At 37.0% G+C, this 129956-nt stretch overlaps 3 protein-coding genes across 6 annotated transcripts; 2 read left to right on the forward strand and 1 right to left on the reverse strand.

Annotated features, from left to right (window-relative positions):
- The first annotated feature begins 20642 nt into the window (after nt 1–20642).
- Nucleotides 20643–51886, forward strand: DYNC1I2 (dynein cytoplasmic 1 intermediate chain 2). Of its 4 annotated transcripts, XM_030454239.1 has the most exons (17): nt 20792–20878; nt 22452–22569; nt 24385–24499; nt 27829–27919; nt 33062–33121; nt 34196–34311; nt 40999–41088; nt 41336–41498; nt 41586–41685; nt 42200–42325; nt 43220–43366; nt 43648–43761; nt 44113–44246; nt 45251–45395; nt 46224–46364; nt 47317–47442; nt 48154–48922. In XM_030454239.1, exons 2-17 carry the CDS (start codon nt 22462–22464, stop codon nt 48265–48267), a joined length of 1890 nt encoding a protein of 629 aa, XP_030310099.1. In that variant the 5' UTR covers nt 20792–20878; nt 22452–22461; the 3' UTR covers nt 48268–48922. The 4 variants fall into 4 exon arrangements, with proteins under 4 accessions (XP_008503336.1, XP_030310097.1, XP_030310099.1 ...); XM_008505114.2 differs by lacking the exons at nt 20792–20878; nt 33062–33121 and adding an exon at nt 20643–20736 and having other exon boundaries at nt 48154–48798; XM_030454237.1 differs by lacking the exon at nt 33062–33121 and having other exon boundaries at nt 20765–20878; nt 48154–51886.
- On the reverse strand, nt 51665–99265 carry SLC25A12 (solute carrier family 25 member 12). Its single transcript, XM_030454236.1, has 18 exons — nt 99147–99265; nt 98509–98562; nt 93189–93331; nt 87969–88084; nt 79014–79153; nt 76624–76770; nt 75484–75622; nt 74045–74138; nt 73382–73466; nt 69958–70042; nt 69396–69554; nt 66156–66208; nt 65882–65962; nt 57553–57693; nt 55436–55574; nt 53047–53205; nt 52768–52858; nt 51665–52268 (listed from the first exon to the last, which is right to left on the reverse strand). Exons 1-18 carry the CDS (start codon nt 99156–99158, stop codon nt 52082–52084), a joined length of 2025 nt encoding a protein of 674 aa, XP_030310096.1. The 5' UTR covers nt 99159–99265; the 3' UTR covers nt 51665–52081.
- Nucleotides 99266–100942: 1677 nt separating this feature from the next.
- HAT1 (histone acetyltransferase 1) lies at nt 100943–121488 on the forward strand. Its single transcript, XM_030454133.1, has 11 exons — nt 100943–101050; nt 102196–102267; nt 104616–104691; nt 106474–106594; nt 112548–112727; nt 112959–113080; nt 113581–113685; nt 114020–114126; nt 116633–116784; nt 118346–118462; nt 121190–121488. Exons 1-11 carry the CDS (start codon nt 101044–101046, stop codon nt 121355–121357), a joined length of 1227 nt encoding a protein of 408 aa, XP_030309993.1. The 5' UTR covers nt 100943–101043; the 3' UTR covers nt 121358–121488.
- The last annotated feature ends 8468 nt before the right edge of the window (nt 121489–129956 follow it).

Raw genomic sequence — 129956 nt, forward strand, 5'->3', positions numbered from 1 at the left:
TTATTTTGATTACTTTTTTGAACACATGAGGATAGTTATACTAAATTTGTTAAATATTTCTTAATTCCAAGTATTCTTGATCCTTGATCTTCTTGATGAAATTTATGCACTCTGTAGTGTTAGAGGGATAATCAGTATACAACAAAAGTGAAGGAATTCACTGTATAAAGAAAAAGATCTGTATTTCACCATCTGATCATAATAGAAATTCCTCACAGCATTTGTTATATGGGAAAAAAACCCAAAGCTATTCTGTTATGAGGCTGCTGTTGCAAAAGAGAGAATATCATAAATTCTGACATATGATGGTCACATAATGAGCTGTTAGATCCAAATATCCTCAAATAAATAACAGCCAAACTGAACACAGAGCAAAGGTTTTGACCCTCTGGAATCCTGTGACCCAGATTCAGCATCTGCACATCAAGTTACTCATCAATATGTTATCGATCATGAAGTGCTACTAATGGCAAAACCATCGATATCAACATATCTGTAACAAGGAAGAATTAAAATCAGTATGTTCTTGAGCTTAGTTAAGATTGATTGGAAACTCTTCTAAATGTGTAAAGCATAAACTGATTATTCCTGAATATCATACAACTGTTGGCTAAAACTCTCCAACATCATCATCATGGTGATGGAGTAAAAAATACTTTTTTAAAAAAAGTGTTATTGGGTTTTAGTTTTTTTTTTTAACAGAAAAAATATTGTTGCACTCATCAGTATAGCAGAAAATTTGCTGTATTCAAACCTGACAACTTCTTGCTGATAACCTGTATCAGCTGCCTACTGTAGGCTGAATTTTTTGGGGAAAGTTCTGGTAAAATAGTCCATATTTTTTCAGTTTTTTAAAAATTCAATAAAAGCTCTTTTTAAAGTATTTGATGGAACCTTTGTAACTTCTGTAAAGATTTTTGCATTGTGTTATGGTGGGAGCACTGCTTTTGAACTCTTAACACTAGTGAGCAGTACGAAAGGGTCCATGCAGGAAGAGACTGAAGTCCAGAACAACAACGTGGATGACAACCATTCAAAGCAATGTGGCAACAGGAGAGAGGAGGTAACATTTAAGAAAACCCAGTTACTATTGTATACATAACAGAACTCTAAAAAAAGGTCACAGCTAACTACTAGAAGTTATCTTAGAGGCCTTTTCCAACTATGACAATACCAGGAATCTGTGAAGCAGAAACAGCTGATACAAATTTCACATACGTTTGCCAGATGTGGTCATCAGAGTACCAACCAACCAACCAACATGTGTTAGCCTGGGCCTTGAGCTTACAACTGAGTCCATGGCCATGTGCACTGATTACTCATTAGCTCTCAAATTCCATCTTTTACCTATTGCCAATCCAAGCAACAGCTATAAACAGAGCTACCAGGAAACAGATAAAGGTTTTGAAAATGCTTGCAGTTTTAATTTAAATTTTCACTAGCATTTTATTCCATCAAAAAAACTTTCATCTAGCAGTACTGGAAGTCTGCAGGACATCTTTAAATAGTGTGATTAGCAAGCAGATTTTCAAATGCTTTTGTAGCAGATGATCCTTCTCGTATGTATATACCAGCAGTAATCCAACTAGGTGGCAAGAACTTCCAAAATGGCCTAGTGCATCACTGCTTTAGATGACACAGTGTGATAAGTCATCTGTCTTAAAATAAAATTACATAGTATTATTAATAAAGAATAATTTATTTACAAAGAATAAATTATATTTAATTTTTAATTCTTTATAAAGAATAAATTATTTATAAAAATATAAAATAGTTTAATATTCTTTTAAAGGGCCCACTTAAAATACAGTATTTTGTCATCTCTGATGTCGGAAATCATTCTTTACTGTGCTCTACCTCAGACTTAAACTTGTGTTTGTAATCTCTGTGTGATCACAAAGTTAGTTAAAAGACATTACAAAGTCAATATAAGAGCACAAAAGTTTAAGAATAAGCTCATATACAAAAGTAGCAAGAATTAGAAAGAAACAGGGGTAGGTATCTTTATGTAAGAATTGTTACCAGAGTTTTAGTGGACTAGGTTCAATGTTACTCCAGTATCTGACTGTCCCTGCATTCTGTACTTGTTTTTACAGTAAGGTCAAATATTCTGGCACAGAATTACATAGAGTGCTCATTTTGATTTTTTCTTTTGTAAGCCAACACCAGTCTTCAGGGAGTTCTACATGCTCTATTTGAGCCTCTTCTTAATTTTCAATTGCTTCTCAGGTACTAATGCAGAAATTAATACAGGAACCTTTTTCAGGGAATCTACACTTGGTCTGAGCTCTTCACAGCAATTCCCAGTCCCCTTTCTAAATTAAGAGCTGACTACAAATCTGTAATGTGAAGACTTAAAACGTTTCTCCCCATCTTTCCTACAAATTGCATTATTTTGCACGTAGTAACACTACGTTTTCCAAGCTCAAGTTACATGTGCTCCATTCAGTAAATAATTTTTTTTTTGTATTCCAAGCTGCCTTCTCCAGTTCTTCTAATGACACTTTATTCTGAACTCTGGATTCACAGAAGCTCTGCTCTAGCAAACAGAATCTTTGTATTTTGGAGCATGTTTTCTCTGCGGGCTTTTTAAGCCTGGTAATAATTCTCTCATTTTGGGGAGGACAAGTAATTTTAGTATAAATATGACAGTTCCTTTTAATTCCTTAAAGAACTAATTCACACTGAAGTAAGCTCTCATAGAATGTAGTAACTGCATACCAAGACATTTTTCACATTAGTCCAGTATGTGTAAATTCAAATGATATAACACACTACACTTTTACTTCTATTTTGTTTATATTTATATGATAGGTATTTGTATTATACTTAGTTTTCCTTTGCCTATCTCTAAAAATTTAAAATACCCAGAATCAAATTACTAGTAATATTTTTTAATATGTAGGACTGTAATAAGAAAGGATATCTTGGGGTTTTCATCCAACATTTTGAAATTTCAATTAAAAATCTTTTTTTGTGGCTTTAGAGTCAGTCTGTATGTAAAATAGAGAAATGTATCCCACCATGTACATCCAAAATTTTTTGGTTATTTTAAATCTATAATTTGAAGTCTGGCCCATTTTGAGAGAAGACAGCTTGTGAAGCCTCTATGCAAAACATTAGGGAAAGCAGAAACTTCAATTTGTTCTCTTTATAGGTTTGTTTATTCAGAAAGCACCTTTGCAATAAAAGGCTTTGAAAGGCTGGCAAGCTTGCTGAATGATGACTTGTTACTCTTTGAAGGCATATTATCTTAAAAATTACAAGACAAGCAGAGTGTTTCTAATGAGTAGAGCTCTTATTGAGAGAAAACACATGGAAGAGATTGAGAAGGTGTTTTTGTTTTTTGGTTTTTTCCTCTCCTGGGACTACCTGTTGCTCTTATGGGGATCTTTCCTGCTGATTTGACTTTTTATTCTGCTGTGAGACTGATGCCAAGAGTTACGTGATTGCTGTGGACAGGAACTGGATTTAGCATACAGAAAATAACTACTTCTCCCCTAGGGAGAAACAGAAAAGGGAAAAACAGAGTGGGGCACATGGACAGTATTATCTGAAGCTATATTCTTGGCCATTTATTTTATTCAGCCTCTATTTTAGATTACACTGCAACTAATTAGAAGCAGATGAGCTACTGGCCTGAAGCCGGGAACACAGATAAGCAAGTAACATTTGTGTTTAATGCAAATGTTTAACTATAATGGAAGCAATATACTGTTTTCATATACTGGATCTGGTAATACCCATGTAGTTAAGAAAAACTGACATTAGAATTTGCCAGGTGGAGATTTGCCTTATATGCAGAATCCTTCAGCAGAGAGAAAAGGGCAACTGTAGACTTATACATCATTACAGTTATTTTAGCAGTTCATTGTCTGTCTTTTGTGCATTCTTGGATTTTGGATTACACACTCAGAATGTTAAAAAAGAGGTTGAGTTTTACTTGTAAGGCAGACATGTGCACCATGAAATAATTTACAGCCAACTGTCATACTGATGAATTTTGTTAACCTAGAGTAAAACCTCTGAAAAATTCAATGGTTTGAGATAGGGAAATATGTTTACATCATAACACAGGGAACTTCACTAGCAAAGCAAGACTCCACAGTAAGCATACAACAAATACTGAGAGCAGAAGGCAGTTTGAGGGAGTTTAGCAGTGAGAGGGCATAGGTTTTCAAATATAATTATTAACAGATCATTTAACTAAATTTTTGTATTTTTTCTAATTAAATCTTATACACTGAATAAAGGAAATTAAATCCCATAATTACTCAGTAATTAAATAAATAATAACTGAATATTATCTACTTGGTTGAAAAGTTTAAATGCAGTAATTGGAAGACAGTATCATATTACTGAGGTAAATATTCTGGAGTTCCTGAACTAGATGTATATAACTGAAAAATGAGTAAGTGCTATCGCTCCCTTTTCATTCAGTGGGTTGCACAGACAACAGTTAATCCTAACATGAGAATCAAATAATCTAACCAGAATGACTGATTTTATGGTTTTGTATCTTGTTGGTTGCCAACTTACTATTATCTCATTAAACATAGTTATTACAGAGAAGTGATTCTTTAAGTTGTGCCTACTGCAATACTGGCTCTGCTCCTAGAAAACTGCATACCTGAGATACTCTGTCATCACCCACAAAATTTTCAAAGGGCATTTCTTGAAAAAAGCATTATCTTAGGGCCAGTGATAACTATTGCTTTGTATTTTTGTACATGCTTAGGGTTACCTTTAATGTCACTGTTTCTTGAACATAAATTTTATCAAAGCCTTTCATTTGGGGTGCACAGACAAGCTCCCTGAAGTTTAGATGTTTATCTGAGCAATTGGTATTACAAAGGTCTTCGTGAGCCCTCCATTCTGCTGAGACTCCCCTGAATATAGATTGTTTTAAAAAGAAACATAACACATAGCTTGAAAATTATGATGAGGATTATGGCAGACTCATTAGCATTGATTTGTCTTTACCTTCCAGAACCAAGGATTTTCTTTTCAAAACATGGTAAATTGAGACTTGGTTTGGGGTTTTACATTTTTCTCCCCTTTTAGAATGGAGTGGTAACATGGAACTTCTTGGATTCAGCACCTCTTATTTATTTCTTACTCTCTCCTGCTTTGTCACATTTTACTCTGATTTCTCTTTCATGGCAAGAAGAGCACTGTGGGGAACAACAGGTGCCTTCTTTTTCTTTCCCTTGTCTGTTTTCTGTGGTTGGCTAATGAGACTGCTAACAATGAAATACAGAGCAAGAGGTCTTACCAGGAAGTTCAGAGGGACTGAAATCTGCTCCTGTGAACTATTCATGTGTCCTACAAATCACAGGTTGTAGGCCTTTAATCAATAATTCCTATAATACTTCAGAAAGTTTGAGCTTGTAACTGCTGGCTCAAACTGTCACCATATTCATTATGTTCCAACAGAGTTCAGCAGTTTCAGTGCAGAGCCAGAGCAAGTTCACATTTATTCACGCAAAATGCAATATAAAAAACTATCCTATAGATGACTAATGTGGCTTTAGGACTTCTGTGAGTTGTATGGGCTCACATATTTTTTCACAATTTCACCTGAAAAATAAAGGTGGGTTTTTTTCACTTTTGTCAAGATTTGTAATAGAATTAGCTTTTGTAATAGGGCAACAGGTCAGTCTTTCCAGTAGTTTTTTTGGCCATTTCATTTATTTGTATGGTTCAGTGTAGGACTGGGACAAAACTACCAGCAACTAAAGGACTGCTTTGACTCAGTTCTTTTCTACACTTGCAGCACAAGTCAGGCAGGTGACATTATGAAGATGAAAGACAATTAATCAGATTCATCAGGAAGACAAAACATGAAATACTATTTCCACCCAATACAGAAACCTGTAGAAATGAGTGTTTTTAAAAGCAACCAACCAGTCATGATTACAGTTAGCAATATAACCAGGAGAGCCCTTCTGAAAGGAAAGAAAAAAGTGCCAGTAGAAAGGAAACAGTATATATAACTATATATAAAACAGGGAACTATCTAGAAACTAACTAGAAATGTAGTGCTATTGAGCTTTTCTTGCAAAATGATAAGCATGTTGCTCTTATACTTGATATAAAATATAAATAAATATGTACTGCAAAGATATTTTCAAGAATATTATTATGTGTTGTTTCATAGTGGGTAAAAAAGGCCTGGAAGGTAAACACAAGCCTAAAGCTTGTCATGATCAAAATTCATGGATTAACTTCTAACACCTTAAAAAAATTATCTAGAAGCATAGAAAGTGCTAAATCTATTATTATTGCCAAATATCAATTTGCCTTTTGTTTTGGACTATTAAATGACACTGCTAATAATGGTCTAATAAATCATCTCCAACTGCATAAGCAGCTGTAGAGAGGAACAGGGAGCTGCTTTCATAACTATAGATGTGTATTCCTCCTCTCAGAAGCACAAAGTCTTGTCTTCAATGTGTAACCTCCTGACCAACAGAAATAATATGAATAGTTTACAAATGGTGCAATTCTGCAGACAGAAGGTTTTTCTGTAAAGGAAGTGCCTTGACTACTGAGTGTGTAGGCATGTAGGCATGAATGACTTGAGTACTGTATGTTTGAGTAGTGTATGGAGATACACACATACACACACTACAGTGTATAAACTGTAGAATCCACACTTGGCTACAGTTCTTCCATCAGCTTCTGTGGAGACAGGCGTTCACATATTGTTCTGGCCAACTGTCTTGTTAGACTTTCAGGTGGAACTACTAAAGAAAGCTCCTAGTTCAGAATGCCATGCTCCACTACTGTCTATAACCATACAATACTAACAAACTGATTTGGAAGATTCCACTGTTCCCCCTCTTACCCCTGCTTACAGTTCTTGCCCACATTGTAAGTAATTTTATACAACTGCAGTATTGTGTAAGCAATGGATTATGAGAAGCTTGCATTCAAAGTTAAGCTCAGATCTTCCCCCAACTATTTACCTCAAGCTTGACTGAGAAATTGAACATTAAATGCATTCTTTTTTCATACAAGTCAATTAGCAGTGCAACTCTACTTGTAATTTTTGTGTTTGTGCTGATGGAACTGACTGTTCTTCTAAATGTAGGGAAGCAGTTCTTTTTTTATGACTTGAGAGTAGAGTAAGATCCAACTGACACTCACTCAACAATGTCCCAACACTGGAAAATTACTGCATGAGACATGGTAAAAGCCACATTTCCAAGTGTTCCTCTGCACAACTGCCCCTCAGGTGTTTTTAGTGTAGCACAGGCTAGCTTCTGCCAGTTTGAGACGATTCATCCGTGTATTCTATTTGCAGTAAACATAAAAAAGACAGCCAGAATACAAACATTTGCCATGATTTAAATGTTTCTTATTCATAGACTTATCATCAGTTGTCCAAGCAGTTGTCTAAGTTGTTGGAATACAGTTCTGCCTGATCTCCAGAGCTCTTCCCATAAAACTGTCTTGCTCCATGGCATTTATCAAAACTTGACAGTACTTCAGGCACTGATACATTTACTATGGCAGTAACCACTATCTCCTTGTTTTTTTTTAATACAAAACCATCTACCTCTTTCCAAACTATTTTATACTGGGATTATAGGATCTATCAGTGAACAAACATCTTTTTTCTTTTCACTTGTATAGCACATTGTACAGCCCTTGTTCCTGACTAGGACCCCCATTTATGTCAGTAATATAAACAAAATAATAGGAAAGCTTTTCACTGAATACAGTAGATAAGATCCAAAGTACTGACTTCACTGAGATCTATGACTGAAGTTCTAAGAGGAATATGCCTATATGCCTACATTTCTACAGTAAAAGTGTCTGCACACCACCCCTAAGATGAAATTATTAATATTTCTGCTTGATATAAACACACTTTCTGGATCAGATTTTCTATACCATTCCACAAGTCAATATTGCTTATTACAGTGTTATCACACATTTGCAGCCAATTGCTATAGCATAAACAAAATGAAAAATCTGTTAATGTTTCACTGCCTCAAAAAGCACTGGCAAAGATGTGCTACAGTTCATTACTATGTTACTGGAAATCTAGCTTTCATAAACATGAAGCTTCCTTTCTATATAGATAATCAAATCACATTGAATTTGATGTCAGAGAGATTATCTAATTAGTTTCCATTGACTTGAATATGTGTTTATGTTTCCTAGCTGTTGTAGTAAGTTTTACAACAGTGTTTTTCATTAAAGGCTGGCAAAAATATTTAACTACATCTCAACTTATCTTCTGCACAGTTCTGGCTGCTGAGATATTCCTCTAAAGTATCTTGATTCTTCAGGACAGTTCTGTATATTATAAACTCTAATCCACCACCTTGATACAGCTGGACACAGTATTTAAAAGAATCAAGTTACAAAGGCTTGCAGAATTAACAGAGCAGTCCTAACTTATGTCTTCTATTGGTTCACTCAGTGAAAAATCTGATAAAGTTGGTTAAAGTTGAACCAAAATATTCTGTTGTGCAGTAAAGGTAAGATAAGAATTAGCACATATGAAAGAACTTCCATGACTTCTTGCCTTTTGCTTCTGACTCATAACTGCCTCCTCCATCATAGTAATGTGTCACCAAGATTATGTGGTGACCTGTTCTAGAATATTGATCCATTTCTTCACATGACCATCCAAGCAGCCATCCCAATTAAGAGAGGAATACAAGTGAGAATGGATGCCTACAGTGAGACCCACTTTAGCCAGGAGACTCAATTAAAGAAACATCTATGTATACCATATCCTAAATGAAAAAGACATCTATTAAAGTAACCTGAGGGATTCTTTAAAAGGGATCTACAATTAAAACTGTTGTTCAATTAAAACTTAATTAAGTTTTAATTAGGAGTTTATTTAGTTAAAAATACTTTTTCAGTGAAAGCAAAACATACATACAAAAGATAAGAAAGGGATGACTTGGATGAAACTCACACTTTTTGCATTGGTGAAGTCAGTCAGCGTTTAGGACAGAACTGTAACACTGTGCTTCTAAAATTAAAAAAATGTGCATCACAGATTTACGGATCATATGAGAAGTACAAGACACTACAGTGAGCCTGCTCTCTGAGTATGTGGCAGGAGAAATACAAAAAGCTTAAAAAAAAACAAACAGTAAAATTTTAAAGTCTTCTGTACTACTGATTATACAGATCACATTACCTCTCAAGTCCAGAGACAACATCTCACAAAATGTGAACCTTTTCAAAACAAAGCAGGTATCCAAGTGAAAGACAGATGTGTTGTTTGACCACAATTTTCAAGAGTACTGTTGACTTTGCATGTGTCAATTTACATGTGTCTATCTGAAATGTGCCAGGACCTTTGTTTAGAACTGCCCAATATCCATACTTGAATGTTGAAGTCTGTATGGTTGTTGGTGTTCATTTTAGCTACAAAATTAAACCACAACATAACATCTCTTGGTCACCAAAAATCAGTGTCACTTTGGGAGAAATAATAATTTCATTATTTTACCCTCACTTACTTATCTCCTACCTCTTTGCCAACTGTTAAATATATATGTTTTATATTGCTAGGCTCAAGGCTTCAAGTCCAAAAGCTGTTGTGTGACAGGAATTATACATACATTATTAACATTGGCTCTGTCCCACATAGTTAATAATATTGCTAAAAGTATCCAATTTGTAGTAATTTTGTTCAGTGGTTCTTCCATTTTCTAGATCATATTAACAATGCTCTACAGAAATCTTTTACCAGTTCAGTTCATTAACCACCAATAATTTCTTTGCTCTAGAGTGGCCTATCATGGTGCTCTGGGATTTGTCTGAGAAATATGCCATACATGCAAGACATCCCTGCATCAGTGTATTCTAGTACCATCATTTTGGCAGACCCTTAAGTACAAAATCAGTTCCAATTTGTACCTAACACCTTTACTCTGCGGCCTCACAAATTTGTTCCTCCACACTTCCCCAGCTTCCTGACACTCAGTTTCTCAAATTTGGCTGTCCTGTCATTTGCTTTGGATAATCTGTTTCCACTTCACTATAAACATGGAATAAAGTATTTCTCCTTAAATGCTTATTCTTCCTCGTTTCCTGTTGTTAGTTTTACTATTGCAACCTTGCAGATTTGGCAGCAGTTTAGAACCTACTATTTTCTTTTCAAGCCATTTTAGAATATCACAACATTTATTCTTATTTTAGAATATAGAGAAAATCAGAACATCTTTCTTGCATTCAAATGTCAAGTAACAGCATAGAGAACCTAGCCATACTTCTAAAAATTCCTAACACCAAAGACAGATTAGTACTGTGAAATAAGTCCTTTAAAAAGGGAATCTGGGGAACATGTACTTTTGTTCAGCACAGAGATCTGTGGCATACAGACGAGATTCTTTTTTAGTTCTCTAAGGAGTCCTAGAGATTTCAGATGCAGTACTAATTTCTTGCTGGAATGGATTCTTCACAACTAGGGATAATCCTTCATTTGCTGTTTACTCACTTGGATTTCTGTATTCCATATAAGCCATCTGCTTATTTATTATTGCAAGAAAGCACTCCTGCATTAGCTGATTTTACTACACTTACATGGTTGAAATGGCGTTTTAAATCTATGAGCTTCTTTTCATTAGCTTGAAATAACTTCTTAAAACATTAGCCTCTAGGCTAATACTGCTCATGCTTTTTCTCAGACCAACAGTCACATTTTTACCATTTCTCACCTGCAAATCATGCATTCCATAGTTTCTGAGAATCAGGCTTTCACACATACAGCTGTTTTTATTAAATATTTACCAATTACAATAGTTCCTTATTTCAAATCTGTTATTTTTTCAGCTCCTATTTATAAACAACATATAATAACTCCTGAAATAACACTTTCAAAAATTCTTTGGTTTGAAATTCCTCCCAAAGCCTATCTTCTATCTGGTTCTGATGATGTCATAAGGTATTTAGAGCATCTTTGGACCTTTGACTCAGTATCTGAAATTATTAAATAAAACTAATAATAACCTCAACATATTTTAATATGAATTTTGTGTAAATTAACATACATACTCCATGCATGTCTATATATTACCTACATTGCAGAATTTTAATTCATATAATCATAAATATACTGTATTATAGTATTTCAAAATGTATGCTACTTACATTAAGCAGATGTTAATATAATTTTAAACCTATAAAAGCTACACAACTAGCTAAGATTTCAAAAGAATATTGTATTCCCTAGGAAAATACAGAATACAATGTTAAATGACCTCATGGTCAATATGACACTTAACAATAATGCAGTTTAAAGAAACAGATTATTGAGCCTGAAAGACAGCAGATTAAGATGGGAGAGACTGAAAAATTAGCTTTATGCATACCGTGAGCCATATCACCTGCCAACTTGTGTCATGTACTCTTCAGCCATCACTGAATCTCCTGTGAAAAATGCAAGATTCAAAATAAATCTAAATCAGAATAAGCCACAATTTTTACTGTAAAAATTTCTTAGTCTTCCCTAATCATTATTTTTGGGTTATCTGGTATTACTGAACTGACAGTATTATTATTGAGTAAGAAATTTCTAAAAGTATTTCCAACATTTTCTTAGCAGACAATGAATCAGAATTTTCAATTGCTACAGGACCATATAAAAAATCCATTTAAAATGTATTTCAGTCCAATGCCTAACATAGCAATTTCTCAACTCTCAGCTTCCTAGTACCAGCACTTTTCTTCACAGTACAGAAACAATTCAAATACACTGAGTTATACCAGCATTCTATTTGTCCTAATGTGTTTCAGATACAGCTTCATCTTTTTCAGTAAAGAAAAAGCCATTAAAGCATTTTCTTCCTTTTTATACAATACTATAGGTTTTACATTAATAACATCAACTCCAATAGCTACCTTTCATTTTACATAATATTGTGGAATTTATTTTAATAACATTAAATACAATATCTAATTGATTGGTTTCCAACAGTAATTTAGAGATAGGTTTTTCAAAGGCATGTAAACCTATTAAGGACACATCTGATTGATTTTCAGAAAGAGTTGAGGACTTGATTCTGCATTCACTGCAGTCAGTGGTGAAATTTCCATCAATTTAAATAAGAACAGGTTCATACCTGCAGAGACTTGCTGATATTTATCCCTTTCACATTATTCCCTCCAATGGAAGAAATGTCTTCCCAATTTTTTTTGCACAAGTAATCTACACACTTGACATGAAGTGAAAACGCTAGGAGCATATATTCATGTCAAAACAGAAGAGGGAAAAATACTGGCTTTGTACATATCCTCAGTTTAGCTAACCTCATATCGTTAAAAAAAAAAAAAAAAGAAAGATAATAAAAATTTTCATTGAAGATAAGTAAACACAATGCAACTGCCATTGAGTTTTATATTGCCTCTCTTCACTGAAGTAAAATGTCCAAAACATTGAATAAATGGTTTGGTTTCTAGGTATTCAGACATAAATACGTTTACTCAAACAAGTTTGAGTAATTATACATAAAACTATTGCTTTACCACTGCAAAAGTAAGCAACATGATATAAAATATTCAGTTCTATCAAATTATCAAATACATTATAAATAAATAAAACACTGATTTTTTAAAGTGAAGAAATGCAATAGATTATTTGAAATATATTACTATCTAGGAATAACAGGCTATTACGAGAACTTTTGCATTGCTTTATGGAAAGATCAAAAACTGGCAGTACTGTTAGAATTCCAAATTTATCTAGATTAAACAATAAGATAATTGGGTGTAAAAAAAATCACAGCCTTATGCTCAACACAAGGATAAAGGATAAATTTCATCTAAAGGCAATCAGAGCTTATACCATATCACCTGATCCAAAGTAGTGACCTTGATTCAAATGCAAAATGCCCATTCCTACTGAAGATGGAATTTACCAGGACAAAATGTTCAATGGAAAGATTACATTTCCAGTGGGGCAGAAAGGTATTTGTTGGTGTCTCATTACAGCTTTGATAAGAACATCTTGGATTTCAATTAGCTTTGAGATAGATGGGCAATAATCCAGTGTTGAGACTACAGACAGATCTTTGTTTCTTGAACCATTATGAGCAGATATTGTTTCATTTGTGATGATATTGTAAGATTTCCAAAAGAAAATTAACAGAAGGAAATAACATTCCAGTCATTTTAAATGTCAGTGATATCACTTAGTGATGTCTGTCTGATTAGGAGGCAAAGGTGACACTATTTACATTTTTTCCAACATAAATGAAAAGTGCTGAATTCCTTGAACCGTAAGTGTCCCATTAGTTCTACCCTCACTGTCCCACCTCCTATTATTAACATACCACACCCACTTGATAGTGTTGATCCTTTCCTCTGAAAAGTAATTTGCTTTCCCAGAAAGAAACATGATTTTTGTTTTAGTACATTTCAGTAGTTCAAACAACAACCCATAGAAATTTCCACCCTGCAGAGGTTATCCTGTAACTTCACAAATTTAAAATGCCGTAATTGAAAATGTTTACTTATAAAATATTATTTGATATTTAAGAAAACTGATACGTTCTCCTCAGTTGATTATGGAACTAGGACCTGGAAAGGCAATTTTTAACTGTTACTTACACCTGTGACTGATTTTGAGTTAAGTCCTGTAAAACTGTGGGTAATAAAACTCTTGTGACATGCCCGTGTCATGAGGGTAACTCTGTCAGCTTATGAAATGTGGCAGGAGTAAAAGGTTAGAAATCATGCAGGTATGATTCAGTTGTTGATTTCTTTGTCAGTAAAGAAGTTATGATCTATGCCATGGATGATTTTAATAACACTCAAAATTATATATGATGCCTGATATTCAAAAAGTTTCCTTTCAAATATCCATTAACATAGCTTTCCCTGTAAGAAATATTGTCATTGAAATAAAAATGACTGACACATTAGCAACTGATACTAAGAGAAAATAAAGATATGTCTGTAGCCTAGGAATCAGTGGCAAAAACTGCTGGTGGCAAAACACTACACTTCCTCCTTTGATACCATGGTGCAAGCAAGCATAACTTAAATCACTTACTCCTACAACACCAGAGCAAGGACAAGAGCTGGAAAAATGGTTCCTTTTATGATTAATTGTTCCAATTACTTTCCTCTCACAGAAAGAAATTCTACAAAATGGTTGATTTATCATTAAGCATTAAAATGACAAACATAAAAATAGAAAATCTAATGGATCTGTATTTTTTACTTCATCTTGACCTCTGAATGGCTATTGTAAACATATCACTAGAGCTGTTCGGTAACTGCTGTCTGTGGACATTTACAGTGAATTAAGTGAGCATCTATAATGGATTTTTTCTTCACTCCTGGACTGCAGCCACCTTTAAGGTAAGAGATGGCAGAAAAGACACAATACTTTCTAATTATAGTGAAATGAAAAATAGTTTTCCTGACTGATGAGAGTATTGCTTAAACATCACACACTTCCACTGACTTTAAGGACAGTTGTAAGTACATTTTTCTCCTACATATGTATGTGTTGGAGCTTGCTAGCATACACAATTCCAAGAAAAATAATATTGTTCATTTTTGGTCATACTATTATAAGATTATATTTTATAGATTAGACCCTGCTTCATACACATAATGCAGAACAAAAACTGCCAACTCATAGATTTTTTCAAGAATATCTGAACATATTCTATGTCCTGTAAAATAAATGGAATTCCCCAGCTACAAGCATATATTTATTATTTCAGTATTATGACATCTAACTGAAATTTTATAAAAATATTTTCCTGCAAGCATAATGTAGTTTAATATTCAAATTTTTCAAATTGTTTATTTTCTTGCAGATTTTTATGCTAAACTACTAAAGCTGCATGAGATTCCAAATTGCTGTTCCACAAGATGCTGCATGAGAAGAATTACATCAGGGTTTATTTTTTTCCTTCTTGTACTCACAGCACCATAGTAACAGGGACCTGGAAAGGACATCCAGAAATCTAGTCTAACCTGCTTCAGCAGAATTTGTGTACTTTAACATCTAAAAGCTGCCTGATCTGTTAAACATATAGAGATAGAATATAGCAAATTTAACAAAACAAAACAAAACAACAAACTGCTTTCTGTGAGACAAATAGGCTCATATCTTATAAAACTTTTTCTGGCAGAAATGACTGATTTGACCCTACAGAAACCTGAACAGAGAGCCATCAAGAACTGGATGATGACACCTACAGTTAAAATTATTTATTGAATACAAATCTGCCAGCAGCAGAATATCCACTTATGCACACACATAGCAGAAAAATATATCTTATTTGCAGGGAATGGTGTATTTCCCTCAGCCTTTAAAAAACTGAAAGCTGAAGCTGTTTAAATTTCTAACATTATAAAATGTGTCTTATGGTTTTCTTGAGTCTTAAAATCCCACACTATGGGAAACATGTATGCTTACTTCAGTCTATCCAAGTTCACAGAGATTAATTCCATTTACAAGCCTTGCAGAAGGTGTTTTGAAGCTTTTTCTCTTCTTCTGTTTTAATACAAATGCACTAACGTAATAAAGAGAACTAAATTATATACCATTCAAACCTAAACAGATTATTTTTGTTCAACTGCTTTCTAAAATCAGGCTATTTTGCAAGAACATGTAATCTGCAACACCTGTCAAATAGATTGAATAACAGGCTATTGATGCAGTCAAGTTTTGTTCATGCAAATAAGATAAAAATAAATAATAAAAAAAAAAGCAGATCAAGACAATATGATGCTTTTGTCTAGAAAACCAATATAAAAATAAAACAAAGGAAATCATGTTTTTTTAGCCCTAAACCAGCAAGCAGATGGCTTTAGCTATCTAAATCATATCTACTAACATTATGTGTGGGTTTTTTTCATAGGAATGCACACAAATTTTGCAGGTACTCAGTGACTGCTTTTAACATTTTTGAAATGCAACAGAAATCTGAATTTAATTTAAATACAATTTAGTGGCAACAGTCTTCATTGACAGCTGACTTATTTTCAAAATATAAGTTTTCTTTATTGAAACCATTGCAAGATCCACAGGAAACCTCCTTACAAACGTTCCAAATTATACAAGGCTTTAAAAGCACTGTTAGCACATTACCTCTGTGAACAAGGGAGACTAATTTGTATTATACTCTGGTAAATATTCAGCCAGAGAAGGGCTACTTCCAGTTTGGACCAAGTCTATAATTTGTCTGGGACATGGAACACATCCCTGTTAACTTGTCCCTTCACACTACATTTGCTCTGCTGCCTGAGATACATTCCAGCAGGGTGCTCTCTACAAACCAGATGGCTGCAGTAATTGTTACAGGATATTTACTACCATCTCCTTTCTGCTCAGGTAAATGGCCTGGAACCTTGGGTACTGTTATTAATAAGTATATTTCCAAATATCTACTGCATTGCAACTTTCATTACAAGAACAGATTTAAGTTTAAAAGTAGGAGATATTCTAAGAAAAATTTCATATTAAAAATTATGTATATGCCTGTGTTCTACAGGTTAAATCCATGTAATTTTTCAGACCTGCTTTCAAAACATGAACAAGCTTCTTACAAAAGACCCAAAAAAGGAACAAACTCTATCTTTGCTTACATTGATGTAAAATGTAAAATGACATTTTACATGGCACCATTTTACATGGCATGCTTTATTGAGCAAAAACAACTGATACTGTGAGTCAGTGAATGAAGTAATTCTCAAAAGAATGTGAAAACTCAAAAAATTAAGTGTTACAAATGTTAACAGTTACAGAAGAAAAAATATTACTTTAGGGGGTAAGAACAGGGGACCAAAACCTAAGTATTGCTGCGGTCTTGCCAATAGGTCTTTAACTATTTCACTTGTAAATAAGTATGAAGTATTTTACACAGCTGAGTGTTTAAAATTCCTACAATGAGACAACCATGTCATTGGATGAAAAGTGCATTAATATTTTGTAAAATTTAGTATTTTGATGTGCCTTTGTTAATATTAATTCTAGTCTAAAATACATTGTAGAATTATGTAAGCTCTTCCTTTTACTTCCACACAGAAAAATAATTTAACCTTGAATGAAAAGTTAAAAAAATTCCCTGAAATTAAATGAACATTTTTTCTCCTTATTTATCCCATTATCATTTTTGTTTATCATGCTAACATAATACAGACAAAAGGAATGCTGTTATCTTAACAAACATTCTCCCTTTTACAAATACACAAAACCTCCATAAAGGTTAAAGATTAATGACAAACCAAGGGTAGAATATAGCCTGACATACAACATACCTGAAAATAGAAAATAGTTCCTTTTGCCTGATCTCTTGGCAGTTTTCATACCCTCTCTTAAAACCATTAGAACTAGTGCAGGTTTGGTGCATTACAGGATCCCTTAAGAAGCTTCCATTATCTCCTCTCTTCTTAACCACATAATTGAAAAAATTGAGAGTACCATACACAGACCACACTGAGGAAGGAGACCTTGCCTTGGAATTTTTCAACTGGTAAACCAATTTTCTATAATGCTTAGTAGTGAATCACTCTTAAGTGCTGGACCATTCACTAGTGTATGTTTTGTTCCAAAGGTTACCCAATTGCAAAAGTGTTGTCATCTCAGAGAGGACCCATCATTCGCCATCACCTTATTTTGACACGACAGAAAAAATGTGTCCATCTAGCAGGAACACGAAAGGGGAGAGAAGGACAGAGAGAAACCTGTGTAAGCAACACAGCAAAGCTGCCAAGGGAAAAGAACAGACCATACAATGATAACAGAAAAGTTATATCATTATATTATGGAATGAGATCTTCCTGATTATTTCAATTCCAGTAAGTCTGCAAGATGGACTTTTAATTTGCCTGAGATATGAGGAAAAATAAAAATTAAAATGGAGCCTTGATGAAAAATGGTAAGCCAGCTGCCTTTTCCCAGTCCTGTACTACTGGAGAGGAGGACAGTGCAGCAGAGGCAGTAACTTGAAGAGAGAACCACCCTCTCCAGCACGGATCATGTGCTCATGCTCCAGACCAACTCAGTTCTCCAGTGACAATATGAGGGGACAAAGCAAGGTGAAGGCACGCTTGCCTTTGTTACCAACCCTTCTTCTGATTCAAGCTGCACAACAGTCTTACATTCTTCAAAAAACAAAAGGCTCTTCTGAAGCTTATGCTTATTCTGAATCCCTGCCCATCTGCATTCCTTTACAAATGACCTCTCAGTAATACACTAATTTTGCTTATGTGGGAACACAATCACTTTTAAAGCTGGTGTTCACAGTTTAACCAAGCCATGTTTATCCTAGACCCAGTGCATAGGATGGATGCATAAAATCCCCTACAAGCTGTTGTCCCACTCCTAGATACAGAAAGGGTACACCTCACTGTGTCACTTCTCCACATTCTTACAAACCATTAAAAAAATGGGGTTCACTATACTGAAGGAAACTGTCACCTGAGGCTAGAAAAAACACTCACTTGTACAACCAGCATGATTCTTCAAACCTGTCCTCCCATCATATACCACATGAGCTTTCCAGATGATGAAAAAACAAATCAGATTATTTAAATTAAAAATGCCATGACCTGTGAGATCAATGACTGCAACAAAAATCACAGATGTATTTGTATAGAGATAGCATTATCAGTTTTTGTGTCACTGCTACACTAACCCAGATGGAGCTATTTGAAAACTACAGTTATCATTTACAAAGAAAAAGGAGAACGTCAGTGTTGCAAAAATTAGCTATTGTGGTTACTGTGCTCTAAAATGAAAGACTAATGCAAAAAAATAGTGACATGATCTGATAACATATGTAGGTTTATGACCAAAAAGCATACCTCCGTGCTAAAGATCTATTACCAAAAATCAATTGGCTAATTTAATTAAAAATGTGAAAATCTGTCCCCCACATCCATATTTTTAAATGTAAACTTGAAAATGATTACTGGAAAGCTTCAAATACAAAATATTTTATGGCCAAACAAGAAACATATGTAAGCTACAGAAATAAAATACATATTCCTGTTCTCAGGTGCATGCATTGTTGTGATATTAGAAAATTCTGGCAAATAAATTCAAAGGTGACACCTATTCAGGGAAGTTCATTACTACCATCCTCATATGTCCATCTCTGAAGAAAAATGCATCCCCTTCTCTTGTACATCATACAATTTTCTTTGACAGTTTCATTTACAGTTTTTCTGAATGGTAACACCCAAAGTCTTATGAAATGCATGGGGGTTATTCAATGATCAGAAGCCATCTAGACAACAAACAGTTTTTCTAATTTTTCTTAAGGTATAGTATGAACCCTGACTCACACAGAAGACTACAGAGTAGTAAATAACACTGATTCTTGCAACAATTGAAGTTCTCCTGCGAGCCATCCCAGCAGAGTACCAACTAATCTGCTCAGTTTATGATTCATAACAGGACTGCAGCCCGACAGAGCTTGTCTGCAAATGCCATTTTTTCCCAGTGCTCATCAGCAGGACGGATTTCAGAAGATATACTCACCAGATATAATCCAGTGATTTTAAAGAAATTATTCCAATTTGTAATAGCAGACACTTTAACCCTCTCTGGAGCTGTGAGTTACTGCCTCTCAGGACTTCACTTCATGGCGTCTTGTGAATACATGTTGCACTTGAACTGTATGAGTTGCCCATGGTAATTCTGCTTTAGTGAAGTTTTGGAAGATCAGCACTATGAGGAAGTAAGCACTTTACTGACACAGTAGGCAGTAGCACTAGCTCAGCAGTTAGGAAAGCTACAAAAACTTGGTATGCTTCCACAGGATGCAAGTGGCCGTACTCATTTAAGGACGACCGGGGAACAGTGAAGTCTCTTATTACCAGTGGCATCAGAACGCACTGCGTACCTTCATTCCCACACGAGGCTCACTGATGCCCTTTGGTTTGGCACGACCCGGCCTCTCACAGCAGGCCCAGGGCAGCTCTAGGGTCACACACAGGCCCGACCCGATCCGACCCGGCACCGGGGCTCTGCTTGCTGACGCAAAGCGCATTTAGTGCGGGCAGTTTTGTCCCTGGCCTGAGGCTCACAGCAGATGAGGCTCTGATACATTTTTATCCTCGGGCTACTGACACGCGATGGCTACCAGCCCGCCTGGCCTACAATTAAAATCACGCAGTTCGGTTCGCGTCCGCACCGGGCTGACTCGTTTCGGGGCTGGCTCGGCGGTGGCCGGCGCCAGCCACACCCCCCCGGAAGGCAAACCCGAGGAGGAAGCGCAGTCCCGCAGAAGCGGCCCGGGCTCGCTTCTCCTCAGGCCCTTCCCCGCTGCCTTCCCTGCGCGGCGGCGCCAAACCCGCGGGTCACGGGCGCTGCCCTCGCGCTCCCGCCGCCACGCGAGCCGCCGGGACCACACAACCGCAGCGGAGCCCGCGTGCCCGCCCCCTGGCGCGCGGTGGCGCTCGCTCCCCGGCTCCCGCCGCGTCCCCCGAAAGACTACAGCTCCCATCGTCCCACGCGCGGCCGCGCCCCACTCACGCCAGGGCGAGTCCCGCCCAGCAGGGCGCGCTGCATCTTGGGCTTCGATGTTCTCAAAGGCCCCTCAGCAGCGTTCCACGGGAGAGATTCTGTGCCAGGCCCCTGGAAGCGCCCTGTTTCCGCGCCGCTGCACGGGCGTTCCCTGGGTCAATTCCCTGAAAGTCGCGCCTCCTGACCGTGCGAGTGAGAGGGGCGTTTGCGTCTGCGCATCTCAGTACAGCACAGCTCAGGCCTCCGCATCCTTCCGCAGCGCTGTGAGTTCCTGCGCATCCCGATTTGAGCCTCCGCGGCCGCCGTATCCCGCTGCTCGTCAGCTGCGGCGCCTTTGTGAAGCGGCGGAAGCGGAGCGGGGCGCGGGGACCGAGGGGCGGCCGGAGCCGGAGGTGTCGCTGCCAGGTGCGCGGGGGTCCCGAGGCGGCCGCCCTACCCATGGGGCCGATGCCTCTCCCGGTTTGGCGCCGCTGGTTCCTGATGGGGACCCCCCTTCTTTCGGCCTCGCCCCGTCGGGTGGCAGCAGGGTGGGGCTGGGGGCGGCCCGTGCCGGTCCTCGGCCCGCAACGAGTGGAGAGGGTAGGGGTGGGCTGAGGGAGGGAGAGGCAGTGAGAGGCAGAGCTGTCTGCCGGCCCCTGGGCCTCAGGGTGTGGTAAGTCTCGTCAGGGCGGAGTGTGCCGCCAGGCTCCCTCGCCAGTACGGGCCGTGTGGGATTCGGGTGGGAGCCTGGTTGGGAACGCTGGCATCTTATGGAGGGGCGGTGTGGGAGCTCCTCTCCTCAGGGATGGTTCTGTTTGTGCGGTTTTGCTTTCCTGCCATGGCATTAGAAAGATGGGTGGGAGCGGGAATCTGTGGTGTGGTGACAGCGCGTCTTCACAGGGCTGTTTTAAAGCAACACGGGGATTCTATTTGGAAATGTTCACAAAAGATTTAAAAATTGATTTATTAGCCCTTAAATATTTGTAGGCGATACAGAGGAATACATACTGCTAAATATATTGAGGCATATATGTGAGGGTTGTATAATCTTGCATCCTTTTACATGCTTGAATGTGCAATGCAAACACTTGCAGGTATTCCTACTTTTCAGGTAATGAGCAGATGTATTACTGATGGTGAATCTGGTATCTTTGTTATCAGCTTTAGTGTAAAAGCATTTACAAATCCCTCCTCTGATGTAAAAACACTTTTGCACTTTCTTTACTGACTTAGATTTACTTAAAAAACAATAAAATCAAGCTTTTATTCACTTAGTCTATTCACACAACTATTCATACCTCTGCTCTAAATCTTTGTTCTGGATTTGATTTTTTTTTTCACCTCTTGTTTATTGTTGACCCTATTGTCTGTATTTAATTGAATTAGTTATATAGCAAAACTTTTGCAAAATTTTTGTCTCTGGAAGATTCACCAATTTCTTAGCAATGTACCGAAAGTTTTGGGGGAAAAACGATAATGCATGTGTCTTACCTGGTTTTTAAGCATCACACTTGTTTTTATTTTGCCTTGCAATTTATAGTAATACTACTAAATCTTCTAGTAAATCTGTATTTGGAATACCAAAACGTTATGTAGAAGGATATATAGCATACATATGGCTAAGTTATGCATGCCAATATTCTTGCTGTTCTCAGCAAAATTGGCTCTTCAGCTGTGAGAATCCTATACCAAATTTAGGTGGCTGCAACTTTGGTGCTTGATGTTTCCTTCAAACAGCATTGGAACTACCTTAGGAATGGATGCTGTCACCATGTAATAGTTCTGTCTGTTTGGTTTAAATCAATACTTCTTATTAAGAATGTTAAGTGAAAGAAATGTGGAAATAGGAATGTGGTTTTGGGGTTTTTTTTTAATTCTTAATTTAAGGTTCTTCACAGTTCTGGTTTTAGTAAGCTAGTGTTGGGCTTTTTAAATGGTAGCTTACTTAAAGGAAAGCTGGCAGCTTAAAACAAAAACCAAGTGAATTTCTGTTGGTCAGTGTTTCAGCCATGTCTGACAAAAGTGAACTGAAGGCGGAGTTGGAGCGCAAGAAGCAAAGATTGGCTCAAATCAGAGAGGAGAAGAAAAGAAAGGAGGAAGAAAGAAAGAAAAAAGAAGTAAGAAATCATTTTATCTTTGAAATGGGACTTTTTGCATATGTAGCTTGCCCAAAATTTAAGGGTAGGTTCACTTAGTCATTTACCACGTGTTATTCAGGGAGTGTCTGTTTAATGATTGGTTCCTGATGCAAATGGAGCACTTTCATTTTCTGATAAGAGCAAAACCCTCCTGTTTTCTTTACAGTTACCCATATAGTAAGTTAGAATTTCCTTTTTTCTTTAAATACTACTCTTGCTCAAGTTTGGCTTTCTAAAACTACCTGTTTACATTGTTAACAAAATTACTGAAGTGCTGCACAAAAGCTTGATGATGATGTTATTTAGAGAGGAGGTTTTTGAAGTGCAGTTCTGAGGATGTCCATACCTGCCACTATTATTATTATGCAGCCAGTGTGCTACTTTCTTCAGCTCTTGGACACATCTTTGCCCTGAATTTTAAAATCAGAGCAGCATTCAGGATGTATGTGCTATTTCTGTGTTAGACTTCATTTGTTCAGAGTCTTCTGGATTTCTCTTTGCTGAAGTATGTATTCCTGTGTTTCTCCTGAGTGCAGGTTACATCTCATAAGTGTAACTTTTGCTGGAATGTTTTGGAATACTTTTTCAAGACTTCTCTGTGTATTGGTTGTGATCTTGTAGTTCTAAATTAACGTGACTGAAAACTGGGCAGGTGCCAGCTACATGATTTGAGACTGGAGGAAATATCTCAAATTATGTTCTGCTGATTTTGTAACAATGTAAAACCTTTACCTGAGATTCCACATGTGATGCAGTAGCTTTTCAGTTGAGAACTTGCTTTAAAATTTGGGAACTGATTATTTAAAAGGAATTGTGCAGTGGATTAGAAGGATGATGTTCAGCCTTCTGAGAAGCTATTAGTCTTCAATCAGGGCAGAGGGATAGCTTAGTCTAGACTGTGCTGCTTCTATTAAGGACTTGAATTTTTTATCATCAGTGTATATTTACAGAAGTACTCACTTGCCAGTGACTTGAGTTTTGAACACCTTAAGCTATAAATTATATCTCAGTAATTGAGCAGTTAAGTAAATGTGGAAAGATGTCCAGTGTTCAGCATCTTTCACAGTAGAGTTTGCATTAGTTTTAAATTATGGGGATGTAATGTTTGATCTTTTTTTGCATGCAGCCCAATGGATAATAACACAACTTAAAGAAAACTACTTAAATGCCCTGTAAACTTAAAGTTACTAGAAGTGTTTTTAAAACTTTCTATTTCTTTTTTTTGTGAAACCCGAAGTCTAAAAGAGTTTTCTCACTAAGCAGTTTGTTGATTTATTTTTTTTAATAGCTTTAAATGCACACACAATTGCTTGTATATCTTGCTGATATTTTCTTCATTGCTCCACACTTTACCATGTGCTCTGTCTAGCAGAGTCCTAGTACTTTCTTATAAGAAAAGTGTCATACTGTCATTCAACACCCTACAGTGTTCTCTTTGATACAGTTGCTATCACTTCAAAATCAAAACGATGATTATGTCCTTAAAATACATTTATACAGATATGTAATACTCTTTTTCTTGATCTTAAGTGTCAGTCATTCTCACAAAGGAGAATACACTTTTTGTATGTTTTATGTATCTTTTAAAGAGAGTATTGAAGTTACAAAATTTTGTGACTTCTGTTATTTACTTTATCTACAGAAAGGACCATCAGAATTGGTGGAGTCAAATATCTGACCTATATGATGATAGATTTCAGTAGCATAAAAGAACCTACGAGATCTCAGAATATAAATGAAACTGTTATTTTAAATACATTATGTGCAATAACTTAATAATTTAACTATTTTTAGACTGATCAGAAGAAAGAAGTTCTTCCTGTGCAGGAAGAATCTGATCTTGAAAAGAAGAGAAGAGAAGCTGAAGCTCTACTTCAGAGCATGGGCTTGACACCGGAGTCTCCTGTTGGTAGGAATGTTAATACTAGTTTGAGATAAAATCTCAGGGTTTTTTGGGGGAGGAGAGGGGAGGTTGGAGGGCTGTTTTTAGTAGGTTGGGTTTGGTTTTTTTGCTACTGATAGTTTTGTTTGGTGTGTTTAGGATTGTGATATTTTTATAACTAGCATGGAGATTGTCCACTAATTTTTGTGATATATGTGTCTGGGTTTTGTACTGGATTGTCCTGCATGATCTTTGTTATAAGTGTCAAGTGATGTGCTTCAATGCACATTACTAGTACTGTTTTGTAAAAATATATTTTGGACTTGGTGGATTCTTTGGAGTCTTCGAGTTAAAATATATTAATATAATGTGTTTGGTTTTTTTATTTTCTGTGTTCCCTGCACATTATTCTTCTGTATTTTTCCTTTCTGTTATGCATAATGCTAATTTTAATTCTAATATTTTTGTGCAGAGTTGGCTTATTTACTTTATGCATCTTTTACACCCTAATTTTCCTTATCTCAAGAATCTGACTGACTTGGAGGGAGTAATAGCAAGGCTAAGTATAAAATTTAACCATCAAGGAGGATGACTCATCTCTGTGCCAGTGTTGGATGGGCTGGCAAGTTGGTTGTTTCTTTTTGCCTTTGCATAGTCACATATCTGTGGAAGATGAAAGCGAGAAGGGTGGAAATTCAACTTAATTTTTTGCCTCTAGCTCTGACATTAAAGTGATTTAAAACATTTTTCATTTTGGTTCAATGACAAGGGTCTATTTCAACTGGGTTTGCAAATACAAATAATAAATCTGTAATGGATGTAGTGTATCTGTGACTACATCTTCATGATTGCTTTTTTTATAGTCTTCAAAAGTGAATGTGGAATAAACACTGTTCTAGCTGCTCCTGTTCCAACAGCCTCAGCAGTCATTTTCATGAGCTTCAACTGTTCACACAGTTCAAAGACTGCATTTGGGCTCTGTTAGCTCTAGCTCACAGTGTTTCATGTGATCAGCTCTTACCTACTAGGGATTTTGTATAACAGACTAATAGTTAAAACACTTTGTGTGAGGCTTTGCTGAGAGCGGATGAGACTCTTGTAGAAATCCATGTGGTTGGTTGTTTTTTTTTGGTTGCTTGTTGGTTTTTTTTATTAAATGCAGGAGAGAGAATCTCAAAGGAAGTCACTGCGCAGTATTAGAACAGCTGTTTGTGGAAAACTCTAAGGTGTTGATGTTAAGACCAGGGCATGACGCTGTGAGTGTTGGTTCATTCCACACTTAACCACACCCTTCAACACACATAGATTTGCAGGGAATTAATTCTGGTCCCTTTCAGGTATCCAGATGTAGTTTGGATCCTAAATGAAGCTAAAATGTCCTACTTGCTACCCCATGTCTGAGGAACAGGCTCTGTCTACTGGCTGGATTCTGGCCAAGCATGGTAGTCCAGTGGTTGTGTGCCTGAAGTGTTGCTGACTTGCAGCTTGGTGTGCAGATAGCTTGAGCTGGTGTTGTCAGTGTAGGTGCATAGCCTAGGGCTGGATTCCTTCATAGAATATTGTCAAAAATTCCTAAGGCAATTACTGTCCTGTTAACTGCCAGAGGTAGATCTCCTGGGGAGATCTCTTAGGGTAGACAGAACCTTAGCAACGTAATTGTGCTTTTGATACATACCATACATGATATATAAGAAGCCTTATGTTGCTGAATCAAAACATAGTACAATACAAATGGGGTATTGTAGTTCCATTGTCTTCTGGGGTTGGTGGAATTTTACTTGGTCTTTTAATAAGACTGTTGGTCATGAAATAGTTTTCCCATTACGAATGGGACTTTCTTGAAAACAGTTTGCCCCACGAGAGGGCACTGCAGCATTAGAACTAAGCTACTGAATTCTTCTGTAAGCAGCACTAGCTTACTGCTCCATAGACTGCAGTAACACTGATAGACTTTTCTAAATGGTAACAAGATAGGTTTCCAATGCCACCTCTTCAGATAAGCAGAGGTGACATTAAAATGTCATAGTTTCTGATAACACACAAAAATAATGTAGAAATATAAAGGCCTGTGGGCATTTCCTTTAGTAGATGGCAATGAGTTGAATACTATATATACTCATAAGTGCATCCATATTTATGTAGCTATCTATGTATGAATTTATTAGTAATAACTCTAGATCTCTGAAATTCACTCCTATAGGAGGAATTAATTTTTAATATGTTGAAGTATTCACTGTCATTTTGTAAATTTTGAGGTAGAATTTTTGTCAACCAGAGTCATAGCTCTGTTTTACATTGGAAACATTCTTCAGAACACACAATATATTTGTGATTTCAGGAAATTCTCTACAAATTCTAAATTCAGAACTTTCCCTTGCCTGACCCCTGACAGAGTGGATACCAGATTGTATATATGACTTGTGTTCAGTTGGTTAAAGGTTCTTTTTAAGGGTTGGTAAGGAGTTAATGTGTTCTATGAATCTTTTAATATTGCCAAAAAATGAAGCATGTAAGGACTTTCAACACATACCCTGAATCTTAAGCATAAACCTATTTCATTTAAAAATTAGTTTCGCTGTTTCTAAAAGTAAAAGTTGAAAGAAATATCAAAGTAGCTTTGTGTTTGTATCAGATTGCATGATATCATTCACATTCCAAAAAACGTGTTGCTTTTAAAACAGTAACTGCAATCTTCCTTTACATGCTGAAAATGAACTGACTTCTAAGGAAAGGTTTCAGTAGACTAGAATGTTTGTCATTTGAAAAGAAAACATGAAAAACAAAAAACAAAGCCCAACCAACCAAAAATAAACCCCAAAAAACAAAAAAAGCCCCAACTAAACAAAAAAAAGCCAAAACCAAACAACAGTAAGCTGTATGACAGCCACTTGTTTTGTCCATGCTTCAGTGATAATATATTTTTTAAACAAGTTTACAAGTTGAATGCATTCAGTATCTAATTTTTAAGAAATTGATTTCAAAGCTATATTAACAACTATCCTCCTTTTATGGATAAGCAACATGATTTAGTGGAAATTACCCTTTGAAAATTGATGCCATCATTTGTCAGAAGTTCAGTTTAAAAAATTATTTTCAATTCATTTTCTCTTTAATGTCTTTCCCTCCATGTCTTTCTGTAAGCTCCAGATGCATAAAAGCCAAACAATTGCATGAAAGTCCAGCATGACTTGTTAACATTGTCTTTTCCCCTCTCTTTCTACTGTTCATTTTCATCCATGTATTTTTTGTTTGCCATCACTTTTTTTTTTATACATGTTAAATTAATTTGAAAACATCCTAAGCTGTGCAACCTCTGCGAGTAGTAACAGCGGATACCTGTCTGTTTCACTATTTAGTCCCACCTCCTACCTCCCCGTCTTCCAAGTCCGTGAGTACTCCAAGTGAGGCTGGAAGCCAGGACTCTGGTGATGGTGCTGTTGGGTCAAGGTATGTCATTTTCCTTGTCATACTCCTTTGCTTAATACTCGTATGCTGAACAATTATTAATCTTTCAAAGAAAACAGTTTAATCAGTTATAATATAATAATACAGGGTTACAGTGTTACTGAATCTTTGTGCAGGGACTGTTTTATAGAAGTGCCTTACTTGAAAATTTGAACTGCAACTACACTTCCTAATTTGAGATTGCCAACAAGGGCCTGCTTAAACTTGCAAGTTTAAAGTGAAATAAGTTTTAAAATAAGTTTTATAGTAATATTCTTGTAAGCATGAATGCCTTGAGCAAGAGAACTGGAATAATCCAACTTTCATTTTTTTCTAAACCAGAGTATGTATGGATAATAGGATGTTATCTTTTCCCCTCTAATCTGATAAGAGATACTATCTATAAACTTGGCCTTGCTTCTAATTTTAATTTTTTTTTCCTTGCTTAAAGCACTATTTCTCATTATTTCACTATGCAGCCATCCCTATATCACAACTATACCACTTACAATCTCTCATTTGGCCAAAATGTAGTACTATGTTAGTACAGCCACAGTTTCCTTTCAGTTCCAATATCTGCTGTATGTATTTCACCATTTTTTTTTCCTGCATGACAGTTTGTGGAATACTGCTCTAAAGAGAGTCAGATAAATAATTTGTGTTAAACCAGGAATTCAGAGTGGAAATACAGAATCATAGCATGGTTTGGAAGGGACCTTTAAAATCATCTAGTTCCAACCCCCCTGCCATGGGCAGGGACACTTTTCAATAGCTGAGGTTGCTCAAGGTCCCATCCAACCTGGCCTTGAACACTTCCAGGGAGGAGGCATCCACAGCATCCCTGAGCAAGCTGTTCCAGTGCCTTACCACCCTCACAGGAAAGATTTTTTTCCAATGTCTAACCTAAATCTCCTCTCTTCGAGTTTAAACCCATTAAACACACCTGAGCAAAAAGCCCTACCCCAGCTTTTTTGTTGGCTGCCTTAAGATATTGGAAAGCCACTATAAGGTCACTTCAGAGCCTACTCTTCTCCAGGCTGAACAACCCCAACTTCCACAGCCTGTCTTCATAGGGGTGGTGCTCCAGCCCTCCTGTCATTTTTGTGGTTCTCCTCTGGACACACTCAAGGAGCTCTGTGTCCTTCTTATGTTGAGGACTCCAGGATCGGACACATCACTCCAGGTGGGGTCTTGCAAGAGCAGAGTAGAGGGGGAGGATTGCCTCCTGCAGCCAGCTATCTATGCTTCTTCTGATGCAGTCCAGGACACAACTGGCTTTCTATTAAGCTTCTGGTCCAACAACACCCTCAAGTCCTTCTCCTTACAGTTGCCCTCAATCCTTTCTCCTCCCAGCCTGTATTCGTGTATAAGAGTGACCTGGATGCAGAGCCTTGCACTTGGCTTTCTTGAGCTTCATGCAGTTTGCACAAGCCCACTTCTCGAGCCTGTCAAGGTCCCTTTGGATGCCATCCCTTCCCTCCAGAGTGTTGACTTCACCACACGGTTTGGTGTTGGCAGCAAACTTGCTGAGGGTGCATTTGATTCCACTGTCCGTGTCGCTGACAAAGATGTTAAAACAGCACAGGACCAAGTACTGACCCTTAAGGAACACCTCTCACACGGCTCCATTTAGGTGCTGAGCCACTGATCACAACTCTTTGGGTGTGACCATCCAGTGAGTGGTTCATCCATCAAATCCATGTTGTTCCATTTTAGAGATCAGAACATTGTGTGGGACACTGTCAAATGCTTTGCACAGGTCCAGGTAGATCACAGAATCACAGAATCCTAGGGGTTGGAAGGGACCTCGAAAGATCATCTAGTCCAACCCCCCAACAGATGATGTCTGTTGTTCTGCCTTTGGGTGATATATAATAATAGGAGTAATAAGGTAGGAAACACTACTTCCAAAGGCTATTTCTATTGTTTTCCATGCACAGTCTGTGAATAAGAGCAGTATTTGCCTAAGTCATATTGATAACTTACATTTTCTCAGCAAATTAAATTAATGTTCTTAAAATTTACTGAGTGTGCGTTGTGGATGAAATTTAAACTAAGCTACCTTAAACTATCAACTATCTTTGTGCACATATGAGTAGTTGTTTTGGAGAAAGAAAATATTTACACTGCTTTGAAACCTCTTTTTAAAAGACTGCAGTAACATCTTGTATGGGTTTGGGTTATACATGCATAACTCTATACTATCTTAATATGATAATATCCAAGATTTTAATGGATGGAACAAAGGTTGTGAGGCGTCTATTTCCAAGTAGCAGCCATTAAATTAAAACAGAGTATATCAGGCAGCAGATATGAACCCAAACTCTTTATTTTTTTTAAGTGCCAGGTATGATCTTCTGCATAGCATATTCAGTATGTGAACATGGAACAGGATGTATAGATGATATATCTGTAGTTGAGTGTCATGTTGTGTATTGGATTTATCTCCTCCTTATAGCTATACTGTGCTCTCTAGTTGTATGTTTCTTGGACATAGGAGCATCACATTGTATGTGTATATTTTCTTATGAAGCCTTGAGAAAACTCTCATCCTAAGCCTTTGTAGTGCCATGGATCTGCAGACTTTAAAACTAAATCTGTTGACAATTTCCCAGACACAGAAGCAGGAGATTGTGGTCTTGAAGGCATGGAGGTATAAATGTATAGCTAAACTGAAGGCTATATAGAGTCACTCTTAAAAGTTCCCTTGCTTATTTGCTGACCACTGGATAACATTCTCTCCCCACCTGCAGTAAACAGAGATCTGTGTCTTAGTGGATTAGTCCTAGTTTGTGCAGCATTCCTAATGTACACATACCCTTGAACCTGAAAGTTAATGAAAAGTTGGATTGTGTGGTATTCTTTATTGTTATACCTGGCATTTCACAGGTGACTTTCATATCAATATGAGATGTGTTAGAAAGCCCAAGTTGTTCCACTGGGCTTGCTTAATATTAAAACAAACCTCTTCATACTTGTGTATTATGTAGCTTCTTTTGTACTGGTGTGTGGCCATTTGTTCTCTGGTCATGCTGCAACTATACAAAAATGATCTCCTTTGTTAGTTTAGTCTTCTCCTCTGTGATGCTGAATCTTGCCTGTAACTTTACTTGTTTATTAGTTAATAGAGCAGTGTTCAGAATTGTGTTCCTACTGTTACTTCCATCTGTCTTGCTTTATTTTAATCAGTAAAGAGTTTTGTTTCACAGTTTGACACTGTTCTTTCTTTTCCTCAGTTAAGAATATCAATTCGAGACTGGAAATTAAAGCAGTTGCTTCACTTTTATGTTAGGTTGGTGCTTCAGAGAATTAGTTTAAACGCAGAAAATACTCTAGAGATCTAGAAAGTGTTAGGAATAAGCCTGGATACGGAGAAGTTTGGGCACATGTGGAAGAATAGAGACTTTTGCTCCCTGAAGCTTGTAGGTGAATTCAGTTAACTTAAGGCATTTCAAACATCAGGAAATGAACAGTATTTTACATCATCACAACTGAAACAATTGTGGAAAGTTTAAAGAATGCTTTTGAAAGCAGGGAATTGGCCTCAGTAAGGGCTCTATCTTAGGCAGCCACAAAAGTTGGAGCCTTTTAAATTAATATCCCTTACCCGAAATCCTTCTCAAGTGTTATTGAGAAAGCTGAGATAATGTTTGACAAGCATTGTGTTAGTGCAGCATTTCAGATCTGTAGCTAAGTCATCCTTTGCAGAAGCAACATGAAGGCTGGGGGACAGTGGTGGTTTGGTTTTACTTTTAATTTATTTATTTATTTAATGCATGACTGAACAACATTGAGCAATATTTATCTAAGTCTTGGCACCAAATTAAACTCCAAATTTAAATGTGTTTGGTCAAGAAAAATAGCAGAGACCTTAAAAATAAGTATTCTCAAAGTAAATAATTTTATGGCAAAAATGACGTGGTTTTTAATGCACAAAAGATATGCTAAGGTTTTAGAGATTTATGTATTAAGCTATTGCTGTGGATTCAATAGCAGTTTTGTAGAATGATTTGCTAAATATGAAGACAGTGCATTTATAATTATTAAACTATAATTCTTTTATTGGATTACCCATATATGAGTTTTTATGGCATTGCCTGTACAGTAGTGATATCAACTTTACCTTTAGAAATTCTGTGCCTGCTTTGTAAGTATATTACTGTGTATGGGTTGGAAATGGAAAATTACCTTTTATTGACTTGTAATGATAAAATATTGCCTATTCTTTAATATTATTATTTGATATAAAACATGATTAAAAATATATAACAGCCTTTAAGAACTACAGGAAAACCACATGTTTATCTGTTCATCTCTCTTTGAAGTTTGTTCTATAATTCTGACTAAGTCTGATAGCAGACAGTAGACTAAATGAAAATTTGTGGAAAAAGGATAAAACTGAAAATGAAAGCAGAGGAAAGGGTTTTTTTTTGTTTTTTTCCCCTTCCTATGGATTTGAAATTAATCTATTCTGTTCCTTACTCCACATGACTATGAAATGTGTGATTAATATAGAGCCCACTATTTCTAAGAGATTTAAGTATCTTAAATGGAGTTGGCTCTAAATCAGATGGTACTTCTAAGCCCAAGGCAGTGCTTAACCTGTAATTACTGCAGTGTCACATCTTGGAAATTCTAGCTGTTCTGTGTCCCAGTGGATATGCATTTTCGCCCTTCTACCAAAAGGCTTATGTGTTCCTTTACCAGTGTGACAGTTTCCTCTGCATATTTACTGCTCTGGGCAAGATTGTGTTACGTTGACAAATATGTTTTAATATGACATGAACAAATTCGAAAAAAAAAGGATTTGAAGTGCTTAATGATTCTTGTCAGTATATTTTAATATGCCTCTCATAAAGGCTACATTTGTTTCCAGATCTTTAACTTTCAATCTTTAAAATAATGAAATTCTTTTCTTTGAGCTCTGAGTTCCACATTTGCTTCTTAACTTTTGTATTTACTGCATGTGTTGTTGCACTGAACATTTGCTGAATTTCCCTTAACTGATGTGACATTGCTTTGTTTCTTGTGAACAATGAAATAACTATAAGCTTACTGTAACTAGCATTCAATAGTGTGTATTTGCTTCACTAATCTCTGGCCTTTTTTGCTAATGCTGCATGATTGTTCAACCTGGGGTATCAGGACGCTGCATTGGGATACTGATCCATCAGTTCTTCAGCTCCACTCTGATTCCGATCTGGGGTATTGCAATAGATTTCTTATATTCTGTCTTTCATGTACTTATGGATAATAATAGGTATAAGAGCTTATTTGTTCCTCAAGTTGACTGCTCTGTAAATAATAGACTTAGTGCATGTCTAGACTTGGTGCAGTTTGTCTGCAATGGAAAATATTATTTAATATATGCAAGATCCTACTTTCTAATAACAAGACTTACTCATGTTTTTCTTTGAGTCTTTCTTTGGCAGAATGTAAACTTTAACTTCTTTAAAATAAAAAGCTTAGAATAACTATCTAAAAACAGTAAGCTAACACCTCTAAAAAGGTTTTATCACTTTTATCTCAGGAGTGGGGTGAATAATAACTAAATGTGATATGAAAAAATTGATTTTGGATCATTGCAGTGTTAGTGCAGTACATAATGAAATTAGCTTAAGTTACAATGACCTGAATTAATGTTGCATGTTTTTTTTTGAAATACATTATCCATTGTAGTTTGATACTGGATATAGCTGTGTTCATGGGATCTTCCATAAGCTCATGTCAGAAAGCTCAGAGGTTTTCAGTATCGTATTCTAGAGTAATGTATTATGAATAAATCACTTGTCAGTGTGTGAGTTTCAAATTAGAGAAGCAGTTTTCAAATTAGAGAAGGCAGTAAGTTTAAAAGGTCAAGGAAGTGCTTTTTCCTTCAGAATAGCCAAGCTGTTTTTTAAGCTTTAAAATCCTAGAACCATTGCTGTACAAACATGACTCATGAGCAGATCTGTTCCACTGAAAACAGGGTTATGTCAGACATGTAGCAGTACCCTTGTCAACCAAAAAGAGCAAAACATTAATGCTCTTCTATAATCCAAATACACATTTTCACATCTTGATTTTTTACAGATGTATAAATAGCTGCTTGTTTTAAATAATAATCAAATATTTGTTATAAAACATGTGACATCTTCAGAGTGAAGTTTCCATTGGATTTAAGTTTAACTAAGCAGAGTTGTGACATGATGACTTGGGTATGCTTCTAGGGAAAATGTGAAGTAATTCATTAAGGTAAATATATTTTTTTTTTCTGATTGCTCTTTTAATTTTGTTTAGGCGTGGACCTGTTAAACTTGGAATGGCCAAAATTACACAAGTTGACTTTCCTCCCCGTGAAATTGTTACATATACAAAGGAGACACAAACACCTGTTATGACTCAGCCAAAGGAAGGTAAATGGTTAACTTACTACTACCCAAGTTTGTTTTTCTTTAATTATAATAATGACAACTGACCCAGTTAGAACCAGCACTTGTGATCTTAAAACTTAGTAAGGTAGAATGAAGGTTGATCTGTAAGACATTTGATATAAATTCTATTATTAAGTTTATATAGGTCTTCCTTAACAGTGTTACTGTCATTCTGCACCATGTTTAACATTACTCATTACTAATAGATGGTATTTTCTCACTCATAGTAAATGTTCAGATCCGATTTAGCTGACAGCTGATAAATAGCAGTTTATAATGTCATGCAGTTATGGCATTTAATAAACCACACTTGATTTACTTGAAAGCTGTGTGTCCTTCAGCTAGTTTAGCAATTAAAACCCTTAGCTTTTTAAGAATTTGATTTTTTTGTACTTAGAGCTTATAGAAGCTTGTAAAAGAAAGAACTAATTTTTTATTAACCCATGCAGTTTCTGTTCTTGGCAATTGAACATATGCTTTCATTGAGTCATGACTTGTTTGCTGTATTAGAAAATAAATTTTTTCATAGAAAACATAGTTGGCTAATAAATTTGCATTTCAGTGTTGAAACCTTTGAATTTAGCTGCATTTGAACATAATAATCTTGATCTACTTTTGAGGTAGTTCCACAACAAAATCTATTATTTGTTTAATATGGCTGACTTTGAGTCAGTGTCTTTGCTAGCAATTTAGGACCTAATTCTACATCCATAATTTTGTGGTTTCTGCTATTTAGTATCTGAACTCTTTTGGTGTTTATGCAAGGAGGTAAAAGCATCTTTTAAAGCACAAAGAGAATACTCAACAGAGATCTTACGCTGGTGTTTCCAGAAACTGTATTACTTACCTGAAAGTGTAGTGCAGGTGATAAGGAGTGCTCAGTGTAATATGAGTGATACAGAACTGCAATGCAGAATGCAGTCTTATGCCTTGAAGTCACTTTGGCAAGTTTAACTAGATGTAAACAACACTGTGAATGAGTTTAAGCAGGGGGCAAAGAGAAGGGAAAAGAAAGGACATAAATTGCAACAATACTGTGTGTTGAGAAATTTCCTCTTGTCTCTGGCTTCCCTGTACAAGGTATTGGTGCAGCTTTGGAACACAAACCAGATCTTTCAGATGTCACTATTCAGGGAACCAGAATAAGAGGATATGCTTTTTCTCTCACTTCATTTCTTTTTTATTCTTCATTTTATTTGTATCCCTGCACAGACAGGTATTTTGAGTTTTGGTGCTTTGATTTCTATGATGCCCTTACCTCTTTTATTCTCTAATCCTTGAGTTGTTTTTCTTCCAGCTGACAGGTTCATAGAATCTGAAGACGGTCCATAGTTTGTGTGCTTGAAGAGTTTTGCTTCTGCTGCTTGCTGTCAGTGAAAATTGCCTGGGATTGTACGATCTTAGTTTCACACTCTGTGGATAGGCTGTAGTTGAGGTTTACTCTAGTAGAGCTCAAAGGCAGGTCATCTCTATTTCTGTATTTACTGGAAATAATCTCAATACAGGTGTTGTCTCCTGGTCCATTCCACCTTAAAAATAATACTTCATTGTTATTTTACGTACGTGTACCTCACATAGGTCACTGAAAGAGTGGTCAGGCATTGAAACAGGCTGCCCAGGGAAGTGATGAAGTCACCCATCCCTGAAGGTGTTCAACAAACACGTGGACATGATGCTTCAGGACACGGTTTAAGTGGTGTGGTGGTGTTGGGTGGTTGATTGGACTTGATGATCTTAGAGGTCTTTTCCAGCTTCATGATTCTATGATTCTAAATACTAAGTAGATGAAAACTGGTGTTAACATAAACCAGCTGCTAATTGTCATGGAACTGTTTATAGAAACGCAAATGAAATGACAGGTACATAGGGGAGATCTCATGTCCTCAGAGTTGGCCTTTGGAGGTTGCTGGTTTTGATTCAGTGTAATGAACAGTTAAAAATTTAAATAATGAGTAGCTTTCACCTGACCAGTTCTGGCTTTAAAAATGCTAAAGGTCACGCATCTCAGTTGATAGAATAGTCTACATTCAGTAGTGGAAAAATCCAAAACAGAAAAATTCTGTAGTTAGAGAAGGGAGCTAGACTAAATTAATTCATGTGTTCATGCTTCTATATAGGGCAGACTTGTTGCACCATCCTAGACAACATTCAGATTAGAAGTAAACCCACACACACACATGCATTTGCAAGGCAGTGTGTGTTTGAGGCTTCTTAGCTGCAGCTGTTTTAAGCCAGTGATCCCCTCCATGTGTAATGAAAGAAGGACCAGTTTGCATGCAGGCCTAGATGCTAGAATTAGAATGTGACCTCAGTGCTAGTGGCACTGTAACCTCTCTGTGCTAAGACAGAAAGTATCACTTCTGGAATTCTGACTTTCCCACATTTCTTCACTCCCAACCCTTTTCAACTTCTTTCTAGGAGACAGCAAAAGCAGTTTCAGTAACAGGGATGATGGAATTCATGTGTGAACTGTGGTCTTAATGTTCAGCAGGTTCCATGTTGGCCACCATGCAGTCTACTGTTATCATTGGTGCAAATTTTTTTTCTTATCTGTACAAGAAGCTTTTGGATGATGCTCCCAAGCACATGGTGTGATCCTCGGGGTGCCCTACACAGGGACAGGAGTTGGACTTGATCCACTTGGAGTTGTTAATCCTGAAAAAGAAAGGCACATAGAGGAGTATGATTCTGCTCACCTGTCACAATTAAGGCTATTCCTGGGCTAACAGGATACTTGTTATTTAGTGCTGCTGTACTATTTTGTGTGTATGTGCAGTCACAACTGACTGCAGACACTGTTAGTGCATTTACTTCACTCTTTTGAGGAATTATCATTCCATAAATCTCCCAAGACACAGAATGGAAATATTAAGCATTTTTATCCTTTTAATTCTGACTTGCATAGAGTAGTAACAGTTGGTATAAAGGATTGGATTCTATGACAGTGAATGTAGCATTTTTACATTGTAATATTTTAAAAAGAAATATCGGACTTTATATACTCTTGTATTATTCTATATATGCCTTAAGTGTACAGTGAAATATGAAAAACTTGATATGAAGACATTCAGCTTAACAAAAGCTACCCATTTCACAGATGATTTAACTTTGATTAACCTACTCTGCAGCAACAGATTACTCAGACAACTGGAACTCACTCTATAGTGTTATTGCTAGGTGGAGCCTAATTTACAGCACTTTTTTTTTTTTCTGTCTTGCCAAAATACATCACAATTTTTATGTTAATTCAAAGTAAAAATTCGGTGTTGCATTAAACCTGTTTTTTAGCATTCAGTTACAAGAAATTTCTCACTATTAAAGTAGCTGCTATTTTTATGCAATCTAAACTGCTCAGTTTGTAACCTTACATCCCCTGTTTGCCTCTCAGAAACAGAGTTAATACCTTAGCATATTCTAAATATTATTTATCAATATATTGATGTGACAGTCTCATTTCCTGTCTTCATGGCCTGTCGACTTTTCTTAACCATAGCACCCTTTTTAAAATGTATCTGATTTACTGACAGTTGAAGTGCCAGTGGGTACAGTCAATAATGAGCAGATAAGGGTGAAATTAGTCCTAAAACTTTTAAGGTTTCCAGATTTATGACTTGCAGTACCCCACTGTATCATGGGTTCTTGACTTACCAGATGCAGAACTTTTTCAGCAATTATATGTCCAATCTTTCAGTGTTTGGATGTTATATTACTGCTATGCAAATTCATTGCAAGTACCAGCACCTGGTTTATTTTTAAATAATTTTAAGGTGAAGAAAGGACAAGAAAAGTAATTAATACCAACATTTTCTATTTCTTTTGTTCAACAACTTCATGCTGCCTTTTTTATTGTAAACTTTGAGAAAGCATCCTAGTTCTAGATAACGAGCTCAAAAATTTGTAGTTGTGGGGGGTTTATTTGGTGGTTTGTTCTTGGTTTGGTTTGGTTTGGTTTTGTCTTGTTTTTCTCCAGATCCCCTAATGAGAAAGTTTGCATACGACTCCTCTTTCTTTAGAGTAAAGGTTGTAGATTTATGTAGTTACAGATGAATCACAGTGAGATGACATGTTCCATTTCAAGTCTGATACTTTGAGAATATTAAAATAAGTGCTGTATCCTGCATTTAAATGCAGTAATATCAGCTGACTGTATGCAGTGAAAGCACTATGAAGGAATTTAGATCTCTGTATAATATATGCCATTTATGTTTCAAACATAAAAAGGCAGGAGCAATCAACTATATGATCTTTTGAATAAAATATGTAGATTAGAAGGTCACTTAGCACTAAGGGGTTGACCATCTGCATTTGACAAGAATTTGACTCCTGTCACTGAAAATGGTACTTAGAATCAGTGTAGTATGACTAATGGGGGGTTGGGCTGAAATTTCTAATTTGGGACGTTCAAAGCTAGCATAATGTATCCAGGGTGACCCAAAACCAAATTTCTGAATTTGAACACATCATGTAAAGCTGCTAGATTGATTGGCAGGGTGAACAAGAGGGGATTTTAATCCAAGTGGCTGCAATGTGAATATGCGGTTCTGTATTTGTTGTTCCTAAAATCATGTGTGTTAACTCATATTACATTTTTTAATTAATCAATGTTCACACCTAGAGTGTGCCATTCTTTAGAATTGCTACAAGTTATACAGTTTTCGGATTACTGGGCTGCCGTACGTGTGAATCCATCTAAAAAGGAACAGTGTCTTTCTGTTTCTCTGCGTGATTATTTTGCCCAAAAAAGCTTTCATTTTTTTTAAGTAGCACAAAAGCTGTAATTGGCATGCTTTGTAAGGAAGTGTCAATGTGCAAGAGAGTGGAGATCACTAAGAATTCTTTTACGCGTTCTTTCCCCTTTGCACCACCGCCTCCTCAGCAGGGTCACTGAGATCACTAGCTTTTCTTGAAATGGCCATTTTCACTGGCAGGTGCATTATACCCTGTATTTTCAGATTGTTTTTCCATTCTGAATGTTTGGCAGGTTGATTGCTCTGGCTGCATTGACGGAGAAAGGGCTGACAAATGCGGTTGGGCTGGCTGAAAAGACAGTGATTACTGTTTTCCTTTGTGGCTGATTGAGGCCCTTGAAAGGAAAGATTTTAACCTTCACCATTTGGTTCAAAAATATGAGCATATATTGAAATCATTCATGCCATTTATCCTAGTTCTGTAAACTTGTCAGAACGTAAAAATCGCTCAATTTCAAGTAATGTAGGATTGGCATACGTCATTATCATTTTGATTAAGTTGGAGTTTGTATTATTGTGTGCATTATACAGTGTCATTTAAAGCTTTCTTTCCTGCAGGTACGGTTATATATTTATTGCCTATACTATGGAGTTAGAAAGATTTTCAGACCTCTTTAAACCTATCACTATGTGTGTGGTTTGGCAGCTGGTATGGCCTACAAGCTGTATTTTGTTTGCAGGGTAAAGGCTTGTCTGTAGACCTCCTGGAGTGCTGGTAATTGCACAGGCTTGCCATTGGGGAAAGACATGATTGGAAGCAGTCAGGCAGAAAAATGTTGTGCCATCCCATTGCCACCTCCTAGCAGAGAGACAATCCTAGCAGTACCATCTGGTTGTTGCTATCTAGTCAGCTGGCCTGGCTGCTGGGACCATGGCTTGGCAGCTGGTTCCCATCCCTTGACCACCCTTTTCCCTCCCCCCCCCCCCTTCTTATTTTTTTGTGTGTGTGGATTTTTTTTAAAACTTTTTTTTTCTTTTTCTTTTTTTTTTAGATAACTTTGAACATGAGTCAGGGAGATGGCTGCAACAAACAAGCATAGTTAGTCCCTGTTGAATACTGTCTCATTACTTGTGATGAGGCATGCAGCAGACTCCTGCTGCCATTCCCTTATGAACAGATGTCATAGCTATTTAACCAATAAAATAATCTTTTCAGAAGCTTATTCTAGAAAGCAGACAAAGAAAAGCCAGGAAATGCATATTCTACAACACTAACTAATTTATTCTCTGGTTTACAGTATTCAAAGAATAAAATGTAGATAAACAGAAAGTGCTGTAAACCTTGTCAGTATTCCCAAACACTAACATTTTATGTTGTTCATTGCAATTAGGGAAAATACATTTTGCTGTAAAGTTCTCATTGCCAAACATGATACAGATAATGAGACTTGCATTTAGAATGACAGAAAAAATGTAATCTCCTTGCTATTGTCTTTAGCAAAATTTGCCTCTGAGAATAGCAACCTGAAAGCTAATGTAAGCCATCTTCATGCCATGTGAAGACCCATTAGACTCTGGTTTTGGATCACAAGTAAGCAGCTGCTCTGTAAACTATTTTAGACATTTGATTTTTCTTTATGCTGCAGCATTAATGTGTTAGTATGTTACACAGAACAACCACCTACCACATGCTTTTGTATGGAATCATAAATGCTTGCAAAAGAGATTTCTACTTTGGGTTCTTTAGAATTTCTTCTCTCTCTTCTTTCCGTTCACACAACTACATAATTCAGTGCAACTAAAATCTAGGTGTAGACAGTGTTCCAATGATCTTTTGGTTTGAGATAATGTTATTCTGGGGACTGCATTTTACAAATAAAACCATTTTAAACTAAATTTTTAGCCTTATTTGAGGTTCCGGTGTAATGTAACTGTGTCTATTTAGAAGTATTGACAGTGTCACCATAATGTTTTTCCCTAGATGAGGAAGATGAAGATGATGTGGTTGCACCAAAACCATTAGTTGAACCTGAAGAGGAAAAAACATTAAAGAAGGAGGAAGAGGAAGAAGGTACCATCTCAAGACATTGACTATGCTGTAAAGAAAGGCATCAGTCTTGGTTTTTTCACTTCTCATTAAGTTGAAATTATTTTTATTTACATTTTACAGTCAATTAACAAAATATAAAATGTGAAAATGTATTTTAAATCTATGCACATTAGGAACAAATTTTCTAACATGATACTCTATTTTTCTTTCTTGGAAAGAATTGGTGTAAGTATGCAGTGCAGAGAACGTATTTATAATTCTTTTCCAGCTGCCCCTCATGAACTTACTGAAGAGGAAAAACAACAGATTTTGCATTCTGAAGAGTTTTTAAGTTTTTTTGACCACTCCACAAGGATTGTTGAAAGAGCCCTTTCTGAGCAAATCAACATTTTCTTTGACTACAGTGGAAGAGATTTAGAAGACAAAGAAGGGTAATGTGAATGTTTAATACTCTGGGTATGAAATATTTGTAATTCAAAAAGTGATCTAAGATTAATATCTGCTAATTGCCTTTATAGAGAGATTCAAGCAGGAGCAAAACTGTCCTTAAATAGGCAGTTTTTTGATGAACGTTGGTCAAAGCATCGTGTTGTCAGTTGTTTGGACTGGTCATCTCAGGTAAAAAAAAATAATGCTTACATTAAGCAGTAATCTTTGTAAATTCTAGTTCTATGCATTTAACCCTTCTATACGTACAGTTGTTACAGATTGTATTTCTAAATGTGTTTCTTCATGCTCTGGAGTTCAGATAAACTAAACAGAGCTGTCAGTCCTTTGTGGAAAGTAGCAAGAGGTTTGTATGATAATGAAAGTCTGGCATATCCATTGCTTATGGACTACTTTATAGAGGTAACTGTTAGCTTACTAAGTAAAGCTTGCTTAGAAGTACTTTTTTTTTTTACACTTAAAAGCAAGTTGTGATGAAAGACAAAATAAGACTAATGAGTACATTAATGCTGTTTTATGAGCTAAGTTGGAAACAACTACAGTTTAAAACTTAAAATTTCTCATTTATATATGATGTATATAATGTAAGGTGGCTTTTGGTTTTTGGTGTTATTTTAACCCTATTTTGGTGAAACCATTAGCTAGTAATCTTGCTCACATTGAGTCTTTTTCACTTATTTTACAGTACCCAGAGTTACTTGTAGCCTCTTACAACAACAATGAGGATGCACCTCATGAGCCTGATGGAGTAGCCCTTGTATGGAATATGAAGTACAAGAAAACTACTCCAGAGTATGTCTTTCACTGCCAGGTATGAGGTTAGGGATGTGTGTTGATGAACTTGGACAAGTACCTTCTTTATGCTTGTCAACAAAGGATTTAATTGGGCTGGCTTTCAAGTTAACCATATGTATTTGCAAACAGATGTTGATAGTTAGAGATTTCAGTTTATAAACATGATGCTGCTTTAGAATTTCTTGCATCATTCAGAATTCAGTCTTAGTTTAGAACTCATTGTTCTTATTTATTTAAAAACCAAAAAACCTTCTTGGTTAATGGCTAAACCACAGAGAAACTCTGTATGTAAGGGGATTGCATGGGACTGTGTACTACTAGAGCTCTTAGTTTACTGAATAAAATAAAGATGGCCTGAGGAGATGAAGCAAGGATGAAAACTGGAAACATATTCCATCAGCTGGAGGTTTTCTAATAGTTTTCTGAAAGATTAAAAACATGCAAGTCTCTGCCATTTTGCCAAGCCTGGGATAGCTGCTTTATTTTCAAAATGCCATCATTCTGAAAAATTACATAGTTGAATCAAAATCTCATGTTGTTGGATTACTGTCAAAGTGCAGATTGCAGAAACAACTTTATTGTATCAAAATGGATTTTCTGAGAAAATTACCAATTAAAATCTTCTGTATTACTGGGCCTTCCCTTGCTAGCAAACTATTCTGGGAGTATTTCAAGTGTATAAATAGGAAAGAAAAGAGGAGGAAAAATTAATTTTATAAATACAAATTAAAACTAAGACTGGGGGTTCACAGAAGGTTTGTGAACCCTTAGATAACTGAACAGTGAAATAGTCTTTCTGAATCTAGGCAAAGAATTTAATGTGGTATTTGGTCCCATTTTCTTTAGTTTTGGACATAATGTCACTGAGTGATAGTTCCTTGTCTAATTTCTTGGTTTTTCTTCCTTTCAGTCAGCAGTGATGTCAGCTACATTTGCAAAATTTCATCCCAATCTGGTGGTTGGTGGCACATACTCAGGCCAAATAGTGCTGTGGGATAATCGCAGCAATAAGAGAACCCCAGTGCAGAGAACTCCACTTTCTGCTGCTGCTCACACGGTAGGAGGTGAAATATCTTCAAGGGCTGTTCCCTGTCAAGATGTGTTTAAACCCTAGGAAACTCTTGTCCAGTGCACTTGATTGATCATGCTTAAACGTTTATGTCCATATTTTGCCAATGCTATCACTGAAGAACTGGGCTATTCATAAAAATCAGAGTGTACTGTATTGTGATCAATCTTTTCTGCTTTGTTAAACAGTTGTGTATTTTCCTGTGTGTTAAACTAGAATTGGTTATTACTTGGAAATTCCTTTTTCTGATAGTGCTTTATATTTCTTAGCACCCAGTATACTGTGTAAATGTTGTTGGGACCCAGAATGCTCATAATCTGATCAGTATCTCAACTGATGGGAAAATATGCTCTTGGAGTCTGGACATGCTTTCCCAGCCTCAGGTAAGGTGGCTTTAGATGTAGTATCTATTCTAGATTAATATATTTTTGAAATTTAATGGTTCTAAAAAAGCAATAACATTTTCCCCATGCACAGAATGATACTTCAGGTAGCTTGGTAAGTACTAGATAAAATAATTCTCCATGCGTGGAATCAAATGCTGTCTGATGATCCTTTTGTATATTTTTATTCCACTTGTGTTAGTGGTGAACTCAATTTTACCAAGAAAACTTTTTTAGTCCTGCCCAATTCTGTCCAAGTAAAACATGAAGAAATAGTTACTATTGAAAAACTCTGTAGATTTTAATATTTCAATTTTTTTTTAAAGTCAGTTGCTGAATTTTTCACTACAGGATAGCATGGAGCTGGTTCACAAGCAGTCCAAGGCTGTGGCAGTGACTTGCATGTCATTCCCTGTTGGAGATGTCAACAACTTTGTTGTTGGCAGTGAGGAAGGCTCAGTGTACACTGCATGTCGTCATGGCAGGTAAATACAAACCTTAATCATTCAAAGGAAATAAAAACTGAAAGAATGAGTCCCTGCATTCTACAGGGACAATTCTAAAATTATTTGAGTGTTTACTTCTTTGTCTTGAAAGAGTTCAGAATAACAGAATATGAATTCCAGAGAGCACTTCTTCCTGAGTAAGAGTTGATTAAAAGCAGAAGTTGCAGTATCGAATGGTGCTGTGCTGTGTGCAGTGACAGGGAGCTGTTTGTGCTGATGAGGGCAGCATAGGTCACTGTAGTTTTATTCATTTGAATTGTAGCAGAGCATTCCAAACTTTGTATCTGTTCTACAGATAATTGTACAGTGGCATCACGCACAAATCTTAAATTGTCTGGCTTTTCTCATGCTGTTCAATCTATTTTGAAATTGTCTGACTGTATCTTATCAATTGCTTTCTTAAATATAATTGAGTGTCCAGGTTTCATCTCAAAAACACATCACTCTTGCTGCACAGCTTTTTGCTTCCAAAATACCCCAAATTGTATCACTTCTGTGTAACATGCTTCCCATCTCTTCCTTCCTTCTTTTTTATCACCTTGATAGGAGACTATTTGGGATATAGTGTTGCTGGTTTATGTCTGAACTTGGTGACTGGAAAGTACATGCAGCTTCTCTTGAGGCAGAGGGGATTTTATGCTCATTCCTGAGGACTGGGTTTTGTTAATTGTATGAGTGGAATTTTTAGCTACTGCTTGGAAACCGATGTAGTTAAATGTGTGGACTGGTACCTGCTGAATGAATCTCTTCTCCCTGTGGTATATTTTGGCACTTAAGGTTAGCAGAAAATAGATGTTGAAGTTAAAATCCATATGAAGTCTGATCCTCTGTGATCCAGTCTTAATGAAGCCTTTTGTAGTGGGGTAATATCCATACAAAGCAACAAAGTGTTCTCTTGGCTGTATTTAAATTGCATTTCAGTGCTATCTGCAGATACACGGTTTCCAGATAAATTAACCTTGGTGTTATATATTCTAAAACAGCAAAGCTGGAATCAGTGAGATGTTTGAAGGACACCAGGGACCAATCACAGGTATCAACTGCCATGCAGCAGTTGGGCCTGTAGACTTCTCACATCTTTTTGTCACCTCTTCTTTTGACTGGACAGTAAAGCTTTGGACAACCAAGGTAATTTAGATAGTTCAGTGGGATTTTTGTAGTTCTTGACACAAGGTGGTGCTATAATGTAAGCTACTTAAAAAACTTCAATAAACTGAAATCAAATCGTGTGTAGCTCTCTAGGTTTTAACAGCAGTGCTACAAAGAGGAGGCAGCTGATAAACAAAACTGTGGTTAACAACATCAAGCTTTGCTCTCAGATTGTACAATCGTGTATATACTTTTTGTCCATTCTGTTCATCCTTTTGCTGTTAGCAACAATTACAATGCAATCAAATGTAAATCATGTTGTAAAATCAGTTGCTTCATATTATGCACAAAGCAGATGTTTTGCTACAATTTTTTGGAGTATAAAGAGACAGCACCAAAACTGAATGCAGTCGAGCTCCATGAGGCTCACAGTTACCACATGTATCATTGCCACTGCCATACTTACCTCTTTCTATGTTAGCCTGATGCCCCAAGGAATACAAAGCAGAGTTAGAATCTCCCAGTAATAATACAAAGTGCTGTCACTGAATTATCATTGGCTTGATTTACAAGATTCCTAATGCATTAAATTTACTCTCTTTTACACAGTTGGCTTGTTACTCATTGCTTTGTAGTATCAGCCAGTAAAAAGGCTGCATGCTTTAGAAAGCTTGCCATATATAATAGCTTTTATTTTTTGGCTGCTTGCAGAGGCATTTTTTTTTTTTAAGTCAAAATATTAATCACTTTTTACTTCTTGCTGATAATGCTGTTGAAGTTTTTTTGCCTTAGCTGTTAGCTTCAGAACTTTGAAGTACAGAGTATGGATATTGCATCGTTATGTTTGTTGGTTTGGGTTTTTTTCAGAATAACAAACCTCTCTACTCCTTTGAAGACAACTCAGATTATGTTTATGATGTGATGTGGTCTCCAACTCACCCTGCTTTGTTTGCCTGTGTGGATGGGATGGGCAGGCTTGACCTGTGGAATCTCAACAATGATACTGAGGTGAGGCAATCAGGTTAACTTCTAAATGTAGCTGAGAAGTGCTTGTAAACTTAGAAGATGATGATGTCAAGAGCTTACTATAGCAATTTGGTGTGGTTTTTTTCATTGTTGTTCCTAAGTATTCTCTAGTTCCAGTGGTTTCTGCATAAACAATACTATTCTTTAATAGTGGGGTTGTAACTCAAATGACTCCCATAATGAATAACAGCAGTAATTAAATTGGCACAAGGGTGCCACACATCTGTCAGTGTAACACTGATCCATGGTGTGAAAGTAGTTATAGCCACCCCCTAGTATGGCCTCTGCAGTCTGTAGTTTAACAGTGTGAGCAGCCCTGTTATCACACACTGCTGCTGTTCCTATTGCTGTAGCAATACTGCAGTGAAATTGCAATCTGTTCCTGAGCTTAGAGAATTGGGGTTTTTTGGTGTTTTCTGGTGTGAGCTATAAACTTGATTATAGTATAAGCCTTTTCTGAGATTTAAACTTGTTGAAGGTGGGTAAGAGGAAAATCTAGACAGATACTTGGTACTTAAATTTTTCTTAAAACTTCATATAGTAGAAAGAACAGTTCTGTAGGAACATAAGCCTATGGCTTCAAATTGGAATTACCTGGTTCTGGCTTTCAGAGCTGGCCTGCCAAAGCAGCTGATTTCATCCTTCCCCTCTGTCATGATCTTTCTTGAGATCCCAGGACTCTTAACTGAATGCATGTCTGTGCCTCCTGTCCAGATGACAGAAGTTGTCTGTTCTTTGGCCAAGGCACAAGATGTGTTGTTTTGGTCATATTGCTGGTGACAGCTTAAGGTCACTCAGCGTCTTTGAGAGCTACATACTCTGCCTCAGCTGAAATGCTGGTCACTTGATACAACACTGAGGGACTAAGTGTTCTGTAGTCTATAACTTACAGAATTCTTGTGCATTTTTAGCAATGTGTTTTAAATGGATACAGGTGCCCACTGCAAGCATTACTGTGGAGGGCAATCCTGCTCTGAACCGTGTGAGATGGACGCATTCGGGGAGAGAGATTGCTGTAGGTGATTCAGAGGGACAAATAGTCATATATGATGTGGGTGAGGTATGTATACTGTGTATTGTGCAAAGTACATTACAAAACACTCCAATTTCTTTGACTTTTACACTTAGCAAGTTGGTTTTGACTTTTTTCCCGTGTTAAGAAGAATGAGGTTTAATTTTTATTTTCAAATCAGTGTTTCCTTTTTGTGTCTACTTCAGATATTGTAGCATAACTTCCTACCATGCCATCTGGCAGCCATTAAAAAAGTAAAAATGTAGTTTTAAGGCCAATGAAAAAGAGGAAAGAATCAATGGTTTTGTTTGTAGAGATTTTTTTTGGTAACTGTGGCACATGTGAATTCTGACCACAGCTTGACAGGTACTCATCAAAAAATGTTGCAGTGAAGCAGCCTTGACTTCATTCTTAGAGGGAAGCTGTTGCTACTGCAAGTATGTGTACTGCAGTAGTATGTAACTGATTTGGTGAGGACATGGCACTAGTATTCCCCTTTGGAATACTGAGGCTGTCTCTCAGATGGACACGTATCACTCGTGCTTGTAATAGTATCATGAGGTCCTTAAGAATACAGGATTCTCAAATTCAGCTCTTTAGTCAGAGCTTTAGATGTTCAGACCGTTTTAAAAGTTACGGTAAATCAAGGCAAATTTTTCTAAAGAATCTCTTTGGAATGTTACCCAAGCCTTCTGCTGTTCAAAATTAGCTCTGTTTTTATCCACCTCTGGGTTTAAATAACATTCTCTCTGTCAACAGCAAATTGCGGTTCCCCGCAGCGACGAGTGGACCCGCTTCGGTCGGACCTTGGCAGAAATCAATGCCAACAGAGCTGATGCAGAGGAGGAGGCTGCAACCCGAATACCAGCCTAGATCTGTGAAAACAGGAGGCAGTGGTAGGCTTGTGAATGATTTCATGCGGATCTTAAAAGTGTAGGAATGTGTCAGTTCAAATAAACAGCTTAAGGGAGGAGTATGTGGATTCAGCTTTGACTTTGGAAGTGTATTAAGATCACTGAGAATCAGATCTTGCATTGTCACTTTTTATATATATAAATTACAAGCACATTCTTGGATTTGTGCAACCTTTAATACAGTTAATTTTGAATTTGCAAGGAACTATCTTTGCTGAAACACTAACCTGGTGTAGATTTGCTTTGGGCTGCTGAAATTTCCACTTTGTAACAGTATCTATTTCTGAAAAGTTTTGTTTCTAAACTAAACTTTCTATAATATACAAACTAACCTTCATTGGGTAGTAAATCTCTGAAATATTCTTTAATTTGAACTCTTCAAATTACCTATGAATTTGCATGCACGTGTTCCAAGTAAGTTTCATTGTTAATCTATAGATAAGCCTCAGACTGTTAGTGGGTAATATGTGAATAAAAATTTGTCTGTAGTTACAAAGTTATTTGATTATATTTGGACCCCAATTAATGAAATACTTATTTAATACCAAGTTGTTCTGTTTGAATTGGTGCATTAAAAAGTGAGATTGGTTCATAAATAAACATTATATGAGCACCTGTCAGCTGCCCTGACCCCTAATCTGTGTCCCCTTAGTACTTTGAGAGTAGAAAGTTCCTGGGAGCTGCTGTTTTCTACTCCTAACTTTTACTTCCTATTGTGACAGTTAGCCCAAAGGAAAAAGGCTGCTGTTCTCCATTTTTCTCTTTTCCAAAGGATAAGGAACTAGATTTTTACTTGATTTCTACTGTATAATGATTTGCATTCTATAGACTAGAGACTTCCTACTAATTTTCTGTAAAAAGAAGTATGTTTTAATTGCTTTTATAACATGCTTACTGAAACAAAATCTTCTTATTGAAAAAGCTTAGAGCTTAGAATGGTTGGAACTTCTGTTAAAGGTTGAATTTTTTAAGTGCATCTTTTTTAGGACATTATGAAATTTTCAGTCAAGACTCGTTTGGGGTTTGGTGGGGCGGGAGTTGTTGATTTTGGTTCAGCTTTTTGGTTTGGGTTTTTTTTTTCCAGGGGGTGGTGGTGTGGTTTTTTTGTTGTTTAAATAGTCTGACTCATTAGGCACTAAACCAGTATTGAGGCCTTTAATTTAGGGCTCTAGGTTTGTTCCTAGTATTCCTACCTGCTACAACCTTATTTTGCCAGGTGTTTTATATGCTTAAAAGCAGGTAATCAGTTTATATTCCTTAATCAGCTTTATGTCCAGAAGTATCCTTACTGTTTCTTCATTTTGTTTTAAGGTTAACTTTTGGTTTATTTTTTTTCAACTTCTCCCTGTCTCGGTTCTGCTGCAAGCAGCTCATAGTGACAAAGGCAGCAGTAGCAGCAGTTCTGTCTTCAAGAGCATCTCTTTTTCATTGGGTTTAAAAGTGAAATTTATTTTGGTTTCCATTGGTGTTTCTCAAAAGTGACAATGCAAAGTGATGCTGTTCAGTTTGTCTGGTATGTCTTCCTCTGTCTTCCTCAACCTTGTGGCAGCAGACATCTGTTCAGTTGAGAAACATGCAAAGTATATAAAGAACAGGCACATCATGTGATGATTTGTACATTTCAGGCACAGGATTTCTTCATGAGTAGGGTGTTCCATTGTCTTGCTGCTTTTTGGGGTTGGTTTGTTTACTGAAATCATTGCATATTTAATGTTACATTTCCTTCAGAGTTACTTTTTTTCAGAAATTCAGTAGGTAAGGCTTTCTTTCAGTGGATTGTGGCATGAACATATAGGTCATATGGCATTTGTTTTATGTAATGTCAACCTTTTAATCATTTTTAACAGAACAATTCTGTATTCATTCCTGCTTGTGTTCCCCCCCTCACCAAATACCTGAATCCAGGTACAAAATGTTGTAAACCCCATACTGGCAACAGTAAAAGACCAACAGTGACACCAGGTAGTGTGAATGATCATCCTGGGAGCCACACTGGCCACTTTTGGACCTGGAAGAAATACAAATGCTTTGTGAAGTCTCCTAAGGCCTTGATCAAGTCAGTCAACAAGCTGTGACTGTGGTTAAACACCAGTGGGTACCTGCAGCTTTGTATCTGTTTAGAAAAGCGCAGAACAAAATAGATACAGGTGAGAGTTCCTGGGAAGTCTGGCTCTGGAAGAATGTACAGAACAGGTGATGCTTTAAACAGGAAAAAAAAGGTAACCAAGATAAAGAGGAAGCCTTCTAATGGGGTTATATATATGCATGTTGCAAAATAGTGATCAAACACCCTAGCTCAATGTATTGTAACCTCTAGCTCACTAAATATTATTCAGTACCTAAGTAATTTGCATCTTGCTTAGAGGCTGGAACTGAAGGAGGGCTTGTCTGGGTTTGCAGTGGTCAGTTTTTGAAAAGCCATTTCTCCATAAGCTGACTAAAAACTTTATGTATTGGCCTGCTGTCACCTGAGCAGGAATATAACAGAACCTCAAATGAGTTTATACCACTGGGATACACTGTGCTCCAGGATGTTTAACCCTGAAACATAAAACTGAAGACCAGGGTTTGTCATCCTTCAGTAAGCAAGGCTGGAAACCCACCCACTTCTCGCTCTCTCTAGGGGCAGTATAACTGCTTTTCCTCTGGGACTGTAGAAATCTCAACTCCACTATCTCCTCTTGACATTTTTTGCATTTAAAAATTACACCAGATAAACATTTGGCAGACATTATGCCAGAAATAATTTGTTTTTTCTTTCTCATCTCCTTTAACTTAGCATTCCATTAGGAAGTCTAAACAGTCACTTTTTCCTATGATGAGTATATAAAGCAAGTTGTTTGTGGGCACTGGGGCTTGGTTTTTTTTGTTTGTTTTACCACTGAAAGATTCTGAAAAAACAAACTAGAATCTAAGACAATGCCTTCCATTTTTTTTACAAAAGGTTTTACATTCTGGAAAAAACCACTCTGAGTAATAAATCCTGGAAAAGTTACTGACTCTGCTAATAACTGGCAAATATCTCATTGTGTTTTAAATACGCTACCATAGAGGCAAGATCTATTTATTACACACTTAGTATTACCATGTATTTCAAGGGAACTCCTTGTTACAAAGTAGTGCTTCAAAATAAAATACTCCATCTAATCCCTGTGTTCTTCTACACCTAGAAGGTAGTACATTGCATTTTAATGCCTTTGTTACTAGCAGTGAAATGCATTTCTTCAGAGGCTGTATTCTCTACATTCATTAAATGGGTGCATTTAATTTAAATTTCAATCTGTGATCCATAATGTGTGGAGAAAAACAAAACTGGGGGCAACTTTTCTAAAACCACGAAGAATAGAACTGACATCTTTTTAAATGTTTTATTGTCACGATTGTTAACAAAACTCCTTCAAAACATTCTGTACATTTCAAACTATTATGAACTGCAATATCCATTATATAAATGTACGTGTATAGATGCCATGATGTCTCTGTACAAAGATGTACAATATGTACAGTAACATTGAATGCAAGCTGTGCAAGGCAAAGTCTAGGCTACAGCTTCATGCCACTGGTTAAAACAAGGCATAGAACCACAGCTTCAATCAGTTCCTTGTGTGCAAATAAACAAATAAATGCAGGTATATATTAATATTAGAAAGGAGTAACTAGATTTGCAAGCTCAGTTCAGCTAGACAACATGCAGCTGACCGGAAAAAATACAGTACTACTCTTGTGAACTTTCTCCACTGCATCACTGGTAGGTTGAAAAATCTTTTCAGGATTCAGCTGCTACTTGGGTGCCCTGAGGTGGTGACAGAAGATCGAAACTTTGGAAGATATAAACCGAATTTATTTTCTATACCAGCAAATGTAGCTGTGGCAAGTCTGTATCCACCTATATGCTCAGGGTTAACAGGAGGAAGATCTGAAATGCGAGTTTTTGGGGTAGGTTCTGATCCAGAAGGTTTCCTGTTTGAAAGAAAAAGAAAATGGGGGGGGAGGGGGAGGGAGGAAGCCGTTAAATAAAGTCTTTTCTTCAGCCTGAATAACTTGACAAAATCTAGAGCAGTAATACTGCTAAAGGTGACCTTAGTGCACTTCTATGGTCAAGTAAAATTGAATTCAGACTGTGATTTAATGGGAAATCAAGGCCAAAACTGAAGTTACATTTTTACTGATAGCTTTGTAAATTCATTCAGGTTCTGTTGACCCAGGGACAATGGACAAAATAACTTGCTATAGTGGAAATAAAAATTTCATTAAGTTAATTAAAATATTAAATAGTTCTCATCTGTTTAGAAGCAGCATGCATGTTCTTCTCAGTTATATAAGGATGGGGGAGAATTACTGCATACTGCAAGCTTTTAAGTACAGGTGCCCAAAGTGGTCCTGTGCATGAAAAAAAAGTTTTGTTTTTTTAAGAGGGCAGGGGTTTATGTGCAAGCTAAAAGGCAAACATTTGACTTACAGGCCTCCAAAATCGATATTGAACCATCGCTGCAGAAGTTCATAAGTGACCAATGTGACACCAAACTGGGGTGAAGATCTGAATACACGAGCTGTTAAATATTACAAATCATAGTGTCAGAGAAAGGCACTTGTCAGGGGAGAAGCTGAACATTTTTAAACTGGGTGTTACATTTTTCAGAATCAGACCTCGTATATACTGCTCTAATTCGAGTCCTTACAAAAGTGAGTGCTCTTTTGCAGACTTGAGGTCAGCTGCAGCATTCAGAGTGTTTCTCACCTCCAGCTCCCTTCCAAAGAGCCGAGGGCCCTTCCTCATGGAGGATCTTCCTAAAGCAGTCAACGACCCCGCTGTATGTTGTCTGACCAGCCCGCGCTGCCACTTGCAGTCTTGTCTTGATGACATCAGCAGGGGTTACCAAAGAAGCAGCAGGCACACCTTTTAGAAGAAAACCACATTTAATTTGCACAAAGAATCTCTTAAAAGATGAAACACTTCTAACTGCAAAATACGACTGCAAACTTTATATTTTCTGCAAGAAGCAGATGTTCCTATAAAGCAAGGTCTAACACTTGGTGCTAATATAAACGTCTGTGCTTGATCCTTTTAAATTTCTTCTAAATCTAAAGGCTATAACTGATAGTAAAGAAAAAAATATTAAGCTATCAGCAGCAATTCTCAACATCTTTTAGAGGTCTGTCACTAACAGTCGTTTCAAACAGATAAAAAAGGTATTTTTAAATTTACATGTATGCTATGTATATACATAGTAAGAGATATCCATGACAAAAATCAGTAGTGGAACCTTTATTTGATAATACTCTACAACATATTTCACCCATTACATAGATGACTGATTTGGGAACTTGAATCCTTCACAGCCATTTGTTAATAAGAGAATTACCACTTAAAACACCTATTCTACCAAAATAAATCTGCTGCTTTTTGAACAGCAAAATGTAGGAGAGATGCTGCCTACTTCAACAGGCAAAGCCATAAAAAGACTGAGGACAAGGAAGGTGTTTCACAAGTCTGCTTAGTACCAACAGCATGAGATTAGCCAGCAGTGATGGAAGAACAACAAATTTCCACTTCCAAGGCACCACTCTTGGCTTTCTAGATAAAGGAGAAAGTTTTCAGAAACGTACTCCACAGTCTAACTGTGTTGTCTGAGATACTTCTGAAGACTGCAAAAATTTCAACCTCCTCAAAAGATGAACCATCTGCTGACTTAAAAATTTTATTTTTGTCTTTTGTTGAAGTTTTAAAATTGGTAAATATTGAATTAAAAGTTTAGCAAGTTACTGATTTGCATAGGTGACCATAAACTCTGAAGTGTTGCTGATGGATTTTAGGAGCTTTTGCAGAAAAATGGAAGCCTACAAGCATACACTAACAGCAACCAAATGCAGTTTTTCCTCTACAGGCAGATCCGTCCTGCCCACACCTAACAGGAACAGATCCAGCAATTGGGAATCTGAGCTTTGCAATTCAGAAAGGAAGATTCCTCTACACATTATAAAACTAGGCCTGCAACATCTACACATATTTTAATAGGGTTCATCACTTACTGTGAGTGACTCAGAAACACTAAACAAAGAGATGCTGTGAAAAAGTCTTTATATGAGATACAAGTTAAATAATAATATTTATATGTGCTTCTCTGAATGCTGTAAGATAGATAATTTTCAACATCAGGCAGCTCTGCATTACTTGAGAATAAACAGGGCTACAAGTCTGGTTTCCTGGCTGGTGTCTCCCTCCCCTCTGGCATGAGGAATGTATCAGCTGGCACCAAGCAGGTGCAGCCACGCTCTGCATCGAGTCCAATATGGGAAACTGCCCTTTACACACAGGCAGCTCATGACTGACCCATCTACAGTGACTCCTTGTCCCTGGAACAAGTAATAAAAGGTCTGCTCAGCCCAGTGATGTTTCTGAACTGCACATAATCCAACCATGATGGAGGGGCTGCAAACACCTGGTTTTCATTCTAGTGATCTAATACTCATCAGCACAGCATCTGGCCATCTGTACCCACATTTTTAAATACCCACCACTACAGGCCACATGTAGTATTTTTACATGTTTTGCCATTTAGAAAAAAAGCTTTTTATAGCAGCTGCTTATTTGCTCTATACTAAGGATTTTTGAGAAGCCTTAACATACTGTAAATTTCAGAGTATAATACTTTAGCTACTTTACAAAACAATGCTCTGTTTTTAGCAATTATGTTTGAACAAAGTTTCCTCGCAGTTATTCAGGAATCTTAAAACTAGATAGACCATTTTCTTCTTAGATTTTATGCTATCTTATGTTCATCAAAGATTCAAATTAGCCTTCAACTCTGAGAGCACAGTAACAAGTAAAACCCCATTGAGACAGACAGATCAAATTTGAGTACAAGTTGCTGAGCTGCATTACTCTGTTTATCCACATTATGCAAATGCAATTAGCTCTCATCAAAATTACATCACCTCCCACTAAGGATAACAGTGATCAAATTTACATCACCTCCCACTAAGGATTACAGCGATCAAATTTAGATTAAATCAGATACAATGGTACAGTACTCTTCCTTTATATGGGGCTACTGAATGAATATTAACTATTACTCACTAAAAGGAAGAAAAAAAAAATACTTCTAGAAAACATTCTGCAAAATTACCTGCAATGGCTCCAGCTGCAAGGAGATTAAGGCCTCCCACACGGCCATTTTCATCAGCAAACATCAGTTTACTGTGAGCATAAACCGGGAAGTAGATGGCAGAAAAGGGAATGTCTCGGAGGAAACATGCTTTGGCACCCTGTCACACAGAAAAGAGACATCATACAAATAGATTTTGTAAATAAAGGTAAAACTGATCCCCAGCAGGCAGCCTGAGGCCGGGAGGTACCAACACTCTTGATCTACCAGGTACATAACATAATGTCTCAGGAAACAAATGTAGAGTTGAACTTGAAACAAGAATAAAGCACATCTAAAGTAAGTTTCTGGAAGAAGATTGAAGGTTCACACCTCATTTCTTTAAGCAATACACAAGCCCTCAATCCCGACATCAGTACCTAGGTTAAATACCTTTTAGATATGATGTGTCAAAACATGGTGAAGAAGGTGACAAAGACCTGTCCTTACATCTTGCTGACAAGAGCCCCCAACCATGAAAGCAGAAAGTCCTTGCATGCCATTATTTCCACCACACACAAAAGCACTACTAAAATATTGGTGAGGACTCTTAAGACCTCATAGTGATCATCAGATCATCATCTGGCCAACTGAAGAAGCTGCACTGGAAGGCACAAGAGGGAAACTGCTGCAAAATGGGAGTCTTCTAGTCAAGGGAAGATGCAGGCATAGAAAACTAGTGGGCCATGACAGTACTGCAAGGAGTAGCTCCTGGCCACAACCTGGCATTTGAGAGTTCCTCCTTTGTAGCCACTGCACCACTGTAGGAACAGTGGAATACTCATCATAAACTATATATAATCTTATTTTAGTAACTTCAGTCGTGAGCCAACTAAAATTACTCCTTCCGTTCAAAGCTCAAATAAATTTTTTGGATCTGTCCAAAAAAAGCTCATTTGCATATTTAACAGCATGCACGTTACAAAACAACCACTCCTGGCTGAAATACTCAACCAGAATACTCCAAGCCAGCAGCCTCCACACCTGAGGCCATCCACCCAGGAGTAATAGTAATATTACTTGTTGTAGTAATAAACAGCACTCATTACAAACTTCCTATGTCTCAAGCCAAAGACCTGACAGAGAGAAACTTGTCCCTTCAGTGATTTTTCATGAAGATACTTCTTGCTCTAAAATGAGTTCTTTCAGTTATACACAAATGATAATGCAATTCTAAAGAACAGTGGATTTTTAGTAAGATCAGCTGTTTAAGGACTGCAAACAGTGATGGTGATTTGGTCCCATGTACCAGAACACCTATGATTTATAGGGAATGTAATGGTCATGAATCCCATCTATTGATTCAAAACAAAAGCTTCAGCTGTAAAAATAAATGTGCACGTTTTTATAGCATTATTGCAGGTCTATGGACAGATCATGTACAGCAGTGTTTTGTAAGTGCACAGCTGCTGTAACTGCTGAATGTACATATTACCCCTTGCACTGGAAGAAGATACAGAAAGAAATACTCTTCCTTGTTTAAGAAAACTAATAGCTTCTGCTCCATTACACCTGATCTGTAATGATGGTAGTAAGTACACCTGCAGGGAAGGAATCTGTTGACTGTCATTCTGCTGCAGTACAGTACAGTACAGTATGGGTCTTTTTTAAGTGGAACTCGTTATTGACAAATCCTACCACTTAACTTCTTAAAAATCTGAATCCTACTAAACTCCACTACTGTTTCACTGATGTCAAATTATTGAGACAAACAGAATATCCTGCTGCAAAGATAACAACAGAGATAACAGATTCAAAATAAATGTAAGGAAAACACACAGGGAAAGCTAAAGAAACTTTTCACAAAACCCCACCAAATGAAATGATCAGTGCCAGAAGCCAGCAGGTCTGCAATACAGGACTCCCTGCAGCTTGGCATAAAAGCCTAAAGGATAGAATGGGGGAGTATCTTTTTGTATCCCACTGCCATTAATATAGAAGTGGGTTTTCTTCAGTTTTCCACTGTGGGGCTGCCCTGCAGGAAGAGATTGGTTTTAAGTTCAAAAGGTTTTTTCGGTTTTAACAGTTTTTGTTTCTACAAGGTACAAGTTTAGCATAAAACATACAACAATGAAGCCACTCATAGCAGAAATACATACCTTATAAAGACCAAGAAGGCCTAAATCTTTTATAACAGAGAGGGCACTGACTCTGGGTCCTGTGGTGATTTCCCCTGCTACCTGCAACCGGATCTTGACAATCTCCAGGGGATTAGTGAAGATGACCTGGGAAGCTCCTGCCTGCAAGCCCAAAGACAAAGAATGTTCAGTGTTTTACCAGAGCACGTGGCAACAGGTTGATGTTTGCAAGGTGCTGAGTGCTTCTCACTGCACTGCCTGATATCCTCATGTACAAGTAGATGAGAGATATTTAATTAAACACCTGTCTGGAAGTTAAAAGCCCTGAATCAGAAAGCATAGAACTGTATGAAATAAAGTTTGACGTCTTCATGCTTATAATACACAGAGGTTTATTAACTCAGGTTGTCTTTGCTTTTCTCCTGGACATCACTTTTCAGTAGTCTAGGCTGTGTTTGAAGGTCTGTCAGGTATTACACAAAATACGAAGCATTAGATTAGACTTCCACTACCATAGAATCAAACACATATAAAGAATACCTTATGTTTATTCAATAACAATCTATCACTGATGTGTAGACACGTATTTGCATTTAGTAGTGATGTTATTTAAAGGTAAATCTGAAGTAATGATGTAATCTTAAATTATCAGAAAAGGTGTTTGGGGTTTTATTCAGCAGCCTCTAATAATCCTAAATGGAAACAAAATATAAAAGAGTAGCATTTCAAAATATGGAAGAGTTACACCTCAAAATATGATACCAGATAGAAAGGGGAGTTGTAACTTTCCCTGAGCTGAGCATGGCAGATTTTACATGCAGGAAATTTTCTGTTAGCGGTGCTGAAGGTGCAAACCCTCTGGATCCTAGCAGCAGTGTTGTGGAGCTGCCTCACGTTCTACACTTTAACCAAAGACTTTCAAAGAATTGTGTTTCAGATTTGAGAGAGATTCAATATGACAGTTCAGTTTCTGAAGCATGTAAACCTACTTAAAATGACATGTTTAGATTTCTCCCTGGTTTGCTGTAGGTACTACCATTCACTTCTCTAGAAGTGTGTGGTTCATCACAAAACAGCTAAAGTTCATTAAACTTTCTTTCCCCCCTCTTTCTAAACCACCTTTTTTCATTTAAAAATTAAAACTAGTTTCTTAAAATTTATGGCATATAAATACTTGCATACAGCCAACTTTAAAAGTATTTCTATCGCAATTTAAAAACTTCTCTTAATCCCGATATATTCCTCCAACCCATCAAATTTTAGTGAAGGAAAAAGATGCAGAATATCTGCAATTAAGGCTTTTTCCACTTCTAAATTGCCCAGGAAATAAACTCTCTTTGTGATGCTGCGGGCATCTGTGTGAAGGAAAAAAATCACTTGTCTGCTACAGCACCTCCTGGACTGCATATGTGGTTCTCTCTGCTAATTGATTCCAAACTAATGAACATAAATCCTCTCTGCCTTTAACACAATCTTTCTCTCTTCAGCAGCAGGCAGGATAAACTTGAGATTAGCCCTGAAGCATGGCTTAGAATTTGGTAACTTGAATTATTCTAGACCTGAGACAAAAGAGCATTGGAAATCTCAACAGCTCTTATTAAGAATCCAAGCACCTGGGTAGTAGCTACAGGATAGGGGGCATGAAACATCAAAATGTTCACTGACTGAGCATCAGATGAGTTCCTAACCTTTACTGAGCACACTGCCATCCTTCTGTTGCAAGCTCAGTTTATTACTTCATCCAATACTTATATTTAAAATCACCATTTGTATGGCTTTACTAAGCCATAAACCCAAACAGTGGGAGATTAACCCCTGCGTTTGATTAATTATCTCCACTTTAGTAGTTACTGCTTGTAACACTCCACTCAAATAACTGGTTTAGTTTGTTAACCTTCACTTTATTCCCTCACTTCTTCAGCCCTCCAAAAGAAAATCAAAGCCTACTTTTTTGTGGACATTTACTGCAACCATCAGGAAGATCACTGGAACTCCCAGCCCAGCCAACCTGATCCCATCTTCTCTGTTCCTTCGCTGCATCGAATTTACTCAGTTACCTGACACCACTTGTGTCCAAAGCTACTCTTCAGACTCTTTACAACTCATCTCATTTTTCCTTCACAGTTCATACACGCCTACCCATGTAAGAAGAAACGTCTGTCAAATGGCAAAGCTCCAATCTAAACGAAACTTAAAAAACATTAATCTGTAAAGTTCTACTAAACAATAATGGATTTTATTGTTCGTATTGCATTAAACAGAAAACCATTTCCAAATGTTTATTGTTTCCCTACATAATTTTAAAAAGTAATTTCGTAGATAAAATATTAGGCAGAATGTTCTTACTACATAATACAATGTATTAAAGAAAAAACCTAATAACTTCAAATTTAGACACTAAGCTAGAAATTCAGTCTTTCTAGACAATACACGCTACACATCTATTAAATATGCATTCTTTGTTTACATACATATATGAAATTCTAGTTTTTATTTTTAATATTCTAAATTAGCACATCCTGCAGAGCAGCCAAAATAACTCTTCCCATTTGCCTAACACCCACCACAGAAACACAAATAGGCCAATTCGTAAACATTTCCATTTTCTACACTGAATTCAGTCTTCCTGTAATTAACATTCTCCTCTCCTTGGTGCACAACTGCCTACCTTTAAAATCAGCAACAGGCCTCTTCTGATACAGAAATTAAGAGAAGACTCTAAACACAACATATTTTAATAATTTAGTAGTAATACTGGTTATATATACAGTGTCATGGATTGCATTTTGCTAATACAGCATCATATACTGCAACAATATTTAAACCAAAATATGACTTGATGACTGGGGTACTACAAATAAAATATAAGGAAAACCCCAATATACAGTTGTATAACCAGCAGAAAGCCACTTGAAAAGTTCTTTAATCATATTAACATTTTGAACAGTGAGTATTCACAGTGCTGACAAACTTCTCAACAGGCAGCTTTCTCAAAAACAGCCACAGCTGTCAAGATGCCCAGTTAAACATTCCCTGACATCACTATCTACTTGTACCCAAGTCTTAGCTTTTCATACTGTTACACTTTGGAGCTTGGCAAACTTCTCTGTGCAGCACTGAATTCACTGGAGCTGCACAAATGTGTCAGGTCCTTAGGTGTATTGCACAGACAGGTAAGAAAAGCATTGATTTTTATACAGAACAGGCAACACAAGAAAACTTACTTTTTCATTTTAAAAAATGTTTGTTTGCTTGCTTCAAGTGAATGGTTGCCTGAGGAAGAAAGTGTGAGGTGGAGGAGAGCACTGCCTGGGAGCAGAGGAAGAGCACTCCTCAGAAAAAAGGTGCAGGGGAGAATGACACAAAGTATCTCCAAATAAAAATGAACTGGCAGTGTGCAGAGTTGGAACACAAATCTCCACGCTTCTATGCAAGTCACTGGCAATCATCATCATTCTTTTTCAAAATGCCTTGCTTCAGCTGTCAGCTACCTATGTTAAATACACACTCACGTGTACACACAGAAGTATATATCACAGTCCTTGAATTTCTTGTGGAGAAGGCACACTAAATCTAGATTTACCCCCCCACAAAAACCTCCCTTCACACATAAATTACAACAGACACTTTAAAAAAGGTTGACAAATTTGTTTCTGAATGGAGGTTATTCATACACATCAAGAATACCAGTAATAAAAGCTTCTACTTAACCTTAATGTCATGTAAAATAACTCTACAAGGAGCAAATAAAGGAACTAAATCTGACAGCAAAGGTTATGAGAGAAAAGATGTAGTTTGAGATCCCACAGCAAACGCCCCATGACATGCCAAAGGCTGAAGGAAATACACAAATGACCCTGCAACATGAGACCTCTTGCCCTTTCCAATTCTACCCGAGAGGCAAAAGTTACAAAGGGGGAGAGGCCTATTTCAAGCCCTTCCTTCCTTCCTTTTTGAAACCACCACATCCTGGACCACAACTATGACCCAAACAAGCAGCTAAAATAAGATGTCACTTAAAACAGTCTGGTTTAAAAACATCAAAATTACTTGCACTTCTTCCCCAAGGCAAAGCCATTGCTGTTCATGCACCTACAGAAAGCTTACTGTCACTTTTACTACCCAATAAATTTCTCCCTAAATTTAAGCATCCACAGTTGAAATCAAGACAAAGCAGTACAGTTTAGTTCTGCTTCTAACCTTATCTGTTTCAAGTATATTAAAAGAAGTAGAATATCTTCAGGATTTTGAAGGAAAAGTACTGAAAGCTGTATTTCCATGTTTTTGTGTTTGTTAAATAAAACCACTAACAAAATTAGTTTTTCAAAAACAAATGACACATTTCCTATTGCCTGATAAGCCTATATACATGTTTGTGTGTATCAGTACACATAAAAATTATTTTTACAAATACACCAAAATATTTGGACTAATGTTACTTTGAATATTTAAACATACAAGAGTTTTTAAACCAGTGGTAAATTAGGATACCTCTCTACATGTATGTGCAGACATACATGCACCCCATCCTAATCATCAGCACACATGTGGCCTACACCTCCAAGAAGAGTTCTCAGACCTTTCCTGCCTGGCATCCAACGTCCTTTTCCTCCTTGCAGCACAAATGGGAAACATCTTTCTGATGAAACAGGGCTCATCCATTCAAAATGCTAAGCACCAGGCACTGATGGGAAGAATCCAATTTTTTCCTGTGTAACTCATAGGGATTACAGCTGCAAATCACAGCAAATTTTGTCTCCTGTAACAGTACTTATGAATCAATTACACAGCACTACACATCTATGTCAGCATCGCTCCCCAGCTGAGGACCAAGAGCTGCCCTGCAGCACCCTGCCCTTCACCATGTACTCACATGTGTCACGCCTGTAACCCCTTTGGGAAGCACTGTCCCTACCAGGTATCTGCTCACTGCTTCCCGCTGCTGCCGGGATACAGGAAAGCACCGCCGAAGCCTCACCCACTCCCCCTGCAACTCAAAGCTAAGGGCAGCTGGAAGCTCCAAAGGCAGGAATGCAGGCTCATCGCTGAATTACGATCAAATGTAATTCAATTAATAGCAGTAACAGTAGGGAAAGAAACTGTTTTCTCTGAAGATGCTTAGGTGTGTATCGCGCTGCTGCTGCTGACCAAAGCAGCATCCCCTGGGGAAGGCAGGAAGCCGGGTATCGGTTTCAGCCACCAGGGACCGGAGCCCTTTCACTGACAGGGATGACCCGACCGCTGCCACACGGAGCTGTTCTGAGGATTTCAAACACAGCCACAGCTTGGGAGCAGCTGGGACTGTGCGGGCGCTGAGAGAGCAGACCCTGCACTTCCCAATGACATTTTCCTGGCTGGCAGGCAGGTTTCCCGCAGCACAGGGCACGGGCTGCTTGCGGGAGGTCCCTGCCCCGCAGCAAGGAAGAAAAAGCCAAGAGAGGGGCAGCTGAGCTACGGACTTCGCATGCGGCTGCCAGAACAAAGACGTTTCCTCTGACTGGGAACGGGAGGTTTTTTCCATAACCTTAAAGGAGTCGAGAATAACTGGAGCCTGGGAAGTCAGATTTTGGGCAAAGAGACCCAGTTTCTTGGAGTTCCCATTTCTGGAGGAGGCACATGTCTGTGGGCAGCCTCTCTGCTCTATGGTATAGCACTTCTTGCAGACACTCCAGAGCTGAGGATACTGAAGAGCTCTGGAGGGTCGAGAGTCACTGCTGTCCTAATGTCAAAGGTTTCACCTGTCCCCATGTGTGGGTGTTTTAATACTGTAACATCATGGGGAGGCTTTGATAGGGCACTGCCATCAGAAGGAGAATTTGGTAGGTCTGCTGGACCCAAGATGCCTCCACTTCCTCACAAAAATTTTATTTTGTTCCTGGTTGATTGAGGACTGTGGCAATGCACAATGTGCTTTTGTATGGCTCACAAAATGGTGGGCCTTGCAAGGTCAGTTAGGCCTCTGCTGGAAACTACAAAATGACCAAAAATATGGCTTGCTCATCCACTATGAGTTCCATACCAGATTTATTAAAAAGGGCATTGGAAATCAGAAGGTTCAACACTAAACACAGGAAAGTGATGGTCAGAGACAGCACTAAGTATATTTCTGAGAATTATATATGGGCATAATTCTGTTTCTTCTGAGGGTATAACCAGGTGAAAAGCATGTTTTGAATTTAGACTATATTTACAGTGTAGTTCTCACAAAATATTTCTGTGCCGAACAACAAAGGCAAGCCACAAAAAACCAAGTTACCCAAATCCAGATGCTGAAAATAATTTGGTATGTATGACACTCAAACAGTAACCCATCATTTTACACTAACAGAAAGCAAAGGAATAGAATACAGGAAAATCAGAGCAAAAAGGTAGCATCACCCAAACAGAAAGTCTTGCATGGCCCAGCACATAGAAATGGACCAAGCTTACTTGTGGCACTACCTCAGATGTAGCTGTTGGTTATGTCTTACAGCATTTTGTAGAAAACCAGTCTACAATGGACACCAGCACTGCAAAGATCAGTATTATTTCCAAGCAAGTCAGCAGAGAATACAGCTGGGACTGAGGACCAGAAAGACTGACACACCAACTTGCTACTGCTGCAGTCAGCTGATACTTTCAGACTTTTAAGAACAAAATTCACAGGCTTGCCAAGAGACTGAAATTGTTGAAATGGAACTAGAGCAGCAGTACAGACAGAAAAGTCATCAACCAGTAGGACATCAGATGATCCAGAGGAGGCTGCAAAGAAATGAACATCCCTGTGGTTGCTAAACTGTGGCCAACTCCTCTCCCACAAAGGCCAACTTTGTTTAGAATTCTCCCAGACTGAGTGAAGAAAGTATTCTCTTGAAAAAGGAGACGACAATAGCAGCTAAGACAGTACAGCTGGAGGAAAGGGTTGTGTCTGGACAGATTATAAATCTGCTCAGTTTCACAGAAACATCCAAATCTCAACTGAAACTCAGATTTCTCCCCATTTTTTGCATGTTCAGAGAGGAAGATATTTTGACAAAGGAGTACCTACCAGCAACCAGGAAAGCTTCTAACGTAGACTGAATTTAATATTACACATTTCAGTCCAAAGCAATGTAAAATAATGAAGCTTATTATCAGATGTTGGATTTTAATTATGAACTTAACCACAACACAGAGATAAACACTAATGATTTATATTAATTTCTATTAGAAATGACCTGTATGCTTTCTGTGTTATTAAGCTTTCCAGAAAAAGGTTACTTTTTTGCTAGCTACACATCACAGCTGCTTTCTCACATTTCTCAGAAAATACTTTGTACACTGACAGGTGAAGACTCAAGCATGTCCCAGGCTGACAAATTCAATCAGGCAGAACTATAAGCAGCCTCCCTTCAGGGCTGCTTCTTTGAATTAAAAGTTTGCAGAGGTCAACAACCTTTCTGCCCCAGGTTTTGTTGTAAGCTGAGGAGGTTTTATACCAGCCTGTCAGCCTACTCAACTGGAAGTTATTAGTGTTCTCTGCTACAAAAGAAACCTAACACAAGCCTTAAACATTTTATAGGTTTAACAGTTGTTGGAGGATCCCACAAGTTAAATTAGCCAATGTGCAAAACAACAACAACAAAAAAAATCTACCAAATATAAATTCAAACCACTTACAGATTGGTAAGAGATGCACTGAACTCCAGCCCTCAGTGACAACACAGTTTTGAACTCTATTTATGTGTGGATGTAGTTAGCATCTCAAGTAAGGTAGTTACATCTTATATGAAGTCATTTAAACAGAAAATTCAAGCATACCTTTTACATGAAAGATAAAAGTAAACTGATTCAGGTTTTCCACATCTTGTCAAACAGAAAAAGTTCACAAAGAGCTCATTGAAGAGGCTATTTCTTTACTTTCTTAAAATCTTCAGCAAGAAATAGATCTTCTTAAACTGTTCTACCTCCCCTGCTGCCCCACCAAAGGAAATGCAAATATGATGGGTTCATACATTCTCAAGGATTACCTGTATCTTTCCAAACTGAACTGACCACGAATGCCAACCCAAGCAAAGTACAGAAAGGCAGAAAAGACATCTTAGCTTTAGCCTGTTGTGAATAAAGCCACTGCTGAATCTGCAAGTCAGAAACAGGGCCTAAAGAAGCTGTTCAAGCACATAAGGGAACTCAACTCACAAGTATGCAAAGCTTTCCAAGCAGCAGTAGTACACCTCTTTAGTTCTCATGACTGGGAGAAAAAAAAAGACTTCTGTTCAAATCAACAAAGCACACCCATTAAGTATCATTCCAGGCACACCCGTTAGTTATCATTCCAACTATACTGCACAAGAGAATCAGTTTTTTCAAGGAAAACAGAAAGGATACTTACACAGCCTCCAGCAAGGACCTCTGCAAAGAATGGAATGGAACCATCTTTCCTAGTAAATTTGTCTCTGACAAAGTCATTAACCTAATAAAGATACAATACACATTACACACAATTTTAAGTTATTTTTCCTCTTTATTAACACATTTCAAGTACATACATAACCATATATATTAGAGAGCTTGTAAGTGGTCATCTTTCACACATTTTAGGAAATAAATCCTGTGTATGTTAACAAACAAAAGGATGCCAGAAAAAAAAAAAAAAAGATACGTACAGTTAGCTTAATAGCCTTTTCTGGAGCAACACCTATCAGCTGAGGTAACAAGCCTATAGAAACAAAGACATCATAAGGCAACATTATCTTCCTAATACAGAAACTAGTATTTTATAAGAGCTCTACAGAAATGCCTCTCTGTACATCGGATATCCTTTGAGAGGGATGGCATTTATGTATGGGATGCTGCTAGAGCACTGCATATTCATACCAATACACTTTTATATTAAGATTTCTGTTGAAAATGGCAATAAAGCAGGTGACCAGATCTGCCTTCAACAACCAAGACAAGACTCTTGCTGTACTGAAGAAAAAAAAGGGTAAGGACTGAACACATACCTTAGATATGTCTTCTTTGTAAGAGTTCATTTAACTTTTTTAGCTCCTTAATATAGTTTTCCTATAAAGGTGGCAATTACTTCTTAAAACAGGACAATAACTGTGATATATACAGGACTATAAAAAAATTATCAACTAATTTCTCCTTGAGTCACTAACCTGAGTTTTCTGAAGCTTCCAGTCAACTAAGGATATGAAGGATTTTCTCTTGTTCAGTCCAATATGGTAGCATGAACTTCTTTAATCCCTATTACTATTAAGTGGTTTTTATCTCACTGAGAGGAAGCACTAGTGGACAGAAACTAATTTTGTAAAGGCCCTTGCTCCTGGACAATAGCTACTATCAAAATGAACTGTCATTTGACAAAAGCACATGCACTTTTTCAGGAACTAACAGGTTTTAGAAAAAATCAGTAGGTGGCAGTCTTAACTTCCTTACATACCAGACTGTAGCAGTACCTGTTCTTTTTAGATCCGTTTTCTCCCCAATCATTTTGGCAGATGTATAGATTACAAAACTTAAAAGGTTTATTTTCATTCCAAGTATTCAGTTCCTGATACTCTTCCATGGTTAGGGAATATCAGTTTGTCAAAAGTGTTTGCCAAAAAATCCCATGCTAATTATATCAGGTATCAGCAACAAAACAGTATTGGTGCAGTTTTCTACTATCTCTTAAATGAAAATAGCTAAAAAATCATTTAAAATATTCAAAATTATAAAAGTACTTGGCCTGCAGAATTTTTATATTGCTTCCTTAAAAGGAAGCCAGAGCAAACACTCCTAAAGAGAAAATACAGCAGTTACTAGATGCATTATCATGCTCTCTTCCAACATAATGCTTTGAATGAGATTTACAGATTTACTGTGCTGAGGAAAGGTGTTTATTAAATACAAAGAAAGGCTGACAAAAAAATAAATGATGCTCTCTCAACCCAAACCTCTGATCTATCATGGAAAGAAAATACAGCTCTGAACTGCCAACACTTTAAAAACCCAAAACACCTTGGCTGACAAAACACCACAAGGCAATGCCCCCACTCCCTCTTACACAGATGAACTTGCTGGGCACACACAGGGAACCTAAGATCCTGCGTGGTCTAGTGAGGGGCCTCGTAAGATACTTTGTTAGTTCTGAAGGATTCAGAGGTGTCATCATTTTACTGAACAAAAGTTAGAAGTTTTTATTTTAAAATACATACTTTTCAGTGTGCATTCAGATCTACTTTTTAACTAATGTAAATAGTAGTAAATTACTACATTGTATGGTTATATATTACAACACAATTAGGATAACCCAGCTCTGTAATATAATAACCTAGTAACAGACCCACAGTCAATTCCACAAATGTTTCTGTTGCTTAGTTTAGTATGAGTCCAAGACCTTAGTAACATGCTGACCATTAACTAACGTTTTTGAAACAGCTACTGGAATTTCTTATGCTAAACAGTTTAAAAGACAATTATTAAACAGACTCTTAAAAAGTTTAACAAGCTTAAATGCTTTCAAACAAGCACATTTTTCCTGAACTGTATAGCACTGCTTTTAACTCATCAATGGAATCAGCCTTGATTTCAAAAGGTTTGAGAAATGTCAGAAAACAAAAATAAATTAAAAAAAAAATCAGCTTTAGAAGCTGCTGTGCAAAATTGTTGGTTGGGGAGTGGGCAGCTAAAGCAAGGTGCACTGTGGAGTAGCACTACAGAAAGTCATTAATGTAAGCCAAGGTGTATTTGCTTTTGTGAAAGATTTAGCAACAAAATAGGAAATCCAATTTACCACCAAGATAGAATTTACAGAGATCACAGGTATTTCATTAACACTTTTGCTGACATATCCCTCCCTCCACTAACTTGCACAGGAAAATCCTGTAAAATTACCAGAAACTCTTTAGCCAGTATCCACAGACTACTGCACTCAAAAACTTGTCAGATCACGTCCTTCAAGAACACTGCCCAATATCTTAATCAACAGAACACACTGCAAAGTGCAAAAAAAGGCTGCAACCATCACAGGAGTCACTGACTTTGCTCCAACTTAAAAAATATGCCAATTAATAAATAACTTACTAATCTTTATGAAAGTTGTGCACTTCATTAAGTTATGTGAAGAGACAAAAATAGAGAATTCAACTAAATATGAGTTTCAGATGACTGGCTAGCATGTACCCTCTGTGTAAGTCACTTTACTGATGTGATAAAAGCCATTTCAAAATTTTCTCCTAAGCTAGAACAAGATCTAACACAGCTTTCAATATAACTGATAAAATTGATTAGAATTTGCTTTGAATTCTTAATGTTAATTTTATAAGAGATTATTTCTTTTTTTTTTAAATTACTTTTATGAATTCCCCTGTTGCTATTTAAAAGTAAAATAGAACAAGATAATAACACAGCAGGATGCAATTTCTTGTTCACAGAATGAAATCATAACCAAGTTCCACTACCTGCAAAAGTATGAGGCATAAGATCTGGTATCCAGTCTAACAGGAATGTTTCCAAATTACTGTCTTTCATCTCTTAACAGAAAGTTTTTGCAGTGAAATGGATCTTTATTCCTCAGATGCTAATCTGCTCCCAGTGTTTGCCTTTCTTCTAAAAGTTACAGTCCTCAGTTTGTGAGATAACAATCACATCCACAACACATTTCACAACCCAGAAATTAGGACTTTAAAAAACCTAAGGAGCAAGGATCAAATCTGTAACAAGAAATGCCCAGTTTTACCCTGCAATTGTTTCTGATGAACAGTGCTCAAGATCAGATAAATATTCAACTCTATGAAACAGAAGCGAAATTGTGCATGATATCAAGTTGCCTGGTTTCCCTAAAAGAAACTACCTGTTGAGGTATTAGAAAAGGCAGAAAATCTCCAACTTGAGATATATATCTTCTATTCACTTACCTCTGTAAAGACCAAAAAAGCCTTCAAAACGCAAAACTTTTTTAAAGCAGTCAAAGCTGTTTTTATACATCAACTCTCCTACGACTGAACCCGTGGAGCGTTGATTCTGCATCCGAGTTTTCACCAGGTCTATGGGATACACTGCAGTAGCACCAACAGCTGTAAGAAAGCATTTGGAGTCTTATTTCTGCAGCATCACTGTTGGTGTAGCACATAACTCTTACAATTATTTTCTACAATATTTATTTAAACATAAAGAATCTACAAGGTAAGATCATTGCTATATTCAAAGTGAGAAAGGACAATACAGAAGGTATAGAAAAAAGTATCACGGAGAATGGATTACACTATTATATAAAACAAGGTGCACAGAACAAAGAAAACCAATCAGAAAAAACCTGAATTACCAGTAAGGAAATTCCCTACTGGAGTAGAGTTTCAGAGGACTGTGAAGGGATACTAGAATATAAGTGATGATAAAGAAAGGGAATGGCACAACCAAAAGTGGTCTGGCAATACAGTGTTAAACTAACCCAAGCTTGAAAACAGAAACATTACTCACCTCCAGCAACTGAGCCCAAAGTGAACCTGTAAGCTGACTCAGCTATCTGGAGCCAGATGGGCCTGCCTAATTCTCCAAAAGATTGCTGTGTGAGGAAAAGAAAAAAAATGCTTGAAGAATGCTTGAAGAACTGCATGGGAAATCAAAGATGACAGTGAATTGGCATTTATAACATTACAAAACCAATTTTTTTTTAATTTTGATTAAAATTTTTAAAATTTTAATTACTAATTCTAAATTACTATACAGTTTCCATTACACCTAATGAATGAAGCATATTTTTCAAACAGTCCTTTCAGTCCTTACATATTTGTGGTACAACTGAAACAAATGTGGCCAAGAAAAAGAGAGAAACTCAAATAAACTTTGCTATTTTTCATTTTGTTTGTGAATTTGTGAAGCTTAGAACCCACTTGTGGCTCAAATAAAACTCAGTATCTCAAAAGGAATTCAATATCTCACCGACAGCATCTATCAGCATGCAATATACTTTAAGATTACATATACATTAATAGAGAGCATAAACATGACATTTCATGTCTTCCAAGGAAGCAAAAAGTCCCATATTCCCTGAAATATTCTCCACAAGACTTTTTCAGGCAGTTGATAATTTACAGATATGAGGATCTCACACACTTTGATCACATACATTACTATAAATGTCTTAAGTGTTTTAACTAAATAGAAATCTCCACAGAAAATATTTGCAGAGACTAAATTATATTATTAGAAGGTTATTGGAAGGTAACTGCTTAAGATGTAAGTGTTCACAAACTTGCACTATAAAGTATGCAAGATGGGCCAGATTTTCTTCCAAATTCAAGTAAATCATGCATATTAGGCAGTATAATTTGTCTGGGTTACGTAAGTGGCTGAGATACTACCTTTTAAATACCTTACTAAGCTAGAGAGTAAAGCCTGTTTCTCAAACAGACCCTGTTTTTCTTAAAAGCACTCTGTACTGTTAGCAGATGTGGTCCTGACAGCACAGCTGGAAGGTAAACAGACTTCAGACTGAGACAGGGGGCTTTGCTCCAATTTCCAGTATGAATTCTCCACAAAGATTATCACTGTCACATGGACATTTCACAGCTTACTCACCAAGGCTACTGATCTAAATTAACATTCAGTTTCCTGAAGCTCTGGAAAGTGGAATATCCACAGACAGAGAGCATGGGCCTCAGTATAAGCTACTCTGTTTGGACTGGTGTTACACTGGATGTGCAAAAACCTGCCTTTATTGCAGAACATTACACTGTATGTACACAATGTGGGACTAAAGCTTCTGAGCTTCAGATAGGATCATTATCTGAAAAAAACCCCATGAATAACATTTTATACATTTTTTCCACAGAAGTAAAAGATACAGCTGCCACCATTTCCTTCCAGAAGTACTTTCCCTCCCTCAACAATGTAGCCAAACAGATGAAGTCTGGGTAGGACCAAAACTGTAAGCTGCACATGTGGACCAGCATAAAAAAAGCAGAAATCAAGCATACTGCCTTTACAAGCAAATACAAGCAATAAATCTGCTGAATGCCCTGATTAGTTTCAGAACACTAAATTTTCCTGATCTAAAAAAAAACCCATGACAATAAGAACAAAATAGCCACATAAATTCTAAAATATAGAGATATTTCTTTTGATCCATATAAATAAAATAATACCCAAAAAAGCCTTAGAAGCAGGACTGATTCTTCATTCCTCAAAAAATTACTCTTAGTCTAGCACACCTGCTTTCTTTTAGCTGCTTGAAGGTTATTCTTTTTTCTTCTAAGCTCCACAGACATCTCATCAAAATCCAGTCATTACATTCAGACATTAATCTTAATGAATACGTCAGTGGGTGTCAAAAATCAAATTATTTGTGAAGGAAATGGCATTTTTACATTACTGTGTAAGTGTCCACAAAGTTTACAGTTTACTTGTGTGTTCAGATGGATATGTAAATGAATGTAATTAATGCTATAGCTTTCAGATCATGAATATTTATAAACAGAAAATTACTGTAGCTGTCATTGCTATAGGATATTCAGCTGCTAGGCTATAAGAAAATCTTACACAGTGAAAAAATTGACAATAAAGTAAACAGAGTTGAAAGCAGACTAATTACCATCTCCACCAAAGACAGAATTTAGACTTTCCTTTAATAAGGAATTTTGAAGTCACATAAAAGTGATTACAGACTTATTTTCCGTCTCCAGAGACAGCTGAACCTCACTGCAATGATATTCTCTCTTCCACAAAGAAACAGTTCTCATTTTATCAATACAGTTAAATAAGATAATATGTTTCACCTAGTATAAGGTCTAGTAAAAGATTGTTTCTTATAAAACAAGGAAAATGGAATTACTTTGCTTTCTCCTGTCTTCTCTCAACACAGAATGTAGAATAGGATGAAAATATAATGTATTATGAGTGTGAAAAGACTATATTCTGTTCTAGTGATGAGTCCAACTTTTATTAATGTGCTCATTTTATAACAGTGCCGAACTACAAAGTTAATTCTGAAGCATAAAATAACAGAAGTTAGTACTTTGTCTGCCCAGAAAGGTAAGTGCTACAAAGACACCAATTAAAAACAAAGTCAGCTGTTAGGAGCGTAATTACAAAACTTAATAAAAAATATTTCTCAGTAGTCTGGATAATGCTGCATACACATTTCTGTGTCAACACATTCCATCAGTCTCGTCTCCAGGAATCCAGAGGAAGACTGTTACCACTAGGCAGGTTTTGAACACTTAATTTAATTGGCTCAGATATGCCTAATTGCCAATGAAAACAGAGTGTCTGGTCTGTTCTTCACGTTATAATTTGTTCAATTGTATCATGAGCAATTTGTTCAAAAGAGAACTGAATTATCAGATCCACCCCTAATAACAGTAAATAAAGCACACTCCAATATTTTTCACCTAATTCTACGCTTTTCATCAGTCCCAATAAATCCAAATTTCCCTTCTTCTGTCTAGGTCAGACAGCTGATAAGTATAGTAAAATTCAATTATCATTATAGATAAATGGTTTAAGCCCACAATTTCATCCAATTTCTCACAAAAGAACATACTTATAACCCTTACATTTAATACTCACATTTTTTACTATCTAAAATAATTTTATTATTACAGAGTTAGATTACTCGGTGAAGTGAAAAGCCTTTTCAGGAGTGAGCAAATGTATTCACAGTAAGTGATCATATACATATATATCTTAATCTTGTATCTTGTAATCTTGTATCATCCTTCAATATCACATCTATTATCTTGTTTAGACACATGTTCAATAGTCTGCCCTTAGAGTAACCACAAAGCACGATTCCCTTGTTAGGAATCTGTTTAAAGTGTATTATTCTTATTATTCATACACAAGTACATGTAAATATTGACATAACTTCAACAAATTTAATGCACACAGCAGTTCTACCTACCTGCCTCTGGAGTTCTGCCAAGTTGTAAGGTAAGGCACCTTCAGCCAGTGGTGCTATTCTCTCAATATCTGCCAAAGTTAAGCGCCTTGACACAAGGCAGAGGAAAGTAAATTATTGATAGATAAAACATCAAACATACTCAATACAGAATTCCTGGCTACACCTCACAGAATACAACCTGAGTTAAAAAAGAAACAAAACACCTGACATACTTGAATGCACATCTAAGAAGTCTGCTACATTGCAGTAAAGAATTCTTGGAGTTAGAAGGGTGTTCTTCTCTTGATTACTGGTAGCAAGGGATGCAATACACAAATTAAACTATTTCTAGGTATTCCTACCCATTACTTCACCTGCGTTAAAGACCCGCACAAAACATCATCAGTACTTCTGGTTAATAATACCATTGTGTTGTAGTCTTTTGGGACCAATGTAATCTATTTTGCTATTTTATATGTATACCTATAATATGACAATTAATAATTTGTGCCTGATGTACAAAATTCACTTAAAACCCCATGCATACCCCAAAGTCATTTTATGTTGAATAAATTACTGTAATGAAATGCAATGGAACGCACAACTTCTTAAATGAAAACTACTGTTTTTTACACAGAAAACAGCAAAATAACGATTTATAAATTATAAATTTAATTATGTTACCCAGTTACACTGTATAAATCTGCAAGTTGGTAGAGAATATCTATTTCCAGTGGTGTAACTTGTCCAAATCGGATTGCAGAGTGGGTAAATTCCTCTGGATTTAAAGGGGAAAGAGGAATAATGCAATTGTGTTATTTGTCAAATTTCCTCTAAAATGTTCACAAATAAACAAGATAAAAACAAAATCTATCATCACGAAGCAAATTTCATAACGCAAAGGGAAAAGGTCTCTTTAGGGGAGCATCTATCTTTAAACAGGCATTTTCAACACAGAGCAAGTCTGACTCCACAACTCTGATTTACAATAAGAATTCACCAAAGACCACAAAAATCATCACACTAGCAAGCTTAGTAAATGCACACCCACATTTTGTGATTTTCTGAGTATTTCTGAAGTCTGCAAAGTGAACAGAACAGAACAGAATAATGGTCCATTATTCACAGCTTTAAGGGCAACTGACTCATCTACTGCCATCATGTCCAGATTTCTTTGTTTGCTGGTTCAAACTAACCCAAAGCTTAGGTAGTTATTTAGCCAAATTACATGACATGCTCCTGACGTAACTGGCAAGCTACAGCAATCAAGTCTGAGCAGTGAAAACACAGTAACTTTTTTTCACAACACAAATCCAAGCAAGGTGTATTTACAGATTTAGCATAATTTGGAGAATGAGGATAGGCATTTAAGCTTTCCTTTAGGGATGAAAGGTAGGCTGAGCATACAAGCATAAGCCAAATAAAGAAGGAGGGGAAAAAAAAGAACTATGCATGCTTTTTACATAGGCTTGGTTGGTCCCATCTATACAGGTAATAAAATTGGTGGTAAAATATGTCACAAAATGACTATAAAAGCAGCTCAGTCACGCCTGCAGCAACACTGGAAATATGGCAACCTGTCACGTGCACAGGGATTACCTGTGTCCTAACAGAAAAAAAGCTATATATAAAACCACTCAGGCAAAAAAGAACTAAGTTATAAATCATTACCATTTTTCCAATGAAGATTTAATAACAGATACAGTAACTACAGTTAAAACAACATGTTGATTACTGATTATGGATTTTCAAGCTTAATCCATTCTATCACATTCTCTAGGTACTTTCTTTCTCTAAGCACTTTCTTTTTCTAAGCAATCATGCATCTCTTCCAAGAAGGGGTAAACCCCTCAATTATATACTGCCTTGCAGTTATCCATTCAAACTAATAGGGCCAACACATCCCCAAGGCCAGAATCCCTAGAATCAGAAGTTCTTTTCCTAAAAGAGTGAGCTGAAAATCTTTACTAACCCAAAGATGAAAATCACCCATTAAACTCTTTCACTGTAGTCCTAACCTTGCATACTACTGCAGCACCTGACTTGCCATAAACCATGTGCAGCACCAGATTAAAAATTGGACACAACTAGAAAATTAATAAAATGTAGGAAATATACTTTACCTTTTGTGACTTCAACATCTTTTCTTGTACCTGCTATATTACTGTATATCTTCCTAACAAGATCCATGTTATTCAACAGGGCATTAAATGCATTGAAATAGGAGAAGCTGACCTGATGTGCAACAGCTCCACCAGCTACCTTTAAAAATTAAATGGATGCAGTTAATTCCCTTAAGCCCTTTTGCAACATCTTACTACAAATCACAGAAACACTTATTTGGACAAATTAGGAAACAAGTAAAGGTACTTTTCTATTCCTGTAATTTTAGGTATATTTAATAGAAACATGAGGGGACAGTATATGACATTTTTGTAAAAATTTAACATTAGGAAATATAATGTAAGTAGATTATTATTCAGTTTAGCTGATACATATACTAAATGTGTCACTAAATATTCTTCAATACTCTCTATTTCTAATAGAGAAATGCATGTAAATGCTACTTCAGATTAAGGCACTGACTTTGCACCAAATACAGCAATTACATTTATTTAGAAGTCTAAAATTAGTAGATGCTATACATTTTAAGGAAGATGGTATGCCCTATTCATTAGGCAGGGTACTATTTATAGGTAAAATAGGAAGATAAGAGGTGTTACTTTGTATTTCAGGTAACACTCACTCTTATATACTTTTTTATACTATATACTTTTATGTCATTACTTTACCTATAGATCTTGCCTGACCATTAGAGCTGCAACCATTCTACCTCTAGAATCTACATATTGACTTACAAGATTGTGATCTGAAAAGAATGTACTATATAAAAGACAAAACTGTAAGTAGCTTCCATTTTTTGAGATCTGCTATATATTAAAAAATAAAAATTAGATTATTTTATCCTAAATGAATGCTTTCTGTGCCAAGTCCAGTTTGCTCCACTTCAGTGGAAAATATAGTAGATTAACTCAAACTGTTTCTAGCACTTTAAGCATGTGAACTGGACTGCCAAACTTGTCCACTACTGCAGCCCAGGAGTGCTGCCACGTTTTACCCTGCCTGCTCTGTTGTGAAGATGATCAACTGTAGCACCAGGGCAGTGACTAACAGGTGAGAGATGACAAATAGGAGAGAAGCAGAACATTTTAAAACAATACAGATAGTAATTGCTGAATGCAAGGCAACTTCTTTACACTTACTGAAACTAAATTTTCTTCCACGAATGGAGTGAGCATATGCGAGCGAAGGGTAACCATGATGTCATTGAAGTCCAGTCCAGTTATCATACCACTTTTATTTTTGTCCCTCAGTGCAAACGCTTGTCTTGCATGTTCTAACTGCAGCTCCTAGAATGAATATTGAGAAATAGCAGATTAGAAGCAAATTCTGTAACTTTCTCTCACTGATTTCATAGTTTTATAGCATGCATCAATACATCTATGTGTAAATGTGAGTGTAAAGGACAGCTCAACTTAAACAAGAAGTCTGCATACTGGTGCCATCCACAGACTCATTCCTTCGTAAAAGGAAAGCCTCAGTTCCACTGTCAGGACATACTCACTTCCACAAAATGATCTGAGAAATAAAGTTTACATACCCATGTCCTGTCTGCTATCTGTTCCTTTATTAAATACTTAAATGATAGAAAAATTTCTGAAACTGATCGTAAAGACTCTAAGCAAGCTGATCTCTTACACATCCAAGATGAAGTATGACTGGAGTATTATAAACTAATTCAAGAGTATTTGAAAATAAACAGGAGGACAGTAAAAATTATGTAATATAGATTTAGATTGCTCCCAACAGCTACCTTCCATAATGTCAGAAATGGTCACTCATTTCAGGCAATCAAAAACTCCTATACAATCTGTAGAAACCTTCATGTAAGGCACACTGCAGTAACCTAACCTCAAGATAATACTGATGGCTGTAAATTCTATGTCCAGAAAAAGTTGTTTCCTTCTATTCAAGCAAACAATAAAGCACATTCAGCTGCCATTTAGGCCTCTAGAAGCAACTAAAATAATAACCATGTTCTGACAGACAATAAGAAGAGGGCAAACTATCCAGCTTGTATCACCTTTACAGTATTTTCAAGTCTCATAATGTTAAGATCAAGGTTTTCTAGACCACAGTGCAACAAGCCTGCTGTGATTCAAGTCCCTGGCCCCACAATATGCTGCTATACCAAATAAGAAAAACAACCTGATGTAAAAGGAGGGACAGTGATACACAAATTGTGTACACATTGGAAATACCACAATCCATACTACCCTCCTGTACTAGAGAGGGTTTTATAGTATGATTAAAATAAGAGCTTACTGTATCTTCCATAACAGTATCTTGGAACAATAAAAATAGGAATAGGTACTTATCACTTTGCTCGGTGTTCTCAACATAAGATTTTTTTCCCTAGCAATCTGATTTTTTTTTCTACAGTAGTGTCCCAAATTTATGCCTGGGATCACTTAAAATATGCAGGAAAAACACAGTTTATTCCTTGAAAGTAAAATCAATTTAGACTGCATACCAGAAATACGGTGCCAAACTCCAGTACCTCACAGTACCACCAGATTAGCTTCTTTTCTAGAATCTCCTGTATATCTATTTTTATTCTGGACAATTAGTGATTACACCAAATCATACCTAGGACTCCCTCATTTTAAGACAGTAAGTTCAAAACTATGCTGTATTCAAGGCCAGTTCTGGAAATGCATTACCTGTTTTGCTTCAGGCTTGCTAGAGAGAAAACTATGAGAAATACAAGGCAAAGTAATATAAGTAAAATTCTGCATATATATTTATGAAATTCAGTGCAACTATCTAAAATTCTGCAAATTCCTTTATCATGTATTATAATGTGCATTTCTCCTACTTTTGTCTTTCTCCATCCTTTATAACTGATGCCTTCCTTTACTTCCTTCAAGTATAATGTTCAATTCACATTATGTTTTCAACTTTTTGGCTTAGAAAAGTCCAGTTCTAGGAGTGAGATCCCTTAAAGCCTGATCCTTAGAGGGTAAAACACCCCAAGAAAGCAGATTTGCCTTCTTTCTGTGAAGTTGGCTGCATTTGAGACCAAACTCACAATATTTGTGTGATAGGGCATGTGCCAGTGAGAGAAAAAAAAGGCTATTAGGCACTTTTTAAAAATGAAAGAAATTAAAGGTGCTGACACCTCTGTATTGTTTTAACATATGATTATAGGGTTAATAGCAACTGATTATATTAAGGATCTGCTCTGCTCTGCAATCTTGCTCTGGTAGAGATTAGTTTTACTGTTTAATTCCTATGAAATAAAAAAATAGACCCTCGATCCAACTTAGCAACAATCAGTCAAATGGCTAATTCAATAAACAGTACGATTAGTCCCATTCTTTTACAGGATGGTACTCAAGTTAAAGCACAGTAAGTACACACTTCTTACAGAAATGGTATAGAGAAGTAACAGTTCATCAAAACTGTCAGGATTAGTATCAGATAATGACTATCACTACCAGATTAAGCTCAAAAAATATAATGTTATTAGTGTAGTATCAGAAGTCGAAATAATTTGCAGTTCTACTTTGTAGGAAGGTTAGTAACTGACCTGAAGAAACTGAGTGAACTCTGCATAGTTAAGATGCTTCTTCCTGTTATGTCCAAAATGCAGTCGAATGAATTCACAGTCCCAGTTGAATGGGATTTGAAGATGAAGAGTAGTTTGTTCAAATATTTCTTTGACATTTGCTTTGGGAGAAAGAGAAACAACAAGTGAGCTTTGGGGTACTGTAGATCTACAAACACAGCAGGAAGGATACAAACAAATTATTTTAAGCACCTTTTTTCTTAAGTGTTCTAGTTTGTTGAGACTAATTGCTAACTGAACCTTTGCAGACCTGTATAAGAACATATTTTATGGCACAATATGATACTTTTGGTATTACTGCACAAAACCTCAAAGTCAGTTTTATTTAGTTCTGATTAAGAAGCCATTTCCCTCATATGTGACAAATAAGAGCTGTTTTGCATTCTGATACAAAACTGATAATGGTCCTCCACCCCTGCTCACCATCAAATTGAGCCCTTTATCAAAAGCACAAATACCTGTATTTCAATCTGAAGCAGCAGATTGTCATACTAAGTGTGGTTTGATTGAAACTTGATTATTACAGTCACACTGTCTGAATATGTCTATTGAAGATATGTATAAGAAATACCATCTAAAACATATCATTAGCTCCACAGAAAGCACCTTATTAAAAGCTTTTTATAAGACCATAGTACAAAAATAAAATCCTATAAAACATAATTGGTAGTATCAGTTATTAAAATGTTTTAAGATAAGCAAAGATAGAGATGCCTTCTTTTAAAGGAATGTCATTTCAGAATATGAGTTATCTGTATGTATAATGCACAACTGAAATCTCACTGCCAAATACATTATCTGAATTCAGACAAAACCCTCATCTGAAAAAAAATGCTCATCTACAGCATTGCCATGCTGCAAAGCAAGCCTAGTTTTTGTGTGGAAAACAGACCTCTTCTTTTAGATGTTTAAACAGTTCTGCTAGAAGACGATGCAATCAGAACTTCAATTTATTATTAACTTAAATTAAGAACTTAATAATTTGGTAGCTCCATCAGGAGCTATTTACTTGGAGCAAATGTATTGCCTGCTCTATACTAGAGACTACTTTATTCATTACTCTTTTCAGTTCTACAGCCCCTCTACTAGGTCTAGATCAACTCTAGGAAAACCACGACATGATTTTTATGTTTTAAGTGAGAAAAGGATGGGTAATAATCAGAAACAATCTTCCTCACAATGGGAACATACAAAGTAGGACACCTTGGATAGAACATCTGCTTCAGTTAGTTTGGGATTATACATTTAAAGGGCACATTGTAGCTAGTAAGTGATTTGACTGTAATTTAACACTTACTTAAAGGTCCAACATAGAGTATAGCCATAAAAACTGCAATCTAAACCACAGTTTCTACTGCAAGGTAAGCTAAAGGAGTTTTCAGGTAAAAAAAAATATCCCAACTACTCGAAACTCCCCACTCATATCTATATGAAAGGTGATGGTTAAAAAAAATTAGATAAAGCACCCAACACACCGTGCTGAACTATTTTATTCTGCCATACTTCCTTTAAATGTTTTGTCTCTCTAGCCTTCATCATTGCTAGAGATGAAGGAACCAGGAGATGAAAGTATAAATTCCTCACCTATCACTGATTCACTGCAGCTTCTGACCAAACTTCCTGGAGTCTTAATGTACTGCAAACACAAACAGATCAGTGCAGTTCACTGTTAAACCTGAAAAGTGGCACTGAACTGTGAACAGAACACATGACAGGATCTGCTTAACTGTATCTGTGACTACTGTCCAAAGAGGGTGCCAGATAGTGACTACTTACACATCTGTACAACTGACTTCCAATACATGCTGAGGTCTCCTAATGAAAACTTAGGAAAGAACACACTGAAGCAGACTGAAAATTTGAAGTGAATTTCCAATTATTTCCAGTGATTGGTTCTTTTAACCTCAGGAGAAGGCTAAAAAAGGAGTCTCTATTTATAATAGAAGAAAATATTATATTTATTTTAAAATATTATATTATTTATAATATTTATTTTATTATATTTATAAATATTATATTTATATTATATTTATTTTAAAATATTATATATTTATAATATAAGAAAATATTCATACATGCGTATATAGACATATCTTGCTATTATTTTTAATGAAACTCAAGAGCCTGGTCATTTAATAATTCTCATTCAAGTACTTAATTGTTGATTACTAAAAGAAACAGGAGTCAGTTTCCTGTGCTGTTGATTTTTCTTTCTTTAAACGTTTACCCACTAGGCAACACATCACAAGTCAAGTTTCTTAAGCACCTGCCAGCAACTGGTAAATGAATTAATAAATTCGTATTCAACAGTGGGAGGTATTGGTACTTGAAAACTGCAGTAGTGGGATAGCTTTAAAAAAATGTTACCCAGGGTAGCCTTATGCTTCTCTGAAACTGGTGTCTTACCCATTTTTCTTCCACAGGAAATCATCCAAAACCAGTAAAGTGTACTGCATGTATTATAGTCATCTATAAGAATATGCTTTTAAGAATAATTTAAGAATAAGCTTTCATCTCTAGTGCTGAGTCAACTCCGTGTTTGCTTTGTTTATGAAACATTTGGGGTACAGGAACAAAACCCTGCACCCACTGTGAATAACTGGCAAAGTTAAAACCATTGAAACTCTAAATACAATTTTCCAAGCCATTTGGGATTCTCGAATGTCTCTAAATAAGTTCTTTATTACTTCTACCAGGAGTAGCAATGCCTTCTTCACAATCTATCAACAATACCCTTTTAATACAATTTTGTTGGCTATTCTCTCACATTAAAGGAAAGAGCCATCACCACAACTATCAGCTTGTGCAATGAGAAGCCACAAATGGACAATCACATTTCCAAATTTATAAATAAGGTAATCATCACCTACATTTTCACCACTTTGAATTATCTTACTTTAGTATTATTTTTTTCACAGCAGATGCCAAGCACTGATAGGAAAGAAAACAGGTGACATTAAGGTACAGATGCTGGCAGTTTTTCCTTTTTTTTTATCTCCCTCAGTGAAAAATCAGTAACACTTCTAAATTAAGATGAACTACAAGTACCTCAAACAGAGCTATTCTGCAGGGGGCAAACAGCAAATTATTTTTAAACCCTTTCATTTTAGTATGACATTTGACAGAATGCGTTCATTCTCCCTGTCAATACATGTTACTCATTTACTAATGTTTTCTCCCACTCTTTGCTCACCTTTCTACAGTGGAGTCCTTTCCTACTGAGCTGATAACTTTCTTTGCAAGCTTATAGCAATGCATTTTCCCCTCAGATAGGCATACAAGTCAGCAGCCTGATGACATACTCAACTTGCCATCAGCCCAGGAACAATAAACCTACTACTCTAGTGCAGTAGCACATTACCTCCAAGGCGACACGCATTCTCTCAAGATTGCTTCAGAATTTCTCCACCCAGTCATTTTAAACAAATTATAGATGCCTGGAGCAGCTATCTGCAGGCAGTACACACGACTGGCTCAACCTTTATCAAACACCACTACCTATTGGGCTCAGAAAAAACATATAAAAAACCCAAAGTTTTTCAGCGACACTGAATTTCACAGAAGGAGGAAGAATACATTAGGTTATGAGCACAATGATGTCTTACTCATGGTCCATGTGGGGATGAGCTCAGCACTTCAAGGAAGCCTTGAGGAATTACCTATTATTTTGACTCATCAGCTCCCCAAGAAGCAGAGTGTAAACCTTACAGAATTCCAGAGCCATCAACCTGTTAACAGAGTGCCATTCCCTTTCACTAGTGATGGAACGTCAATCATGCTTGTTAGAGACATAAAAATGTAAAACCGATACTTTGAAATAGTAAGAAAGAATGCTAAATGTTTGTTATTTAATAGGGTGGGGTTTTTAAAATCTGTCTACTCAGTCATCTACAGTCCTTTTTGCATATATTTAAGCCTTTAATGTACGTAATGCATTTTAACTTATTATATGCTACTATTTTTCATCATTCTAACAACAGATCTTACTTATTTTCACTTTCAAGCATAGAATTTTAAAATCACAGTTAAAGACAAAAGATTTTTCTGTAGCATCTTATGGAACAGATGTATATTAGGAGTGATCCAGATGTAAATAATACAGCAATTATTTTGCCATGAGAGCAAAGTGACATGTGGCAGGAAAAGCGAGAAAGCTAAACTAGAAATACACTGTATATCTACTATTACTTTAAAAAAGATTAGTGATGCTGTTTAAGATTAGTGAGAGTCATAAACCAGAATTGCCACTATTTATAGTTTTAATGTGGGGTTCTGCTTTTGTTTTCCCTCTTGCTGTGCAATGGTTTTGAATTAAACACTACACTTTTTAAATTATTATAAAAAATTAAATGAGGTGTTCCTATTCTGCACAGCTCACAGGTGTTTAAAATTGAGGTTTAAACCTGAAAGAACCATGCAACAAGAAACAACCAAACAAAAAACCCCCAAACAGATCAAACCAAACAAAAAAGCAAAAACCAAAACATACCAAAACAAAAGATAAATGAGGACAAAACAGTGTCATAACATGTGGTGACATTTCCTACATTATCTGCACGTGTTAAGCAAAAGACATCTTGAAAACAGCACACTCAATAAACACAAAGTGGTTTGCTTGTATCCTCAGACTGGTGCTCATGTGATTATGAGGGGTTTTTTTCAGTTTACATTTTTAAAGGTTTCCAGCCTTTCTGGTTGCAAATGCTATTTTATAAAGCAGAGCTCTTTTAAGATTAAGTCCAAACCCTAGAATTTCCAGTCCAATTGCTCTTTTGGAAATGGGGAAGATGGGAGAGCAATAACTGCATTTTCTAAAAGTCATTGTCAAAAGGAAAGAACTTAATATCATATATTCAACTCCTTTCTCTTATTCTCACTCACCTTTTTCCAGTGTTCTCACACTCTTTAAGGAAATTCAAGATTAATTAAAGTCTAATTAAAGATTAAGGGAAAACTTAACTTTCTCTTCTAGATTAGAATTTGTTTGAGAAAACAGATGGACAAGATTTCACTATCACTGTATATACAGTGAAACTATCACGCTGATATTTATTACTCTAATTCACCAATATCATGGTATTTTCACAGAGCTGCATTACTAGGTATCCAACCCCCTTACTCTTCCCAGTGCCTTTAGAGGAGAGGCTATTATACCCTGCAAAATATTTTAAATTAGATTTTGTGCTGCAGGATGTTTTAAAAAGCCCTATGTTCAGTTCCATAAATGTTTTCCAATTACCTCCAAAATAATCAAAAAATTCTGAACACAGAAGAATCATAAAGGCAGTAAAATTGTTTCAAATTCCCATTACGTTAGCTCTGTTTTCTATCCATACCAGCACAGGTATTTAACTAAAAAAGCATCTGAAATTCTCCAGTTTACCCACAAATGGCTTTCTTTCTGGTGACACTACAGGGAAGAACAGCTGGAAAAAGCCTTGACATTGTACATTCCAGTTAAAAGTGACACAGTCCAGACCACAGTATGGTTTGACAAAGGGATAAATTACAAAGCATCCTTTTGCTTTCAGTTAGACATTCTATTTTTGAGATAAGTTTCAGTGATAGTCCCAGACTTCACCTGTAGTGAAATGAGGCAATCAGGTGTGGCTATTTATGAGGGGGGAGGTGTGAGCTTGTGCTAAGCCCACCTGTGCCCAATTAAGGCTGACCCCAGCTGCACATGAGCAGGAGAGCCCTAATTGGGCACAGGTGGGCTTAGCACAAGCTCACGCCTCCCACCTCCTAAACAGCCACACCTGACTGCCTCATTTCACTACATTCACCTTTTAACCACAATAAGGATCCTCTGCTTCAATACTGAAGCAAACCAAATACCTTCATCAGTTTTAATACTCAGGTTTGCTTTAACCTGAATTCAGGCCAAAAGACCCACAAAGAATAGCAAAAAGAAGTATTCTCATTACAACAGCAATTAATTTTATGGAGTGCTTTTAAATACTTCACTCCTTATACTGTGAAGTATCAAGCTTCAGCTGTTGCTTTTTAAATATTTTATGGTTAAAGAATATTGTGAGGGCTCAGCAGCAGCACATTTTCCATACAATGTTTACCTAGGAATCATTTATGAAGACATACAACTATTTGATCAGGAAAAGAAATGCTTTTTTTCTATATTTCCACAATTAAGAAGTCATTTAAACTAAACTGTCACATGTATCAGTGGGTTTAAGAGAGTCATGTTATTGCTCTTTATACAGCACACTAACAGCAAGAAACAGCTGAAACATGTACTGACCATGCTGTACAGTCTGCTTACACAAAGTAGGTCCAGTTTCATGTTCTTGCAACTGACCTACAACCACTGCAGCATCCTAACTGCACAATTATGCAAGTCATTCACACAGGATTTCTGTGTGTCCAAAACTCCTGGGAAAATGTTCCAAAGCAGTAAGAAAGTAGATGACAGAACAGTGACAGAAGACTTTCAGCATCCCCAGTTAGCACACGACATTGCACAGACAACGATCAGCATAGCACAGATGACAAGTATTTCTACCAAAAAGTTTCCAGAGAATCTCAAACTCCTTCTCCTGTAACATTTCTCAACTCATAAGACAGAGGTTCTTCTGTAATATAATCTAATTGATAGTTTCCTCACTGGAGAGTTGGAACCTAAACAGAAGCAGATTGTGGCTAAAGGATTGCAAGAAGCTAAAATGCTCCAGTATGGTCCAAGACCAAGATACAAACCTGACTGGAGCAACTTGCTTTCAAATACAGAGCCAGCTCTAAAAATCATCTATTATATTTAATTCTCTATAGATAATTGAAAATTATCACACCCAAATGATTTTGAGACATGATCTCATGTCCACCAAGGCCATTGTTGGGGTCAAGTTACTGGCCTAACAGACCCAAGTTGATTCTGTGTTCTCCAGCACTTCCACCTATTGCTCCAGATGCAGAAAAACCTTAGAAAATCCATGTCACTTCTGGCAAGACTTACTGGCTTAAGTTACCTTTGGAATCAATGCAATCACATCCACATAGCATTGCATCTGAGCAAGAAAATCTTAACTCGGGTATGCTCCCAAAACCTGGATACACTGCACACTCATAAAGAGCGCTGACTTGTTAAATAGCAAATCAACTAGCTAAGCTTACTCCACTTCAGTGTATTTTTAATTATTTATTATAACTTTAAGGTATAAGACCTAATTTTACATATTCTCCTGTTTTTACATAAAATTAAACTCTGTGCCTTTGTTTATGTGGTGTGAAAAAGAGGGCAAGACTCATTTACAGAAGAGCTCTTGTAGGCCACAAGACTGACTTGGGAATTGACTTCACAGTTGCCAAATTCTGAACATGGCACATATCATAATGTATATTTTTCCCACGTGCATTAATTTGTATAATATGCATGACAAGCAAAAATAAATAGCCCAAGTTATGAACAACAACAAAAAAAAGAAAGAAAAAAAAAAGCAGCAGTAAATGTGGGAACTGTACAGAAACCCAGGTACCACTGATTATGTTACAGTGTAACATTAAATATGGTAATAATTGCAATATAATTAATTTTGTAAAAATATGAAACCAGTAGTAAATTTTAAATTTCCTAAAGAGTTTCCTAGTGAAGATTTATCAGTCTTACAAAAAAATACTCTATGAGAAAGATATGGAAAAAATGTGCAATTTTCACCTCTATAGTTTCTCTTGTGTTCCTCTTTTAGCCTTTCATATAATGATGCTCACAAAAATAACAATCCTCAGACTGAGAAACCTGTATACAATCTGAAATTACTTTTTGTTTATTTATGGAACCAGCTATTTTAGGTGAGTTCATGGGAGCTACAAAGTGCGTATCTCCACTTTGTGAGATTATTAAACATAATCATTAACATGGTCACACTGATTGTAGTATTTTGTCTGCTTCCTAATGACTGCATTTACCTTCAGATATACTTCACCTTCACTGAAGACCTAAAAGACTTTATTTTCAAGCTGTTGTGTATCCAAATTGATTACTGTTTGACCCATCAGTTAACAATGTAATTTAACAGACATTATAATTTAAGCAGTTTGTTTCCATAAGTACCCTTGCATAATTTTTGCCAACAATTTGCAACAAATTTCTTAACAATGAAATTGTACAAACAGTAAATGCTTACAAATCCAAGCATAGTTTGTATTTTCTTTATTGAGAGCTTTATTCTTTTTAGATAGAAATAACATTTCTTTCCCATTCCATTTTATTAAATTTCTTGTCATAGATTTACCTAATTTTCATATGAAGTTTTGAAAATAAAACCTAGTCCTCCTTAAACTGCAATGTTAATAACAGTTATTTAGCAACATCATAAAACAGTACAGTTAGACTACAGAATTCTGTCCATTTAGTAATGTATGTGATTAGGGAAAAAAAAGTAACAAAAATAAAGGCAATTTTTTTAAAGATACGATCTAGTTGGAAGTTACATTCATAGCATTAAAGTAAGACTTGCTCCTCAAGAAAAGGAACATGAAATCAGGAATTAAAAATATTAGACCTCCTTCATTTCTATATTGAGCTTTTACTATCCTAGTGTCAATTCTTCAAAGATACGTGGAGATTCAGAAGATAATTTAAAAATCTCTCCACACTGAAGGAGTTTGAAGTCCATGAAATAGAATTTTACTTAGGATTACAAAGAACAAAACAGTACTGTATTAACTTCTTCAGGAACATGACAAATCTTGATTCAAGAATACAGAGCAAATTGTATTTTGTTTCTGTGTATTTATGCTTGTACCATTTGAAAGAAAAAAAATGTTTTACTTGTGCAAACTATTAAGAAATCAGTACAATATTGCACCATATGCATTTCTATGCACCAGTGGTGATAAACCATTATTATAATTTATACTATTAGTCACTTTCTTCAACTGTTTTTCTTTAGATATTCTTACCAAATGTTACTTCTCCATTTCCAGTCTTGTCAAATAACTGAAAAGCAACAACGAATATTGCATCTGGAGTACACAAAACAGATTCAAATGCCAAAAATTCTTGATAGGAAATCAGCCTGCAAAGGAAAATACAGAGGTTATAAATTTTTTTAATTATTAACAATACCAATAATTATTTTGTGTTTGATGCTCTAGAAAGCTGTATGATCCAAATATTAAAATAAAACTCTGATCTAGAATTTGACTCTACATTAGAAACTGAAAAAGCAGTTGTTACATTTAAGTAGTTACTTAAACTTTATGCAACTGTTTCTTCCTCTGTAAAAGGACTTAATTCTTCATATCCATCAACAACAAAATACTACCAATTCTCAGTGAATAGCTACAATTTATTACTTTGTAATTGTAATGTAAGCAGAGACCACTTAAAAATTATGGCATGAAAAAAACACAGACATTCTTCCACCAATAAATGTACAGGGCTGTATTGTTCTACATTATATTACTTACTTATACATTAATTTATACTGAGAAAGGAAAGATATATTAATTAAATTATAGGAATGTACTATACAATATATTTTCTTAAAATGATATACAACATTCATTAAAAATTAACAAATTCAAAAAAATATGCAAAGTTTACAGAAAAAAATATATACTACAAATAGAACTCAAGCCATGAAGTCGTATTCTTGAGGACAAGAAAGAAATGAAGAACATTTGGACACAAGGACAGTCAGACATGACTAAGGGAAGGAAGGATTTGTGTGAAACAGCAGATCATAAGATTCTGAGCCACGGATTCAAGACAGTCACCATACCAAAACAATTCCAGCTCAGGATGCATTAGGAAAGTTGTTTCTGTGCAAGATAAGGAAGCAGTGGTATCCCCAGACAGGGTTCTCACAAGATCTCTGTAGTGCTGCATGGAAATCCAAGTCCTTGCATTCAACACACACACTCAGACTTTGAATATAGGCACAGACAACTTATGACAACAATCATAAATAACTTTTTCTAGTGGAACTCAGCTTATTCTGAGTTGCAAAAAACAAAAACAAAAAACAAAACAAAACAAAAAAACCCCACTAACATTTAGAAAGGATCCTAATGCTGCATGTAAAAACAGCTGCAATAAGAGCAGACCTACACCAGGAGATAAAGGATAACACTGGCACAAGAACAGATTCACATAACCATAAAGATGCTTAGAACAGATATATACTGTGGCCTTTCCAGAATACTCCAAGCAAAAGCCTAGGTTTTAGTATTATTTATTAAAACTACTGTATGTTTTCATCCTTGTAAATACAGGGGACATAGGTTGATGATTTAGAACGATCTCATCCAGTTACAAGTTCCTGAGGTTAGCTGATCAAAATAAATGATGCGATATCTGTTTTAGCATCAAATGAATGATCATTGGTAATAAGAATTCTAATTACATTTTTTTAATAAAACAAAAAAGATACTATTTTAGCAGATGCTGTAAAAACATAGAGTATCACTGTAGATGCTACATTTTCCTAGAAAACATCTGTAATTGATCTGAATTTAGTACTCTTCATAGAAAACCGTTATCTGGCAGTGATTACTTCAAATACATACTGCTTACTGCTAGAGAGACAAGTATAAATTCTGTTCCCTAAAGAAAAGAAATTAAAAATAATAATTAAAAAAAACATTCAATTCATTAGTTTATCTGGTCTTTCCCAAACAAAGCAGAATTGAGATACTTTAAACATTACTGATGTTGACATTCTTGCATGTATGCATTAAACAGAAAATACAAAAAAAATTGTAGTGATTTTGAAAGGACATAAGATATGGAAAATACAAAATTATGATAGTAATTAGTTACTTTAGTGACAAAAAATCAAACATGCGAGAATGGTTCTTCCAATGCAAAGTCATTTTCATCCAAAGGATCATCTCGGTAAATAAAGGCTTAGTATCAGAGAAACAGAATGCCCTTTAAAATAATTGTAAATAACATAATTTCGAAATATATTTCACATACAAGCATAAACCTAACATAGAAATTAATTCCTAACCAGGAAACTTTATAACTGACAGAATCAAGTGATGATCTCTGTAGAACTCATTCGTAGAAGACTGAAACTGAAAGAAGTCGTCTTCAGAGGTCTCACTTTAACAGTGCCTACAGCAAAAGGAGACAGACACATTCAATTTCCTTTCCATATATTCAGTTTGCAGTGTCTAGGAGCAGGGATATCCCCTGTGATCCTCTGTTATCCATTAGAGAGGAGATAACAGGAGCTGGATTAAACAGCAGTGATGGAGCTTCCCACCCAATCACTACTCAAGTATCATTCAGTGAACCCGCTGCATTAGAGTCTGTAACAATAACAAATCACTCACCTTTCATTTTATCTGTAACATTTTTTTAATTTCCTTTCCTCTCATATCTTCTGTACCATTACTCTACAAAGGCACATAAAGTAAGCCAAGCCATGGGTTCACAATTCTTCTCTACCTTCCTTTTTTCCTACTATGAAGTTTTGCTCTTTTTCCCCACACCACACAGTTTTTAGACATTATGTGTAGCTCTGCTGCAACTCTCCATTATGTGAAAAAATAACTTTTTCAGCACTTAGCATAAGAAGAATACATTTCCAAATTTGGAGAATGATACCCTGATAAGCAGAGCAGCCAGAAACAAGCAATTAAAATGAAGAATTTTGAATGACTACTGTGAAATTTTGAAGGTTTGAAGGTAGAACAACTTTTATTTTTAAATTGCAACGTTAACTGATGTTAATTGAGTTAGGAATATTCTTATTCTGAATAAGTGCCTTATTCAGAAGGGATATGTATTCTAATTTCAGAATTAGTGCTTGCAGTCTGATAAAACAGGAATGCTTACCTACAACATCAGTAAAAACCCACTGTAATGAACACGGCAGTTTAGACCAAATTCTAATTTAAACCTCATCACATTAATTTCTTAGAACATGCATTTACAACAATGAGGAAGAAACACTTTGAAAGTGAAGAGTCATCAGTTTTAAGGACTATTACAGAGTTCCACTAAAGCAAACCTGTCTTGTATTGGGAGAAGGCAGTAACACTCTGGAACAGTTAAGTATCAAGTTAGTATCAAGAAAAAGTAAAAATACTTTTTTTTTAAACATACACCCACAGACACCCAATTCCAAAATGTTTTCTGTCCAAGAGATCTAAACTTAAAACTAAATTAAATTTAAAAATTACTGACAAGGCAGTTACCAAAAACACTTTGCATTTGTATTTGAAGGACAAGGAAGGCTCAGAGAATATGATATCAGATACAGGAACGGAATTTCCTAGCACAACCCAAACCTTCTCCATTACTTGCTGTGTGACTTTGGGCTGCCATTTAGTTTTGACGACTGATACTTCCCTGGACTTCATAAAGTAACTTTAAGTCCTTGGAAAGATGTAAACTATTCTGGAATTCAGTTGAAGATTACAATAATTGCTGATGCTACAGATGAAACTTTCTGTGCAGATGATACAGTTAATAGACTCTGGAATTTGATATATCACAGCTCACTACAAAAGGAAGAATGCGAATGTAAAAATAAATATTTCTATTATGCTGATGATGCAAGTATAACAAATTCATCACACAAAGTACAGATTAGAGATAAATATAGATTAAAACATTTACAAAAATAAGTTTCAGACAAGTATCAACAGATATTCAAATTTTTATATCAAAAGACCATTTGGTAAAAATTCCTATTTCCACTCTTCCCATATAAAAGCAGATAAATCACACTTACCCACATTGAATTACCTCAATTCAAACATTACTCAGATTTAAATAAACAAGCAAAACAAAACAAAACAAAACAATCATATTCACAAAGAAAACAAAAAAGTTAGGTTTTGAATAAAGTTCTGTTGCACCAATTTAAAAAAATTGTTGATTTCTAAATGTAAGAAAGATCCTTTTATAAACATTTTCTGAAGAAATGCACACTGTAAAAGATAACCAACAGCTTTCAGAGAAACAAGATAACGTGTTGGTCAGCAACTAGACTACTGCTTCAACACAGAAAATCACACTTTCAGGTTATTTTGATTTATCAACTGTATGTATATTTCAAATGTATTAGCAAAATTCTGCAGTTTTATAAAAATAAATCATGTAACATTACATCAAACAGGAGATCCTACATTTTTTTAATGTAAAATGTACATGGCATATACACTTTTATCTGTAAAGCACAGACACAGTGAAAGCTTCTCAGGATACTATGCAAACAAGTAAAATATTCTAAAAGCAGAACGCAGGAAAATAAAACATTTAAGTGATGTCAAAGGTGAGATTTAGACTGAGAAATCCAAGGATGCCAAGGGTTTTCAAACTTAAGATAAGTTACATTTATATCTTCACAAATTTATCAAATGCTTTTTTAACAGCAGCTTTCTCTCCTCCCTACAAAAGACCTACTCCCTTCTACATTCTTGACTTCTCTGATCCATCTTAACCTTTTCATTTTAACAAGGTCCACTCTTCCGACTACAATCCGAGGCCAAAATTAAGACATCTTCATAAAACACGAGAAAAGGCTCGTTTGAACACAGGTAGTTTAGAGGGTACTACCTCAGTGGAGGGGACATTTGGTAAATTATTTTCAGAGAACTAAAGTATAGGTAATATTATCTGTAAGCAGAGCTGGAAAAGCTTTATGTGGTGTGACCTTATCTTGATTAGGCAAACATCTCCTTCCTTCAGAGTCATTAGTGTCTCTCCTAATAGCCAGCACTCAAAAAAACTCCTCAGTGGTTTGATTTGAATTGCACACTACATAAGTAAGAAAGTTTTTCTGCATTTCCATGTTTATTCACAGGTATTGAAGACTATACGTAAGATCTGATCATGGACAGGGTATACAGAAAATAACTTTTCCAAGGCAATCATACTGCATTAAACTTATTTGCAGTTCAACTTCCTCTGCATTTCTAGCAACTGCTCAAACTCAAACAGATCTTAATTAAAAAGAATGCTTTGAATTCTTCACTTTTTAATACTGTTTTTCCCCTCTATTTCCATAGTCTATTGTGCCTGAGAAAATACTTACCATCTAAATTAGCCTGAAGTGTAATAAAATCAATAATGCATTTTAGAAGGTGAAATTATCAAACTCATTCACTCATGCATTTACAACTGCATTGAAAGCTTCTAATGGAAAGCAAAATTCTCACCCATCCTTTGTTTGATCTGCCACTCCAGCCAACAGCTGCACGGTTTTAGGGTTGTAACGTGGATCTGTATAAAGTCCTAGGTATTTTTGCACAAAATCTTCTGGGGTCATGTAATGCTCACCATCTTTCTCGACACTGGCATACTACAGTGGAAATACAACACAAAACCACACAAACAAAACCAATCAATTTAGATGTTAATTATCAGTGATTACTGAACTAGGATTTCTGCTGAATACGATTTAAAATGGTGCACAACTGTCTACACATAACTGCTCTGAAACTAAAGGGCTTGACTAAACTAAAAGCATTACTACACCAGTAGGAGACCACAGCAGTGAGACTAACCCTGCAAAACAGATGTGTTCACATACTGGCTGAGATCTTCCAATACAGAGAAAATTATGTATTTTCAGAAACTGTTGGGTAATTGCAGAAATTAATGAAAACTTCAGCACTGTAGCTGCCCATTTGCGACTGCACTGTGGAAAGAGAAAAGTTCTTACCACATTGTTCCTGATCATTCTTACAATTAGCTTAGAAAATATGTATTATTTCTTTTGTCTTTTTGTAAGTGATAACTTTTCAGATTAATTTCTATTCTGAAACTTATGGTTCTGGTGTTTTTCATTTACTGAATAATTGACACACAGACAAAAGAGATTTCTGTCAAATGATTTAGTCTGAATTTTTATTTCACCAATAATAAAATTTGAAATTAAATCACAGGTAAGTTTTAGAATTATAAAGTTTAAATATTAATAAAACTAACTAAGAATAAAATAACCAAGTACATCTTTACTATTTGTACATCGAGACAACTGCCAAGCATCTGTATTGGTACATTTATTGATTACTTTTCTGGTTCTTTCTATAGGTCAGCTTTAATGTAAAAATGAACTTTTTAACATTAAATAAATCCCATGCCCTCAACTGTCCAGTTAGACTGGGAAATACCAATTTCAAGCTAAGAACATTAGGAAGCAGGAGTAAAAAGCCTCACAAGTGATAAGCTATATATTATGGAACTTCATACCCCTCAGACTTTGTTTCAAGATGGCAGTACAGTTGCAGGAAAAAATTTCCTGTAGTTCATGATATGATAGCAATCTTAGAAATAAAACCTGTATTTTCAGATTGTAAAATTAAATTATGTTTGCACATGGAAACACAGGAAAGTATCTCATAAACATTTCTATTTCCCTAACATACAGTGACCAATACCATTTGATGACTGAATTTATCTTTCAACATTTTTGCTCAAAAAACCTGTAAGCAAGCTTACACAAGCTTACTTAATTGGTTAAAATCCATCTCTTACCCTCTTACTCTCTGTTGTACAGTCTATTTATACACACACTGATTTAGGTGCAGATCTTCAAACATATACATAGAACCATGTTCATTCTGAGAAAGTGAAGTTACACAACTAAACTAATCAGAATTTTGGTTTGCAACAAAAGTAATAATTTTTAATTCATTTGTAAAAATGTAATTCATCTTTCAAGTTTCTGGTCACTAAGAGAAGACTATATAAGCATTCTCTGTAGAAAAAGAAATGGCAATGCCCCCCTAGACCTATAGTGCAACATCCATGCTACTGAATTCAAACTTCAATTGATTATCTTATCTGTAATTTGTAACTTTTCCACTATGTACTGCAGTATCTTGATTCACTTGACACAGCTTTATGTGCAAGAGCAACAAGACAGGCCCTTACTCAGCCAGGGACCAACAGGAATCAGAATATCATCAGTCAGACCTGCACACAATGATACCTGATAAGTTGTAAAACTCCATTACAATAAAGGGGATAATCTGCATGTCTCATGCTTGTTTCAGCTGTACACAACCCAAAGAACTCAGCCAGGACAGCATTTCAGCATAAAGGGGCATGCATCACCTTCAATGCCTGCTTAAGCATCTGCTGGATCTCTTCCACAACACCCGCCACTCACATCATGTCATCACTTCTCCCTCTTCCACTGTATAGCTGTGAAGACAGCTGTTTGCTGCACTGTAAACCAGAATATTGAACTAATCCAGAATTAAAATAGATTATTTCCACAGAAATGGGAACACAAAGCAGAGGACAGGAATCCTTTAGTTCAGCACTGCAGCCAGCATGACAATACGCTTCACTGAATCGATCCAGAAGGATCTCTTCTCAGTCACATACAAAAATTACTAAAAAAATGAAGTAAGAAAGACAATTCTGTTGCAAGACATGCAAAGGACCTTTAAACATGCAGAGTACTGAGTATACCTTCAAGAATAATGGAACCGAACTGTATGAGAGTACATTGCACACCAAAGAGTCAAAATGTAAACATCTTTTTTTTTCTTCAGACACCAATTTATCTGAGTTTTGTTACAAAAAATGAAAACTGCATGGGGAAAGTGTTGTTAAAAACATTTTGAGACAAAAATACTTAACTGACAGCTACATTTTGCTCCATATGAGAAGGTCATGGTATTTTGAAAGAGTTTGGCAGTGAGCCAACAAATTAAGGCCTGACAAAGTAGTGAGGCTATTCCCTTTCAGCATGTCTTTACATTTGTCCTCAAGTTACCTTTTCACCACACAACTAAAGTCAAGAACCTTTTACCACAAAATAGGTAATTGCAAATTATCTCTTAATTTGCATATAAACCGTAACACATGAATGAAATGTGTTTTTTCTTCAGTCTTGAATTAAACTGTTTTATATAACACAAAATGCTAATTATACATTAGCATTAGACCTGGCTGTCCCAGGTCTTGATGAATTTGCATGAGACCTTTTTTTAAACATCATCACACAATATCAACACACAAAAATCTTACTGTGCACAATATAGTGCCAGCTAGGACCACACTACCCCATACAATTCTTTCTTTGAAAAATAGGTTAGTTTTCAACTAGAATAAATTTTCTATCCCAAATATTTTATCTGGGCAGAAGAGAAGTAAGGTCTGAAACAAAAGGAAACCCTAAGTACTCTAAACACGTATGTCCAAGAGATTTAGGACATTTTGAAGTGGTGGAAAAAAAGCTTCCTGTATTAAAATTAGCAATTTGGTTTTATTTCTTCCTCCACCTTGCTGGAACAGGTTCTACTTGCATGCAGCAGGCAGGGAATCATTCAACTGTGTTCCCTGAGGGCTGTGTCTTGCACTGGGAAAAGAGAATGAACTCTCACCAAGAAATACACTAACTACTTGTTAATTGTTCTGCATAACTCTTTATCCTTCACTGAACTTCTATTTTGTTCTTTATGGCTGTTACTAACCTCAGTAGTTACCAATCACCTGAGAGTTAACTTATTTGATGATGCACAAGCATGAAATTTCAATGCCCGCATTTCACAGTTCCAGGATTACACAGCAATAAAAGCAGTATTTTTTAACACAAGCCAAAATAAAGATTTTTAACAGTTTAAAATAAAAAGAAATAGCAAGCTTCAGAAATTCTAGGAGGTGCATATCGAGCATCCATTAATATAAAACTTAAACTGGAGGGACAGAGGCCACCTACCACAGAAGAGGATATGCATGGACAGAAAGAAATTCAAGTACTCTCTATGAATAAGGGGGATGACGAACAGGCCCAGAGTTCACATCTTCCCCTGTGCCCATTTCCAAGGGAAGCCAAATTTAGGAAGGAATGCATGCCCTTTAGCTGAAGCTCACAGAACAGGCCAGCACCCTCAGCAAAAAGCACAGCAAATCTGACCCCTGATGCCTGCAACACCAACGGTATTTCGTAAGACTCTATCACTTAATCGTAGAAAGAAGGGGTTCCCTTTTGATATCTCTAAACTTTGCCACTAAGTTTTCTTATTACCGACCTATTGAAAAAAAAAACCACAATCAAACATGATCCAAAAGAAACACATTTCTATGCCAGAGGTGTCTGTCTTGTCCTATTTTACTGCAAATTTCAGATACTCATGAGCAGACAAAGAGCTTTGTATTTTTCATTTCTCAGAGCACAAAACAATCTACAACTTAATTTACATCTTTCTTTGAAGATCATGAGATAGACATGCAAGACCAAAAAGCTGTTTCAAAACCAGACTACCTACTTTTGAGGCCAATAAAACATGTACTGCCAGAGAGAAGATTTGAAAATAGTTGGACAATGATCTTCCTCTCAATTTTTCCCTGTGTGACCAAAATGAAGGACTTCAAACAATTTATTTTGCAGAAGAAAGCACTTCTACTGACTTCAAAAGTACCTTGCAAAAAGTTGGAAATGAGCTCTGTGATGTTCTTTTTTACATGGTATTATTATAGATTCAAAAACCAGTATTTTCATGTTATTTAATTGACATACTCTACTGTATTTCTTACCCACAAGAGCTAACTGTCATGTCAACTATAAAGGAACCTGTGAATGAAGGGGTTTTTTTACTAGAAACTAAATTCTGGGTTTTCACAACTCAACTCCAGTGTTCTAAGTTTTGCCTCTTCAGCAATGTTATCAGTGTAATCCAGCATGGAAAAACAAAAATGTGTCAAAATTCTGGTTGGGATTTAACTTCTCTCCCTCAGACAAAAAGATCTGTCTACTTATCACATGTGGAAACTGTTAGATAATACGACAAGACCAAAATATACCCATTGAAGGTGAAAGAGCAGATTTTATTACTTAGAGTATTAGCACTAACATTTTTTTTTCATAGATGAAAGCTTCTTGAATATTCTGTGTAATAGCTGACATACAGCAAGAAGAAAAAATGGTAATCTACTGATTTGGGAAATACCAGTGGCTCAACTACAGACCTAGAACCATAGTTTTTCTCATTTCATCTGCCTGATTCAATCTTATTGTTTTAAAAATTGACTAGATTTTCCTTTCAGATCATGCTTCACTGTAACAAAGGCTTAACTTACGTTAAGTCTAAGGCCCTAAAAGGGATAATATTATGAATTGCATAAGTATTAGGAAATAGATTTTAAGTTCTAAACTCATTGCCAGTTGTCCATCCACTTGTAAGAAGACCATACATGAACCCAAGGACAAAACATACAGCCACAGAAGCTAGCAAAAGTGTACTTTAAAAATAGCAGTAGTTAATTATTTGCTTTATAAGACAACACTTTGGAAAATTATTTAAAACTATCATTTGGAAATGGTTAATCACAACTTATGTCAGGAGCAGTTTCTCAACACCTGATGGCCCATTCAACATAGTGCCCACAAAGTGAACTTTTTTTTTTTTTTTTTTTTAAGCATCCCACAAGCATGACACACTTAGGATGCTGTGGGGAACTGCTGAAAGGGTAAAAAAATCAAAGTCTGTCAATCAAACAAAATTAGGCAGATCTTTTTACCTGCAGAAAAATATTTCGTAGTTCAGCAGGATCTGCTCTTTTGGTTAATTGCACCTGTAAAGACAAGCAAGTTAAAGCTTCGCTAGCGGGGATACTGACAGGGTGTAGCCCAAAACCTCCGCGCGCAGCGATAAGGGCAGCGATACGCTGTCCCTTATCGACCCGACAGGGCCTTATCGAACCTCAAACATGACCCTTCGCCCCTGCCACGGGAATCTACCGCGCTCCAAGTGCCGGTGACAGCTGTCAGCCTCCGGCTGCCCGGCCAGGCGGTGCCCCGGCTCCTCGGGGCGCCAGCCCCGCTGCTGCCCGCCGGGCCCAGCCGCCACCGCCCGCCCCGCGCCTGCCACCCGCCAGGCCCCGCCCGCCCCGCGTCCGCCGGGCCCTCGGCCCGAGCCCCCGCAGCATCGCCGCTTCTCCTCCGGAGGCGGAGGCAGAGGGAGGGGAGACTGCGCTGCCCCTTCCCCGCGGCCGCCCCGCCATCACCGCCCCCGCCGACGGCTTTCCCTGCCCCCCGCAGGGCTCCCGCAGCAGCGAGCTGCCTCCTCCCGCCGCCCGCCTGCTTCCCGGCCGCCCTGCGCGGGCAGGCGGGGGTCCGCCCGTTCCTCCTGCGACAACCGACGGAGTTGGAGAGTCACCTTGACCGCCATGCTGCGCCCGGCGAGAAGGAGGAGGAGCCGCCCGCCGTTACCCACCCGCCGCGCCGCCGCAACAGCCGGCGCCTCAGCGCAGCGCTGTGGTAACGAGCGCCCTGCCCTGCCCTGCCCCGCCCGGCGCGGCCCGGCCCTACCCGCTCCTTTCGGCGGGCTCCCCTCAGCGGCCGCACCGCTTACCTTTGCCCTTCACGGGCGACAGGAGCGCATCCCAGCCGTGGCCCTACCTCCTGCCCGCCGGCTCCGGGCCAGACCCTTCGGCGGGAGCCCATGGCAGCAGGGGTGCATTCACCGCCTCGCCCCCCGCGGGCGATGCCGGTTACCCCCGCTGGTGCGGTGGGGACGGCGTGTCACCCACACACCGACAGCATCGGGAGCGTAGCACCTCCACAGCGCATCACTGAACTTCCTAAAACGCTGCTGAAACTCATTTCTGGTTTGACAGCTGCAGCCGTTCCCTTGAGCATCGTCAAATCTGTACCTGTTGGTACCGATGGCTGCTCATAAACTCGTATTCCTGGCAGTACGGCTGCAAAGTGGAAGTAGCCCTGTATTTCGAACAAAGAAACAGGCACAAAGTAATCAGTTCTGGCCAGAATTCAGTAGCTTCTTGACAGGCTCTTGTAATACTCACGCAGTAGAGCGTGCTGATTTGCTTTATACCTCAAAATGGAAAACATGTAGGCCACAGCCTCAAGGAGAAATTCATACTTTGGACAGTTCAGTCACAGTAAGTGCTTAAAACAGAACTGACAAATAATCATGTTTTGTCTTGCTCTACCATTTCAACAGCCCAACAAGATCTCTTATTATGTGTCACTGGAAAACCAAAGGACAGCTTCTGTCATACTTCAGATAACAGAGCAGTTCAGAAGTACAGTATAGGAGCTTACAATGGTACTCATGAAATGTACATCTCTTAAGTTTAAAACTACAAATTTTCTTTAGAAAGCAGAACTCTTTTTTTTGGCTGCAGATCAACACAAACTTCTGAAGATTACTTGGGCATTCACACTTTGTAAGTGCCTTTGTGCCAGCTGACAGCAGCAGTTTTGCTAGAAATTTGCCTATTCTGTATGTATTTGACCACTAAACCAGCTTATTCAGCAGACTGCACACTACTTACACAGACTGCCGACTACTAGTGGAACATCAGAAAACAAGCCCTTGAAAGAAAATCGCGGTCTTCCCTACAGTCCTTCCAGCAGTGACTTTAGGAAGTGGTTCAGCACACGGCTGAAGGTGTTTTATTATTACAAAGCTCGGTTCTCGGCTGCAGTGCAACAGTGGCGCTAAGCCATGAGAACTGGCTGCGAGGAAGGAGTGGAAGCAGAGGAGGTTGCTTCACCCGCTGCAGGGCGGGAAGGGCAGGTGCGTATCTGAGGCCTCTTCAGAGAGAGTTAACCCCGCGCCGACCCCGCCGGCCCGGCCCGGCCCGGCCCGGCCCGCACCGCTCCGCTCCGCTGCCGGAGGGGACGCCACTCCTGCCAGCGCGTGACCCGCGAACCCGTGACCCGCGAACCCGTGACCCGCGAGCCCGCCGCGCGCACCGCCCCAAACGCCGCCGGAGCCGCCGCGAGGCCGCGCCGACAGGAGTGCTGCGCATGCGCGCGGCCGGGCGGAGGCGGTGCCGCTGTGGGAGGTGGCTCGAGGGGGGGGGCGGGGGGCAGGGCTATGCAAACGGAAGGCGCGCGGCGGCGGGTCCGAAAGGCTCGCGGGGAGAGAGCGGGCGGGCGGGCCCCGCGCCTCGGGCCGTGCGGCTATTGGCTCCCCGCCGCGTGAAGGCGGGCGGAAGCGGAAGTTTCTGTCCGCCCTCATTTCCGGGGGGTGGGCGCGCGGGTTGATTCGTTCTGCCCCGGTGACTCGGCCGCCGCGCGCTGCAATGGCGGGTGAGTACCGGGACCGGACGGACCGGACCGGGCCTGCCCCTGCCCCGCCCGGACGCGCACCGAGGGCTGACAGTCCCCTTCCCCCTCCCCCCGCTGCCGTGGCCGCGGAGGGAGGCGGGGGTTTGCCCCCTTGGGGAAACCATTCTGGGCGCTGCCGGCGCCTCTCTGTGAGGGGCAGCGGGGCCCCGCCTGCGGCCGATGCTGTTTCCCTCAGCCGGGCTCGGGCAGGGCCTCCGTACCCCGTGGGAGCGTGGTGGCCGGGGCGTGAGGCGAGGAAGCGGGGCGTGAGCTTGGGGCGGCCCTGGTGGGTCCAGCGGGCGAGGGTGGCGGTGAGGGCTGAGCGCGGTGAACTCGGGCGTCAGTGGAGAGCAGGGCCGGTGTCCGGCCTCCCCCTCCGCTGCGGGCATCCTCGGGCTCACCTATCCCTATACTTAGCTGTGGTAAACCTCCCGTGTCTGCTGGTCTAGGGAGGGGTGGCAAGATCAAACCCCCGAGCTTATTTTTACTTAAAGCTGACTATTAGAAAGTAGAGAAAGAACTTTCTGCTGAGACTTCTGGAATGACAAAAGGGCTGGATTTTTGCAGCGTTAAAAAAGTGCCATGATAGTTAAAACATGTTTGCTGTACCGGATTGTGATTTGAAAAACAGATTAGGTGTGATTTGTGTTACTTTCCTTCACATCTGCTCTGACAGAGAACTGGCAATTGCTGGTGGGATAGTTGCCACTGTAGTTCATAAACAAACACTTGAAATGCCCCGGAACATGTCACTTAGAAAGTTCTTTTAAAGAAACATCAGGTAAACTGAATTCTTAATTTCTACTTGCAGCTTTCAAATGTTTTATTGGAACAATTTAGAACACTTGAGGAGACTTAAATATTTTTATTGTAGTGCCCCTCTTTCACAGAAACTGAGAGATCTGTAGTCTTTTTTCTAGTGCAAGAACAGTGTTTGGGATAAATATGTATATTCATTTTGCATATCGTGGCATCTTGTAGCTTTTTTTACCTACTTGTTCTTTATTTTGTTTATTTTGTGCTCTGGTTTTTGTGTTTTTGAGAACCTTTTTTTAAATACATTCCTTGAATAATAGTGACACATAGAGTGTGCATGTTAACATTTTTTTTTAAATCTTTTTCTTCAGGACTTACTGCTGTGGAGAAGAAGCTGGCTGAATACAAGTGTAATACAAATGAAGCAATTCAGCTGAAGCTAGGTAGTGTTACGTTTTATGTATTGGGTATTTGCTACTGGAATATATTAGTATCATCTTAAACTTTCCAATACTTAAATCCACTCCAGTTTTAATATGCACTTATTAATGTAAATAAGCAAACATAAGAATAGGAGCTCGTAGTCTAGCTCTGCTGAAACAAATAGTCAAAGTACAGCTATGGAAGTCAGTCCTGTCTCTGTGTAGAAATGTAATCAACAATGTAAGAATTGGCATGTTACCAGAGTGCAGGAATTGCATCTTTTTTATCTGGAGCATTCACTGTAGTCTTTTAGTTTTGCTTTTCTTCTCTAATCCTTATGCTGTGGTGCAGTCCTAAATACATCTTCATGGTGACCACAGCAACAGAACTAATTTCTCCAGGATACAGACATACAAACATCTAATCCTCTATCTCTTTAGCATCCTTCTTTACTCTTTCTTTGAAGGGAAAAAATAAAAGCAGGAGGACTGAAATTGCTGTGGTTTCCCCCAGCATGTGTGTCACAGAATACATTTTTGATGAAGACTGTTTAAAATCGTTAGAGAAAAAAAATCTTAGACTTTCAAGAACTGTTTGTTGCTCTCCATCGATAACTTGGTGTAGTAGGACACAGAATGTAGACAGAATTATTGGACTCTTGGTGCACTTGCTTAAATCTAAAATTTGCATGCAGCAGTAATAACTTTAAAAGTAAGACAAGTGTGTCTTATTCTTCATCTTTAGCAATGTGCTTCCTTGAGCAGTGCACATGCCATATTCATTAAGAAAAGAAAAGTATTGATCCTGTTGAACACTTCACAGAACAGATTGCCAGTAGTAGTTCTGAATACTTTGGAAGCTAAAATGTCATTATAACAAAAATACTTAATTTTTAAGCCACTGCAAGCAGTATTTATCTCCCTCTTATTATGATTTCAAACAATTATTTTATGAGTAGATCTAACTTTCTTTCACCTTTTTAAAGCCATGAATTTCCCACATGGGTATGTATGTTAAAAGTAATCGTGCACTATCCTGTTCAGGGTACTGATTTCTTCCATGGTGACAGTTCATACTTGCTCTTTGGTTTTTGTTTCTTTTTAATGCTGCTGCTTTGCCTGAGGTCTGTTGCTATCTGAATTTAGCTAAAATGTGAGCAGGCATTCTCTTTTCCTTTTGAGAGAGCCAAACTTATAATTTGTCACTTGAACGCTCCCTATTTGCATTTTTCTCTTTGAGTAACACCTAATTATCAGGAAAAACTTTTTTCTTCATCTCTGTTTTTACTTGAGTAAAGCAGCAATGAAGCTGTTCTCTACTCCACAAGCTTTTTAAAAAGTTTTAATAGCACTATTAACTCCTGCAACATCGCATGCAATATTAACTCATTCAACATTAAAAGGTTTAAAGGTTGTCTTGAGTTCCTTGTGGCTTAATGTGGCTGAACTATCACTTCAGTGCCAAAGTTAATGCTTAAGTCCCTTCCAATTTTAGGTAATATTTTAAACTGAAAATACAGAGATGATATTTGGGAATGAAGTTTCTCAGTTTTCAAAAATTTTCCCTAGGAAGTTCTACCTTAATCTCTTGATTTCATCCACTAATCATATATCAATTTATGATGGAAGAGCTCCAGAGCTCCTATCACAATTGCTGTGTAGCAGCTGCTGTAACTCCATAAGGCTGAATAAAATGCTTGTTTGGTAAGTTACTGAGTTTGCGTAGATGCCAATATAGAAGTTATTTTTACTTTACCAGAGAAGAGCTTCTTTATTACTAGACTTTGAGGAAAAGTAGCAAGTCAGGGTGGGAAATAAACCAGTAGTTATTTTGGTAATATTGGTACAAGTACCAGTATAGTACTGGTGCAGCTATTTTGTGTGTGTCAGTGCTAATTCTCCAGAATGTTGAGAGACATAAATGCACACAAACATTTGTTTCTGTTCACCACTCTGAAAACCCCTCCAGTGAAGTGTTCCCACCTGCATGAGGGAAGAGAATGGCAGAGTGAGAAGGCAGCATTGGCAGCATCTTTGGTCTGGCTTACTCTGGGAGTATCCAGCTGGGTGCTGTCCTCAGTGTTGAAGATGAAGTTAGACAGAAACATTCAGGAGATACATGAAATATATGTGCATATACATCTGTGCCAGTTCATTTTATTCTGCTTAATGATTTTATTTCCTCAGATCAAGATGTCTGTTGCCCTTGAATGCCAGCCCAACGTAGATAAGTTTGTAATTGAAGTTGTGATTGGCAGAAGGATGCCTGAATCTCTAGTCTATCTAATCTTGTTTATCTAGCTTTAGGTAAGCAAATGGAATCTGCTGACTTGGTCAAGGTCATTTTTTTTGGTTTTGGTTTTTTTCAGTTCGTTTTCCTGAGGATTTGGAGGATGACAACACCACATTTAATCCAGAGTACAGCCATCAAGTCTTTGGAGATGAGTAAGTTACCATAGAATACCAAGTTGAAAAGGCCTCAAGGATCATCTAGTCCGAAGGTGCTTGGTAAAAAGTTACAATATCCAGAACCAAATTAGTAGGTCTGGAAGAGGAAAGTTGCTTGCAGATTGTTTAAAACCAAGAAATCCTGCTATACCAAGATTTTTTAAATGACACAGCTATTCTTCAGCTTTATGACTGTATAGTGTGTATAACTATAAAGTTAAAAAGTGGCTTTAGTGCCTACCTTGTAGAGTTTGAGGCTGTAGTCATTCAATATGCTGTTTTTAAGGTAGATTAGCAGGAAATGAAATATCTGACTTTGCAGACAGAATTACTTGGTTAAGTGGGTGTTGCATTTATTACATTTTTCTAAGATTAGGAAAGAATTACCAGTTCTTGTTAATAACATTCACAGTAATGTACCAAAAGTCCTAATATCAAGCAACAGTGTATCAACTTATTTTTGCTCTTACATGGGATTTTTGGTTGTGCTGGTTTTAGCACACTGGTTTAGCTGGCTGTTCCAGGTCACTCCATGTTAACTGTATTGAATTCAGCATATATATATATATGTACACTTGTAATCAGTTAGACATGCAGTGATACAGAAGCTATATAAAAGCTCTGTTTCTGTCTTTTTTTCAAGTGTGCTGTCTTTCATTAATACTGGAGGGAAGTTAACCCCTCTGTCCCTGGTCTTAAGGCATCATTTCATATTTTCAGTAGAGGGATACTCAACAATCTGTCCTCAGTTTAAAAAATCAAAATAAAACCCTCTAAAAAAAAATCCATGTACATATATCTTGATTTCTCAAAGTAGTTAAGTTGTGTTAATTTCCAGTTCTTTTGAAAAGCATTTGAAGTACTCCAAGTAGGAAGAACTACTTATATTAATTGTGATAAAATTGTTACACTAATGCACATCTACTGTATCCATCACTGACCATAATTATGCTTTAGTAATAAGAGAACCCTCCAACCTGTTAGTATAACTAACAAGGAAATTCTTGTTCTGGCACTTGCACTTCAGATTTTAAATTATTAAACATGCTACCATGAAAGAATCTTGGTAAAAAAAAAAAAACAAACCAAAAACTATGCAGTAAAGTGATTTTTTAAAAAATAATCTTTACAAAGAAACAGGTTCTGTATTTTTGCAGTTCAGCTTTTTTCCTGAAAAGACATTTTCTACACTTGAGGACACTATAGTGTTTATGTTTAGGCAATTTATATATTCCAAGTGTAAAAAAAAGTCTTTTGTATTACATACATGTTTTTTTTACATTTACTTCCTTTTAGTTAGATTGGGTAACTAGAAACTGTCCACCAAACCCAGTTACTGCTATGACTGGTCTTGTATCTGTGTTATACAGTGTAAATGGAAGTACTGTATTCCAGATTGGTGTACAACACTGCAAAGTAAATTATTTTTATTAATTAATGTAAATAAATCGTAAAGAGTTTAAGACACCAGAAAACAAATGCAGTATTAGCTTGTTCAGATAATCTTTCTTGTGCTGCTATGTTAAGGGCACAGATTGCATTACTGAGTTCAGGAACATCTTCTCTTTCTCCACTAGAGGAGCAGATAAACCAGCAGAAATAGTGCAGGGCATTATTCTGCCTAGATAGTGCACATCCAGTTAGATTCTGTTCTCCTGTTAAGAAGCTTTCATCCCTGGGAAACATGATATCAACTTCAAAGCATATTATATGAAAGCTCTGTGATGGGCATGTTCTGCTGTGCATAAAGTTCCTAATTACTCTTTTCTCCTTCCTCAGTGAAGTTGCTTTTGGCTACAAGGGACTGAAGATCCTCTTGTACTATATTGCTGGTAACCTCTCAACGCTCTTCCGCATCGAGTACACATCTAAAGTTAATGAGAAGTTCGACTGTGTGGAGGTAAAGACAGAACCAGACCTTAAAATATTAAGAAGATTTACCTAGGACAAGAATTCTAGGTTTAGTATTTGCCCACTCAAATGTGGTTTACATAAAGGGAAACAAAGGTTCCTTAGTTGCTAAGTGGGAAAAAGCTTTGAGCTTAATTTGTTTTCCCATTGTTCCTCCTTTGACTGCAGTGCCATCAAAATCGTGTCAAACAGTACAGTCAGACATGGCCAGTTCCACAAAAAAACCCACAAGTTAGCAAGTCTGTGTTTTCATGTTAACTGTCTCCAGGAGGAAGACTAGCATTGGTGGGTTTTAGTATTGGAGAGAATTCACTAAGAAGAAAAAGGAGGTTTCTTCATGAGGTAGGATACTTAACTGTGTCTCAAAATGTGAAACGTGGAGAAAAAGTAACACAGAAGATAGAATTACCTGCAGGATGTTTGTTTTTTTTTCTTTTTGCCTACAGGTTTTCTAAGATTGTAGAAAATACTTGTAGAAAAAGCTTTTTTTTCTCCTTCTGCCTACATGCTCAGTATTTTTGAGATAATCCCACAAAAGCTAACCTGATCAGCCTTTCAGCCAACTGAAGAAAGGTGCCATGGGTCTTAGAAATAGAGCAAAGTACCTTCTTAATGAGAGTTTTAATTGTTAAATACTTGTTTAAGTGCCTGTACAGTCATTTAGAAAAAGTCTGTTTTCCAGAGTTTTCTTTGATGCATTAAGAAGTGCAAGTTTTACTTAAAGAAAAAAGTTGGTTCCTTCCCAAAGGGACTATTGCTGTGATTATTGATGAGTCTTCAGAAAATACATTTTGTGACAGCTGCATATTTGCACTGGCTTCAAATTACTGTCAGAGAGAAGGTTTAAAAAAAAGAACATCTTTGAGTTCGAACTGTGTTTTAAGTTCTTAATTTCAAAATAATTTGAATTTATTTAAATATTTTTAAAGGCCTATTGTAAAGGAAAAAAAAATTGTAAAGGTTTGCCCTTCCTTGTCATGAAGTTGTGTTAGACTATACTTAGTTCCAGAAGCTTAGCGCCTGGACGTGTCTGAAATACTTTTGAAGCTAGGACAACATATCTTAGGAGTGAAAGGTCACACTCCTCAATCCTTAGAAGGTTTTAAGAAATGAGGGAAAGTACTGTTTGCGGAATAGTAATCATGTTAAAATCAAACAAGCTAACTTTTCACCTTATAATTTTTAATCCTGTCACAACAGAAATCCATGCTATTGCACCTTTTTACATGGCAAAGCCACTTTTCTGTAGGTATGAGCAAGGCAAACAACTTCTGTCTTGTCCTAAGCACACTCTTCAAGTCTCTGACTGCTCACAGTTCTTGCTTCTTTCAAGCCTGTTTTCTATCCTGAATTGGTCTTCTAATTGCTTCAGATACAGAAATGGGACAAAATAAAGAAGTTTCTGTGTGAGGCTTCTGTATACTTTACAGAGGATCTACAGGCTTTGGCTGAATCAGAAGAATGTGGTAGCTTATCCTGTGCTCCCCTTGGTATCACTAACACTACATCCAAATAGTCTACTCATATGGCTGTATATAAGCTTCAGTAGGAAAAAATATAAGGTTGTCATAACCTTGTTTTGCGCTTGTGTTTGTTACCACCTTAAGATATGAATGTATTTTCAGAGATTAAAACACAAGCTGTCATTACAGCAGGATACTAATTTAAATGCATATTAACATTTACTTTTCCTAGTTAACTGTTTGGTTGCTGATCTCGGCTCATTCAGGATAATCATGCAAGATGTGGAGAAGCTGCCATACATGTCTTATAGTCTTTGTGAATAGATAGTGTTTAAGAATGGACAGCAGTTTTTGTCTTTAACATTAATGGTTACAAGTGAGAAGTTTGTTTTTATGCTTCTGGCCAGTCTGTTATCACTTCTACAATTCCTGGACGATTGAGTTTCTCTGTTCTACCTCTCTGTGAGAGTAAGATAACCCATTTACTCCACTACAAAGGATTTATCTGACATTTGATTTAATGCTCTGTAACATTATTTACATGTTAGTATTTTGTATTTGAATACTCACACAAGCCTGTTCAACAGCAGGGTGTTTTCTTCTGTGGTAAGTTTGGTTCCATTATTGCTAAAGCAGCTGCTACAGTCTCTGCTAGGAACTGACAGAAATATTGGCCCCAATACCATTTCTCCCGACCCTCCCACCCCCAAGATGTTTTAGATGTTTTCAAACATAAGGTAAAAGATAAGTTCCTGAAATGTCAAGAGCCAAAATGCCAGTCATGTTTTTGCATCTTAATATCTCACTGAAGATGCATCTAAACTATGTTAGTAGGAAAGGCTCAGCAAAGTATGATCATGTTCTGAACACAAGTTGACACTTCATTTCATGAAAAAAGACAGAACTTATCCCTTGGGTGGAGTTCATTGTTTCAAATATCTGGAGAGCTTTCCTCTAGTGTAAATATAAACAGCATTGACCTCCAAATTCCTGCTTTGAGATTTGCAGCTGCTCTAGTATCTTCCTTTTTTTTTAACATTTTATGATGGGGTGGGAGAAAGTATTTCACTAACTTCTAAAACAGTAAATACGTCTGTTTATAGAATTGTAGAATAATTTGGGTTGGAAGGAACCTCTTACTTTGTAGTTCATCTCATACATTTGCTTTACATAAAAGTAAATGGAAAGCTATAATTCTCATTTTGGACATACTTTTAGTAATACTATTGATCACTGTTGCTTCCCACTGGAAGTAATAAATATAGTTGCTAGAGAAATTCAGCTTTCAAAAATGTTTCTATAATTATTTTAAGTTGCTTTGAAACAGTATGTACATAGTATACAAATGTTATAACTGCCTGTTAGTACAAGAGTAATTGCTATTTTAAAAATATCCAGAGTGGAATTGTACAAAAAGACACAGCCTTTTGTCCTACTACAAAAGAAGTTAAGTTACAAGTTATACCAAATTCCTCATCATAGAACCATAGAACGGTTTGGGTTGGAAGGGACCTTAGAGATCATGTAGTTCCAACCCACCCGCGTGGGCAGGGACACCTCCCACCAGACCACGCTGCTCAAGACCTTGACACTGCCAGGGAGGGGGCAGCCACAACATCCCTGGGCAACCTGTGCCAGTGCCTTACCACTCTCATAGCAAAGAATTTCCTCCTGAATTTCCTTCATTACTTCAGATGATTCTGATTGAGGCAGTATATTGCAGGCAGTAATTCCATGGACTGAATTCACCAACTCTTGCCTGGCTTCATTCAGTTTTTTGCACACTTCATTTTAAGTGTCTTTGCCTGTGTTCAGCACTCCTGCGGTAGTCAACTGGATTGTTTTGTTGAACAGAAACTTGTGTCATTGTGTTCATCCATCCCAGTTGGTAAGATATGAGTGCCTTGCTCTGATAAAAGGGAATCTCTCACCAATATAAAAAAAATACATAAGGGAAGGGCAGTAAACAAATTTTGGTAACTCTTTGGACTGCAAACATCTCAGGGAAGCGTTTGGAAAATACTTACTAAGTAATTAATGTTTCCATTAAAAAGTATAGGTATTAATGAAACAAATGATCTGTATGCTGTTGATTATTTCGAGATTCTAGTATTCCAGGACTATTAACTGAAAACTGGATCACTTAAACTTTGGCCATCACTCAACTGAGGGTTCTGGGGTTTCCACTGTAGGAAGGAGATCTTATTAACCCTAAAAGTAACAGAAGATTGTATTTTCTTTGGTTATGTCAGGCTCTGTTTCAAGGGGAGAGAAATTTTGGGAGGCAGTAGGTGAAAATCTGCAGTAGTCATATAGAACTAAGATTATCTTTAGCTGCTAAGCCTCTGTTGTCATGATTTAATTATTTCTATGTTATGGAAAACAAGATATTTTTTTCTGTGGTGGCTGCCAGGGATGCATTTGTTTTTTGTGCTTTCAGCAGGTGAAAGCTTGTCTTCCTCCTTAGCACTAATGAGGAAATTTTCAGATGTAAGGGGAGAAAAGTTACATACTGACTACATAGTAAGATTATATAAGCAAGCATTAAGTATCTTCCACATAGTCTGAGTTAATTAACTGATGCTTTGCAGTACTGTTTTAATTCTTTCTTGTTTTTACATGCCTTTTTCAGATAGGAAATGGAAGTTGTTATAGATTCTTATAGTTTCCTATAGCTGTGTCAGCAGTGCAGAATTAAATTCCGTTTAAACAATGCACTTGGACGGTCTGGGAGGGGGGAAAAGCATTTCTAAAATGCATTCCATACAAATACTTCTTTATGTAATTCATTGATTCTGAAAAAAAATAGCTGATTTTGTGTAGTGGACTTAAATCAGCAAGTGTGAAGAAAAAGTTTAACTACTACTGCTTTTAAGAAAAATAGCAAGAGTTCCAATAAATACATCATCTTTGTTTAGAGAATGAAATGGATGTAAAGATTGCATGCAGTTTAACTGGGTTCTTACACCAAGTATTGTAGAGCTATATTTTAACTGCTTAATTGCTCTCTCTACAAATATAAATATAAATATAAATATAAATGTTGGTAGTACCAAACCATTAAGAATAAAACTTGTTTGTGCTGAACTACGTCCATCTTTCTCTGCACTAAAAATGTAACTGAATGATAAAGTGCTATTCATTTGCAGGTGCATTGCTTCTACTTAAGGGACTATGGTTGAAAGGACAGGAATTAGTAGCATGTTGTATTAGCCTTTTGTAGTGTATTTTGTTCTAAGCATCTTAATTTCCCTGTTTTGAATGCTAAGTAGCAAGGGTCTTGGTTTTGAACTAATACCCATCATGCATGTAAACGGTGTGAAAGAGCTGCTTAGTAAGTTAACACAAAGTGTTCTTGTGTCAGTCCTTGTGGAAATAGATACAATACAAACATTACAGCTGAACTCACGGCAAACTCCATTAAGTAAAAACCTGGATTCATTGTCCAGAGGAAAGTTTGAATTGAATGTAAGCTCATTTTGTTGAATGTAATGTCAGGCTTTTAGGGCTTGTATTGAGGAGTAGGGTTTTGTTAAGTTGAGACCAATTCATTAAGTTTTATTGCCTGGTGAGAAGCAGTAATACGTTATTGTGAAACTTCATCAAATATTCATGGTTAAAAAGAAGTAGTAAATGTATTCAATCAAGTGGTCTTTTTGGGATCTGAAAAGGATTATGAAGTCTGCTCAGCTGATAGTCTCTAACTTCAGTTATCTGAAAAGACTAATTTTAATATCCAATTTTAATTTTGGTTTTAGAATATTTTTTCTTCCCCAGTACATTAGACTACAGGTCAGATTTCCTGACAGTATCCTAAAGTTATATATTTATTATTTTATATAAAACCTTGTTTTCAAAATGTTCTTGTATTAGAATGTGGGGTGTTCTGAGTTTGTAATATGTTTTTCAGCTGATCCCTACAAATGAACATATCAAGCAGAGAGACTTAAGAATGCAAGAGTATATAGTTGTCACTTTCCTATTTGGGACATACCATTTTTTTGCCTTTGTTCCTTTCTCTCCACTTAGTTGTACATCACCTTCTGCCTCTTGTAAGCTGCTTGTTTGGGAACCCAAGTTCCATAAGGCTTGTGTGGAATAATCTTGGGGAATTGCTGGATACGTAGATTCTGAGTATGCCTCGCTTTCAGAGCCAACACTCTTGGCTTTTACTTGGGCAAATGTAATGATGTCTAAATACAGAAACACTAATGAACTTATCCTGTAATTTGTGAGCTTTTTGATACTTTCAGTGGGTGGATAGTGACCTTTCTGGGTCTTGTCAGTGCAGCTCCTTTACTTCATAAGAGGTCACTAGTGAAAGATAGGGAAGCTTGAGTTTTGCCTTTTTTTTTTCTTTTTTTGTTTACCATTAGGCTAATGCATCTCTCTTATATTAATTTCTTATAGCACAATAGTGACATCAGTGCTGTCTTGTTTTAATCTTTCACTGATCCTGCCCTCTTTTTTCATCCCCAGGCAGATGATGTTGAAAGTAAGATTAGAGAAATAATTCCTCCAGGTTTTTGCACAAACACAGATGACTTTGTGTCTCTGCTGGAGAAGGAGGTCAATTTCAAGCCCTTTGGAATGCTGCTGCACACATATTCTGTTCATAATGAGGAAGCTGGTGAAGATATAACATACCAGATATACAAGGTATGAAAAATAAGTTAAACTGCCGCTTTTGAGCAACAAAATTAACTTTAACTTTGCAGCGTGGCACTTCCAGTACTGTTTCAACTATAATATGGAAATACTACCATTTTACCAGATTATTGATAATTATAAACACGCCTTTTGGTATTGGAGAATATAATTAGGTTTGCGTGTCTTTTCCTCTTCCATCTGTGATGGGTTTCACCTGACTTCTCCTGGCTTTTTCCCTAGGCTGACATGACATGTCCAGGCTTTCGAGAATATCATGAAAGGCTTCAGACGTTCTTGATGTGGTTTATTGAAACTGCTAGCTTTATTGATGTAGATGATGAAAGATGGAACTACTTTCTAGTGTAAGTACAGTTCTAAAGCAACAGTGGACCTTATTACCTCCACAAAGCCTGCATTTTAATTGTGGCTGGCCAATTATTGGAGCAGTATAATGATATTTTTCCCAGGAAAGAAAAACCATTGTTTATGAGGCTTGAGTTTTCCTCCATTATGCTTTGGGAAAGCTTGAGAATAGAGCTGAATTAAATGCTGTTGTCCGTTAGAGCCCTGAATGTAGGCTTAAACAGTAAAATGAGCTTTGCCTGTGTTTTCTTTTACTTGCCACCTATTCATCTTTATAATAGGCAAGTGCACTGAAGTGCTGTAAAGAGGCCTGATTTATCCAAGTTGCTGCACACCAATTAAGTGAATTGTACATTCAGAACATAGCAGGTGTACCCATTGGGCCCTCACAGAGTAGCTTGCTGACACTGAAAATTCAGTTGGAGAATGGAAAAGAAAATGGACACTGCATGGGAGCGCGACTGTAATTGACCTGCTTGGCTTTCTGTTTTATCTGCAGATTTGAGAAGTATAATAAGGATGGAGCTACGCTCTTTGCGACCGTAGGCTACATGACAGTCTATAATTACTATGTGTACCCAGACAAAACTCGGCCACGTGTAAGGTAATTGGCGGCGTAACTCGTGCCTTGCCTTTTATTTCAGAAGAGGGAACTGCTGAAGTTCCCAATACTTGTTTATAATGGTGTTGATTTGTTTAAAAAAATCCCCATTATTAGCTGGCTATGCACTGATTTATTTCATTGTTCCCTTCTTGAAGCGGAGGGAATATCAAACAAGTTTGGAATATTTAGCAATTTTAAGACTGTTAAAAATTGTATTCTAAGATTGCACACGTACTTTAATCTAAAATCAAATACCATTTCGTTTTGAAACCTTTACATTATAATGTTTGCAAATGCATGCATTTGATCTGAAAATACATGCCTTTGTCTGTAGCCAGATGCTGATATTGCCACCATTCCAAGGAGAAGGCCATGGTGCTCAGCTGCTTGAAACAGTTCATAGATACTACATGTCTTCTCCTGCTGTACTTGATATAACAGGTTTGTGTTAAATCTTTAACTCAGTTCACCTGTTTAATAAGCAACTTCTTAGCATTTGCAAGTTGGTAGCCTGCAAACTAACTTTCATGTTCATTTGTCAGAATTAAATAGCTTTTTGAAAACTGAGCTTCAGCTCAGTTCAGGATTAATAGTACCCTGATTTACAGAAGAACTGTATATAATGTACTCCTTAAATCCTTTACTTAGAGAACAGCACACCAGGAAAATTCAGTCCCTAGCATGAACGGATTACCAGCTAATTAGACATTTTATTGTGAGGTACACAGCTGAGTTTGCCAAGAGATCAAGCTTTGTCAGATACCTTTTTCAACTTACTCCTATTAGCCAGAATTTAAAACTGGACATGACAGACTAAAATTGCATGTTAGTATTAGTGTGCAAGCCAGACTTTTAGAGATGGTAAAAATCTGTAGGGAGTTTGCTCCAGGAGCATGCTGGCTGAAGGCACCTAAGATATTGGAAGTGTGTGCACCAAAACCTAAAAATTAAGAAAATGGCAGAGGGGGAAAAGGTGTATGTGCATAAAAAATACAACACTAAAAACGTCTACAAACATGACATCTGTCCTGTGGTTTCAACAATATAGGAAGAAATGTAGTTCAAACATATGACTTGACCATTGAGTTCTAGGTGCTGCCTCAGATCTCCTCTTAGTTAGAAATACTCCCCCTCCCCCCCATACTAATTGGAATGTCATAGAACACTTGCTTTCATAACACATTGCTGCAGAATAATCCTAATGACACAATCCACCTCATAATTCTAATCTTCTTCATGGGAACCTAAAGGAGTATAACTTTGTTAATGCAAAAGGAAATCGTGTACATCATGCATTTACTTCTTTTCATTCTAACAATGCAAAACTTCACATGGCTTTTATAGCTGAGGGTAAGCAAAATCTCAACATGGTAGTACATAAATCATGCAACATGTTCATGGCTCAATGCCTTAAATGCAGGGTTGTACTAACAGTAAGTGTACGCTAAAATATGTTCATTTCTTTATGGAATAAAGGAGAAAGCTTGCAATATTCTACATGGCACTCAAGTTATGGAAATTCAAGCTTTTACAAAAATACTGTCCTTTTTGAGGGCAAAATCAAGCTTGACAATCTTGATATGGACAGGATATGTGGTAAAGTAGCATCTAAAATTGTGAAGTAAAGCCTTTAACTTTCCTGAAAAGAGGAAAATCTGCTTAACCTCTCTGAAGGAGATAATGTTTAAAAAAAAAATCCTTTGGAGGTTTACAACAAATATTTTGCTCCGGTTATAACCTATCATTCTAACTGACATGTGAAATTAGTGCTGATAGTAGTGAATGTACAGAAACTGCCATGTCTGTCTTTTAACTGAGCAGAAAGGAATGGATTAACTTTTTAGTACACCTTCTCCAATCTTTTTTGCAGAATAAATGCTGTAAGATTCTCCATACTGCAATGGGCCAATCATGTGCAAGCAGTCTCCAAAAAAAAAACCTAATTGCTGGTTGTGCAGTGCTGTGTATACAGTGCCTAACCATCTATCCCAGTCCTCCTTCTTGGGAACTTAGTACCTTTTGATTATCTTTAAGCTGCAAATTTACAAATTCTCTGTGGACCACTATTTACACTGGTCCTTTAAACTAAATTAAAACACAGCAGAGATATAAGCTGTTAGGATATAAATTCCACAATTCTAGTCCACAGAAATCAAGTGTTGGGAGGGAACACCACCCTGCTGCTTACCTGTAGTAAGCCTGTCTAAGCAATTAAGCAAGAAAGAAAAATGTCACAATGTTGTAAGCAATTTTGCTTTGCATAGTTCATCAAGTGGGAACAAAGTTTCGTATGGGGCTATGTTGATGTTCACCAAAGCTAGTTTTCAACTTTGTGTTTCCTAAAGGAGCAGCTTAGATAGTTACGCTGCCATTTTAAGCAAACTGGAAGTAACTTGAAGTTGTTATTGACTTTTGATAAGGTCCTTCCAGCCTTTTAATTTTGGATAAGTTTCTCCTTGGGTTGTTGTACCTTTCTCTGTCTTCCTTCCTAACAAAGACTGCAAGTCAATACATGGCTTTGGCTGGTTTTGTTGTGTACAGTAGGATAGTTTCTCCAGTCTTTTTCTTACATAGCATTCTAGTTATTCTACCACCCTGTTAAATATAGAATACATGGAACATGCAAGGAAGAGTTTATACTTAGAGTAATTTAATTTTCTCAAGGAGTTAAATTGGATTAGACAGGTATATTATCAGTCTCTTAGAAATGCTTATGTAATTCTATACAGTGCTGCATGCACAAAATATTAAAGGTTTTTCTGCAACATCTTATGTCTATTGTGAGACGTAAAACTTTGAGAGCAATACTTACAAGTAAGCACAGTTGTTTATGTACTGAAGAATACTGTATCTGCTTCTCTTTTGTGTAGTTACTTGGAATTACATACCAGAGATAAGGAGAAAAAATGTTGATACTAAGTACCTGCTGCTTTTTTTATCTTTCTAGCTGAAGATCCATCTGAAAACTATGTGAAGCTAAGAGACTTTGTTCTTGTAAAGCTCTGTCAAGATTTGCTTTGCTTTTCCCCAGGAAAGTTAATGCAAGGTTTCAGTCAAGAAATGGTGATGGAAGCACAGCAAAAACTGAAAATAAATAAGGTACTAATAAATCAGAACAGATATAGATGGTCATATTCTTATAAAACTAGTACAATAACCATTTAAGCGTAGAGGTAGAGATTTGGAATCTAAGCATTATTGATGGTTTTAACAGATTGTTAGTATTTATCTGGAATAGAGATCCTAGCTTCTGTTCATAGAGAAATGGTTTGGGTTTTTTTTTTACCCACTAGCTCTGCTGATGTAATAGATTTTGACATGCTTTCCATTTCTTTATATTTATACAAATAACAATGTTGGGTTTGGAATGCAGTACACTAAAGTAGCAAACAACTGCTACTAAGGCAGCTCTAAACACTTGGAGAACTAAATAGTTAAGTTGAACACTTAAATTTGCTTGTAATCGCTGCAGTAAGTGATTAAACTCATTAGCAAGTATGGTAGTGAAACAGCAGAGTTGCTTAATTAAAAATGTATTTTAATTCAGTTTAATGAAAACTTGGTTTGAGAGATAGGTGTGAAACCATATTAAAATATGTTCATGAAAATGGTACAGCTTGTGTAAGGAAGCTTAATCTGCAGCCTTTTGTCTGATACCTTAAACCTGAAAAGATGTTAGGTTTGGTTTCCTTTAACAGTACCTAAACATCTGCTACTGTAGCAAATACTTATTGTTGTTCTGCTTCTCAGCAAAGGAATATTTCATCTTAAATTCTGTTCTTGTATAGATGCAGTAGTTAATAGTACTACAGTAATGTAGTAGCAATGTTTTTTTGGTTGGTTCTGGTTTTTTGGGGGTTTTTGTTTGCTTTTTTTTTGTTTGGGTTTGTTTTGTTTTTCTTCCCAGATACTATACTAGTAACATCTGGTTCCAAAAGCACTTCATTTTTTCCATTTACTGATCCTCTCATTTTTTTTCCCTAAAAAGAATACTTTAAATATTTTTATTTCATTCTTCTATTTAGAACTTGCAGGAGGCCTTGTGAAGGACAGTAGATATATGAGGAACATTCAAATTAGAAAGAATTTCTTTACGGAGAGGGTGATCAGGCATTGGAATGGGCTGCCCCAGGAAGTAGTGGATTCTCCATCCCTGGAGATATTTTAAAAAAGACTGGATGTGGCACTCAGTGCCATGGGCTGGTAACTGCAGCGGTAGTGGATCAAGGGTTGGACTTGATGCTCTCTGAGGTCCCTTCCAACCCAGCCAATTCTATGATTCAATGATTCTATGAAATTCTATGAAATATTGTTTAGTGAAGTATTGATTAATGTCCCCATGTCTAATGCTTCAGTTTTTTGAACTATGTTTTGGCTCTGGCTACTGGCCTTTACTCATTTACAGCAGGTCCTTGAAGCACCTCTACAGCTGGTGCAACACTTGGAGAGATCAGATACTGGCTGCCTGTAAGAAAATTATTTTGAAGGAAAGACGATTTTTTTTTTTTATCAATTTAACATATGAGACAGGATAAGTTTGACAGAGGCATTGCTCGTGGCTCTGTCTTATAATAACTATTTCGATATTTGTTCACTTTGAGTTGTATTGAGTGACCTCTTTATTTAGATATGGGTTTTTTTGTTCTTCTTTGTTTATTAGCAACACACAAGAAGAGTTTATGAAATTCTCCGATTGCGTGCAACAGATATGGGTGATGCAGAGCAGTCCAGAAGCTATCGGTTGGATGTTAAAAGAAGACTGATTGGCCCCTACAAGGTGTATATGACTTTAATATTATTATTTCAAAGCTAATTACACATGATTTTACTTTAATTTCCATAAATGTAGTTGATGCCAATTATGTTGCCAATCAAATACTATTAGTTATGCAGTGTTCTACTGACATACAGATGGTGAAGAAGAGAACATACACATATAGCAGTGCTGAAGATCCTGTGTTTGGCTGCTGAATGTTTCCTGCCCAGTTCCAGCAGGAAGTTACTACTAAGGTTATGTTCTCTATCTGCAAGAGGCATTATGCCCAACTAGGCTTGAGGAGAAAAAAAATGTCAATTTCTTGAAAAGGTTAAAATACCTTAAATAGACAAGGAAAAAATTTTGAGAGGTAAATGCTGTAATAAGTTTAGACTGCAGATGATGTACAGTTGAGATTCTTGTTCCACTTGTTAGCTGGGTCTTAACAAAATAGTTTGCTGGAAGTAATTGAGCCATGTCAACTTAGAGCTCTAAGCAAAAGGAATATAAAATTATTTCAGCAGTAAAGTTTCAAGCAAGTATTAAATTTAGTACTAAGTTCTTATTTCCTATTCAATATGCTTCTCAGAATCTTCAGTTGCGTAAGATGATTTTTTGAGATACATTTTTTTAAAAAATCCTAGTTGCTCATGGCATCATTCATCATTTTAAGAGCTAACAGACCACATTCTAGGTTTATTGATATAGTTTGCACACTCTCTTCAATTAAGTACTTGCTAAGCAAACTGAAACCCTCTTTCTAAAGTTCCACAAAGTATGAGAAGAACCTTAATTAGCTCACAAGCTTTCCTAAATCAGCACTTACCATCTTACACCAAAATAGCAAAGCTTTGACTGTATTCTTGTTAGACTTAGAGGGGCTGCTAGCAGAAATGAGAACGCAGCACTGTGATAAAGACTTGCCTGGTCTGCAGATAACACCATGTCATGCTGAGTGGCAGGGCTTCAATCAAAAACTCTCTTCTCTTTCATGAGTGTCTTATCTCATTTGCTAAATTTTACTCAGCGTCCACTACAAATAAGACCATGATTTCTCAGCTAACAGGACTGTTAAATGGTTTATATTCATTCACTCACTCAGCACTGAAGTCCTATGGGATAAAACCAAAATTTCCTAAGCAGCTTCAATTCTAGTGTTTCTAGCAGTTTCCACTTCAGTCTTTGCGTACAATAAATGCATTAATAGCTAATGGGGCTTGTATTGCTAGATATGCAATCTTGCTGCTTCAAAATATTGCATTTTTCAGGTATTTCAGTGAGGATTCAAAAGAATTCCTTAAAGCAAACAACACTCTTTACCCGATTTTAAGTTTTGTATTCTGAAATACAACCATCTTGTTCATGGTAGTTCTACTTGGTGAACAGCTTACTCATACACTTCTTTTAAACAATATATCCAATAAGCTTTTGTCATGGTGTGGTTTTCAAAAACTTGTCACAACTGCAGTTAAGCTATATATATATTTGGAGGAAGGGGAGAAGCAATTTATAATAAAAGAATGGGGAATATTACTGCATGCTCTAATGTTGGTATCATGTTTTTATATAAAGCACTTAACAGCTTCATTTCTACAGGTATAGAACAATTTTAAATTGCTACTACCTTAATTGACTAAAAATGGTATTGCATCTTGCAGCTATTTCCTGACTAACAGTACCAGAAGTAAAACTGTATGCAGAAACTCTAGAGGAAAAAACTTGTAATACATCTATTTCCCTTGAAGTGTTCACAGTAACAAGGAGGCTGTTGCTCAAAATGCTGAGATCTTTTTATATATATATATATATATATATATATGGCTCCACTAGGTTGGAGTAACAGATACAGCCAGCTATGTTTCTTTCTGTAGAAATACAATTAATAAAAGAAATAAAATATTTGCTGTCTTAGTGAACAGAGCATCAGGTAGTTCAAAGAGGGTCAGTTTGAAATTTTAGTTTTATAGTGGCTTTTCCATTTCTGAAGAATTCTGCTGATTAGTGGGCTGCTACTAGACATGTCTCCTTGTTCATGTCTTTGTTCTTCATGTCATCCCTTTTGCTAGTAAATTCCACTGCTGTGCTGCTTTAATGGAAAGTAAGGAACTGAGCAGTTCAGCAACAAGTATCAGCTGTATAAAAATGTATCTGAGGAAAGGAAAAAACCACTTCAAAATACTTGTTTTATAAACAAGTAAAATATCACATGTGAAACAGCAATGGGAGCTCTTCATCTTGCATTACAAATACATTTCTTCATGTAAATAATTTTATTGCATTTCAGCCCTGCTAATGCTAATCCCTGGTAACTTTTGAATAATTTGTAACAGTTTGTGAAATGGTGTTTTTGTGTACAGGAGACAATTTTTGGTAAGTCAAGAATGGGAAAATAGTTGGCTGTGAACAGCTACATAATAGAACACCAGTGTGACTAATGTCAGCACAGAACTAAATGTCCTGGTCAGTCTTCTACAGTCTAGCTTTCCATGCCATACATCTTCAATAGTAAATTACCATTAGAACTAACCTGTTTGGTTAAAGAAAACCTGAAACTCTATTTCATTTCACTGATTCATTTCATAACAAGCTGTGAGGCTTTCACAGAAAAGATGCTTGAATCAAACACTGTTACTGCTTTTCTTTGTATTAAGGTCATCTTAAAGACCTAGATACTGAAATTGGATAAATTTAATTAAATCCCATATTATTATTGGTTGTGTTCAAACTACTATTTGTTTGATTGCTTAGAAAAAGCAGAGAGAACTTGCCAAGATGAGAAGGTGTCTAAGACCAGAAGAGCTGACGAATCAGTTGAACCAAATAGACCTAAACATGCAACATGAACAGTTAGAAGAGAGCTTCCAACAACTTGTTTCAGATTACCGAAGAGTCCTAGAACGACTTGCACAAGCATGAGGATCCTGCCTGTACAGGAAACTTGGGAATTTCTATACAGTGTTGTAAAGCACATCCTCAGTTGCCACTTAACTGCAAAAAATCTCATGTGACGTTTTAATCACATTAAAGTTGAATTGTGTTTCTGTGCATTTTGAATATTTTCTATTTTTGTGTTGTAGATTTTAAAATGTACTTTAGATTTGGGGGCACTTAATTGCTGATTAAACAATGTAGATTCTCAGATATCACTTCAACTGTATGTTGGGTTTTTCCTGCCTTTCTGTTTTGCCATAAGACTTAATAGACATCCTAAGAGCGAGTTAGTGCATAAATTAAGCATTATAAATATTGCATCTTAAGCTTTTCTTAACTTGATCCCTCTTGGGCTGTTCTACTTGGATCCTGTTGAACTGTGTAGGGCCTGTGTTCTCCTCAGTTTTGTGTCGGATGAGCAGGTTACAAGGCTGGTTCTGTGGTCTTGCTGGCACACTTCCTGAGTACAGGCTTTTTACCCTTTCTTAAAAGTGGATTCTGCTGCCATAAGCTATCACACACATTCTACTGAAGCTTCTAAAGCACCTTAAGCTTCTTTTTTCTCTTTTTTTTTTTTTTTTTTTTTTTTTTTTTTTCTTTTTTTTTTTTTCTTTTTTTTTTTTTCCATCAGAGCATCAATTTTCATGATTTCATGAAAATACCTCAGTTGGGAAAACAGCCAATACTTTGTAAGGACTCCGAAAGCACTTCTATGAGTGTCAGAAACAAAAATCTGCTGGAACCAAGTGCCTTTCTATAGTTCTTTGACTCTATTCTGCTATCCATTACTTCTCAGACTGGAGGTTAGTTCTTAAATACCCTTTCCTCCCTCAAAAGAAAAGTTACACTATTTTTTCCTTCAGTTCAGACTTTAGAACTGATTTGTTCTGAATCAGTTTGTCGTGTCCTGTAATCAAGAGGACTTAATCTGAAAAAAGAACATTGAAATTTGTTTCATTGTCCTAACGGGACTCAGGTCTATCTTTTAAAACTTGAGTTTGTAGACTGATAGTTCTCTACACTGTGCTTTTTTCCCCACAACATATCAGGTGGTAGTAACATGTTTGAAGTGTTCATTATCTCCTGTGGATTTTTAAAATTTCTAATAGGTTACTTTTAGAAATTTTGATTCTTCTGGCTAGGATATTTTGTCTGTATGATACAGAAGATGTATTTCTACTGCAGTATCCAAATCTATGATGCTGATTGATAACAAGTCTTAAAAAGACTTCTCCTTATAGTAGTATTATTGAATAAGGTAATTTTGAATATTTGAAGGTAAGCTGTGGGATGTGGGGAGCTGGAATGGGGTTTCCTACAGAACTGCTCAAGTGTTGGTGATGGTCCCAAAGAGGAAAAGCTGAAATGCAGAACTGTGTTTAAATTTAGTTTCTGCATAGAAGTCTGGGATGCTTCTGGGGAAGTCCTGAAGCCACTTACAGAAGCTTAAGCCTTTTAAGAAACTGTAGGTCTGACAAGGAAAAGCCTACTGTGTAATCAACTGTTTGCCCACTCAGGGAGGTTGAGCATTATTTTCCTCTTCATAAGTTACTTTCCTTGGTGTGTAGGGGAGGATAAAAGGGTAGAGGAGTCTGGCACATTTGTTCCTTTCATCCCTCTAGTAGCTAATATGGGAACAGAAAGGAGGTTTGTCTGCTATCACCCCCAAGTTACACAGATGTCCCAGAAGGGTTGAAAAATGTTATGGAAGGTATGCTTGAGGTGGTGAAGGCTGCCATATTCAATTGATGGTGCAGGATGGATGTGAAAAAAACTAGTAAGCCAAACGGAAAAAATCACTTTCCTTAGATGAATAGTTAAACTTCTCCCACACAGTGATATGGCAGATTAACCTTTTCATTACCTATTAGAATATTTTTTTTTTCATTTTTATGTTGACACTTAATTGAAAGAGATGGCCTAGTGCCTCTACTTCCCCTCATGGTGAGCGTGCAGTCTTAGGGTGAGCAGTGTTTCTCATCCCAGTATGGGGTGGGAACACTTTAAGCTGTTGGGATGTGCCTGTGGACAGTAAAACTTATGACCTGCTTTACAGGAACTATCTTGTTGCTAATTCTTGGCACCAAAGCTATGAATAAACAGCCTCTTGGAGATGTAGAAACTTTGAGTCCTGCCATCCTACAGCCAGTTACAGCTTCTGCAGCACTGCTGCCAGGAAAGACCATGTGAGTACTCCCTAATCCATTACAGTTAATTAAGCCAATTATCTGAAACAGCCTTCATCAGCAAATTAAACTAGCCCTGCTGACTTTGCCTGAAGTGGTCTAAGAAGTGTCTGGACTATCCTTTCCCTTGGCAGAGAGAAAGAGGCAGTAATCTCTGTTAACAGCTAGAGAACAGTGATAGTTCTACTGCCCCTACTGCCTGGGGACCATATCCCAGTTCAGGAGGTGTTTGGAGTGAGTCTGATTGAACCAGCATTAATGGTTAAGTTGATTAAACACAGGTTTCAGTGGATGCTACTAAACACTTAGCTTTCCAACTTGCCAGTCTGGGCATTTTTGCTCCATGGGTTTCAAAAGGATTACAAAGTTTACTTACAAATGGGCTGCAGGATTCTTGTCTGAAGTACACACAGCAACAACTCCAGCTGTTCAGCAAGTTATATTAAAACTGTTTATGAAAATTTAAGTTTTTTGTAATTCTGGTTTCTATTCCAGTATTAGTATGATTAAGAACAAGGATCTCCTATTTAAACAAAGTCTTCCCAGTGTAGCATAGAAAATAGCATAGCTATCACTAGTATCATCTGGTTTTTGTGTGCTGAAAGAGGACCTGTGCAAACAAGCAGCTGTCTACATAGAATTGCAATTAAATACTAGGGGTATCCTACTTTGTGGATTTATGATCTGACAAATGAATACTGAGGCTTAGCAGCAACTTCTTATCTCTAGATGTTAGGAGTGTAGGACTAGGATAGCTGCAGCTGAATGCTCTTCGAGCCCTCCCCTGTTCTGGGCACAATATGACACTAAAGTAATCCTGGATAAAAACTATTTTTGTTGAAACATATAATCTGTTATCCCAGGTTTCTTATTTTAAGCTACAATTGTTCTTTTCTTTGAGTTACTACATACTAACAGGAATTAAGAGCAAACACTAATAGCAGGTTTATGTGATTTAATTTACTTTCTTTTCTGTGCTTATATTAAATCCAGAATCTTCAATCACTTCACTCAAATGTCAAGTGAAACTTTGCACAACATACTCATCCAGCATTTAAAAGAGTTTTGTGCATTAAAATTTTCTTTTCAGAATAGGCTTTCCAAATATATTTGATTTTTATCATTTTAGATGCTGCTGGCATGAGGCTGCTGGTTTGCCCCTCCATCACTTGCTTACAAATCCAGTCATAGTGGAGTATCTAAAATGGTGAATTTAGTTCAACTGGTAGAGACAATTTTTTTCTATGCAAAGCTGTTGTCACTGGTGCTAAACCAAGATTTTGTCCTAAGAGGTAAATCATGCTCTGAAAAACATGAGTAGCAACCTAGGTCAAACTCCCCTCTCATGTATTCTGAATCACAAGTTACCTACTGCAGATACTAGGAAACAGCTTCTACCTCAACAACTAATAACCTGAAGAAATACAAATGAATACCTATAGTTTGAGAACTGAGAAAGCAAGCCACCTGAAGCAGCAGGATTTGAAGGACACTTTAACTGCTGTAGTAGGGGGAATAAAGGTCTTAAGTAGCTGAAGCAGCATCTTAGGCAGTAAATGCCTGTGCCTCCTATGAGCAAACACACAAAGCTGCTATATGGCAGTTTAGGCAATTCAAGACTGACCTATTGTCTCTCTCTGCAATGTCAGCAGGAGGGTAAGCAGCCCATAATGTCTATACGAAGGATTTGCGTCTGCTTATATAGATCATTTTTTCAATTTCTTTTTGTCTCTCACTGAGACTTTGTTGCTCTTTATGCTTCTCCTTTATCATATTGTATGACTGGCAGACACTAGAAGGCTTGAAATTCATTTTACCTTTTCTCCCAGTGTCAGTTCTGACCTGATTTCATCAGCATCAAACTGTTTGAGCTAGAAATACCTGTTATATTCGTAAGCCTGTCACCTAAAAGTTTGGAATCTCAGCTTTCAAAATGAAAAATATTATTTTCAAATGTTACTGCTTTGTGAAACATTGCTTGCTAGGATAATTTGAACTTGGAGCCAACAAAAAGACAGCATGGTAAAATATTAAAATCTGTATCTGTTGCAGTTTTCACAAAAAGGTAAAAGTCCTGGGGAATACTTTTTCCCCTTGGCATCAGTATTTCCAATCATTTTGCACTCTTAGTTCTTCCTCCAATAATCAGAAAGATTTCAGTCAGCCCTAAATTCTCTCTATTAAAATGTTTCACTTTCAAAAGGCTGTTAGCCACACTGGTGTTAGTATTTGGAATTGTGAGGCTAAAAATTTAGTGCAGCCATTATAAAAGGAAGGCTGTCACACAAAGCAATACAAACTGATATAAGCTCTGCTCAGGCAAAGCATGCTGCCTGCCATCATACTGTCTTGTATCTGTGGAAGGAAAATTGTAGGAATGGGCTTGCCTCCCTATCACTCAAATCCTTTTTACAATGCAAAAAGAAAAATAATGCAAATACCCGTTTCTACTCAAAACTGCTCAGATTCTTTGTTCCTTGCACTACAGCTTTCAGGAACAGGCATTGCAATAAAAGAGGTTACAGGCTCCATTTGAGCTTCCTTTTAGAACTATAATGGTACAAGCAAGTGTAAAAAGGATCATTAATCTCACAAGATTCCAGATTTTCATGTTCAAAATATTTTTAATACTCCAAACTACAGAAGCAAAGGGAAAGGGGAAAAAGACTTCATCCTGCTCTTCAAAGCTCATTATAGATATAAGGCTCACACCTAAACTGAAGGACTCTCAGGTAACAGCATGATGAAGACAAAGCCCTGGGAAAAGTGTTTCAGAGTTCCCTCTTTGCCTTTCCAAAAAAATCTATATAGCAGGAGTACAGTACTGTGTCGTGTTGGGGTTTTTTCCAAGAGAAGCACTAGCTTCATTCTTTAGTAAATAAAGAACATGTAATGCTGTGAACATTCCTCAGACAGGAGCTATGTGCTCCATTTAAGGTTGTCGCACAGTTTGAGCTGAAGAGATAAAAACCTAAAGGAAATCTAGATCAATGGGAAGAGATTGAGGTCTTTTTTTTTTTTTTTTCCTAAGTGGCAGGACAATAAGGGAGATGTTTCATGTTCAATAGCTGCTTTTTTAGATGCTTGTCAGTCTTCCAGTTATGCCTTCCTCAGAACTGTATGGGATGTTCATGTTTATAACTTTCATAGTTTCATGAAAAAGATATATCTTTGGAATGAGTTCAATATGATAGAGACTGTGAATATGTCATCTTTCTTTCCCTGGAGCGGTGATATAACTGTTTGGTGTAGCTTTGTCTGATTATATTCTGTATCACTGACAGGAGGTTTTTGCAGGTTCAGGACTCCAAACTATCTCACCGTAGATCAGCTGAATGTCAGTGCTGAAAAAGGATACTTCTTTGTGACTAGAGCAGGACCCAAACAGCACCAGCCCCATCAGCAAAAACTGCTGTGGATTTAAGTAATCTTTTAAGACAATCTGAGATAGGAAAGTCTAACCCCAAAAATAACCCCAAAACTATCCAGCTGCAATACTTAAACTAGAAGCGTATTTTTATATTGTTCTATATAAGATTTTGTGTATATATATGGCATAAATCTGTTGTTTTGTGGACTGTTACAGACTGCTTTCAAGTTTGCATTTAAATGGCCTTGCTTTATGTCTTCCTTAGCACATCATTTATTTGTATCAGCCTGTGCAGTATCTTGTGAAGAATAAAGTTTAGATTCTACATTTAGAACACTGGCTCTGATAGCACAGAGCAGACCTAAGTAAGAAGGGATGTGAAATACTCTCCTTGAAGAATATTAGCACACCCATGTTGAAAAAGAAAGTAACTTCTCCACTGCCTCTCAACATGAAGTTCAGGCAGCTTAAGACCTCAGTGTCCATCTTGAATGTTAATTTCAGAGGATCTGTAAACAAAAGACAATTCTATGTCTTTTGAGGAAGACATGAGGAAAAAGTGAGGTATTTCCTTTTGGTGACAGAACTTGAAATATGGAAGAGACTGGCAGAGTATGGTTTTTCAGGTTTGCTGTGTCAGGATCTCTCCTTTTCTGAGATACTTCTCATTTTACTGGTATAAAGCTCGTAACAACACTCCATCCTAGTTATTTATATTTCTTAGTAAAAGGAGGAAACCTGCATCTAAGCCTAAGTTAGACACTACTGAATAATGACTGTTAGGCTTAAGATTAATCCGGACACTGGGAAAATTACACAGTCGTTCTCTTGGAATGATCATAATTCGATTGAACCCCTCTTTATTTCTGATACGTCCATCCCAACCACTAGCACTGACAAATAACGTGACACTGCAGGACAAGGTAATTACAAAGACATTGGCAGCGTAACTAGTAGTGTCTCTAATTCCTGCATAGGTTATGCCATCACCTACTTTTCAGGCTGTTACTGTATGAAACTTGGGTCTTACAACTACAGACAAAAGCCAGGTGTTCACTTAATTTTCTCTTAACCCCTCTGAGCAGGAAATACTGATTGACTCAGAAAAGAAAGGTGAGACTAAGCTACCTTAGAGCTCTTTGTTTCTCTCCTTCACTGACCATTCAGGAAAAGACGGTGAATTACTCATAGTGAGTGAGGTGTGATGTCCTCTTTAGGCACACCCACTCCAGCATCCACCTGGTTACTTGTGCCAAGCAGCAATAAAGCGTCTGATTGCTTGACATTTCATTGTCATAGAACCAATGGCTGGGTGTCTGCATTCCTAAAGCCTTGCTGAGATAGAAAATAAGATAAAATTATGCTGGATGAGATTAAAACTCCTGAAAGGCCATGCTATGTTGCAGAATTAGGAACGAGGTGAGGAAATGTGTCTTTCTGCCCTGCAGATGCAGTGTGTGCACACCTCTCACCAGCGAGCAGCTGGAGTGATGCTTACAAGGTGTAAAGGGGCAGCTGAGCAGTGCTATTTCTCCATTTATTTCTAGCTCTGTTTTTCTTCTGTTAAAACCCTATCATTCTCTCCTCACTGAATAACAATGATGAAACATGTCAGTGGGTGCTGAATGTCACTATAAGAAGTGGATTGGGTTTTTTTTTGAGGCAGTGCAAGGTATTGTATTGATCTCTAAATTACCATGTGGCCTGGACATAAGCTGTATGATAGGTTGCCTGTTGCACCGCAGCGGCTGAGTAAGTGATGCACTTTTGCTGGCAATAGGACCACTAAGAGGATCACAGCACATTTTTTTTTAATCAGAGAACTTGTGGAATTTGCTTCTCCAAGGCAGAAATATGTAAAATATAAATCTTAAGTTAATATATTTTTGGCTTTTTCCAGAGCACAAGTGAGAATAGCATCAGCATTCCCATCTGCCTATCTAAATTATGTGTACATGTGAAGTTAAAAACTAATAGCTATACCTGGAGATAAATAAATGTGGAGATAGTCAGTCTCTCATTTGAGAATTTGCTTATTCATCCCGCAGGTTATCAGTGTGTGTGTCCACATATGTATATGAGGAGATAAAGGATACTTCACGTCTGTATCTCAGTTTCTTCCTCTACTCTTGCAACCACTATCCTAATGCTTTCCATTCATTCTTTCATTTGGTTTCCTTTAGATTTAGAATTTGCCTGTGGGCAATTCCATTTATGTCCTGTAAGTTTCTCATGCTCTGAGTAGCCAGAAGAACATAATTTCAAAATGTTTAATTATTCATACAGGCAAGCCAAAAGCAGACAAGGAAACAAAATGGTGTGGAAGAGAAAAATTCTATGTGGACATTAGAAGTCTAGTTTTTTATTTGACTGCAGATGAAACCTACCACAGCAACACTGTGAGATGATGGTATTTTCTTTAGAGGGATATCTGTACCACAAAAGGGTTGGAAAGACTCTGACTTATTGAACAGTGTGCTCTTTTATATCTTTTCTAAATGCATACAGTTTGGCTATCCAGATGAAACAATTTTGGCTAGAAAAATGTTTTTGAGTTTCAGGGTTCAAGCTTTATCCTTCAGATTCAGCAGAGGCCTTTACAACAGCAAAAACTCAGTTCATAAAGAGCAGGTCATCTTTTTATTCACAAAAGTACTAAAAAAGTTGTGCCTTGCTGTGTTTTTGTTTGCTTTTGTTGTTACTGTTTCTTTTTGAAGGGGAGGAAATAAATGATGAGGTAGCTCCAGTACTCATGGAAAAGTATGGTGGCAACTCTCCTGAGTCCCGCTTCGTGAAGTGCCGTCTCTGCCCGGTCTCCGGCGGAAATCTTGGCGACCTCCGTGCCCGGGAGGTACGCAGTACCGCCGAGCAGGACACTTAGTGCAGCCAAGGGCACCGCACCGGTACTCAGGGGAACCGCAACCTGAAGATCGCCAGCATCTCCCGCGGGACAGACCCAGACCCAGACCGAGGCCCCGGCTGCCGGCGCTGCGGATCAGCACTGACCCAAGGCCGCCGCCTGCACACC

This window comes from Calypte anna, chromosome 7 (genome assembly GCF_003957555.1).
Source record: "Calypte anna isolate BGI_N300 chromosome 7, bCalAnn1_v1.p, whole genome shotgun sequence".
Classification (NCBI taxonomy): domain Eukaryota; kingdom Metazoa; phylum Chordata; class Aves; order Apodiformes; family Trochilidae; genus Calypte; species Calypte anna.

Coding starts and splice junctions, on each gene's coding strand:
- HAT1 (XM_030454133.1), top strand. Junction 102,268..104,615: donor AGCAATTCAGCTGAAGCTAG/GTAGTGTTACGT, acceptor GGTTTTTTTCAG/TTCGTTTTCCTGAGGATTTG. Junction 113,686..114,019: donor AAAACTCGGCCACGTGTAAG/GTAATTGGCGGC, acceptor CTTTGTCTGTAG/CCAGATGCTGATATTGCCAC.
- DYNC1I2 (XM_030454239.1), top strand. CDS start 22,462: ATGTCTGACAAAAGTGAACTGAAGGCGGAGTTGGAGCGCAAGAAGCAA. Junction 33,122..34,195: donor CACTCTGATTCCGATCTGGG/GTATTGCAATAG, acceptor AATTTTGTTTAG/GCGTGGACCTGTTAAACTTG. Junction 42,326..43,219: donor AGTATGTCTTTCACTGCCAG/GTATGAGGTTAG, acceptor TCTTCCTTTCAG/TCAGCAGTGATGTCAGCTAC.
- SLC25A12 (XM_030454236.1), bottom strand. Junction 70,043..73,381: donor TGGCAGAACTCCAGAGGCAG/GTAGGTAGAACT, acceptor TTCCTCACACAG/CAATCTTTTGGAGAATTAGG. Junction 69,555..69,957: donor TTTGGGCTCAGTTGCTGGAG/GTGAGTAATGTT, acceptor GCTTTCTTACAG/CTGTTGGTGCTACTGCAGTG.